The sequence below is a fragment of the Chanodichthys erythropterus genome, chromosome 12 (assembly GCF_024489055.1).
Source record: "Chanodichthys erythropterus isolate Z2021 chromosome 12, ASM2448905v1, whole genome shotgun sequence".
Lineage (NCBI taxonomy): Eukaryota > Metazoa > Chordata > Actinopteri > Cypriniformes > Xenocyprididae > Chanodichthys > Chanodichthys erythropterus.
The window spans coordinates 44867301-45011479 of NC_090232.1; the positions used below are offsets into that span (position 1 = coordinate 44867301).

General features: G+C 37.9%; 7 protein-coding genes across 15 annotated transcripts in view; 6 read left to right on the forward strand and 1 right to left on the reverse strand.

Moving 5' to 3' along the window:
* The first annotated feature begins 15302 nt into the window (after positions 1–15302).
* Positions 15303–35188, forward strand: LOC137032381 (zinc finger protein 721-like). The gene is made up of 4 exons (XM_067404138.1): positions 15303–15425; positions 22718–24078; positions 27260–27992; positions 32277–35188. Exons 1-4 carry the CDS (start codon positions 15332–15334, stop codon positions 33722–33724), a joined length of 3636 nt encoding a protein of 1211 aa, XP_067260239.1. The 5' UTR covers positions 15303–15331; the 3' UTR covers positions 33725–35188.
* A 1208-nt stretch (positions 35189–36396) lies between these two features.
* LOC137033079 (zinc finger protein 721-like) lies at positions 36397–72102 on the forward strand. 9 transcript variants are annotated; one of them, XR_010896805.1, is made up of 5 exons: positions 36397–36705; positions 43960–45554; positions 46616–46748; positions 50862–55413; positions 55513–55987. XR_010896805.1 is itself a non-coding variant. In XM_067405167.1 (5 exons), exons 1-5 carry the CDS (start codon positions 36609–36611, stop codon positions 70039–70041), a joined length of 4620 nt encoding a protein of 1539 aa, XP_067261268.1. In that variant the 5' UTR covers positions 36397–36608; the 3' UTR covers positions 70042–72102. The 9 variants fall into 9 exon arrangements, 4 of the variants coding, with proteins under 4 accessions (XP_067261268.1, XP_067261270.1, XP_067261271.1 ...); XR_010896807.1 differs by having other exon boundaries at positions 50862–53721; XR_010896806.1 differs by having other exon boundaries at positions 50862–51102; positions 55313–55987.
* Positions 72103–74404: 2302 nt separating this feature from the next.
* LOC137033081 (oocyte zinc finger protein XlCOF6-like) lies at positions 74405–78626 on the forward strand. Its single transcript, XM_067405171.1, has 2 exons — positions 74405–74648; positions 76566–78626. Exons 1-2 carry the CDS (start codon positions 74501–74503, stop codon positions 77756–77758), a joined length of 1341 nt encoding a protein of 446 aa, XP_067261272.1. The 5' UTR covers positions 74405–74500; the 3' UTR covers positions 77759–78626.
* Positions 78627–79732: 1106 nt separating this feature from the next.
* tekt4 (tektin 4) lies at positions 79733–84196 on the reverse strand. Its single transcript, XM_067404505.1, has 6 exons — positions 83624–84196; positions 83198–83268; positions 82954–83097; positions 82419–82641; positions 80292–80446; positions 79733–80217 (listed from the first exon to the last, which is right to left on the reverse strand). The coding sequence occupies exons 1-6, from the start codon at positions 84170–84172 to the stop codon at positions 80004–80006; spliced, it is 1356 nt and encodes a 451-aa protein (XP_067260606.1). The 5' UTR covers positions 84173–84196; the 3' UTR covers positions 79733–80003.
* Positions 84197–86452: 2256 nt separating this feature from the next.
* si:ch211-202h22.9 (uncharacterized protein LOC559480 homolog) lies at positions 86453–91781 on the forward strand. Its single transcript, XM_067404785.1, has 5 exons — positions 86453–87013; positions 87235–87344; positions 89666–89749; positions 91056–91197; positions 91287–91781. Exons 2-5 carry the CDS (start codon positions 87245–87247, stop codon positions 91393–91395), a joined length of 435 nt encoding a protein of 144 aa, XP_067260886.1. The 5' UTR covers positions 86453–87013; positions 87235–87244; the 3' UTR covers positions 91396–91781.
* A 19890-nt stretch (positions 91782–111671) lies between these two features.
* Positions 111672–115891, forward strand: si:ch211-202h22.8 (Lipopolysaccharide-induced tumor necrosis factor-alpha factor homolog-like). The gene is made up of 5 exons (XM_067403923.1): positions 111672–111810; positions 112229–112338; positions 112417–112455; positions 113373–113520; positions 114074–115891. Exons 2-5 carry the CDS (start codon positions 112239–112241, stop codon positions 114177–114179), a joined length of 393 nt encoding a protein of 130 aa, XP_067260024.1. The 5' UTR covers positions 111672–111810; positions 112229–112238; the 3' UTR covers positions 114180–115891.
* A 13936-nt stretch (positions 115892–129827) lies between these two features.
* LOC137032382 (uncharacterized) overlaps positions 129828–144179 on the forward strand; it is a 15318-nt gene continuing 966 nt past the window's right edge. Inside the window, exons 1-9 of the mRNA XM_067404139.1 lie at positions 129828–130242; positions 132045–132207; positions 132954–133146; positions 133246–133314; positions 133510–133608; positions 136297–136425; positions 136576–136792; positions 136919–137050; positions 137236–137373. Of these exons, the coding sequence (XP_067260240.1) occupies positions 130134–130242; positions 132045–132207; positions 132954–133146; positions 133246–133314; positions 133510–133608; positions 136297–136425; positions 136576–136792; positions 136919–137050; positions 137236–137373 (1249 nt within the window). The 5' untranslated portion in view covers positions 129828–130133. The remainder of the gene's footprint in view (positions 130243–132044; positions 132208–132953; positions 133147–133245; positions 133315–133509; positions 133609–136296; positions 136426–136575; positions 136793–136918; positions 137051–137235; positions 137374–144179) is intronic.

Genomic DNA, 144179 nt, shown 5'->3' on the forward strand with positions numbered 1-144179 from the left:
TAGATAAAAACGTGAAAGTATTTAGAGTCTTTGTTAACCACAGACCTTATTTCAGGCGATTTAGCAAAAACCCATTCAAAAAACCCATAGACTTTACGGCGTTGGAACCGGAAGTCCTAAAATGCTAACCTGCTTCCGGGTTTTGCCTACAAAAACGCGTCATCCCTGGGGCACTCTATAGACATAAACATAGGTATACTTGTTTACATAGATAATCTTTTTCTTCTTCTGAATTATTATTAATTGACGCAATAATTGCCAGGTACTTTTTCATTATTTTTCTATGATAGTTTTTCCCATTTAGGATGCTGCTAAGGTAATTTAAAGTTAAATAAAAATTTAAACTGCAACTGCAGAATTTATTGTAAATTAATTATCACCAATGCCATTTCATGTTGTTGTCAAAGCATGGCATTTTATGAAGGTTGTGCCACGTTGTGCGAGTGTGTGTGAATCTGCATTATCCAGCTTTCTGTGGCCTCAGTCAATACCTCTGTCGTCTGGGTGTGTGTTTGTCTGCAGTGTTGTTCTTCTGAGCGAGTGTTTATGCATATGTGTCCTTGTGCGTTTGTGTTTAGTGGTTTTTCTTGAACACCTTTTGATTTTTTGGTTTTACAGCAGGTGATTTCAGCATCCCCTATCCGCACCCTGAGCTGAAATAAAGAGACTAAATAATGTGTTAATGAACATTTTACACGTTTGTCTAGGGTTTCAAATATTATTAGTTTACTATAAAAGCACAATGTTTTACATTGCTAAAATGTCCCAAGAAAAACATACTAAATCTTAATGAACAGCAGGTTTTTGTGAGAGTTAGGTGATATAAAATAACATTAACTTGGTATAAAAACAGTATAAATGCTCATCATGATATAGAAAAACACACGTGTGTGTGTGAGAGGGTTCTGTTGTGTTGAATCTTTTCTGCCTATATCTGTGTGAAATTTGATTTCTTATCTATGGAGATTATGATTAGGCATTATTGTGTGAATGATGCTTATGATAAGGGAAATGACTTGCACACATTCACCAAACTGCAAAACAGGAAGATGAAATAAAGGCAAAGTCAGGAAAAGAAATGTAGAATTCAGCAGAAAGGCCGTGATCAGAATTGAATGTTTTTAGAAAGAATATGTAAAACAATGCATTACACAACGGACCTCATTATGTTGCATGTTGTGTGCTGTCAAGCTCAGAAATGAATAAAGTTATTTACTCTTGGCAGGCCAATCAAATCAAATTAAAATGGCTTGTTTGATATGGTTTATTCTTCAATCTGCACACACAAGAAAGTGGAAGGTCAAGTGTGCATTATTTACCGCACATTATTTCAAAAGCAGCAGACTGAAATGTTGCACACTGTGCACAGCATATACCACAGAGACAGTGACTTCAATTATGTGTTTCCAAACTTTGAATCTCATATGGCAGTAACAGAAATAAATGTAGACAGAATATGAATGATGGCTTTGAAGACAAGAGGAGAAAAAAAAGAGGCTAGAATGAGAAGTTCTGAAGTGAAGTGAGTGGCTTAGAAAACACACACAGTCCTCATGTGTCACTGAGTCCCCTGCAGTCGAACTACTGACTTTGATGAGAAAGTCTGAAGTTTCGGACCAATCTGTCGATCAGAATAAACAGCCACTTGGAAGCTCCAATAAGGGGAAAAGTCAAAATCCTGTGTTTAGAGAAGGCTTCATAATATGCAATTTGCATTTATTGCATATACATTTTTTATATTAGTTAGGGTAAACTGTGATTTATTATATTCATTACAAATACATAAATCTTACATTTAAGCCTAAATATTTTTTTTAAGTGTAGATAGATAGATAAACAGACAGATAACTTTTCTATTGCTCCATCAAACAGTGAACAGAGGGATCTGTGCTAACAGCACAACCTTCAGAGCTCCATTCATCCATCCACCCACACATCATGGCTCTTTTTCTCATCTTTCTCACTGCACAGTCTATTCTGCACTTACAACCAAGTTCGTCAAAAATGAATTATTCATACACGCATGTTGAACTAACCAATCAGGATCATGCAATTTTCCATGATCCTGAACTTAAATCTCAGCATACTCACAGGCAGAATTTGCCATGTGTTAATATACAGTGGCAAGAAAAAGTATGTGAACCACTTGCAGAATCTGTGAAAATGTGAATAATTTTAATAAAATAAGAGGCAGTGTTGGGGGTAACACATTACAAGTAACTTGAGTTACGTAATCAGATTACTTTTTCAAGTAACTAGTAAAGTAACGCATTACTTTTTCAATTTACAACAAAATATTACTTTAAAAGTTACTTTTTCAAATAAGTAACGCAAGTTACTTTTTCACATTTATTGACTGACAGATCTCCTGTCCCCATATTGAGAGAAATAAAGTGCAGAGGGTGTTGTGTGCGCTGTGTAATCATGATGGTTATTGTAGTTTTAGACTAAATGTGAACATGCATTTACTCATCTCACTTGCACAAAAACATTCAGTATTCCTCAAAATGAATAAAAACTCTAAAATATTAAATGACACAAATATACTTTATGTATGTAATCTCAATTATTAGCCAATGTCTTTGCTGCTGATCTTCAATATACCTAATTCAACCATACTAATAAGCAAAAAATACTTTAGATTAGAAAGGTTTGTTTGAGCTGCGCCCTCTACAGGTGTAAATATGCTTTTCCTATAGCCTGAGGTTTATTAATTTCACTTTTGGGGTGAAAGGGCCTTTTTGCCAAAAATAGAACTTTTTTGTTGTTATTAAAAACAAACAAGCCCAGCCCCAGTGAGAAAAAGTAACGCAAAAGTAATGTAACGCATTACTTTTCATAAAAAGTAACGAAGTAACGCAATTAGTTACTTTTTTAGGGAGTAACGCAATATTGTAATGCATTTCATTTAAAAGTAACTTTCCCCAACACTGATAAGAGGGATCATAAAAAATGCATGTTATTTTTTGTTTAGTACTGTCCTGAGTAAGATATTTTACATAAAAGATGTTTGCATATAGTCCACAAGACAAAACAATAGCTGAATTTATTAAAATAACCCCATTCATAAGTATGTGAACCATTGATTCTCAATACTGTGTGTGGTTACCTGATGATCCACGACTGTTTTTATGTTGTGTGATGGTTGTTCATGAGTTTCTTGTTTGTTCTGAGCAGTTAAACTGAGCTCTGTTCTTCAGAAAAATCCTCCAGCTCCTGCAGATTCATCAGTTTTCAAACATTTTTTGCATATTTGTACTCTTTACAACAGTGACTGAATGATTTTGAGATCCGTCTTTTCACTGAGGACAACTGAGGGACTCAAACACAACTATTAAAAAAGGTTCAAACATTCACTGATGCTCCAGATGGAAACACGATGCATTAAGAGTCGGGGGGTGAAAACTTTTGAACAGGATGAAGATGTCACAATTTTTCTTATTTTGTTTAAATATCATTGTTTTTCATTTAGTACTGCCCTTCAGAACCAACAGAAGATACTTGCATGTTTCCCGGCAGAAAAATTAAATACAATTTACCTTGATCTTCAAGTTCAACAGTTTTCGCCCCCGAAAAGACGGATCTCAAAACTGCTAAGGGTTCAAATATGCAAAAAATGTTTGAAAACTGAAGAATCTGCAGGAGCTGGAGGATTTTTCTGAAGAACAGAGCTCAGTTTAACTGCTCAGAACAAACAAGAGACTCATGAACAACCATCACACAACATAAAAACAGTGGTGGATCATCAGGTAACCACACACAGTATTGAGAATCAATGGTTCACATACTTATGAATGGGGTTATTTTAATAAATTCAGCTATTGTTTTGTCTTCTGAACTAAATGCAAACATCTTTTATGTAAAATACCTTACTCAGGACAGTACTAAACAAAAAATAACATGCATTTTGTATAATCTCTCTTATTTTATTAAAATTATTCACATTTTCACAGATTCTGCAAGTGGTTCACATACTTTTTCTTGCCGCTGTATATATCCTGCTGATTTTATGTCAATAAAAAGGGTTTTTAAAGTGTTTAAGCTAATTATATGGTCTGCTGCTGCTTTATAAGCTTGTTAATGAGATAAACATCAACGCTAACTAATGACCAAGGACATCATACTCAGGCCTTTAAGCGTATTAAATCCAATGGAAATATTGCGGGTCTTGATGGAAACAGGATTTTGTCCATTTTATCTCTGCTTTGTTAAATAATTATTATGACATAAAAAGTCATAATTATGAGATAAAAAAGACAAAATTATGACAAATTATAAAAAATCAAAATGATGACATGTCATTTTGTCAGTCATGTTGGGATAGTTAATCCAAAAATGAAAATTATTCCATGATTTACTCACCCTCAAGCCATCCTATAGGAACGCAATCTGAGATATATTTAAAAATATCCTGGCTCTCCAAAGCTTTATAATGGTAGTGAAGCCAGTGGGCATGTCCTTAAAAGATATAAAGGGCCATGAATTCTACAAACTGATGCTGAAATTTATATTTAATAATGCCAAATGTTATATTTTAGTGTTAGGGTCAGTCTTTTATTACCTTATAAATGGACAGAACTTATGTAGCACTTAGATGGATACATAATAGTGTGTGTTTGTTTCTGTAAAACAAAGAAACAGCAAATGTGAGGTTTTCATGTCTTCTCTCATCCCGAAGACCTGTATATAACCTCTGCCCTCCAAAACGATCCAGTCTTTGTGCTTCTGTTCTGCTATATGCTTCACTAAACTAGCCTTCGTCAAGATATGACGTTTTCAGCATCTCCAGATCTCATTTCATCTCAAAAGTAATTAAAAGAGGAAAGCAGGGCAAAGAGGACAAAACATTTTCATCTCCATATGAATACTACTGCTAAAGCAATAATCATACAGACATAATAGGTTTTCATATGTTGTCCACACAGACACTCACCCTTTCACAGAGTAAACTGAGGTGTGGAAAATGCATAGCCTGGAGAAAAAATGAAAAGCTAAAGATACTTTGCTATGCTTTGCTGTATAAATATATAACGACATGGCTGTGCACAGGATCATTTATAAGCCTGATTCATTAGCACTGCAGGGACAGATTTCCTCTGCAACTAGGCCAATACTCTCCACAAACTATAACTTTCAGGGATGTAAGATGTTATAATAAGACTCATTTTACTCATTACAGCAGTGATTGATAGGAGAATGGAGCTTTTACACACTTCGAATAAGGTGAAACAATTGTTTTACAAAATGATTCGCCACTGAAACGCTGGCGACACCTGCTGGTCAAAACATGTAAATGCCACGAGAACAGAAAGACGCAAAAGCAAAACAAATGTAAATTGCATGAAGTCTAATAAATGTAATCTACAAGTCAGATATCGTTCAATGAAGTGTATTTTTGTGTTCTTTTATTAATTTGTAGTGCTTGTTTTGTGCATTTTTTGAAAGGCATTAGACACAATTAAATATCACTCTCCTCTTTTCACAAGCGCGTGTTTGCTTATTAAAACTGAACCTAAATTATAAAACTGAACAGAGATCAGTAAAAACTACATTACACTGGTTCATGTATTCAACAGAGGCTTAACGTCCCTTAGCGTGAACCAATAACAACAACAACAACAAAATACCTGTAGCCTAGTGTAAATTAATTATTTTTTCCCCTTAAATACATTGTAACATCAACTTATTACAAATTTAGCTGCGTGTTTTAGACCATGTCACACATGCAACTTCGCAAGATTAAAATGAGCTTAATTTTTGTTATTTTATTCATTTGTAGTGGTCACAGGGTTGGTTAATCAGGCCATTTATAGCCTATTAATATCAAAATATATATTTTTTCCATTACATTACACCGGGTGTGTCTCATACGTTCTGAAAAGTGAAGCCACGGGCTCTTTGATCGCCCCCTGGAGGCTGGATGCAGTACAGGTCATAAACCCCGCCCTCTCAATGCAGTCGAATGAGACTTCAGTGAAAACTTAAAAATAAATTCTGCTTCAAATAAAACTTTCTGAAAGATGGTTTTGGTCATTTAAGGTAGTTGTTATCACACTGATATATATTCAATTGTTCGTTTTTGTGATGATTTAGATTTTAGCTAGCAATTTGATGCTATAAAAACGGGGCGTGTCGTCGTGATTCACAGTTGATTGACAGGTTGTCTGAGGACTGTCGGAGCTTCGAGGGGAGATTGAAGATGTATTAACTAACTGTTAATTTTCGATTTCTTTGTCATTAACACCAACAAAATGAGTTGTTCAGCAGTAAACTGTACTAACCGACCTACAGGATCTGACGGATCACTGAACTTTTTTACTGTAACATCAAATGTGGGCGTTATAAGCTAATTAATAAATGTTATTAGTTAAGATAACACACCTAATGTTAACCATGTCGGGAAAAAGCAGGTGATCGTTATCTGGCAGTTACTTATTATTTTTATGGGTATAAAATAATAATTAGCAGGACAAAACTAATGATAGCTTACTCTAATTACAGCAATCGATCTCCTGTAACGTTAGTTGAACTTGATTTAAAATGGAAGGACCGTTTCTGACGATTTAGAGTTGTTTCTAGTGGCATATTATATTGATTTTATCTACTGAATTTGCTGTTTCAAATATATTATTGCTCTAGAAACAGAATAGCCTATTATTTTATAGGTAGACTTTTAAATTGTGTATAATTTTTATAGTCTATTTAAAATACATGAATGATGACGCAGTCGTCTGGGCGGAAGTTTGATATCGCGACTCCGCCTCCGGCTCAACTGACGATTCCTTCTGCGCATGCCCAGGCTCCAAACTTTTTTTTTTTGACGTATTGCGTAACGTGTCAGCGCCCATTCATCAGCCCATTTTGGCTTCAGTTCAATACAATGGAAGGAAGCGACGTCGCGTCGTCCATCTTTTTTTACAGTCTATGCATTACACACACGTTCAAAACTGAAGCTGTATAGATTCGAACCAGTATATGACGTAATGAATCATCGTTTCGTGACTTTGATTCGCGCTCCGAACCACTGATTCAAAACAAAATAAAATTGTCAACCTTTCAGAGCATAATTGTTTCGGTGTTTTGAAAGCGCTTATTTCGGTAAATCAGTTTTGGTTGTGTAATTTGTATTAGAGGATAGAGTGAACAAAAAAAATGACTGATGGAGAGATCTGTGAAATAAACAGGATCAAACATTTCCAGGTGATAAAGAAGGGAAAACGATCAGACCTCACAGGTACCAGATGTGAAAACGAAAACCCGCAACTCGACACATAGTGTAACGAAGGCGGGACTCAGAGTAAGATCCACATGCAAAACTTTATTAAATGTTGAGCGTGGTCGTACAGGCATGGTCAAACGTGGCGAACAGGAACATCAGAGACAGGCAGAATCGTAGTCAGGAAACAGGCAGTGGTCAAAAGGCAGGCAGCTAACAATCACAGAACTGTAGAACCAGACAGGGATCAGCAACAGGAACCAGAACAGACAGGGAAACAGAATAATAACGCTTGGAAATGTCACACAGGGAAAACAAGACCTAGCAGTGAGGTGATGTGTGTAAGAGTCTTTTATAGTCCTGGTAATGAGCTGCAGCTGGGTGTGGTGATTAGTGTTAAGTGTGTGCAGGTGAGTGGCAGAGAGGATGATGGGAGATGTAGTCCGGGAACTGACAGGAACAGACGGTGATCATGACACATAGGCAGTGGAGGAATAAAAAGCAGTGTACGTTGGTTATTCACTTAGAAAGAATCAATCTTTTACACATTTTTTTTAAACATTATGCCTAAAATTTAGATGGCCTAAGTTATACTCCAGATGTTGAAATGTCCGCAATAGTTGGGAATTTGTTAGATCGACTTACAGTTAAGCCTATTAAATTTTAAATTAGATGACTAAAATTGAACCAGAGATCCAGTTCCTGCAGCAAAAGTGATTTTTAGATGATTAAAATAATTTCTTAGATATTTGACAATATTGTGATCATTAGTAAAATGTATTGAGAAATAGAGCAAAATCTTGGGCCATGTTTTGACAAATCATAGAACGAATGCAGCATTAAAATAATACTTCTCATAAAAAAGAAAGAAAGAAAGAAAGAAAGAAAGAGAAAGAAAGAAAAAGTTACGAACACAATGTCAGGTGCCTTCCTCCACTTGAATTCAGGTAAAACAGGGTAGAGAAACTAAACATTTTTTTAATTAAAATAACAAAACCTTTTTAAAAATGTATTTTTCTATTATTATTTAAGTATTCCAGAGTGGTGTAAATAAAATTTTAAACATGTTTGTTCAGTTGCATGGCTACTATTTCTAGTCTTATCTGCTGTTTCAAAAGGATATTTCTTCACAAACATTTTGCACAATAGGTGGCGCTGACTGAGAATACATGTTTTGTTGTGTATGTATATTATAGTTTTTTTAACCTTGTATGCTGCACAACATTCAACAGTTAAAGGGTTAGCTCACCCAAAAATTACAAATTCTGTCATTAATTACTCACCCTCAAACCCGCAAGACATTTGTTCATCTTTGGAACACAAATTAAGATATTTTTGATGAAATCTGAGAGCTTTCTGTTCCTCCATTGATAGCCTACACAACTACCATTTTCAAGCCCCAGAAAGATAGTAAAGACATCATTCAAGTAATCCATGTGACTCCAGTGGTTTAACCTCTATTTTATGAAGCGACACAAGTGCAAAAAAACCACAATTTACCACTTTATTAAAAAAAATTAATCTGACGTGTTCACGCAAGCAACATCTGCCTTCGCATCAACACAGCATGTATATGCTGTGGTGCTCTGGTAAATGCGCATTGAAGGTTAATATTTTGTAAATAAAGTGGTAAATAATGTTTTTTTTTGTGCAAACAAAGTACTTGTGTCACTTCATAAAACTGAGGTTAAACTACTGGAGTCACAGATTACTTTTATGATGTCTTTATTACCTTTCTTGATCATGAAAGTGGTAGTTGCGTAAGCTGTAGGGAGGGACAGAAAACTCTTAACCACAATTTGATAAAGCGGTGCGAGTGCTATGTTTGCAAAAACAAAATTGAGCAAAATGCAGCATTAGCATCAGTTCTGGCAGGTCACGTCAGTCAAGCTCGCATCAGGTGACTTACGTTTACCTATAGGAATACGACGCCTATCACAGCATCTATATATAAGCTCCTCAGTATTATCAGCAGCTATCGCATTTCTCAGGAGCTAATTACCCTCCTCCATCCCCAGCTCCACCTCTCTTCAGTCAGGATTGGCCTTATGATTCCCCTGAATCAAATATCAATCAAATGTTAAATTATTGACATTAATTATATCTGCATATGTTGGTTCTGTTCTGTTTACCCTAAGGGACAGAACAGAACCACCACCAAAACAAACTCTATGCAATTATCATTAATATTTGATGATAGTGGTCCTGACAGAAATATTAATCTCTGACATGCATTAGTGGTAGCCTACATAAGTAGCGCACACACGGAGCAGAACACTGAGCAGAGCAAACTGGGTGCTGGTGCAGTTGGTGCATTTATTTTCAGCTCATATTTTTCTCTTTTGGCCGATAATTTTCAGCAGCCGAAATTTCGGTGCATCCCCAGTACATTGGTTTTCAAAACAGCGCCACCAATCTCACTCTTTTGTGCAACAGCAGCGTCATTTAAAGCACAAATCTAACTGGACGGCATGTTTCATCACGGGGTGAAAAATTGACACACTGGTGCCGCAATTGATCATGCCCGGTGTGAATAGCTCCATAGGGATCTACATTCGTGTCGCTTGATTGCGGCCTTAAAGGATTAGTTCACTTTCAAATAAGAATTTCTTGATAATTTACTCACCCCCATGTCATCCAAGATGTTCATGTCTTTCTTTCTTCAATCGAAAAGAAATGAAGGTTTTTGATGAAAACAATCCAGGATTTTTCTCCATAAAGTGGACTTCAATAGCCTCCAAATGGTTGAAAATCAAAATTACAGTTTCATTGCAGCTTCAAAGCGTTCTACACGATCCCAGGTGAGGAATAAGGGTCTTATCCAGAGAAACCATCACTCATTTTCTAAAAAAATTAAAAATTATATACGTTTTAACCACAAATGCTCATCTTGCGCTAGTTCTCTTCATGTCTATTAGAATTCTGGCAGTGTAGACACTAGTGATGTGTCGTTCTTGAACGATTCGTTCATTTTGAATGAATCTTTAATGTGACTCGGGAAGAACGAGTCGTCTCGGGGGGTGATTCGTTCAGTCGCGCATGTGCAATATTCTACAGGTTCTGTACTGCTAGTAGTAGTTCACCTGATGATTCAATTGATTAGTTCATTTCATGAGTCTTTCGGGTTTTGAGTCGTTCCTTAATAACGTGACAAACCCATACGCTACCAATGCATTCTGAGCCGGAAAGAGAATTGATTAGTTCTTTTTATGAGTCTTTCGGGTTTTTGAGTCGTTCCTTAATCACGTGACAGACCCATACGCTATGCTGCAAGCACATTATATTTATTAGTAAATAACGTTAACTCTCCAGTTTTGTTTGAGTTTGTGTTACAACTGTTAAAGCTGAAGTTATCATAACCTTGATGTCTTAAATAATAATTCAAAATGTTATTTTTTAATTTATGTCATTATGTCCTTTTTGAGCAATCTTCTTATACATATTAGACTAGTATGTCAAGTCTGACTAGGAAAAGCAATTATTATAACAGCAAAATCAAAATTGGAGTAAAAATGAACTATAAATACTTTGTATCGTAGGCTTGTATTATGTGACCAGGCGATATCCAAAGATCGCACTCGATTCCGACTACGCCACCGGGTTTTTTTTTTTTTTTTTAATATATATACCCACGGAAATAATTTAATATGGCTACACAAATTCGTTACCGATAGGTGGGTGGGTGAGTAGAGACACAGGCAAAGGATTACACAGAAGAGGCAGCTTTATTAAAGTGTACAAAAGTTAAAAACTGTCACATCATCTCACAAGGGCTCCATAATAACAGGTCACTAAAGAAACAAAACAACGACTTTACAAAAACTACAATATACATAAAATAGAGAAGCGTAAGGGAAGGAGATGGTCTGCCGCAACCCTTTAATTGTCACACCACACTTAATAAACCATAAACCACATCACTCCAACCTATGAAGCACGGCACTCAATGTGGACACCATTAAACGAGCAGCCAAACTCCTCCCCTTCTTCTGCAAAATAAAAAAAAAAAAAACGAAAAAACACCACACTTAACACAGAACAACTGAAAAAAACGTTACATTCAATGAGTTTACAATTCAAAACCAATACAAGAAAAACAAAAAGGGAAACAAACCAAAACACAATCACCCGCACACTCGAGGCACAAACTGGCCAAAGAATGGCCTCGCTTAACGCATGTGCACTCAATCCACGGTGAGCGATAATCCGGCCTGCAGTTACACGCAGTTACACACACACACACAGGATTGAAACCCAGGCAAGGCAGCAGTGCGTTATATCACTAGACGCGTATTCCGTCGCATTCAGCGATGAAACCCTTGGGCATTTAAATTAACCTGCCGAACAGAAAAAAAACAAAGTTACTAATAAAATCATAAAAACAACAAGCAGCCTTCTGTCGTACATACCAGGAGATGTTCACCGCGCAGTACTATGCGTGTTGCTGATCATAGCGTGCAGCTGTTCATCTACAAAACTACACAGAGACACGGTAAATAAATATTCCCTGAAGAATCCTCCATAAAACTAAAACGTACGAACCTGAAACTGGGGGCAGCTTATGCGCGCAGCAGCATGGAGCAGGGACGGCACACCAAACATCCTTCCATTCATAAATGGCGGACACCCGTAAAGGGGCGGTACGGATGACAACGCATCCCAGGTAACCAATGTCCTCCCATTTTATACCATAACACTCCGGTCCTGATAGGTTAACCATTTACCTGACATCAACTAATAAGCAACCGAGGGTATACTTCACACTGCTACATTCAGCCTAGTGTTTATTTACAGATAGACAGTCAAAAAGATAAATTAATCAATATTTTATTTATAACAGGACTTTATTTATTTATAATAATACACCACAGATCCCCAAGAAACAGTAACAAAAACAGTGACAGAAATATCAGAAATAGCGTGGGTCTGTCACGTGATTAAGGAACGACTCAAAACCCGAAAGACTCATGAAGAGAACTAATCAATAGACCTTTTTCACAAGAATCGGAAATCACGTGACGCAGGGTAAAGTTAGTTCCGCTATGCGTCTACGGCTATTACGTTGATATGCTCTTTTCTCAAATATCGCTTCTTACCTTTTCTGGTTTGTCTGTTTTCCAAATAGCTTTTGTATAATCTACAAATAAATTATTTTCTACTTGTTTGTAGCTTATACAGCCACTCAGACCGTTGACCGAATTTACCGGAAGATGGATTTATATCACCAGTTGTCATACAGCAAAGGCTACGCAGCTACGCATTCAGCAATTTCCCAGATCGTATTACTTACTACGAACATTTATATAATTTATTAATTAAAAAAATTTACTCCCAATATATACTTTAATGTGGGATATAAAGTCGTGAGATACATAATGTCGTGAGTTTAATAGCTACGTTTTAAAAAATATTGCATGTCTCATATGGCATCACATCCCACATTCAAGCATATGTTATCATTAATCCTGATCGATTAAAATGATTAAGACATAATTTCCAAAACCACACTGTACACAACTATCAGTCTTTGCATGTTGCAATAGCACAACAATGCTGCGCATAATACACACTTTAAGATGATGATAACAGGAAAATGAGTGAGAGATGACTGAAGTGTTTATATCCAGAAATATCATGGTGCGAGCAGTCCTGCTTCACGAATCAGAGGATCAGGCTTGTGTGATAAGGGATCTACCAGTCGATCATTTCCCCAGCACGTCGCTAAAAACACTCTATACATCTCATTATGTGCATACTATCCACCCTAAATAGTACTGAATATTAATAATGTCACATAGTATGCACGTTTAGACACAGACACTGTCTTTACAGCACATGGAGCGCGATAATGCACAGCCGCGCCAAACAGACAGGAAGAATATAAGTTTAACCGCCATCACTTCAAATTATTTATTAAATTTAGCTCTTAATGCGAGCTCTGTAGTCTCACCAATAATTCACCAAGGCCGTTCAAACATTTTCAAGACATTTAATTCGTAAAACGACTTTGATTCCCGAACTGGTTCTGATCGAGGCTATCTATCACTGTAACCGGAAAATCTTTTACACTGCGTGGCTCATTCCGGAAGCCAAAAACCCGGAAGTGTGAAAAAGGTCTATTCTCTTTCCGGCTCAGAATGCATTGGCTTGTGCTGCGTTCCAATTCGCCTACTTATACTACGCCCTAAAAGTATGTACTCTTTCTGTGAACAAAAAGTACTTACTTTTGAGTGTGTAGCAAAAGAGTAGACAAGCTTTGGGACATACTAACACGTCAGACAATCGCGTCTTTTCTCTCTGTCGCATCCTGTCACCGTAAACTGGCCTGTCAATCATCTTACATCCTCCACATTTCATTTAGTTAATTTCCTACCGTGTCGGAGAGAAATGCAGCACGTTGATCTGCAGTCGCGGGTCTTTCATGTGGAGAACTCTCCTCATATTAATGCATAATGATGCATTTAAAAGTTAATGGCCAATCAGATCTTTATAAAAGTCCACATTGGTATTTGCAGATGAAAAATAACACGGGTAACATTAAATATATATTTTCTATCAGGTTAAACTGATTATTAGTCACTCAAATCTCTCAGCGTCGATTGCATATATCCGCCATGTTTTGTAGTTTTTTAACACTTTTTACTCGTGTTTGTAGTTCTGAACTGAATCCTCGTCCAATGCGCAATAGGTTGTGGGCAAGCCTCTATAGTGTGCACGGATCCACACTTCGAAAATCTACCGGAAATATTAGACCATCCGGGGACTTTTGGCATACTCTTTTCAACATACTATGCTGGATGGATAGTATGGACATTGGAACGCAGGGCTGGTGTATGGGTCTGTCACGTGATTAAGGAACGACTCAAAAACCCGAAAGACTCATGAGATGAACTAATCAATTCTCTTTCCGGCTCAGAATGCATTGGTTTAGCATGGGACTGCCTGTCACGTCATTAAGGAATGACTTAAACCCGAAGACTTGTCAGACAAGAGGTGAGGTGAGCTTAATCAGCTTGTCATAAACTGAAGACCCAGGTAAAGAATGAATTAATCATTTCTGAATCTTATAGCATTGTAGTGGGATCAACGTTTGCATAAGTAGTAGATGTGTTGGGGAAGTAACACGTAACATTTTAATTACATTTTGCTAAAATGAACGAAATGAACGAAATGACTCGAAAAAAGATTCGTTCATTTTGTTGAACGAGACTCAAAAGTCCGAGTCAGTAAAATGATCCGAACTTCCCATCACTAGTAGACACTGCTAAGTGTATTACTGCCCTCCTCAGGTCAAAGTTTGAACTAATTTTTATATACTTGCACAAGCATATTTTAGATGACAATTTAGTTCAAAAAGCAGCCTTTCACCTGCTCCCAGTGTGGAAACAGTTTTAGAGTGAAACGAAACCTTAATATTCACATGAGAATTCACAGTGAGTCAGTTGATTAGACACTAAAACAGAACATTCCCTTTACCGTTTTATTTATTTATTTATTTATTTATTTTATAATATATGCAGCTTTACTCACCACCTGCAATCTGCAAATCCAGCGCCGATCTGGGACTTGTTTACAAAGCATTCATCACCGAATTCCCGGGAAGAAACAAACAATTTTCATCCACAAACACATTGGGACGCAGGGATACTGTTAAAAGGAATGAGCTGAAGGATGAACTGGTGAAAAAGGGGTGAGCAGATTACAATAAGTTTTTATTTATTTATTTTTTTTTTTTAAATCTAAATTTAGGACCAGGTAGAAACATAACACCATTAATGTTACAATATTTGGAAAGTATAGGTTTGAATAAAGTTATAATATGTAGGGTATTTTTTTCTTTATTTAATTTTCACTTTAGAGTGTGGAAACGGTAGGAAAGGGAAAGCCTCAGCCTCTATGCGGGTATAAGAATTAAGAGTGATTGTATGCTGGTTGGTGTAATAAGACTTGTGTGTCTGCAATCCGACGTAAAACAAGAAGGAGAAGAAGAAACCCAGAAGATGGCAGTAGTGCAACGTCTCTGGATGCAAGCTGCCGTTAAGCCCCAAAGAAGAAGAAGAAGAACTGACAGTGACAGATGGAGCGATCTGCTCAATAAATAAACTGGAGATAAAGATGGAGCAGCATGAAGAGAACCAGACAACACCGGATGTGATGATTAAAACATGCCAGTCTTCACCGAGGCAAGAATGGACGAATGAAAGACCGTGTGAGTTTGTTATTTCTGACTGATTCAGTTCTGATGATTCTGTAAATTGTTTACCGTGATTAAAAGTCACGTAGTACAAAAGACACGTAAGTCAGATGATTTATTCAAAAAGCCTAAACGTATCGTTACTCGGTCTGGATTTTCAAATGCAGTAGCGGCCTTTGTTCAGATGCCCGCAATAGTTAGGTTTTTTTTTTTTTTTTTACATTAGTTGATTAAAATTTAAACCAAAGAATCCAAAAGCCGTAGAAATAATATACAAAATGTTTATATGATTTGATAATTGAGATGATTCATTCATTCAATGTGCTGTAGTAAAGTCACTGTAGAATGAAAATAGGGGAAATCAATCAGGTAATGGTCTATATTTCAAAGCAGAATTAATTCATGCACATTGCACATAATGTTGTGTTCCCAGGTCCTAAAAGGAACACTCACCAAAAAATGAAAGGGAACTCAATTCATTCATTGCGCACTGTGTGGGAAGGCCAAAGTATACTTGGGGACTGAGCGGAAAGTGGAAAATGTTCCCCCGGTTTCACAGACAAGGCTTAAGATAGTCGCAGACTAAAATGCATGTTTGAGCTTTTTTAACTTGCACTGACATATCTTAAAATATGTGTTTTTTCTAGTGTACATTTATAAAAGCTACTTAAATATCCTAATTGAACTAAGGCCTAATCCTGGCTTAGGCTAAGTCAAGTGTGCGCAAACATCCGAAGCACTAAAGCCTGGTTTATATTCGCCACGTCTGCACAAGCACAAAGGTGCGCACGGCAAAAATGACCTTGCCGTGATGAGTGCGTGAGACTCCATTTTTTTGTAACTTTCTGCATGGCTCCGCTTCTGAAAATGCATGACTTTGATGCGATTCTGACCAAACTGGTACCGCTATCTTACCAGGACATATAATTGATTACATTTACAAAATGAGCCTACAATAGCAAATATGCCATTTTAATGAAAATAAAGTTTCATGAATAATAAAAAATGTTTAATGAAATTATAAAATAATTAAGAGATTGTTGTTTAATTTAGCCTTTGAAATGAGATGCAGCTACTGTCACGTGTACTTCTCACCACTGCTTCCTTTAAGAGGACAATTACTCAGAGTTGTCATTTCAAAGAATAGTACAATGGCAAACCCGTCAAGTATAAACTGTATGAATTGTTGGCAGATACACCGGTGCATCTCTAGAGATAATTGATCTTTGGCTAATATGGTTCTTCAAATGTGGACTTGATTAAAATATTTGGATTAAGTTGTCTAATATTACTGTGTGTTCTTGTGCTCAAGGGTAGTTCACCCAATAATGAAAATTCTGTCATCATTTAATGATGTTTTATTAACCAAGTTCAGGAGTAACGCATTCAAATGATCTATCCAATCAGCATGAGAGGAGGCCCGACTCATATATGTTCCTTTCTGAGTCCCTTCTCCACCCACAACGCCTTTGGTTCTTATCCCAACCAGTGATACGGGGGGAGTACTAAGGGTTTGGGCCAAAATTCGAGCTTAGAGCCCTCCCCTCAGACAGCACACCAAACGTATACCATTTTACTCTATCTGATTATTTGTAAGTGTGAACTTAACCTCATGTCACCCTCACTTTTGTTCATCTTCAGAACACAAATGAAGATGTTTTTGCTGAAATCTGATCACTTTGATGCTTCAAAAAGTTCATAAAGAGATTGTAAAACTAATCCATATGAATTGAGCAGTTTAGTCCAAATTTTCTGAAGAGATACAATTGCTTTATATGATAAGACTTTTATTCACATATAAACATTGATCAGTGAACATAAACAGCTCAACCGTACTTCCAAACCGAACCTCGTTGGTTCTTGCAGAAGCTCAAACATGCTGCGTAACACACGAGAATGAACCTCACTGGTTGAACCTCACTTGGAGCTAAACTCTGCATGACTGTGACCCTCCAGGACTGAGTTTGGACACCCCTGGACTAAATCAGTGAACTAATGAGTAACCACAGAAACCGATGAACACAAAGTAAACTGATCTAGAAACAGTGAAAACCAACTCAAAAGTTCAAGGATTCACCCAAAAATTAAAATTGTCATTTATTACTCTTTTTTATTTATTTATTTATTTTTTTTTTTTTTACTCACCCTCATATCATTCCAAACCAGTAAGACCTTTGTTCATCTTCGGAACACAAATTAAGATGTTTTTGATAATAATCCGATGGTTTAGTGAGGCCTGCATTACCAGCAAGATAATTTCCTTTTTCAATGCCCAGAAACTTAAGACATATGTCATACTACTTAAGACATATTTATAAAATATGTCTTCATGAACTGTCTTCATGAAAGACAGTTCATGTGACTACAGTGGTTCGGGGCATGTATCAAACTGCCAAAGTCAAGTGAACTTTTGAAATTTTGAAACACTTATGACATAACAAAGCCTCGGTTACTGAAATCAAATGATTTTGGCGCTCCAAACCACTGATTCAATACAAAAGATTCATAAAGCTTCAAAGCTTCATGAAGCGGTGTTTTGAAATCACTAGATATTGTTGAATAAAGTCGTTATTTTGTTTTTTTTTTGGTGCACAAAAAGTATGCACTTCATTTTATAATATTAATGTGACTACAGTGGTTCAACCTTAACTGTTTTAAATATGTTTTTAGTACCTTTCTAGGCATTGAAAAAGGAAATGATCTTGCTGCCAATGCAGGCCTCACTGAGCTATCGGATTTGATCAAAATATCTTAATTTGTGTTCAGAAGATGAATGAAGGTCTTACGGGTATGGAACGACATGAGGGTAAGTAATGACTGTATTATTCAGTCAAGAGCAGTGAGTGATTTCTCTTTTTCTTTTTTATTAATATTAATGACAGACAGCAAGCAGGTTTATTAGGCTACCATCCCTTTAAGAGCTAATGCGCAGATCCAATATACTGTACACATGTTTTCTTTCCCAACTGTTTGCACTCACTTTAGACCTAACAGACTGTGTTTACGTGAATACCTGCTAAGATGGGCATTTTGTAAGAATTTTGTGTATTTGACTGATAAGTGCAATAAGCTAGTTGTTGTGTGTATAGCAACCACATACACTTTCGAAGTGGAGGCAGACAAGTGCCTCTCAAGGCTTGCTGTAGGAAGGAAAGCACTGACCCGAGGCCACATCTCTGTGGGTCCTTATCTCAGGAGGAACACCACGCAGTGAAAATGCGCCACTTCAGGGCATAGAGCTGCCTCATAGATGGGCTTTAGCCTGAGAGATGGTATCTATAATCATTGGTGATAGCCCCCTGAATTCTTCCTCATCCTGTCCAGGGACCAGACACAGAGGTTTCAGAGGTCCAGGGCCCTCTTTTATCAATGGTGCACACGGACAGATTTGTGCGTAGTGAGTGCGTAAGAACAGTTTCACGCAAAGTGTGGGATTCATCAACTTGTACTTAAACGTAGAAATGTGTGTAAATATAAGCACACCTCTGAGCATGCTTACGCAGATAATCTAGTGGTAGAATAGTGACACTACACACAAAAATCATTTTCACAGTAAAATCAGTCACAGTAAAATCAGTCACAGTATGCATTAAGCAATCCACATGTCCTGTGTTTCCATTATTTATAAAACACTCAATTTATCAATTGTCTAGTTTTACACACAGTGTGTAATTGGTGTAACTGTAAAATAAAAAATCAAACAAACAAAAAAAAAATGGTTAAGTAAATAATACAGAAAAACAAAAACAAAACAAATGCAAGTTATTTAGTAGTACTCAATTTAAGCTTGTAGAAATTACAGTGTAAACATCAGCATTATAAAATTAAGTTAAACTACTCAACTTTTCTGATACTAGTGTTCCCATCATGCCCTTGGCCTTGAATAATTAATGAGGTCAATTTTTTTTGCTGTTTTCTAGCTGTTTTTACACTGTTTTATCATTGCTTTTGTGGTTAGGTTTAGTAGCTTAACATTTTGTGACATTTGGAGCTCATTTTCTACTCAAAATGCTACAATCACGCTCAAAAATGTTCCATCGAATGTTACCGTCATTGTGTGTTGTGTACCAAGTATTGAGGTCTCTGTGTTCAACTATAGCATTACTTTTAATGTGTAGATATGATGTCTACACAATATCTTTCATATTATCTGCTTAGATGTTTCTAAAAAGTAAAAGCATACACATCAACAGCATGGTTTCATTTAGTGTTATGTTGTTTTGTGTAAAATGTATTGCAAGAGTTTTAAATTAAATAGAAATTACTCAACTTTTTACTGATAAAGTTAAAGTTACTTATAATTTTACTTATCTTAGCTAAGTAGAGTAACTTAAACCCATATTTGAAATTTACTTAAATAGTTTGTGTGCAAAAACTTAAGTAAAAATTAAGTAAACTTTATCTTTATTTTATCTTGTATTATTGGAAGACTTTGCAAACAATGCGCTCCAGAGAGCACATTTTCCAAGATCATGCTGATCTGCTTGGCAAGAGCTCTCTTTGCTATTATTGTGGTGAGGAAAAAACACAATCACGTGACTTTTAAAGGGAAGTTTTGTCACCATACATGGTTTATTGGAGGCGTTTCCGAATGCTAATGACCTTGAACGTGAACGAGCATGGCACTTACGCACATGTGGGATTTATCAACAATGATTGCTTACTCATGTGCGTAAGGACTGCGTGCGCACGTTTGATAAATGCGGATTTTCTTGTACTTAGGCACATTCTTAATTTCATTCATTGGACAAAATATAGAACTTTTTCTACGCACTGTTGATAAATGAGGGCCCTGGTGCGGGTGCAAGATTGTGCCTTGCCCCTGAGAAAGAAGGTCCTTTCTCAGGGAGATTTGCCAGGGAGGGGCTGACGCCATGAGCATGAACTCTGTGAACCAAGTCTGGTTGGGCCAGCAAGGGGCAACCATTAGAAATTGTTCCTCGTCCTCCCTGACCTTGCACAATGTCTGTGTGATGAGGCTTACTGGGGGAAACGCATACTTGCGTAAGCCCTAGGGCCAGCTATGCACTAGTACATCCGTGCCGAGGGAAGCCTCAGTCAGGGAGTAACACAGAGCACAATGGGAGGACTTTTGGGAGGCAAACAGGTCCACCTGTGCTTCACTGAATCGATTCTGTATCAGCTGGACCGTCTGGGGATGGAGACTCCATTCTCCATGACTGTCAATCGGCTGTGCGATTGAGGGTACCCGGGACATGAACAGCGCACCGACTTTAGTCGTTGCTGACTCCAGAGGAGGAGATGGTGGACAAGTTGTGACATGAGACGAGAGCAGATCCCGCCCTGGCAATTTAAATACACCATCGTTGCTGTGTTGTCCATCCAGACCAACATGTGCTTGCCCTGAATCAACAGCCGAAGCCTCCTCTGGGCCAATAGCACAGCATTGACTGAGCACAGTCTAGAGAGAGCTGCACAGTCATGGTGACCGAGTCCAACTCCACAACAAGAAACGAGATGTTCTGCGAGGGAGATAGCTTGCTGTTCTCCCAGTTGACCCAAATTCCCAGTCGGGCTAGGTGCTGAAGGACCTGGTCCCTGTTCGCAGACCAACTTCTGCGACTAAGCTAAAATAAGCCAGTCGTCGAGGTAGTTGAGAAAGCCCTGCTCTTTCAAAGTAGCAAGGGCAGTTTCCGAAATCTTTGTGAAAATGCGGAGAGACTGGTTCAGCCCGAAAGGGAGGACATTGTGCAGTGGCAGAGGTGTGGTGCAGAGCACGAGTGCAGCAGGCCTGGCACAGCAGAATGTGGGAAGGCGACAAACTCACCCAGGAACTTGACCGGAGGAACTAAGCATGCTGGGGGAATGGGAAGTTTGTGGGGATTTACCCTTCAAAAACACTGCCATTTCACTTCCCAGTTTGGCCTCAGTGCTTGCCGCCGAGGCCTTGTACCCAGAGTTAGAAGGACTAGGACGGGAAGTGGCTGAGGAGGCTCTCTGTCTTTAAAGACATAAGAAAACCGTGACCGCAATGTTCAGATTGTCATGCTCTCGCAGTGAGAGCACCAGCCTCCCACGAACACTGCTTCAGCATAGGCACGGCCATGGATAGATGGATGCTTGATGAACAGTCAGTCAGTGACCAGTTCATAGTGTTCAGTTTGGCTGGTTATTACCTGCTTGATGATTAGCCTGCTAGTTATGTAATCAGTTAGCTTGCCAACTGTATACACAATGAATTTGTTATTGTGAATTTGACCTCAGTATGATGTCAAATATGAGGGGGTGCTGTGTTCATTTGCAAGCATGCAGCTATTATTCGTGGCTTCTGATGCCTGTGTGAAGAATTACTCTTAAATTCTTGGGGTTTTGATGCCAGAATATGCACTTTATTATCAGAGATATAAAGCCAAGTTGATCTGCAGAGCAACTGTAGTGTCTATATTCACATATTACATTTGATCTACTCCAGTACATTCCATACATAAATGGCTATATTCATATCGATTAGACTTGATGCTTTTATATTCTGATTAATAGAAATATTCCATACTCACAATACTGTGTTTCAGTGTCTCAAAACAGCTTGGTTCATTTACTGTGAATCACTGCTCTGAGATGCTGAAAACACAGGATCATGAGGTGTTCCCCATGTAAAAGAACATGGGATATGCTCTGAAATTGGCACAGCATATAACCAGCAATCAGTCAAAATAAAAGCTTGATGGTTTAACCTTTGAAAATGAATATGTAATTATTAGTATTGTAATTTTGCAGCTGGACAATAGAATAATTTGCATTAAAATGCTCAATTTTTATTTTACAGTAAAATACTATTATTAAAATATATTTCTCATGTTTATTGTATTTAGTATATGTTTAATAATAAATTACTTTAAAATTATAATTTTTTTTATAGTCATACTGAGTTGGTCAAAAACAGTGGAAATGTTTAAAGTCTGTTCACCATAAGCTTATTAGAGTTTCACCCAAATCATTCAAATCCCAATTTTTTTCATATCGCAATGTATTACAGCAAAAACAAAAGTTTTTCTTTTCCAATATCTTGGAGCCCTAGGCAGATGAGATGAATGTTAGTGCCAGGTGTAAATTGAGCCTAACAGTGTCTAATAGAGGAAAAGGCTATAGCAAAGTGCATCTAAAAGTCTTACCAGATTTAATTTCAATAACTTGAGAATGAAAGATCTAACCTTTAGTATGTCAAAGATAAAGCAATGACGTCTTTTGCAAATGAATTTGCTGCAGATCTAAAACTTTGGATATCTAACCTTTTATTGTCCTTGAATTGATTTTTGACTTTTGATTTTTTTTAATGCTTATTTTAGGTCTGAAAGAAGATTATATCGCTTGCCATCAGTGTGGGATATGTTTCACCAAGCAAGCGTGCCTTGAAAAGCACATGAGAATTCACATGGGAGAAAAGCCGTTCACCTGCCCTCAATGTGGAAAGAGATTCACATTTAAACAAAGCATTCAGAGACACATGAGAATTCACACTGGAGAGAAGCCTTTCACCTGCTCTCAGTGTGGAAAGAGTTTCACAGAGAAACAAAACCTTAAATATCATATGAGAATTCATACTGGAGAGAAGCCTTTCACCTGCTTTCAGTGTGGAAAGAGTTACACAATGAAGCAAAGCCTTGAGATTCACATGAGAATTCACACTGGAGAGAAACCTTTCCCCTGCTTTCAGTGTGGAAGGAGTTTTAACATGAAACAAAACCTTGATATTCACATGAGAAATCACACTGGCGAGAAGCCTTTCATCTGTTCTGATTGTGGAAAGAGTTTCACAGTGAAACACAACCTTGAGAGTCACATTAAAATTCACACTGGCGAGAAGCCTTTCACCTGCTCTCAGTGTGGAAAGAGTTTCACAGAGAAACACAACCTTAAATATCACATGAGAATTCACACTGGAGAGAAACCTTTCACCTGCCCTCAGTGTGGAAAGAGTTACACATTGAAGCAAAGCCTTGAGATTCACATGAGAATTCACACTGGAGTGAAGCCTTTCTCTTGCTCTCAGTGTGGAAAGAGTTTCACAGTGAAAAGAATCCTCGAGAGTCACATGAGAATTCACACTGGAGAGAAGTTGTTCATCTGCCCTCAATGTGGAAAGAGTTTTGCAGTGAAACAAAGCCTTGAGAGACACATGATAATTCACACTGGAGAAAAGGCTTTCACCTGCTCTCTGTGTGGAAAGAGTTTCACAGAACAAAGAATCCTTAAAGTTCACATGAGAATTCACACTGGAGAAAAGCCTTTCAACTGCCATCAGTGTGAAAAGAATTTCACAGTGAAACAACATTTTGAAAATCACATGAGGATTCACACTGGAGAGAAGCCTTTTATTTGTCCTCAGTGTGGAAAGAGTTTCACAGTGAAACAAAACCTTGGGAGTCATATGAGGATTCACACTGGAGAAAAGCCTTTTATTTGTCCTCAATGTGGAAAGAGTTTCACAGTGAAACGAAACCTTGAGAGACACATGAGAATTCACACGGGAGAGAAGCCTTTCACCTGCTTTCAATGTGGAAAGAGTTTCACAGTGAATCAAAGCCTTGAGAGACACATGAGAATTCACACGGGAGAGAAGCCTTTCACCTGCTCTCAATGTGGAAAGAGTTTCATGATGAAACAAAGCCTTGAGAGACACCTGAGAATTCACACTGGAAAGAACACTGACTAAGGTCTAATACTGGGGTGCTCAAACATCTTTGGGGCCACACAGCAAAATCCCCAGAGTTAAATCAACTCTGCTCAGAGTACATATGGTCCCTCTCTAGAGTTAAAGGTCCCGCAGAGTTAAAGTTAATGAGATAATTAAGCAATTAATAAGGCTCTGACTTAAGTCACTTGTAGTTCTTGTTTTTTCTTATTTCTTAAGTGATTCTGTTTGTTAACAGCAGGTGTTCATCACTGATGCACACTCATTACTTAATTAATTGCTTAATTATCTCATTAAATTGAACTCTGTTTCAGTGTTATTTTAACACTATTTAGAGACTTACAGACTAGAAAATTATCCAAGGACCCCCTCATAATTATAACAGTGATTAAACTGACATTGGGCTCCTGTCTCATTCACTACTAATCCCAATGTTTCCGTATTCTCATTACTACAACATACAGTGGGTACGGAAAGTATTCAGACCCCCTTAAAATTTTCACTCTTTGTTATATTGCAGCCATTTGCTAAAATCATTCAAGTTCATTTTTTCCCTCATTAATGTACACACAGGACCCCATATTGACTGAAAAACACAGAATTGTTGACATTTTTGCAGATTTATTAAAAAAAGAAAAACTGAAATATCACATGGTCCTAAGTATTCAGACCCTTTGCTCAGTATTTAGTAGAAGCACCCTAATACAGTCATGGAGTCTTTTTGGGAAAGATGTAACAAGTTTTTTACACCTGGATTTGGGGATCCTCTGCCATTCCTCCTTGCAGATCCTCTCCAGTTCTGTCAGGTTGGATGGTAAACGTTGGTGGACAGCCATTTTTAGGTCTCTCCAGAGATGCTCAATTGGGTTTAAGTCAGGGCTCTGGCTGGGCCATTTAAGAACAGTCACGGAGTTGTTGTGAAGCCACTCCTTTATTATTTTAGCTGTGTGCTTAGGGTCATTGTCTTGTTGGAAGTAAACCTCCGGCCCAGTCTGAGGTCCTGAGCACTCTGGAGAAGGTTTTCGTCCAGGATATCCCTGTCCTTGGCCACATTCATCAGGGCTGCAGTGATGGTTGACTTTCTACAACTTTCTCCCATCTCCCAACTGCATCTCTGGAGCTCAGCCACAGTGATCTTTGGGTTCTTCTTTACCTCTCTCCCCAAGGCCCTTCTCCCCCGATAGCTCAGTTTGGCCAGACGGCCAGCTCTAGGAAGGGTTCTGGTCGTCCCAAACGTCTTCCATTTAAGGATTATGGAGGCCACTGTGCTCTTAGGAACCTTAAGTGCAGCAGAAATTTTTTTGTAACCTTGATCAGATCTGTGCCTTGCCACAATTCTGTCTCTGAGCTCTTCAGGCAGTTCCTTTGACCTCATGATTCTCATTTGCTCTGACATGCACTGTGAGCTGTAAGGTCTTATATAGACAGGTGTGTGGCTTTCCTAATCAAGTCCAATCAGTATAATCAAACACAGCTGGACTCAAATGAAGGTTTAGAACCATCTCAAGGATGATCAGAAGAAATGGACAGCACCTGAGTTAAATATATGAGTGTCACAGCAAAGGGTCTGAATACTTAGGACCATGTGATATTTCAGTTTTTCTTTTTTTAATAAATCTGCAAAAATGTCAACAATTCTGTGTTTTTCTGTCAATATGGGGTGCTGTGTGTACATTAATGAGGGAAAAAAATGAACTTAAATGATTTTAGCAAATGGCTGCAATATAACAAAGAGTGAAAAATTTAAGGGGGTCTGAATACTTTCCGTACCCACTGTATGTACACTTGAAACAGAACTGTAAAATAAAATGCTACCACTTTTTCTATGTTTGTTTGTTTTTTTGTTTTATGATAAATAGGCTGTGATGTCCAGTTAGCACTAGAAGTGATATGTTTGTGTGTGTGTGTGTGAGCATTTTGATTTTTACCTTATAGTAGCAAAAGGAACATAAAATACTTTCAGCATAGGCACGGCCATGGATGGATGGATGCTTGATGAAAAGTCAGTCAGTGACCAGTTCATAGTGTTCAGTTTGGCTGGTTATTACCTGCTTGATGATTACTTAACTAGCAGGCTAATCGGTTAGCTTGCCAACTGAGAGCATTTATGGTCATGCAAATAATAGTAAGACATGATTCAATACTATTCAAAGGGTCTATGTTTACATTCAAAATCTCTTCTCTCCTTAAACCTATTTCCGGAGTGTGTCAAAAAATAAACCATATGATTTGAGCGGCTTAGTCCAAATTTTCTGAAGAAACTCAATCGCTTTTTATAATGAACAGATTTAATTTAGGCTTTTACTCACATATAAACATTGATAAGCGAACATAAACAAATGCTTAACCGAACATGAATAACGCACAAGAAAAAACCTCTTCCGGAAGCTCAAACATGCTTTATAACCAATGCGGTTCATTCTCATGTGTTACGCAGCAGGTTTGAGCTTCTGGAAGAGGTTTGTTCGTGTTATTCAAGTTCGGTTGATTGATTGAGTCTCTAAAGTGACAATTCATGTGGATTAGTTAGATCTCTTTATGAACTTTTTCAAGCATCAAAGATCAAGTTGCAAAGGCAGTCTATGGGAGGACAGAGAGCTGTCAGATTTCATCTTCATTTGAACGACATAGGGGTGAGTGATTAATGACAGAATTTTCATTTTGGGGTGAACTAACCCTTAAGTTTCTAGGTTTTGCTTATTTTATGTTAAATGCATTATATAAGTCACTTTAAGTCGCAGCACTATTCAGATGATACAAAAAGGTGACATATACAGGGGTGCACATAAGTGGTACACAGGTACGCATGCGCAGTAAAAAAATAAACAACGCGTACCAGAAAACATGGAGGGAAGTGCTTTTGAGTACCAACATTTTTGAGGACCGGTTCACAGGGAAACGTTTACTTGTTCTCCATCTCTGGTATGGTAAGATAGCAATCATGATGATAAGTGTGTATGTAACGTAGTTCATAGATATGGGAAGAAGGAGGCGGGAACCGACGAACGTTAACGTTAAACTTTAATATATATAAATAACCAAATACAAAATGAAGGTAAATGCCAGCAGACCCTCACGGACGTCTGCTGGCCACACAAACATAATAGAACATAAAGTAAAGTCATGGCTTGGTCCTCTCTCATCCTTCACTGTCGTTGCTCCCCTTGCTTATGCTTCCGGTGCTCCTCCGTGAGAGATTCGAGACCGGTGCAACGCGCAGCTGATGCTCGTTATCACTCACGCCACCAGCCTCGCACTGTTCCCTCACGGCTCTCGCCCGCCCTGCTCGTCACATACCCCCATTGCCCCTCACAGGCCGGGGGGTACCCACGAGATGGCCCTCTACTCCCCCTGGGGGCCAGTCTCAGCGGCCGCAGCACCTGGGGGTAAGGATAGACGAGACGAGAGAAAAAGAGACGGAAGCACAGGGAGCGACAGACGAGAGAGGGAAGAGAGAGAAAAAAATTCTTGGTCCGGTTCCTGGACATACTGCCACTCGGTCCTCAGCCAGCCGAGAGGCTCTTCCTCGTGGTGCCATGCGATGGTACTGGATGCTCGGTGGACGGCTCGATCCTCCTCCGCCCCCTGGGGGCCGGCGATGGCTCCTCCGGCTGAGGGCAGCCGGCAGCGATTTGCACGTTCCCTGCTCCTCCCCTTCATGGCGGACGGCAGCTGGCTCTGGCCCATGGTGAACGCTGGCAAATCCTCCGCTCCCTCTCAGATGGCAGCCATCCCACCTCGACCCAGGAGCACAGCAGCGAGCTCTCCATCCCACCTGTTGATAAATCTCTCCAGCACCACCACCTCAGACAGCCACTCAAGGTCTTCGCACTCCTGTGCTGCCCGACCTCCTCAGCACTGCGATCCTCCTCAGCAGCGAGGGCTCTCCGACAGCAAGTCCCACCTTCCTCCCGGGTTTCGGCACCAATGTAACGTAGTTTGTATGTACGGGAAGAAGGAGGCGGGAACCTGGAATAAAGTCTAGGCTTGGTCCTCTCTCGTCTTTCAATGTCGTTGCTCCCCTTTTATTCCTCTGGAGCTTCTCCGTGAGAGATTTGAGACCAGTGCAATGTGCAGCTGACACTCGTTAATGCTAGCACCACCTGCCTCGTGCCGTTCCCTCATGCAGGGGCGTAGTTTGTGGGGGGGATGGGGGGGAGGTAACCCCCCCAATATTCAAATGCTTCAGTTACAACCCCCCCAATATTTCAACATAAAAATCACCATAGATCAGATGAAAAATATGTAGAATTAATTTATTTTGAAGCAATAATTTCGTTTCTATTGAAATATGAGTTCGTCATAATAAATTAGAGAAAAAAATACCTCCCCCTCCATTGAACCGATTGGTAACGTCCAACCAATGCGTGTCGCACTTTCACCAAAACAACGCGAATGGCGCTCTACTGTTTGAATGAGAGAGTACGGGTAGCTCAAAAAATGAAGAGAACCGCTTCCCAGCCGACTATATTAAACTGCTGGTCAAAGAGAGACGTTAAAAAGAATAAAGCATGTACTGAGAAGGAGGTATGAGAATATTGTAATAGCTAGGTACACTCCACATATATTTTAGCTAGCTAGTCCATTGCAATTCAGCCATAGCTAACAGTGTAACTGCAACCAGTTACCAAAACAGCCGTCTGTTTTGTTAGTTCATGTTTTAATAGTGTCTGTGTTTATCAATGACAAAAGTATTCACATCGGTGTTTGTTTTCTTCCTAAATTAATCTGACTTTTGAACGAATTGGCTGAATGAACGATTTAAGTGACTGACTCAAAAAAAAAAAACGAATCGCTGCCACCTACTGGCTGTGTTAATATTAAACATAATTTCTTTCTTTTTAGAATTACAGTTATGTTAGAATTTGATGAATGATTATACATAAATTTCATAAAGTTATGATAGATAGATAGATAGATAGATGATAGATAGATAGATAGATAGATAGAAAATAAATTATCCAATAAACATTACACACAAAACAGATTATTATAAAAAAAAAAAAAAAAAAAAAAACAGACAGCATACCAACGTTCAACCCCCCCAATGTTGAAACCAAATCTACGCCCTTGCCCTCACGGCTCTCGCCCACCCTGCTAGTCACAGCGTTCTTTAATTATTAGGTATGCAACGGATCGCAGTTAATCCATGATCCGTATGGTTAAGGTCCAACGGTTCGGCACGCATGTGATTCGCGGATTAACTGCTAAATTGAACCATAATAGAGTGAAATTTGGATGTTCTGCCATGCCAGTTAACACATTCAAAGGATTTTAAAAGTGGAAAAAGAGTCGAAAATTGTGACTCGCGTGCTGTTATCTGTGCGCATAGCCTCACACCCCCGAAATGCGCACACTCAGAGAGAGAGGGAGACAGACAGTGCTCGAAGACTGAATTAATTTTTCTCTTTCACGTTTACATGCGCTTTAACAGACACATACACACAGAATAATGTCAAATTTCCTGTCTCGGCAAGTATTCTCTCGGTTATGTCATAAGTGAACGGTTGAGAAAGAAACCGGATGTGTGTGTCATTCATTCAGTCTGTGCTTTCCTTCTTAAAGTGACAGCAGCCTAATATTCTTGCTGTTGTCTGTGTCATTAATGTTAGTAAAAATCATTATCATCATCTACCATGTTCTAGAGAAAAGAAGATAGTGAGAAGAGCAGTGAGGAGGAAAGTGACGAGGACAGCTTTTAACAAGTCAAATTATGTTTGAAATTTTATTTTCTGTCATTATTGCCTATTCCATAGATATCAGTGTGTATTTTTACAGTATTTTTTACTTAAAGAGCAGCCGTCTGGTTTATTTTGAGCGTTATTCAGAGTAGCTGCACAAGCTTTTATGATGACACAGCTGCATCACGATTGGTCGGATTCTCAGATGATAACAATGATGTATTTTGTGTTTATTTGAACACCCTTAGTTTCACTTATGCTTACACAATCTTTTTATAACAGTAAAAACTCATGTAATATTAATGTTCTATGGTGTCATGTTTATCGAAATAAAAATGATTAAAATATGTTAATTAGTATTAGCTTATGTTGAACTATTTTTGTACAAACAGGCAATGTATTAAGCAGTACATAAAGTACTGAATGAAAAGTGTTTCTGTTTTCTACATGACTTTTCTTGTATGGACAAAATCAGTTGAAACATTCATCAAAATATCTTCTTATGTTCCACAATGCAGAAATGAAGTCATCCATTTTGTTAAATGTATAGATCACCTACAATAGGTGCATATGTGATAATAAGAATATTTCAGCCATGAAAATACAGATTTTGTTCTCATGGTAATGATTATTCAGCTGTTTTTCCTAGCATTAGTAACAAACTGTTCTGGTCAGTGTGTCACTCACCACTTTATATTTCTTATGCATTTATCCATTTTTTTTTTTACTTCAAATTTTACATCGGCATTTCCATTGGTTCATCAGATCAACGTCCTCGAATGGTGAGCCAGTACATATGACGTAACGAAGCCTCGTTGCTGAAATCACGTGACTTGGCCAGATTGATTCGCGATCCGAATCACTGATTCGAAACAAAAGAAACGGTTACGTTTCGGATCTTCAAGAGGCAGTGTTTTTAAAGCGCCGATCACTACATTAAAGCTGCAGTAATTTCAAAGCAAACCAGCTTCGGATGTAGAGTCTCGATTAGAGAATATAGTGAAAACAGACTGATAGAGAGCTATCTGCGAAATAAACTTAATCAGCAAAGATGGAGCAGCATGAAAACAACCAGACCACACAGGCACCAGATGTCAAGACGGAAACCTGCCAGTCGACTAGTCTTAAACAGAACGATATAACACCGTGTAAGTTGGTTATTTATCAGTTACAAAGACTCAAATATGATAACAATGAATTTGTTAATTCTGTTAATTGTTGTTCGTGACTAATAAAGCCAAGTGTGTCAAATGATTTATGCCTATAAAGCCTAGAAAGGTGGTTACTTAACATGTTCAGCTGACCACAATAGTTGGGGATTTGTCAGAGTAACTTGGATATTATAATATTTTTCTTTATTGACAGCATTTTTTCACAGGTTGCCAAATTTTCCATCGTAATAGACATAGTGTTGAATTTGATCTCTTTCTTGCTTACTATAAACACAATGAACTTGTGATTGTGAAGTTAAAGTACTTCACTTCACATAATCATTTTTAAAAGTACTGAATTTTCTGAATGCTTAAAATGGATATGATAGTTTTTTTCTCTCTCTGTGCAGTAAATGTGTCCCAATGATGCTTAAACCATCTGATGATATTGTCAGTCAGCTGGTCTTTATCACAAAATATTTGCCTTAAGGGTGATACTACAACCCTCCATTTGTCCACTATAAACCACCTAGCAACAAGTTGAATACTGCAAAAAAATATTACAGTAATTTTGATAGTGAAGTCTTCATTTTCACTGCAATCAAAAACTGAGAACAGTACCGCCACATTATATATGTAGATAATAAAGTTTTTCTTAGGAAATGCTATTGCAATTTTAATCTAAAAGATAATAACTGTGTATAAGTCTTACCAGATTTAATAGCAAGCACATTAGAATAAGAGATATAACCTTTTGAATGTCAAAAAAAACTTTTGTTTAGATTTTTTTTATAGAAATAAAAACCATTTAGTTCAGTTGCACAATGGATTCTTCAATTATAAACTGAAAGTGTTTGCTTTTGTCCATACAGCACACACTGCACAGTGCAGCAGGAATCAGATTTCACTTATCACATGATCAGTAAGGAGAGATGACAGACAGGACAATGGTGGAGGATTTGGTGTGCAACAGATCCTGTGCATCATTGACAAATATCTTATCTTGTAAAATGTGCAGTCAGTACTGCCACCCCCTATACACAGAATACATGTGATTGCGAATGCAAAAGTGAAAAGTCAGCATGCATTCAAAAGTGATTTCAATACCCCGAATATAGATACCCTGATGCCAATGACTTATAGGCCAATACACAGAGCACCCATAATAGCAAATTCAAAAGATAAAGTGAAAAGTGAGCATATATTCAAAATCCGCCCTTCCCCTGAGTGGTACTGGTAATACTGCTGTTGTTTTACTAAGTTTATATACCGGTGAAAACTTATTCAGTGACATCCCTATGTCACGTGTTACTTTGGCTATCTCACATTTATTTTCCTTGAGTTTTGACATTGATTTTTTTTTTTTTATGTTTATTTTTAGATCGGAATGAACTGAACGAAGATTATATCACTTGTCATCAATGTGGGGTGCATTTCACCAATCAAGCAAGCTTTAAGCAGCACATGAGGAGTCACACTGGAGTGAAGCCTTTTATTTGCCCTCAGTGTGGAAAGAGTTTCACAGTGAAACAAAGCCTTGAGGTTCACATCAGAATTCACACTGGAGAAAAGCCTTTCACCTGCTCTCAGTGTGGAAGGAGTTTTGCACAACAAGGACAGCTTAAATATCACATGACAAGCCACACTGGAGAGAAGCCTTTCACATGCCCTCAATGTGAAAAGAGTTTCAAAGCCAAACAAAGCCTTAAAATGCACATGAGAATTCACACTGGAGAGAAGCCTTTCACCTGTCTTCAGTGTGGGATGAGCTTCTCACAACTAAAACACCTTAAGCGTCACATAAGAACACACACCGGAGAGAAGCCTTTCACCTGCTCTCTATGCGGAAAAAGTTACAGAGTGAAACGAAACCTTGAGATTCACTTAAGAATTCACACTGGAGAGATGCCTTTTATCTGCTCTGAGTGCGGAAAGCGTTTCACAATAAAACAAAAGCTTGATAGTCACATGAGAATTCACACCGGAGAGAAGCCTTTCTCCTGCTCTCAGTGTGGAAAGAGATTCACAGTGAAACAAAGCCTTGACAGTCACATGACCATTCACACTGGAGAGAAGCCATTCACCTGCTCTCGATGTGGAAAGAGTTATGCTGTAAAACGAAACCTTGAGTATCACATGAGAATTCACACTGGAGAGAAGCCTTTCATCTGCCCTCAATGTGGGAACAGTTTCGCAATGAAGAAAAACCTTGTGCGACACATGAACATTCACACTGGAGCGAAGCCTTTCACCTGTTCCAAGTGTGGAAAGAGTTTCACCGTGAAACATGGCCTTTATAATCACATGAGGATTCACACTGGAGAGAAGCCTTTCGTCTGCTCTGAGTGTGGAAAGAGTTTCACCGTGAAGCATGGCCTTGATGATCACAAGAGAATTCACACTGGAGAGAAGCCTTTCGTCTGCCCTCAATGTGGGAACAGTTTTACAATTAAAAACAACCTTGTGAGACACATGAAAATTCACACTCGAGTGAAGCCTTTTAGCTGCTCTGAGTGTGGAAAGAGTTTCACTGTGAAACATGGCCTTGATAATCACATGAGAATTCACACTGGAGAGAAGCCTTTCACCTGCTCTGAGTGTGGAAAGAGTTACACATTGAGTCAAAGTCTTGAGAGACACATGAGAATTCACAGTGGAGAGAAGCCTTTCGACAGAGTGTGGGAATCTCTTCCTCCACCTGCTTGCAGCATCCCTCAAAATGAAGAGATTACAGTCATAGTGTACCAGAAATCCAACCAGCTTTTGCAGGAGATTGATGTCGTCAATATTTTATATGAAGTTCCAAACGTAGGTTCGGGAAGAGCCTAAACATTCAGTTCTGTCAATCATCATTATTATGTGCGTCATCCCACTGACAGTTTTTTTCAAGCAACCCTTCTCCTCCTTCCCGTCTCCTCCTCTAATTCTCTCTTTCCTTCTACGCACAGTTACGGGTTTTAACTCGGAGCTCGAGCCGAGCTTCGGGTTTGGGCCTCCTCCGCGGACAACAAGCCAGTTCGTTTTATTATTAAACGTTGAGGCTAAATGGGCAGGCAAACTCATGAAATGATTAGGAGGCCATAAGTGATAAGAGACCAAATGGGACGACATGTTTACACAATAGTGTTTCTATAAGTTACTATTCATTATAATGGGAGATGATGAACCTCAGCAAGAACACATTGTAAATCTCACATTTGATACAATGGGAGTAGACCTAAATAAAATGCATTAACCAACAATTAGTTAACCATAGTGATAATCTCAGTAAATCATTTGAAGCGCCATCCACTGCCAGTCGCTCTGGATTTTTTCCCTCTTATTTGTATAATTATTTATCTACATATTTTATACATTCCTTTTACCTTATATATAGATTTCATTTAAACAATGTTGTTTACCATTATGTTGTACAAAGAATAGCATATACATTTCATTAATGTGTGCAAACTGAAACTGATGGAAAGAAACATATATCATCTATGCTTGAGATAAGTCGTTTCTTCAAGACCACAGACACTGTTAAGCAGAAAAATGTTTTATAAGAACATGTACAGTGTATGTTTCTTTTTAGATACAAACAGCTTTGACTACACAAATATCTAAGGTTATTCAGTAAACTGCTAATTCCTTAACACTTGATTTCATACCTCGTGCTCTTCACCTGCATCTGCCTCGTTTCTACACAAGAGTTAACTTGATGTTTGAATAATTTTGAATTTCAACATTTTGAATTTCTTGCATGATGGAGAGTAACTGGCAAGAGACAATGACAACTTCTAAAATGTCTGGCACCAGACTTGAGGAAGAAGAGAAAATCCTGCAGGTCTTCTCACTGAGCTGCTGCAAAACATAAAGACAGTGTGAGTTGTTCATTCAAAGAATTAAATTATTCAAACTGTACCTTGTTGTTTCATCCTGTTGTGATATATATGTCCAAGTGAAACTTAAACTAAAAATAAAAAGTTGGACAGGACTTGATTTTGTCTATCAGGAACCGATTGGATTGCTGGTGTGGTGCATCATAAGATTGGCAGCAGGGAGGGGAAGTTTCCTTTCTTAGGGAACTCAATGCTGCATCAGTTGCTGCCATTATAGGAATACCTTCAGTGTGTGCCAGTGTCTGAAGCATGTGGCTACAGCAGTCGCATGAAATCACTGGCATGCTGGCATGTCTATGAAAGGCACTTTCACTTTCGCGATCAAAGGGGCAGGGGGCTCAAGCACCCCCCAGTGCACGCCACTGAGTTAATTTATAGCATCAAATGAACACGAGAAGGAAAGTTGTTTCAAATGTGGAAAGACGTAAACACACATAATTTTTCAAGTTCAAGTCCAGCGAGGTTAATCTTCGAACTCCTGACTGCTTTGTCGGACAAAATGGCGGATTCTGCGTTAGGATTGGTTAGATCGCTTGTCAATCAAACTCCCAGCGAAGGGTCATAAAGTACCCTAGAAAAAACATTACTGGTGTGAATCTTGAGATAAAACAATGACACTGACATATTTTAAGATACAGTATGTTTGACATAAAACAAGTCAAATTATGTTTGAAATTTTATTTTCTGTCATTATTGCCTATTATATAGACATCAGAGTGTATTTTTACAGTATTTTTACTTCAAGGGCAGTATTTTGAACAGATTCTCCAGAGTGGCTGCACAAGCTCTGTTGATGAAACAGCTGCATCACGATTGGTCGGATTCTCAGATGATAACAATGTGTTTTGTGTTTATTTGAACACCTTCAGTTTCACTAATGCTTACAAAATCTTTTTATAACTGTAAAAACTCATAGTGTAATAGTAATGTTCTATGGTGTCATGTTTATCAAAATAAAACATTAAAAATATATACAGCCACCATTTTATGGTATTTGATACCATTAGCTTATGTTAAACTGTTTTTGTACAAACAGGCAATGTATTAAGCAGTACTGAATGAAAAGCGTTTCTGACGTGACTTTTTTTGTATGGACAAAATCATTTGAAAGATTCATCAAATTTCTTCCTTTGTGTTCCACAATGCAGAAATAAAGTCATACAGTTACTTATAATAGGTGCATATGTGATAATAAGAAATAATAGCCATGAACAATATAGATTTTGTTCTCATTGTATATATAGCTTGGTATACAGCTCACTTTATAGCTAAAAGGCTCTGTCTCTGAAAATAACTCATCTATGTATAATGTATTTGTCTTTTTTTTTTTTTTTTACTTTAAATTTTACATCGGCATTTCCATGGGTTCATCAGATCAACGCCCTCTAAAGGTGAACCAGTAAGTATATATGACGTAACGAAGCCTCGTTGCTGAAATCACGTGACCTGGCCAGTTTGATTCGCGATCCGAATCAATAAGCTTGTTCAAGGTGCATCGGCGCTGCGCAGACTGATCGGCGTATGACATCAAAGTACCGCGAGAGCATTCGACCCCTTATGCTTTTGAATCGCTCTCGCGCTACTTTGATGTCATACGCTGATCGGTTTGCGCAGCGCCGATGCATCTTGAACAAGCCTACTATTTCCAAACAAAAGAAACTGTTACGTTTCGGATCTTCATGAGGCAGTGTTTTTAAAGCGCCGATCACTACATTAAAGCTGCAGTAATTTCAAAGCAAACCAGCTTCGGATGTAGAGTCTCGATTAGAGAATATAGTGAATCAAAACAGACTGATAGAGAGCTATCTGCGAAATAAACTTGATCAGGAAAGATGGAGCAGCATGAAAACAACCAGACCACACAGGCACCAGATGTCAAGACGGAAACCTGCCAGTCGACTAGTCTTAAACAGAACGATATAACACCGTGTAAGTTGGTTATTTATCAGTTACAAAGACTCAAATATGATAACAATGAATTTGTTAATTCCGTTAATTGTTTGTGACTAATAAAGCCAATAGATGTTCAGCTGACCACAATAGTTTGGGATTTGTCAGAGTAATTATATATTTTTCAAATTAGCTGACTTAAACCAGAGAACCCTAGTGCAGCACAAAAAAACGCTTGGATAATTGATAATTTATCCCTTTTAATAATAATAATAAAAACTAAAACAACGACTTAACTTTGCAAGCAAACACATTCTTCTTGACAGTCTTTTTTTTTTCCAAGCTGCATAATTTTTTATTGTAATAGACATAGTGCTGAATTTTATCTATAGCTTGCTTAATATAAACACAATGAATTTGTAATTATGTTAAGTTAAAGTATTTGACATAATTTTTAAAAGTAGGCTACTGAATTTTGGTTAAAATGGATATGGTAGTATTTTTTCTCTCTGTGTGCAGTGAATGATCCCCAATGGTGCTTAAACCATCTGATGATAATGTTAGCCAGCTGGTCTTTATCACAAAATAAATGCCTTAAAGGGTTTGTTCATCCAAAAAATACAATTTCTGTCATTAATGTTGGCATGGAATTAAAATTGACCTTATTTACTTTGTTAGTGCATATTACTAGTCTTGTGGTAAACAATTAATCCATGCAAGTTAAAACACAGAAAAAAATTGTTTGCCGCAGTAACCTTTAATCAAAATCTGAAAAGTTACTTCCGGTCTGGAATGGCGTTCCTTCTCCGATGATGTCAGTTTGACGGCTTGGGTTGAAAATGCTTAAACCACTCCCCTCGAACCGTTAGCCTGCTATGAGCGAGAGATGGAGAGGAGGAGCGCTAAAGTAAAACTCTGCCCTCTATTCAATATTCTGTTTCACTTGGAAATATGTCACAACACTGGAGGAAAGTCGTTATCAACTTCCGGTTCACGGGGACTTGAATTATTCACCCTTCATCCTAAACCCATAAGACCTTTGTTCATCTTCAGAAAACAAATTAAGATATTTTTGATGAAATCCAAGAGGTTTTTTTAATCATTCATAGAAAGTGAATTACTATTGTTAAAGGTCCAGAAAAGTAGTAAGTACATTGTTAAAATAGTCAACGTGACTACAGTGGTTCGAGAACACATTTGTGCACAAAAACAAAACAAAAATAACTGCTTTATTAAACTCCCCTGTCATTCTCTCATGCAGTTGAGGCACAGTGCAGCGCTTCCGTGGCCGGCTCCTGCGTCAGTGTCACACTGCTCATGTGAACTGCGTTGGCCAATACATAGCCAGCGTTTGGGCGCAAACATGGAATGACGTAATAACGTTGCTTGGGGGATAAAAAAAAACATAAAAAATATCTTAATTTGTGTTCTGAAGATGAAAGAAGGTCTTACAGGTGTGGAACAACATGAGGGTAAGTACTTAATGACATACATTTCATTTTTGGGTGAACTAACCTTTTAAGGGTGATACTACATCCCTCCACACAATTACTGTATATTATCCTGTTTATTACACATCTATAGGTACTCACCAAATAAATAAAAGGACATTTTAGTTTATTTTATAATCTTTCCCCTATATATTGACTTTAACAACAAATTAGTCAACTATCAATCAGCCTAGCAACAAGACGAATACTTTAAAAATATTACAGTAATATTGATACTGAAGTCTTCATTTTCACTGCAATCAGAAACTGAGAACAGTACCGCCACACTATATATGTAGATAATAAAGTTTTTCTTAGTGCACCAACTAAAAGGAAATCATATTTAAATCATACAAATTGTTGAATTTTACCTATTTTCAGTGATTGAAAACCGAATGTGGTTGACTTTGCGCACAGCTGATATTTATTGCATTTAAAGAGGAATGTGTGAAGAGGAAATAATGTTTCAACTAGAAATGCATCTTGTTTCCCTCTATCAAAAGAATTGCATAAAACATAACTATGAGTACCAAAAACAAACATTTTTCCAAAGTTTGGATGTCTTTAACTCAAGAAGTGGTAAAGATATCTTGGTGTCATTTTAGATTCTTGTTCTTATGAAACTTTTCTTTTGGAATCTTCATTTTTAAGGCCCTATATGGTCATATATATATCATAGATACACTGATACAGGGATGTCAATGCGGTAATGTGTAGTTATGATACTGCGTATTTTAACTCTTGGTAGGCTCAGAAGCTGTTAAAATAAACAAAATCCCTTCTTCCAAATATCCCTAACTGATTCAAATATAGATTCTTAAAAATAAACTTTTTGGAGCTTTTCAACTTCAAGGATTAGTTCACTTTCAAATGAAATTTTTCTGATAATTTACTTACCTCCATGTCATCCAAGATGTTCATGTCTTTCTTTCATTGGTCAAAAAGAAATGAAGGTTTTTGATGAAAACATTCCAGGATTATTCTCCTTGTAGTGGCCTTCAATGGCCTCCAGATGGTTGAAGCTTTAAAGGGCTTTAAACGATCCCAGATGAGGCATAAGGGTCTTATCTAGCGAAACGATCTGTCATTTCGAAAAAGGTACACCTGTATATGTTTATTAACACTAATGATCGCCTTGCACATGCTCCCGTATTCTTCTGGTATCATTTAAAGCCCTTTGAAGCTGCACTGAAACTGTAATTTTGAGCTTCAGCCATCTGGAGGCCATTGAAGTCCACTATAAGGAGAATAATCCTGGAATGTTTTCATCAAAAACCTTAATTTCTTTTCGACTGAAGAAAGAAAGATATGAACATCTCGGATGACATGGGGGTGAATAAATTATCAGGAAAATTTTATTTGAAAGTGGACTAATCCTGTTACTCAGAGTAATGTTTTATGCATATACAATGCAATGCTTTTAGAGTTACAGGCATGCAAATTTGGTTAAGGAATATTAATGGCACTCAGGTATGTTCTATGCAGTTGAGTTGATAGAAAATCACAGTACGATCTCCATATCTCTGGGACAGAAACATCGAGGGACTTTAAAATGCAGTTACCAAAAGGAAAGTTTAAGAACCCGAATCTAAAAGGATATTAAGATATCTTTAATAATACTTGAGTTTAGGGATGCTCACATTGACCGTTTAACCGTTAACCGAAAGTAAGAATTTTAACCGATTAATACTAACAGTTAAATGTTTTTTTGTTTGTTTGTTTTTTTTTGTTTTTTTGCTGTTTGCTGCATGGTTAAAGAAAAATATGCTATATATACCTCTATATTTTATATATAGGCCTATATATATATATATATATATATATATATATATATATATATATATATATATATAAAACTCGCGGGGCGTTTCACACGTGCCAGACATATTTCGCTAAGCAACCAGCAAAATGAAGCGAGCGAAAAAGAATACTGACCATTTCGATAGAAAGGGTCAGGCGCGCCGTTTGCGCGGGGGACAGGGTGATCAGGACCCCCGCAGTTTTGAAAAGACAGAATTCGACCCCCGCACTTTTGATAAGGGCTGCTTCAATCAGTCACAATATATCATCTTTTAGCTTAGGATATTTCTTTTTTTCAAATGAAACCATTTTCACGTTTCTGTGAGCTTTCGTTCATAAATAATCAACTGTTTTGTCGCAGATGTGAAGAAGAGGAAACGCGCGCTCTCGAACAGAGAAACACGCAATCTCCAAGCAATCGATGTGTGCTAACGTTTTAGGACAGGTCGATGGTATATAAATCGTGTCCGAACGTTAGCGTTTGTCAATCAAGCAAAACCGTCCATTCACAAACCGAAAAATTTGACACTTTAAGCCGGTAAGAGGCTGATCTCTCAGATTGACGCGCGAGCTGGCTTGACTGAAGGATTTGTAGTTAATGGACTGTTTTGAGTTAAAAGCATTGATGGCATCTATAAAAGAGATATCTAAAAGCGAAACGAAAATTATTGCCTCGACCGGCGACAGTGGGGAGGACGCACGAGAGGAGACCTGCGCGTTTAATTGGTATGTGTATAGCTACTGTAATACTGCATTTACAAAGCTTATCAGCGGCATACACTTTGATCACGAAAGTGAAAGTGCCTTTTGCGGTCGCATCGCGGTGCCCCCGCGTTCCCATTTCTCTCGATGGGAACCGTGAGCTCCAGTCCATTACAATTTAGGGCCATGGTATACTTCATTTCCCGCATTCCGCTCAGTCTCGTGCGCGAGCCTTTCAAAGAAACTCCTTTGCCCATGAGCGCGGAAAGACGCGTTCGGTATGCACACGTGCACCGTCCGTGGTCATAACAATAACAATCCTTGAGGTAGGCCTGCTATTTTTATTTGACGGAAAAAAAATGTCTAAAATACCTGTTGTTCAAAGCTTCAATGGATTCACCGTGTTTTTGTTTTGTATTTTTAATTTGTTAAACAATTAAGTGAAAAATATTTAGTGTAGGCCTATTTATTTTATGCCTTTTATTGAAATTATTTTTTTCTGTTGTCAGAAACGCTGCAGGTGCGTGACAATTTGATAATGTGAATCCAGGTTCTGTTGTTTATCTGTTCTATGCTGCTGTTTGCATGTTAAAATAAACCCGTGGAAGACACAGACACTCGTCAATTGTATTTTTTATTTAATGTCATATATATGTCATATTATCATCATATAGGCTATACAATATTATAATCTTATCAGTTAACGACGGTTAATAATCGGATAACGAGCGTCGGTTGTCGGTCGAGAAATTTAACCGAAATGAGCATCCCTACTTGAGTTAAAGACATGAAAACTTGCAGCATAAACACAAGTGCTTTTAGCCATTTTTGTATTGTCATTGTTGGCATATAATGAAACAAAGATTGCTAAAGTCAACAAATTTACTAATAGACCTACCAATCTCTGTGTAAAAATAAAATAATGATTCTGCCATCTTTCTAAAGTCATTTTACACCCCTATAATTTGGCTCCAAATTTCAGGTGAAAATTTTAATTTTTACCCCCCTCTACAAAAAAATAAATATACATGTGTGAGATTAAATATTGGCTTTCATTACTATTTATGTTTGTCTTTCTACTAGGGCTGCACGATATATCGCATGAGATTGTCACGCGCATTTCGTCAGTAAAGCCGGTTCCCTGATTACCGTTAAATCTCCATCACCTGCTTTCAAATGGAGCGCCATTTAATAGACAGAGCCGTAGATCACTGAAAATCCACGCAATATCGCGTTCATTATCGAAGGCGATTCATCTGCGATATGAACGCGATATTGCGTGGCTTTTCATTGAACTACGGCTCTGTCTATTAAATGCCGCTGCATTTGAAAGCAGGTAATGGAGATTTAACGGTAATCAGGGAACCGGCTTTATTGATGAATTGCGCGTGACAATCTCATGCGATATATCGTGCAGCCCTACTTTCTACAGAAAAAAATATTAACAAAATCAAACATTTGAGCCGGGGACCTCTAGTTGAGTTGAGATGGAATTACCTTATTGCAAAGTTCATCTAAAAGATAATAACCTTGAATAAGTCTTACCAGATTTAATAGCAAGAGCATTAGAATGACAGATTTAACCTTTTGTATGTAATTTTTTTTTTTTTAAATTGACCCTTCACCGGGAGTTTGATCGACAAGCTATCTAACCAATAATAATGCAGAATCTGCTATTTTGTCTGATAAAGCAGTCAGAAGTTAGAAGATTAACCTCGGTGGACTTGAAAAATGGTGTGTATTAACATCTTTCCACATTTGAAACAACATACCTTCTGATGTTCATTGATGTTTATTTGATGATATAAATTAACTAGTAGGAAGAGATGATCGGGTCACAAGCCGCTTGAGCTGAGGCGCTATAGCAATCTGTCATGACACATTAAAGAGGTTTTTATTGTTCCAATTTCTTAAAATATTACATAATTTGAAAGCTGGGACTTTATTTAATATCATAAGTAACCTGCTCTGTCTTGTCTGTTGAAGTGTTGTCAGTGTCCTCTTTGCTCCGCAATGTATTTTTAACTGCGTGTGGCGTGAAAGCGCCATGGCTTGTCAGACAAAGCATCAGTAACTAAGGGGGGGCGGGTCTTTGCGAAGGGTCAGTTAGGCCGATTTCACACCGCACGCACAAACAGAGTGTAAGCAGCGCTTTTTGTTTTCAGTGGCTATGTTAACAGATTAGAGCATTGACGGGGCACACAGAGGCAGCGCGTTGCAGAGCAGAATTAAAGCCACAGTCAATTGTTCTTGATCAAAATTGACTTGATTAACATGAAAAATAGCAAATTTCACCATAAAATCAAGTCAAGTGTTTCGTGTTTTACAATCACCATATGACATTCAGTGCCGTGAAAAAAATAAATAAAATACACAAAAACACATCACTGCCAGGAGATTTTGCCTAAAATTCAAAGGTCTGTTTAAAACTAGAGGCATATCATCATATGTGTGTGTGACAGAGGGGAAGTATGCTGCCCATTATAAAGCAAAGAACATGGCAGACAGTGGAGGAGAACACCAGAAAATGTGACAGAATGGACAATACTCGTCTGCATTTACATTACACAAGCCGCAGTTCAGCTGCTCCCTCTCTGCAAATGCAGAACTTCTGCGCTGTATCCACATTGCTTGACCATCCAGTGTGAAAAAGGTTACACAGTGTTACACAGTGTTTGGCCGTACACAGATTACATTACCTGGCCACCGTGGATCTGCCTCCACTGTTGTTTAGATGTTTTATAGAAATAAAAACCATTTAGTTCAGTTGCACAACGGATGCTACAATTATAAACAGAAAGTGTTTGCTTTTGTCCATACAGCACACACTGCACAGTGCAGCAGGAATCAGATTTCACTTATCACATGATCAGTAAGGAGAGATGACAGACAGGACAATGGTGGAGGATTTAGTGCACAACAGATCCTGAGCGTCATTGACAAATATCTTATCTTGTAAAATGTGCAGTCAGTACTGCCACCCCCTATACACAGAATACATGTGATCGCGAATGCAAAAGTGAAAAGTCAGCATGCATTCAAAAGCGATTTCAATTAGGCCTATATACAGAGCAACTGTGAGCAAATTCAAAAGATAAAGTGAAAAACGAGCACACATTCAGAATCCCCCCTTTTCCCTCACTGGTGTTGTTGAAAGCTTATATACTAGTGTGAAAACTTCCTCACAGTTCCAAACGTCATCACTGTGTTGCAGATCTATTACTTTGGCTATCTTCCATTTATTTTCCTTGAATTGAGTTTTGAAATTGATTTTTTTTTTTTTTTTTTACTTTTATTTTAGATCAAAATGAACTGAAAGAAGATAATATCACTTGCCATGAATGTGGGATGCATTTCACAAAGCAAGCAAGCTTTAAGCAGCACATGAGGAGTCATACTGGAGTGAAGCCTTTTATTTGCCCTCAGTGTGGAAAGGGTTTCACATTAAAACAAGGCCTTGAGGCTCATATCAGAATTCACACTGGAGAAAAGCCTTTCTCCTGCTTTGTGTGTGGAAAGAGTTTCGCACAACAAGGACAGCTTAAATATCATGTGACAAGCCACACTGGAGAGAAGCCTTTCACCTGCCCTCAATGTGAAAAGAGTTTCACAGCCAAGCAAAGCCTTAAAATTCACATGAGAATTCACACTGGAGAGAAGCCTTTCACCTGTCTTCAGTGTGGGATGAGCTTCTCACAAGTAAAACACCTTAAGCGTCACATAAGAACACACACCGGAGAGAAGCCTTTCACCTGCATTCAATGTGGAAAGAGTTACAAAGTGAAGCAAAGCCTTGAAAGTCACATGAGAATTCACACTGGAGAGAAGCCTTTCACCTGCCCCCAATGTGGAAAGAGTTACAGATTGAAACAAAGCCTTGAATGTCACTTGAAAAGTCACACTGGAGAGAAGCCTTTCACCTGCCCCCAATGTGGAAAGAGTTTCACAGTGAAACAAAGCCTTGACAGTCACATGACCATTCACACTGGAGAAAAGCCATTCACCTGCTCTCAGTGTGGAAAGAGTTTCGCTATAAAACGATACCTTGAGTATCACATGAGAATTCACACTGGAGAGAAGCCTTTCAGCTGCCCTCAATGTGGAAACAGATTCGCAATGAAAAGTAACCTTGAGAAACACATGAGAATTCACACTGGAGAGAAACCTTACTCCTGCCCCCAATGTGGAAAGAGATTCACAGTGAAACAAAGCCTTGACAGTCACATGACTTTTCACAATGGAGAAAGGCCATTCATCTGCTCTCAATGTGGAAAGGGTTTTGATGTAAAACTAAAACTTGAGTATCATATGAGAATTCACACTGGAGAGAAGCCTTTCATCTGCCCTCAATGTGGAAAGAGTTTCTCAATGAAAAACAACCTTGAGAGACACATGAAAATTCACATTGGGGCAAAGCCTTTCAGCTGCTTCGAGTGTGGAAAGAGTTTCACCGTGAAACAAGGCCTCGATATTCACATGAGAGTTCACAGTGGAGTGAAGCCTTTCATCTGCTCCGAGTGTGGGAAAAGTTTCACAGTGAAACAAAGCCTCGAGAGTCACATGATGCATCACACTGGAGAGAAGCCTTTCACCTGTTCTGAATGTGGAAAGAGTTTCACAGTGAAACAAAGCTTTGAGATACACATGAGAATTCACACTGGAGAAAAGCCTTTCACCTGTTCTCTGTGTGGAAAAAGTTTCACAGTAAAACAAAGTCTTGAGAGACACATGAGAAACCACACTGGTGAAAGGCCTTTCAACTGCCCTCAGTGTGCAAAGACCTTCACGCAAATGGGACACCTTAACCGTCACATGAAAAATCACACTGAAAAGAAGCCTTTCGACAGAGTCGGGGAATCTCCTCCTCCACCTGTTTGCAGCATCCATCAAAATGAAGTGACTGCAGTCATAGTTTACCAGAAATCCAACCAGTTATCAGAGGAGATTGATGTAGTCAATATTATATATGATTAGGAGGCCATAACTGATAAGAAACCAATGGGACGCCACATTTACATCCTTACTCAAGCAAGTGTTTCAATTGTTCATTATAATGGGGGATGCTTAACATCAGCAAGAACACATTGATAAAACATTTGATACAAGTGGAATAGACCTATATAAAATGCATTGATTAACACTTTACAATTAGTTGACCATAGTCATAATCTCAGTAAATCATTTGAAGATTGAGTCAGTTGAGTAGCAGTACCATCCACTGCCAGTTGCTACTGTAATTAAGGTTAAACGTATTTGGCTTGCTGTCCGCAGTAATGGGGCTCGAGGAAGCAGCTTCAACTCGAGCTTAGATATACCCCTCAGTGGGACTACTAACGCTTGGAAGATGAGTATGGTAGCAAAATGCCTATATTATGTTGGTGAAGCTGAGGAGGTGGAGGGATGCCAAAACAGTTGATGCTGGTGCAAGGTGAACGGCTGCTTATATGCTCCGGCAGTTAATTGAAAGATTAGATTGGTTCACTCCTCTCTCGAAATTATGTTTAGGAACTTCACTTATTATACATATTTTATACATTCCTTTACCTTGTGTATATAGATTTCATTTATGAAATGTGTTTCTAATACTGTATAACCTTATATTGTACAAAGAATAGCATGTACATTTCATTAATCTGTGCAAACTGTAACTGATGGAAAGAAAAACTTTATCATCTCTACATGCTTGAGATAAGTAGTCTCTTCAAGACAACAGACACTGTTAAGCAGAAAATTCCCATTGTTTTTTATAAGAACATGTATATGTTTCTTTTTTATAAGAACATGTATATATTTCTTTTTAGATACAAACAGCTTTGACTACACAAATATCTAAGGTTATTCAGTAAACTGCTAATTCCTTAACACTTGATTTCATACCTCGTGCTCTTCACCTGCATCTGCCTCGTTTCTACACAAGAGTTAACTTGACAATATGTTTGAATAATTTTGAATTTCAGACAAAAATCTTCCTGTTGGAGAGTAACTGGCAAGAGACAATGACAACTTCTAAAATGTCTGGCACCAGACTTGAGGAAGAAGAGAAAATCCTGCAGGTCTTCTCACTGAGCTGCTGCAAAACATAAAGACAGTGTGAGTTGTTTCACTTCCATTCAAAGAATTAAATTATTCAATCTGTACCTTGGTGTTGTTTCACCCTGTTGTGATATATATCCAAGTGAAACAGCTTCATAAACTAAAAAAAAAAATGCAGGGTGGGACTTTTTGTCAATCAGGAATTGATTGGATCACTGCATCTGATGATCCAGAAGACATAAGCTGATGACGTTTTATGCAGGCGCCCTTTCATAGCCATGACAGCATGCCTCAGCAACTGTTGCATGCAAATCGGACACATCGTCATTTATTTGGGAGTAGAGCATGCTCCGTCTGCTCTCGAGGGAGCTGGCTGCATCCACTGCAATCACTTCACAGTGAGGAAGCTCCTCTCCTGCCTAGCTCTCTTTGCGTGGATTTGGAGTTAGACATCTTTGCCTCACGGTTCCAGTCCTGCTGCTGTTGAGGCGACTTCGATTGTTGGGGTTGCAGATAGAGTTAGCAGAGGACTTCGAGGCAGGCATATCCCTTTCTCGCGCCTCACCCATTAGCTCTAGAGCTCTCATACCGGATCCGGAAGCCAACTCTGCAGTTTCTACTGATCTGACTGAGGGCATGTTATGGCATCTGGCTCTGAGGAAGATGCAACAAGAATTGAAGTGGAAATTGTCAGTGAACCAACCCACGGACAGTCAGATAGACAGTTATTGTAAAGTAGGGGTGGGGGGAATCGAATCACATATGATTCACACATGAGGAATCGATTCACACACTGCCTACAACACACTGTATCCTTCACTGTAAACCGAAAGTAACTCACTCCTGCTAAACGTTTAGAAATCTTCCACCCAGGAAAAGTACAAGTCAACACCATTGTGACTAAAAGTTTGCTAAGAAGTATTTCCTACTAAAGCAATGCGGTATTTGACTCCAGTAAGCGACTGGTGGGAGTGGGCTTGGACGGCAACATGACCAGTGCGTTATGGGTGTTAAAGTTTTTTTACGTATTTGAGAAGCGTCACGCTGCAGTCTGCGGTGGACATCCAACCTGGCCTACATCCATGTGTGACATCAGAAGCCAGGCTCATAGCACCCTGCAGCCGATTCATAAGATTTTATTGGTCATGTCAGTCACAGTACTTATTGCATATACCAAACACTGATCCTTAACCCTACCCGTCACTGTAATCTTAACCAACGAAATTAGCTGCAGGGCGGGTGAAGTGGTTTGGGGGGAAAAAACACTTCCTCAATAACTTTAAGCATTGAGAAGACCTAACACTCACACCTAATTCTTTATCATTTATATCTTATATTTGTCTTGACAGACGTCCGCACTGAAATCCACCTAAAACCCTTATGCCTGAAACACACTCCAAACCTACCCTTATGCCCAAAAATCCTTTCAATCAGAAACCTACATACAACAAATCGGGTTTCCGGAGCGATACGGGGATGGGGAAACATGTAACGTCTGGACTAACTTACGATGCTTAAAGATTTTGGAAAAGCTTTTACCCTTTTGAACTGGTCAATTAAATCATGGCCTGGGCTCTGGCCAGTCTGACTTTTACGGGTCCATTGTCACTTAAGTTGCCTCGGCAAATGCTAAGCAGAAACTTCTTCAGGTTCCTAGGTGACTTCAGAGATCTCCTAGATCGACCCCATTCTTGGCACAAAGGTTCATGGCCACAGGCACATTGTGAAAACTCCCATACACACACACACACACACATATACTGACATTATCTGCATTTAACTCATAATTGAACTATCCCAGAATGTTATGATGTATTCCTGTGTGTATGCATGTCCCTGTGTTATAATTAGCCTAGTTATGATTTTCAGTTATTTTAGGATAAGATTAAATGCTTATAACCATATGTGAGAATGTGCCACTCTTTTAATGTCTTCCCACCCTATTGTATTTGGTCTTGAAACGATCCTCTCTTTATGCCTTAATTGATGATGTATATCATGTTACGATAAAATGCATTATATAATTTTTTTACTATACTTTGGGGTAAAAACTGTACTAATCTGACACTTTGATTTAGTTGTATGTATTTGTAGTTTCATTTATTAAAATCGATTATATTCACGCTTGATTGTCTCTGTTGCTGCTCATAAATCAGGTCATTTTAACGTTTTGATTTTCGCTACATGCTTTTGTACTGTTATTACTAGAACAGGAGTATTATTCTTTTTGGCCAGAAGAATAATCTTCCTTATTGATAAGAAGATTGTAAAGTTTAGTGGACAAACCAACCAGTCTCTTTGAAATAAATTCTAAAACTGAAACTTATTCTGCAAGCTGATCTAGACCATATTATAATCTGTTAAGATTAATTATATATCTATATATATATATATCACCTCTGTGCTAAATTAACTGCACTCACCATAGATAAATTATACATATCTTACATATCTATGGGGAGTCACAAAGTGAAGTATTGGGCACGGGCATAGCTTCTGGCATCACACTTGGATGTAGGCAGAGTTGGATATCTACCGCAGGCTGCAGCAAGCCCTACTTGACCTATTTGGCAAAAGGGTTTTGATTGAAAAGTTTTCTCTAGTCAGGTAGCACCGATTTCAAATGTTTTGCCTTTCTACGACATAGACAGCCAAGTTTTGCCAATAATTTACATCAATGACTTACTTACAACTCTTTCTGTCAATTCCTAATGGAAATTACTATTCCTTTGTTTTGGTGCTGAACCCATACATGGAAATGTTGGTCAGAAAATTAGTTTATTCAATCTTATTATGTATGTGCACTCAAAAGAGTGATCAAAGAACATTCAATAGAATATTTGGCCTAGTTGTATTTTGATACCTTCATGATGTTTTTGAATGCTTTATTCAAATGCACAGATTATGTTATTTTAACACTTAAATAGTTTCACAGTTTGGTCTGGTTTTGTTTTCTTAGTAAAAACGTGTTATACATGTTTTATTTCATTTACAATTAAAAAAAAAAAAACATACCAGGTGCATATTTCTATCTTTATAATAACTCAATTTTAATATTTTACATTACATGAACATATAATGGACATGTTAAGTTTGGAGCAAAATTAGGTAAATCATGTGAAGCAGCATTAAAATGTATATGAACAAAATGCTCAGTTTAACAAAGATGTTCCCATTAAAATAAGTCATCCCAATACTAATTTATTCTATATTACGTTGTGCAATAACTGTACTGTCCCTGCAAGGCACAGATGACAAACAGAACATTGTTTTTGCTTGTTATAAGAACTTGTACATTTCTGTGTAGAACACAAATACCTAAGGATGTTCAATAAGCAGTGCTCTTTTCATTTCACTTCATTTCCTGCCTCTTGCTCTTCTCCAGCATGCATCTTGGTTGCAGACGAGTTAGCATGACAAAAGGTTTGAATAACTTTCATAAGAGAGAGAAGACAGCAATAACAACTACTGAAATTATCAGAAATCTGTCACCAAATGTTAAAAAGAAGACAAAATCCTACGGGACTTCTGCTCACTGAACCTCTGGGAAACAGAAAGACAGTGTGAGTTGATTGTTTATTGCTTTCATTTAAAGAAATAAGTCGAAATACAGTGCATTGGCATTGTGTCAGTATTTATAATTGGATAAACACATTTCACAGAATCATTTACTACTGTCACAGATTTACACAAACTGAGAAGGTCATCTCTCCTCACTCTCTCTCTATATAAATATACAGTTATTGTTTACATTTGCAGCATTATATATTTTAGTAGCCTAAGTGGAAACCCAGTGCTTGCATTTAAAAGCGTAATCCTGCAATTTCTCGATCTCTTAGAAAGTAGCAGTATTTTTTTTACTTGGATAAACATATGATGTACTGTGTGATATCCAAATACATAATATTAGAGTTTTAAACTTTCTGTAGAGATAACCAAAGTGATGTTTTTTACAAGGAAGTATTCATCTAAACTAATATTACTGTCATGTTTTAGAAACTGTAGAATATATGTTTTGCAGACAATATAAAGAACAGAGGAAAACATAATTAAAAAGAATTGGGATTGGAAAGAAAAATGGGATTAACAGAGGCAGGAATAAAGAATGGCTATGGAAAGTGTTGTGAATGCACAAAGCAGATGATGTAGTTTTTTTATATGATGTTATAGATGTTACAGGAAAATAAACCCAGAAGATGGCAGTAGTGCAACGCCTCTGGATGCAAGCTGCTGTTGATCCCGAAAGAAGAAGCGGAAGAACTGACTGATGGAGCGATCTGCAGAATAAACTGGATCGAACATTTACTGGAGATAAAGATGGAGCAGCATGAAGACACCCAGACAACACCAGATGTGATGATTAAAACATGCCAGTCATCACCGAGGCAAGAATGGACGAATGAAAGACCGTGTGAGTTTGTTATTTCTGACTGATTCTGATTAAATTCACGTAACCTAATAAAAAGATACGTGCGTCAAATGATTTATGCCTAAAGGCCAGTTCACATCAAAAACGATAACTATAAAGATATCTGTAACGTTATTTGCGTCCACACCACCGATAACGGTCTGTTTATTCTAAGCTATTGGGGGTTCTTGTTGCATTTACACGGATTTAACCAGCAGATGTCCTCAGCATGCTAGTGAATCTAGCTAGTGCAGGCCCGGTTTCACAGACAGGGTTAGCCTAAACCAGAATTAGGCCTTAGTTCAATTAACTTTTATAAACGTGAAAAACATATAACTGATGTGCTTCTTGAGACAAAACAATTGCAGAGATATCTCAGAGCAAGTTTCTTTCAGTTGAAACAGTTCAAACATGCATTTTAGTCTGGGACTAGCTTAAGCCTTGTTTGTGAAACCGGGGGATAATCTAACAGTGAATTAAGCTGATGTATAGTGGAATAAAAACATCACCTAGTGTTTTTAACTGCTACTTCAAAGGAAGCAAGACAATGCCGAAATTATATCTCTGGATAACTTACCCGAGGTAATTTTATGTTACACATTTTGCTAGCCTAGCACAATCTTATCTCCGTTGATAGTACCATTTATTCCTAGGTCTAACGTCCTAACGTCTGCCATTTTAAATTCGCGAGCTTTTAAATTAGAATGGATTCTGATTGGCTGTCAGTGTTTTATCGTTCATCAGCTGGAAATAAATAGTTCTGAAAGTGATCCTAACAATATCTTTCTTCTATAGCGCTATCGTTATAGCTATTTCGTTATATGGACTCGTTCTTTTATATTTAGTACAATATCTTTATCGTTATCATTATAGTATCGTTCCTGGTGTGAACGGGTCCGGAAGTTCAGATGCAGTAGTGGCCTTTGTACAGATGTGTGCAATAGTTAGGGATTTTTTTTTTTTTTTTTTTGTCAACATTAGGCTAGTTGACTAAAATTGAAACCAAAGAAGCCAATAGCCATAAAAAAAGTGATTTTTAGATGGATAAAATGTTTATATGATTTGATAACCGAGACGATTCAGTAATTGTGTAGTAAAATAACTATAGAATGAAAATATGGGAAATCAGGTAATGGTCTACTTTTCAAAGCAGTCTTAAAATATCTAAGCATGCACAAAGCCTGAGTTAAAATCTGGGGTGTGTTCTTTGTAATCTCACCGAATACAATTTGACAGATGCCAGATCTTCAAATAGTGATAATTGATCTCTGGCTAATTTTGTTCTTCAAACGAATTTGTGGATTATATTCAAATATCTGGATAAAGTAGACTGATATTACTGTGTGTTGTTGTGTTCAATGGTTAGTTCACCCAAAAAAGAAAATTCTGTCATTATTTACTCACCCTCACTTGTAAGACTTTCGTTCATTTTTGGAAAAAAAATGTAAATATTTTGAATGAAATCTCCATTGACAGTCTATGCAACTACCGCTTTGACACTTCAAAAGAGATCATAAAACTAATCCATATTAATTTGAAGAGTTTAGTCCAAATTTTCTGAACAGACACATTGATCACATTGCATTTTACTGTGAAATGAGAGTTCTGTGTCTTTATTAAAATCAACACATTGTAATGATTTATCTCATCCACCTGCAGTTAATTGGAATGTTATTTTTTATTACTTTGATATAACGATCCACGCATCACTAGTGCGCATAATAAACAGAATGGTGTCATGCATTGGTGTGACACTAATATAGTTATGGTTGTAGGTGTGAAATGGCCTGAAAGGGTTAGTTCACCCAAAAATGAAATTTCTGTCATTTATTACTCACCCTTATGTTATTCCAAACCTGTAAGACCTCCGTTCATCTTCGGAACACACATTAAGATATTTTTGATGAAATCTGAGAGCTTCTGTCCTCCCTATACACAGTAATGTCATAACAAATGTCAAGGTCCAGAAGGGTAGTAAAGATATTGTTAAAATAGTTAATGTGAACTAAACTAAACTAAAGGGACATGGTGTTGCAGGGCTCCAGACAAAAAATTTAAAAAATAAATAAATTAAGGAGCGATTGGCTCCTATAAGTAAAAAAAAAAATAGGCACAAATAGTGCCACAAAAGAATAAATGTGTTTTAATTTTGTCATGTGTTGTCACGTCTGCCCTCCTTTTACAGCATCAGCATTTTCATCCATCTTGTGGAAGTCCTAGGAAGTAAGGCTGTGTTCGAAACCACATACTTCTCTACTATATAGTAGGCAAAAAGCAGTAGGCGAATGAATATTATGTCCAAAACCATAGTATTCATAAAAGAATAGGTGAGAATTAACAGGGCTTTGGACTAATTCTCGCGAGATTCGGACTTGCGTATACTAATGTTGCGTTCGAATATGCCTACCTACCTACTATATAGTAGGAGAAAACAGTGCGAGAAAAGAGTAGTATGTTTGAAACCTCAGTATTCATAAAAGAGTAGATGAGAAATCTCCGGATGGTCTACTGCTCCCGCCTAGATTCTGAAGCACTCATCATCGGATACTTTTATATCCCTGCCTTCCCAGGAGGCCACGGGAAAGGATACATCATTAGCTAACCTGGCGGAGACCAGCGAATGTGAGTATTACAAACCAAAAACATGGTTCCTTGTGTTAAAATCACATTTATTTATGCATTTGGCAGAAGCTTCTATCCATAGCGACTTACAGTGCACTCATTACAGGGACAATCCCCTTGGATCATCCTGGAGTAAAGTGTCTTGCTTGTAGCAAATTAGCTCAAAATAAATATGAATAATTAATCATAACTAGTTATAATTAATTATTAATATTTTAATCAGTCAATAAAATTAACTTAATGTAATAAAATTAATATTACAATCAATTAACCTGTTGTTCAATGAACACACAGTGTTAATTGTTTATTAACTAAGAAATGTTCATTTCCAGGTTATGGGAAATAACAATCTTATTCTACTAAAAGCCTGTAGTCAGGACCGACATGAATAGGGACTCCAGTACATGAGCGCAAAACACGGACAACCTTACGTGTGACATGAACAAGACTTTATTAACTAGACTAAACACTTAAACTACTCTAACATTCACACACATACATGCATACAGTTTACCAAGAGAGAGAGAGAAAGCAGAGTACAGGAAGCAAGAAGTTACAGCATTGTTGGACATTCAGCAGATCAACAGCCTTGAGCAAACCATCAGTTTAGTTTTAGCAGGCCCTTCTTTAAAAGGGGTAAGGATACTCAATGTATCAAATAATGAGACTAAGTTTGATACTTGCATGTCTCTCCAAGTTGAATTAAAACTGTCCTGATGCAATTTGTGGAGGCTTCCGTTGAATCTTTGCTGATATTGTCTTGACGAAAGAGAACCAGTTGGATTCAGAGGATATTTGGTGAATGGAAGGTCTAGGCCGAGGCCTGGCACAAGCTTGGGGTTCCTTAGAAGCTTCTAGCTTCTTACAGCATCATCTTGACATCAGCATTCATCAGTAAAAGAGAAGAAGAGGATATTTGATCTTGTGGTCAGTGAATATAAGGGGTGAAGATGTCACACCCTCTTGAGGTGTCTGAGCCAATAAGGAGTTCCCCTTTCAGAGGGAAGTTTTACGGGTCTTTGTTCTGTAGCAAGATATTAGCATAAGACACTGGTTTGGATGAATGAGAGAATAACCTTCTAGATTCTTATAATACTAATGTGTCATAGAGTTAGTAACATGTGACATAAATTACCAAATTCGAAATGAAAGTTGGAGTCCGTAGATACCAAGCATGCTGCCAATGTGATCTCAGTTAACTATACATTTGCAACTATGGAACATTAATACCAAAATAGTTCAAAAGAGAGAATTAATACATAGAATAAAGCCTATAAAAGGAAAGTCATGAGATGGGAAACTTGGATACATGTTTATACATTTCCCAAGTGGTTATATAGAGAATACATAGGATTAAGAGAGTTTATTTGTCCTTCTCAGGAAGAATGAGTCACTAGTCTCTCCAGAATTCTTCTGGATCATAAAAGTACCATATAACTGTAACAGGACACCTAGGTTGGCCTGTGTGCTAGCAACATTGGGATGCTGGTTACAGTTTTAGGGGAATGAGTTCAGAGAACTTTGATAGTGAGAGTGAGTTTATGGGTAATTCATTAAATACAATGAATAATTGTGTGGCTGATTGGTCCAGACGTTACATGCTCAAGGACACACTGGTGGTGATGACTGCAGAGATCGAACCAGCAACTTTCTGCTTACCAGTTCAGTGGTTTAGCCCACTACACCACAAAAGTAATAAAGCAAAATTTGATGTAATAAAATGAAATTTGGCAAGAAATAGAATGCTGAAATGAATTGTAAAACATTTTAATCTGTTTAAATGTTTTACAGGTATGCTCATGGAGAGCAGGCACTCAAATGTTTGGAGCAGATACAGCAGCAGCAGCCATCTTCTCCCAATCCTGCTTCAAGGTTGTGGGGTTCAAGTGGCGTCATTATGGTCTTCCTCATCCTCTGGATCAGCGATGTCCCCATTGGGGAGAGCGAGATTGTGAAGCACAGCGCAGCACGCAACAACCTCAGGCAAAAAGGCATGGCTCACCTCTGGCAATGAAGAAAATAGAGCACCAGCATGTTTTCAGCATGCCAAAGGCTCGCTCTGTGATGCTTCGTGCACGGGAGTGCTTGCTGTCCAAACAAGCCTGCATGATTGCACATCCGATTCCAATCGGACTGCAGCAATGAGGGACATGATGGATGGCAAAGGCAGGCGAAGGTGGGCATGGTGGTCAGCTGCTTCGTCAAAATAAAGCTGCAGAACTGGCACAGCTGTGTTGAGATGGCAGTAGGATGTGGGGTTCACCACCTGTAAATACATGATTGTTAGAACAATACGTTTGAATAAAGATTTGATATTTGATTTTGAATAAAGATCTTCAAACAGTGTCCCCACGTCTCCTTTGTGCAGACATTGCAAACGCTGAGGAAAAGCGCACTAGGTAGGGTTGGTGAGTTACTGATGCCATGAGGTGTTGTTGCACCTGTTGCTCATATTTTTTTTTATTATTGCAGGACTTATAATTGCATATAAGATCAGGTACCATGGTTGTATCTTTAACAATGAACAATCATGATGACAAAAATACCATGGGTTTGAGTACATCATAGTATGAGATTATATACACAAAAAAGGACAACGGCAAGGTTAAATATCTTTGAATAATTCATCATAATGCATAAACAAATGTATTTTTTATTCATTAGCCTGAGGGATGAAACGAGAGTTACATTCAACAAGAGGAAAATATAAAGGAGATTTAAGGCACTTTTGCTTGTGGATTAAATTTTTCTTCATTTTGCATTTAAAAATAAAGAAATTAACAACATATTCAAGAGGTAACGATTTGGGGTTTTCGTGATAAAATAACATTCTTAAGGATAAAACTGGGGGTCACATTAGTAGGGTTAAAAATGTTATTTTTTAGTCTTAAGTTATTGCACTAACGTCTTAGGTCACATGATAACGTCAACATGGCAAATGATGTCCGGATCACATTCATACTTAACCCGATCAGGCTATAAAGTATGTACTCTTTTAGCGCTCAATAAGTAAGTACTGACTGAAATTAAGTACCTACTCAGAAAGTATGCAGTTTCGAACACAGCCAATGACTCAACGACTTACTCATTTAGACATTTACTGCTACCTACCTACCTAGTTTTAATTTCTTATTTAGAGTATCGTTTTTTTTTAAATCCAATTTTCATATTAATAAATAAAAACAATTAAAGGTATAGTTCACCCAAAAATAAAAATTCTGTCATCATTTACTCACATTTAATAATAATATACACAAAAAATAGATGATGATCACAAAAAGATGATGATTTTATTATAGTCATACTGAATTTGTCAAAACAGTGGGAAAGTGATCTATGAAAACTAAGGCGGAGAGATGTTTGTTTGAACTATGTTCACCTTAAGCTTACTAGATGTTTGAGTTGGTTCTTGTTAAGAGTAAACCCAAATGTGAACACCCAAATCACTCAAATCTCAATTCATATCGCAATATATCACAGAAAAAACAAAAGTTTTTTTCCCCCCAAAATCTTGCCTACTAGAGGAAAGGGCTATAGCAAAGTGCATCTTAAAGATAATAATCTTGTATAAGTCTTACCAGATTTAAATCCCTCCAGGATTTCACAGGACTTTTTTTCTGATTTTTGCAGCCTAAAATGACTGCATTTGCTGCAGCTCTATTATTTTTATTATTTGTTCGGCAAATTTGTGGCATTTCTTGTTGTTTTTCAGTGAAAATATACCACATACAACAATCTTATAACATTGTTATCACTTTTCTGACCTTGTGAACCATTGCAGGACTCCAGAATAACATTTGAGGGCAGTAGCACCGGTGCCATTAAGTTTAGAATTGCAAAATGATATAATTGCAACAATTCAAGAATGAAAGATTCAACCCTTAGTATGTCAAAGATAAAACAATGACATCTGTTGCAAATGAATTGGGTGCAGATTTATAACTTTGGCTTTATTGTCCTTGAATAGATTTTTGACTTTGATTTTTAATGCTTATTTTAGGTCTGAAAGAAGATTATATCACTTGCTATCAATGTGGGATGTGTTTCACCAAGCAAGCAAGCCTTGAAAAGCACATGAGAATTCACACTGGAGAAAAGCCGTTCACCTGCCCGCAGTGTGGAAAGAGTTTCACATTTAAACAAAGCATTGAGAGACACATGAAAACCCACACTGGAGTGAAGCCTTTCACCTGTTCCCAGTGTGGAAAGAGTTTCACAGTGAAACAAAGCCTTGAGAGTCACATGAGAATTCACACGGGAGAGAAGCCCTTCATCTGCTCTCAGTGTGGAAAGAGTTTCACAGCGAAAACTACCCTGAATTTTCACACGAGAGTTCACACAGGAGAGAAGCCTTTCACCTGCTCTGAGTGTGGAAAGAGTTTCACAGAGGATAAAAAACTTAATATTCACATGAGAATTCACACTGGACAGAAACCTTTCACCTGCTCTCAGTGTGGAAAGAGTTTCAACATGAAACAAAACCTTGATATTCACATGAGAAATCACACTGGAGAGAAGCCTTTCGTCTGCTCTCAATGTGGAAGGAGTTTCACTGTGAAACAAAACCTCGAGTGTCACATTAAAATTCACACTGGAGAGAAGCCTTTTACCTGCTCACAGTGTGGAAAGAGTTTCACAGAAAAACAGAACCTTAAATGTCACATGAGAATTCACACTGGAGAGAAACCGTTCACCTGCTCTCAGTGTGGAAAGAGTTACACAATGAAGCAAAGCCTTGATATTCACGTGAGAATTCACACTGGAGAGAAGCCTTTCTCCTGCTCTCAGTGTGGAAAGAGATTCACAGTGAAACAAAACCTTGACAGTCACATGAGAATTCATACTGGAGAGAAGCCTTTCACCTGCTCTGAGTGTGGAAAGAGTTTCACAGAGAAAAAAAAACTTAATATTCACATGAGAATTCACACTGGAGAGAAGCCTTTCACCTGCCTTCAATGTGGAAAGAGTTTCACACAACAAAACCACCTTAAATGTCACATGATACTTCACACCGAAGAGAAGCCTTTCACCTGCTCTCAGTGTGGAATGAGTTTTAACATGAAACAAAAGCTAGAGCGACATATGAGGATTCACACTGGAGTGAAGCCTTTCTCCTGCTCTCAGTGTGGAAAGAGTTTCACAGTGAAACAAAACCTTGAGAGACACATGAGAATTCACACTAGAGAGAATGGAAATGCTGTGAGTGTGGAAAGAGTTTCAACATGAAAAACAAGTTTGTTCTGTTTATGTGATTAGGAAGCTTGTCTGATAAAACATCAATGGGAAAAATTAGTCTGGTTAACACTCCTAGACTTAACATGCAAGTATTTGTGAGAGACCCTCTGCAACATTATCAACACTCCTATTGTAATAACAAACAGGGATGCACCGATACCACTTTTTCCTAAAGGAGTCCGATACTTGATTTTTGGTACTCGCCGATACGGAGTCAGTCAGTCACCTTTATTTATATAGTGCTTTTTACAATGTAGATTGCGTCAAAGCAGCTTTACATTGATAACTGGCACATTAAAGAATAGTGTCAATGCAGGCAGATCAAAGCACTGTTGAATATCAAATGTCAAGTCAAATGTCAAGTGTCCCCAACTAAGCAAGCCAAAGGCGACAGCGGCAAGGAGCACCGATACGTGCATTTTCATCATTGCATTTGTCATCATTTAAATATAGATTGATTTTTATTAAAGGTAGGGTAGGTCATTTTCGGAGAGGCAAGCAATAGCGAGCTAGCTTTGAAGTGTAAGATCCCACCCTCTCTTCAGAGTGCCTCAAAAGCCACGCCTCATCCAAAACACATGAATGCGTACAGCAGGGAGCAAACAAAAGCGTCACGAGGGACGTCATTAAACTACCTTATGTATCAGAGCACATAATATTACAATAATTATGAACGTAAACAACTTAAATTGCACTGACTTGAATCACCTGACTGCTGCAGATTAATTTGGGCATTGATAGTGTTGCCATTGAAACTCATAAATTTGAGTCACGAACCGCTCCAAGTATAACGTGACGGGTTTCCATCTCTTCCAAATTATGGTAGTTATCGTGTAAACTCAACAAAAGCTTGTTGTTTTGATTCGGTAGGAACTGTAAAACATGGCTGCTGTTTTGGTTGCGGTGTTCGTGACTGGTGTCAGTTTTAACTCTGCATAGCATGAAACACGGCGATGACGTGTGATGTCTGCACGAACAGGGTGCACGAGGGTATATAAAAACAGTTGACAGGCAGGTAGGACATCCGGACCAAGGGATTTAATTGAATGAACATTTAATGGTCATACACCATCCATAGAAAATATAAATACTTTCATTACTTAACTTAGTGATTGCTATCGGGATGTGAAGAGACTTTCAAGCAGCATAAAAAAGGTTTTTGAAGAAAATCACATACCCTGCCTTTAAAGTTAAAAAAGTTATTCAATCAAGAATAGTGAGGGATTTTCTTTTTGTGCTTTGTTGTTAAATTAACATTAAGGACACACAGAGCAGCAGGTAGGCCTATATTAGGCTGCTGTAACTTTAAAAGCTGCATGTATCCAATATACTGTTACACACGTTTTCTTTCTCAACTGTTTTATGTTCACTTAAGACATAACCAACTCAAGAAGGTGTGAAAGAGAATTCAATTCAGTATTCGTGTGCTGTCTGTGTGAGTACTGAATTTAGTTCTCTTTTGTGTCTTATTCCACTTGAATATTTAATATGGCAAGGCTTAAAACACATGCAAATGATAAACATTTGTGACGATGCAGCACTGGCCCGATTAGGACAGTGATATTTCCGTCAAGTGTCTCGTGCATCATTCACGCTTGCCTCGGACCTTCGGCAGTTGAGCCCTGTGTAGTGCAGGGGCACAGTAATCACATAGCTTTTTTCCTTTAAAAGTGCCCTAGAATTGATAATTGAATTTACCTCGGTATAGTTAAATAATTAGAGTTCAGCACATTGAAATGACATACAGTGAGTTTCAAACACCATTGTTTCCTCCTTCTTATGTAAATTTGATTTGTGCAAAAGACCTCTGAAGAACAGGCGAATCTCAACATAACACCGACTGTGACGCAACAGTCGAGATCATTAATATGTACGCACCAAACTTTTGCATATGCCAGCCCATGTTCAAGGCATTAGACAAGCCAGTATTAATATCTGGAGCAGCACAGCTGAATCAACAGACTTTATGCAGGTAAGCAAGCAAGGACAATAGTGAAAAAATGGCAGATGGAGCGATAATTAGTTGAGCGTATAGGACTTGATAGTACAATTTCTTACAATAATTGGCACTTTGTTGATATCTTGAGTGGGGAGTAGGGGTAATCACTTCACTGGGGTCATCAGGTGGGCACCCTTCATCCTTGTGTTTCGTTGATAGGCCCACGACACCTCCAAAGGGCTCAACAGCGACACCTGGCGCCCCAGGTGCGCTCCCCCTCTGCTTTTACCCCTCTATTTTGCAGCCCATTTAGGATCCTTCCTTTTTAACCACAGCCAGTTGCTACTTCACTCAGCAGCTTCTGGCATCAACCTAATGGCTTGTCGTAAGGCCTGTCCTCTGACTCCAAACCCCTTCAATATCCTGGTTGTTGCTGTGGCTTCAAAGCCTCTGCACCCAACCTCTACGGGAAGCAACTGGGTTCGCCAGCCCTGTTGTACTGCTTCAGCTGCTAGGTCTGAGTACTTCAGCCTTTTACGTTCATTTGCTTCACCAATTGTAACCTCCCAAGTCACAGTCAGTTCCACTATGAACAGGGACTTTTGTGAGGTTGACCATAGTATCCGGTCTGGCCTAAGCTTAGTTGTAATTATCTCATATGGAAAATTGAGCTTCTGGTCCAGATCAACCTGCATTTTCCAGTCCCGAGCGGTATCCAGCAGGATTGTTTCCATTTTTGTTGTTGGCTTAACTGAAGGCTGACCTGCTCTTACAAAGGCGGTGGTGTTTGAGAATCCAGGCTTTGGAGGAGGGAGGGCATTGGTGGTGGTTTTCCTCACTTCCAGAACAATTGCCAGTTGTCTCAGAACCTGATTGTGCCTCCAGGTGTAACGTCCTTGGGAAAGACTAGTTTTGCAGCCGACGAGTATATGCCTTAGCGACGCTGGGGTTTGACAGAGAGGACATAATGGATCTTCTCCCATCCACTGGTTTAGATTCTTGGATGTGGGGAGAACATCATAGGTGGATCTGATGATAAAGCTCAGCCTGCTTTCTTCCATTTCCCAAAGATCCTTCTAGTACCCCCTTTCCACCAGCACGAACCAGGTGCTAGTTCAGAGCTAGTGCTAGTGCCAGTTCGGAGTTGGTTCAACTGACGAGCCTTCTAAGAACCGGTTTGCCTTTCCACGGGCTAGAGAGCAGCACAGAGCCTGGTCTTACGTCACTGTATACGTCTCATATAACACACCAGGCTTGTTTGAGATGCATCGGCTTCTCGCAGAGCGATCGGCGCATGACATCAAAGCTCCGCGAGAATGATCCAAAAGCACAAGGAGCCGTATGCTTTACAAACGCTCCCGTGGATCCGCGGCACACTGATGTCACCCGCCGAATTGGTCCGCGCTGCTCCGATGCATCTCGAACAAGCCTTCTATCAACAATCGCGGATGTTTCACTACTGTTGATGCTCATGGCTTTGCGAACCTACATCGGCATCCAAACACGGCTCGCCGTAATTTGTATATAGACGGAGATTTCAGTCGAGTTGCTATTAGCTCGATTAGCTGCTATTTCAAAAATGGCGCAGGTGTCTTGTTGGTCACGGTAACCCCGCCCCCAGCCCCTGACGCAAGTGGTTCTTACTTCTAGCCCAGCAACATTTTGGTGCTACTTACGAACCACTTTTCCTGGTTCAGAGCTGGTGCTTTGTGTCGAAAGACAAAGAATTGATTTGAAACTAGGCTCTGGCTCCGAACCAGCACTCAAACGGCCTTGGTGGAAAAGGGGTATAGGTGAGCTTACGTTGCTCCAGATTTTCCCAGTTAGTCCATTGTCCCTGTTTGGACTGCAAGACTGCCTTCTTGCATCTCTCTGCCTCCTCTTGCTGTTGGACCTCAGCTACTATCAATTTTCTCCTCTGGGTAGGTGTTGCTTTGTACCATTTTGGTCCCAAGTCCAAACCCCAGAATTGAATGTAAACATCCAAATAAACACCACACTTGCATAATCGGATAGGCTGCATGACGAACACTTTGCAAAGATCCATTTTGAGGGTTATATTAGCTGTGTGAACTTTGTTTATGCAATGTATTATAGAGTTGCGAGTTTGGGGGTGGGAGCACGAGCATTTAAAGGGGACACGCGCTGGATCGACGCATTTATAATTATGCCCCAAAATAGGCTGTTAAAAAACTGAATAAAAAAAATCTATGGGGTATTTTGAGCTGAAACTTCACAGACACATTCAGGGGACACCTTAGACTTATATTACATCTTGTGAAAAAGCATTCTAGGACACCTTTAATAATGTAGTGAACCACTCGTTATACACAAATCACATAGCAATTTCATTTTTACTTGCTTATAAGTGACACGTGTGCTGAGTGAGTGATCAGCAATCAAGAGCATGCAACAGAAGTGCGCACTCACTCTCTCTTTACCATCAGTTAACTTTAGTAATATGTTACTAATATGTCCGATACCTCCATTATGCTGTTTGTTCTGTTGTCTGTGTTTCTTTGTCAGCACACATGCTGCATGGTATTGTTTTTTTGGTATTTGAGCATTTTAATGAGTACGAGTACACGAGCGCAGTACTGGTATTGGTGCATCCCTAAAAATATAGCTGCAAGTAGCAATAATCGGAGTCCAAGCACTAATGGCCCCTGTGGATGATTAAATGTATCTTTTGGAGTGGAATTTTATAGCAAAGTCCATCTTGAATTTTCATTGGAAGTTAGGGTTTGTTTGTAATGTGTGTGGTGTATTTGTGGACTCAACATTTAAATGTAAAATATTTGTGGATATTCCACATTTCAATTTAGATGAATCTAATGTCATAGGTTGTCACAGGACAATTTCAAATAAATGTGAAGATATCATTTGTTGTTCAAACCAAATATATATATATATGTATCGGAAGCATTTATCTGAAGGTCCTTTTCATTTTTATAATTTATTTCCATGTGTTGTCTCAAAACCTTATGCTTGCAGTTCCACATAAGTGTTTATATTATTCATACCAGACTAACGACATATTGTATTATAGTAGATGTAAGGATGAAACTATCATATTAAACATGAGGTCTATGTCAATAAATAAATTGTAATAATACAACAATAAACCCTCCCATACACACATTCCTGTCCCACACACTTTTTAAAACAAAGTTATGCCATTGTGAGGAGGAAATATTACGAGAGTGAGTCAGTATCCAGACAGAACTATGATGGTAGGGTAGCCTGTGAGGTATATCAAACAAAAAAGTGTGGATAAATCTAATCAATATTATGCATAATGAGATTATACAGCTCTTTCAATAAAATTATTCTCTCATCCAGAGTGATGAAAACACCTTACAGATGGCGAGTCCTGCTGATCAACACAATGTAAATGCAACAAGAATAGAGCTCAAACATGTATAATGACACTTTTACAAACCAACAGCAATGTAAAACCAAAAACCAATGTTTTGAAAATGTAATCTATTAAATGATCTAAAAATCATTAAATGCCACTAAATATAAAGTAGGCTATATGCAGTTGATCATTTATGTACTTTTATTATTTTTTATTTCTTGTTTTTATGTGTTTTCTGGGAGAGTTTGGTTAATCAGTCCAAAGAAATATCACACTCCATTTTGCATTCTGCATAGCTATATGTTTGCACATTAGAATCTAAATTATAAAACTGAACCGAGATCAGGTAAAACCATTAGACACTGGTTCATGGGTTCAGCCAGAGAGCCGATAATATGGATCTAAAGGGCTCTGGTTCGGCAGATCAACGCCTCCTAGCGGTAAACCTCGAAATGATTCGAACCGGTATATGACGTGACGAGGTCTCGTTGCTGAAATCACGTGACTTGTCCAGTCTGACGAGCTCCGAGCCACGGATTCACATAGGCTACGTCTCCGGTTAATCAAGCAGCGTTTTGAACGCTAATTCGGTGATTTCAAACCAAATACATTTTGGTTGGAGAATATCTATTAGAGAATATGATGAATGAAACGATGATGGAGACTGATGAAATTAGCTGCGTCGAACATTTCCTAGTAATAAAGATGGAGCAGCCCGAAAACAACCAGACCACAATGGGACCAGATGTGAAGCCGAAAACATGCAAGACGACACCTATGCAAGAGTGGAAGAATGAAAGACAGAGTAAGCTGGTTATTTGTCACTTACAGTGTAACAATCAATTAAAATAATTTGTTAATTTTTGATTGTTACTAATTAAAAGCCATATAATGCACACCAGATGTTCAAATGTCCACAATAGTAGTAACATTTTCAGACCAACTATATTTTAGGTACACTGTGTAACTTTTTTTTTTTTTTTTTTTAATAACATTTAAATAATGAGTCAATACATCATCAATCCTTCAAAAAAAACAAGTTTTCACTTAAATTGCATACATTTAATCTAACAGTTGTGGGGACAACAATTTTAAGAGGACACAAATAATACAGCCAAAATTGTACTTGTAAGGATATGTGTTCACAAAGGAAAGTCTACTACTGCTATTACCAGCATCATCTGTATTAAAGAGAAAAAAATGTTTAAAGTGAATAAAACTCCATTAAGTAGGCCTTGACAGAGTTCCACAACTATTGAAGAACTTTATTCTCTCCCACGGGACTTTTTGCATTCTCCGAGGTTGAGGTAGAGGTTGACTGATTGATCTTATATTTTTGGCATTTTTTAATTAATCAGCATCAGCTGATTATGCTGCAAATTAGGCCGATTAATAGGCAGGCGCATCTGCGAGCAGCTAAGTGTTGTTGTGGAACACGTGACACTGCCTCTTGCGGGAAGCAGATTGGAATTCCACCGGCATAAATGCCCGGGTATACTTCATTCTCCACGTTCCGCAGCATCTAGCACACAGTTGAGCGTGTGAGCCTTTCAGAGTATACTCTTTTGGTAGTGAGCATGGAAAGACGCGTTCGTCGCAGTGTTAATTTTGACAGCAAATTTTGATTTGGTTTTAATCATAGTCTTTTGACTAAAATTCCATTTAGTTTTAGTCATATTTTAGTCATCGGAAATTGTTTCACTGATTGTTAAACCAATCAGTGATCTGCAGTGTTTACACGTCACATTTAGTATTGATACGGCTTGTTTGGAACTTCAACCGAGGTAGCCATACCGTTCCATACCAGGCCGTCCCATGCAGTGGAAAAGTGCCATATGTGTGGATCAGATACCTTAGGATTTCATCAAACATATCTTAATTTGTGTTCCGAAGACAAACAAAGGGCTTACAGCTTAGGGACGACATGAGGGCGAGGACTTAATGACAGAAATTTCATTTATATATATATATATATATATATATATATATATATATATATATATATATATATATATATATATATAATACACTGTGTTAGTAATGAGTTTATTAGTACTGTGTGTTTCTTAAAATGTCAGTTTAACTCAGTCATCTTGCAGATAACTGCTAATTAAAAACAGCACACAAAGTATATAATAAGAGATTGTCATTGCTTCAGCAACTATACAGGTACTGTCTTTAAGTAAAGCAACATGCAGCATAACATCTGTGTCTTTCTGCTCATCTTTGACTTTAGCACAGGCTCTACTCTTCAGCCCAGTGGTAACCCACAAAACTCAGACAACAGAAGCCCTTTACATCTCAACAGAACATTAACAGATCTCCTCTATACTTGATGATCTTGTGCAAAAACACTTAAAATATCACATCAGTTCAACATTCACTCTCGTGATCAGTCATTAATTTCACTTTAGATTGTGTTTAATTGAAAGTTTCGGTTGATGTCACCATTATGGTGATCAGTGTTTGATTTAGTAGGGATCTCGACCCTTGACTTTTATTTAATTCTACTTTTCTCTGGCTGCTGTAACTGTGTTTTATGTAAAATATGATCTGTTGATGTTGTCAGTGTATCAATGATATTTTAAATGAGTAGTCACCTGATCTCATCCAGAGTCTAATCTCTGATAATCTGGGTCATTTTATGTTATTGATTATAACAGTTTACAGTCTGCATCATGAGATCCAGCAGTTTTGTGATAATTTGAAGGATTTTAAAAACATTATGCACAGAATGTTTTGAAATACTGTATAATTTCATCACGCACAGACATCAACAGTCGGCATATGAATCTCAATACTGGTGACAATCAAATGAAAGGCTTCATGCTGCAATGCATGCTGGGTGCCACTATCCGCTTGTTAAGTCGTGACGTAAAAAACGAGTTTCCAGGTCCAAGCCTCGACTCGTTTCACTTGAAAATGCCATCGACGGCCGTTTATGAGCGCTATTTAATCATATTAAACATCAATCATTTAAAAAAGTTAAACATTTTAAATACATACAGTCTACACAACAGTCTCCGTGCTCACAGCATCACAGACATTAATATTTTAATGATTTATAAAAGATGAAATATTGTCTGGCCATCTGGAATTTTGATATGGAGATAAAGGTTGTAATTATATATTTTTTGTAGTATTACACCACATCGTGTGTGTATATTAAGCACCATTTGTTGTTTTCTTGTGGTATGAGATAGAGCGTTAGGACCCGGAAGCGCTGCCGCGTGACATCAGACTTAACAACCGGATAGTACAAAACTCATCCATGACTCCCAGCATGCATTGTGGCATGAATCAATTATGCAGTTGAATTGTCTTATTTTCTTTTATTCTTACCTTTTGCTTTTATTTTTGAAGTTTTTATTGTGACATTTTAGTAGCCTGTTTTGTGATGTTCATAGTTTATCTGTTTATCTGAATATTTTGTTTGTTTTTAGACATTAAAATGAATTAAAAACAATTTACTAAACGTTTCTTGACAATAACAGAAAAAAAACACCACAAAAAAAAAAAAAATAGTGTTGAGGTGGTCACATAAATGTTATAATGGGATTGGGTTCAAATTCCATGCTGAACACTTCATTTTTAATGAATCAGGATACATATTAAGAGGTCTACACCTTTGTATAAAAATGTTCAGTTTCATTTGAGCAATGTTCATCTCACTTTATTGTCCTTGAAATTTATTTTAGATCTGAAGGAACTGAAAGAAGATTCTGTCATTTGCCATCAATGTGGGATGTGTTTCATTGACCAAGCAAATTTTAAGAAGCACATGAGAATTCACACTGGAGAGAAGCAGTTCACCTGCCCTCCATGTGGAAAGACTTTCACACAACAAGGACAGCTGACACGTCACATGAAAATTCACACTGGAGAGAAACCTTTCTCCTGCTCTGAATGTGGAATGAACTTCATAGAAAAACACAAGCTTAATATTCACATGAGGATTCACACGGGAGAGAAGCCTTGCACATGCCCTCAGTGCGGAAAGAGTTTCACACAACAAGGACAGCTGACACGTCACATGAAAATTCACACTGGTGAGAAACCTTTCTCCTGCTCTGAATGTGGGAAGAGTTTCATAGATCAACGACAACTTACAGTTCACATCAGAATTCACACTGGGGAGAAGCCTTTCACTTGCCCTCAATGTGAAAAGAGTTTCACACAACACGGACAGTGGAAACGTCACATGAGAGTTCACACTGGAGAGAAGCCTTTCACCTGCTCTGAATGTGGAAAGAGTTTCACAGTGAAACAAAGCCTTGAGAGTCACATGAGAATTCACACTGGAGAAAAGCCTTTCTCCTGCCCCCAATGTGGGAAGAGTTTCACATTGAAACAAAGCCTTGAGCGACACATTAGAATTCACACCGGAGAAAAGCCTTTTACCTGCTTTGAATGTGGGATGGGCTTCATAGAAAAACAACAGCTTAATACTCACATGCGAATACACACTGGAGAGCAACCCTTCATCTGCTCTCAGTGTGGAAAGAGTTTCATTTTTAAACAAAGCCTTGAGAGACACATGAGAATTCACACTGGAGAAAAGCCTTTCACCTGCTCTGAGTGTGGGATGGGCTTCATAGAGATGCAAAAGCTTAAAATTCATATGAGAATTCACACCGGAGAAAAACCTTTTACCTGCCCTCAATGTGGAAAGGGTTTCACAGTAAACCGGAGCCTTAAGAGACACATGAGCATTCACACTGGAGAGAAACCTTTTGCCTGCACCCAATGTGCAAAGAGTTACACAGTGAAACAACACCTTGAGAGTCACATGAGAATTCACTCTGGAGTGAAGCCTTTCATCTGCTCTGAGTGTGGAAAGAGTTTCATGGAACAACGACAACTGCTAATACACATGAGAATTCACACTGGAGAGAAACCTTTCTCCTGCTCTCAATGTGGAAAAAGTTTCAAACAACAAGGACAGCTGAAATGTCACATGAGAATTCACACTGGAGAGAAGCCTTTCTCCTGCTCTCAGTGTGGAAAGAGTTTCACAGTAAAGAGTAACCTTGAGAGTCACATGAGGATTCACACTGGTGTGAAGCCATTTTCCTGCTTTCAGTGTGGAAGGAGTTTCATGCAACAAGGACAACTTCAAGTTCACATGAACATTCACACTGGACAGAAGCCTTTGATTTGCTCTTATTGTATGAAGAGTTTTACATTGAAGCATGTCCTTGAGAGACACATCAGAATTCACACTGGAGAGAAGCCTTTCACCTGCTCTGAGTGTCCGATGAGCTTTATAGAGAAACAAAAGCTCAAAGTTCATATGAGAATTCACACTGGAGAGAAGCCTTTCTCCTGCTCTGAGTGTCCGATGAGCTTCATAGAGAAACAAAAGCTCAAGGTTCATATGAGAATTCACACTGGAGAGAAACCTTTCATCTGTTTTCAGTGTGGAAAGAGTTTCACATTGAATAGGAGCCTTAAGATACACATGAGTACTCATATCGGAGAAAAGCATTTTACCTGTTCTGAGTGTGGAAAGAGTTTCACAATGAACAGCACCCTTGAGAGACACATGAAAATCCACACTGGAGAGAAAACTTTCACCTGCCATTGTTGTATAATGAGGTTCACAGTGAAACAAAGTCTTGAGACACACATGGGAATTCACACTGGAGAGAAACCTTGCGACAGAGTAGTGGAATCTCCTCTACCATCACCTGTATGCAGCCTCAGTCCAAATAATGCAAATTCAGTTATAGCGTACATGGACAGCCCCCATCTATCAGAGGAAAGACGTAGTCAATCAGTTTAAATAATTAGGACGACATGACTCTAAAGAAGCCATTGGGACAATTTGGCAAAACTGCGACGCCACACAGCAAAATCTGAGTTAAATCAACTCTGTTCAGAGTACATATGGTCCCTCTCTAGAGTGTTAAAGTAACACTGAAGCAGAATTAAAGTTAATGAGATAATTAAGCAATTAATTAAGTGATGATTGAGGATTAGTGATGAACACCTGCTGTTAACAAGCAAAATCGCTTAAGAATAAAGAAACACAAGAACTACAGCTGGCTTCAGCCACAGCCTTAAATGAAATCAACTGAAGATAAAAGAAGACATTAAGACAGGGATGGGCAAACTCGGTCCTGGAGGCCTACTGTCCTGCAGAGTTTAGCTCAAACCCTTATAAAACGTGACTGTAGCCTTCTAGTAATCCTAAAGACATTCACAGTAAATTCCCCAGTGTTAAATTAACACCGCTCGGTGTTCATATGGGAGCCATCAGCAGGTGTTAAAAGTAACACTGAAGCAGTGTTAAGGGTTAATTAGATACTTAAGTGATTGAGTAATGTTTGTTTGATTATTGAAGACACCTGATGATGAGGAGTAGAATCACTGAAGGAAAGAGAAACACAAGAACTACAAGACTTTATTTCAATTGTCTACAGTTCGTTTTGAGAATTAACACCTAGGAATTTACTGTGAATTAGGGATGGAGAAATGAAGCCTCTTGCATCTTTGAAGCTTTTCTCTGATTGTTTTCGGGAGAAGATTCGAAGCATCAGGAGTGTCGAAAACAGTGCCATCTTGTGGCAGATAAAATTTACAGAGGCCATAAACCCGAGAGTGCAGCTCCGTTGTTTCATCCATTAAGCACAAATAAAAGCCTGACAACGCTAAAGATTCAGTTTTCTTATTCACATATTAAAGTGTGGCAATATATTAAATTTAACAATTATAATAATATTAATTATAATAATACCAACAGAGCTGACTGATGCAAGTAAATGGTGCTCTAATAATTTTATGGTTTTTATGCTGTTTATATGCTATAGGCTTATATTTAAAAATCTTAGTAAAAGGACGTTATCTTCCATAAAGCCATAGAGAACTCTTCTGGTTTCAAATATTCTGACACGCAAAGTGAAGCATTCATGTGGCTGGAAAGAAAGCGAGGCTTCGTTTTTCGTTGATCGTGTTTCTCTGAAAACAATACGCACTCCGGCATGGAACTTCATGAGAAATTGTGCTGCATACTAACATCACTACTGTGAATGCCTTTAGGATTACTAGAAGGCTACTGTCAGGTGAGTTTTCTAAAGGTTGGAACTAAACTCTGCAGGACATTGGCCCTCCAGGATCGAGTTTGCCCCTCCCTTTTCTAAGCTATAGATGATATAACTCCACAAACAGCATTACGATCATATAAGATCAGATCAGCTTACACATTCTGCTTGTAAAACTTTTGAATGAACATGCTTTCTCTGTTAATTCTCAATAAGTGCTTCTGTAGACATATTATGGAAATAAAGTCAATCTGGTTAATAATAAGTGAAGCTGGTAATGCTGTTTGTGGAGTTTTTAATCCTCCTCTGCTGAGATTTTGAGAGATTTAATGTCTTTTATTTTCAGTTAATTTCATCCAAGGCTGTGGCTGAAGTCTGTTGTAGTTGTTATGTAGGTCTGCAAACTTTTGAAATGCATGTGACTTGAGACTGCGCTCTTATCAGGGCAGACCCTCCTACTTTCGATTTTATCAAATCAGTATTGTTTTTATATTTTTTGGCCTCATTTGACTGGACTGTTCTCGATTTTGAGAAGGTGCAATCTCTCTGAAGGTAAATTATCTTTAAAAATCCTTTCACAAAGCATTCAAATTATGAAAAAAAAAGGATGGTAATGGAGCTTAGATGGATATGGCTAGATTGATGCGATGTAAGTCGTGCCTTTTATTGTTTTCCACACTTGCTATTTCAAAGTCCTGTTACCAAAGCGTTGTGGGCATCGACACAGAAGGGGTCCAAGCAAAATGTCTTGTGTACATGATATAGTTATACAATGGACATGTCTCTTTTCAAATAAAATATAAGTCTTTAAGTGTCTCTTTATGAAAGTATTATTATATGTGCTATATTAAAATAGACAAATAATATAGTGTCTCTTCTTCAACTGGACATACAATCAGTCATGTCTGGCAACTTGACAAACATGTTGTCAATTTCAATAAAAAAAAATATTTTAGAGATCAGTTTTTTTCAAACTTATATATTTGGCTTTATTAGGCTTAATGAAACTATAAAGAATTTATGTCAATTTATTTTCTTTAAACTGAGATCTTAAAGGAACACTTTTTTTGAAAATAGGCTCATTTTCCAACTCCCCTAGAGTTAAACAGTTGAATTTTACCGTTTTCGAATCCATTCAGCCGATCTCCGGTTCTGGCGTTACCACTTTTAGCATAGCTTAGCATAGTTCATTGAATCTGATTAGACCGTTAGCATCGCGCTTAAAAATGACCAAAGAGTTTTGATATTTTTCCTTTTTGAAACTTGACTCTTCTGTAGTTAAATTGTGTACTAAGACCGACAGAAAATGAAAAGTTGTGATTTTCTAGGCTGATATGTCTAGGAACTATACTCTCATTCAGGCGTAATAATCAAGGAACTTTGTTGCCGTTCCATGGCTGCAGCAGTGCAATGATATTACGCAGCGCCCGTGAGCCCCTGCTTTCACAGGGAACGTGCCATGCAACCATGGAGACGTTTGTGAGAGACGCTGCGTAATATCATTGCACTGCTGCACCCATGATACAGCAGCAAAGTTCCTTGATTATTACGCCTGAATGAGAGTATAGTTCCTAGCCATATCAGCCTAGAAAATCACAACTTTTCATTTTCTGTCGGTCTAAGTACATGATTTAACTACAGAAGAGTCAAGTTTTAAATAGCAAAAATATCAAAACTCTGGTTATTTTTAAGCGCGATGCTAACGGTCTAATCAGATTCAATGAACTATGCTAAGCTATGCTAAAAGTGGTAACGCCAGAACCGGAGATCGGCTGAATGGATTCGAAAACGGTAAAACTCAACTGTTTAACTCTAGGGGAGTTGGAAAATGAGCCTATTTTCAAAAAAAGTGGAGTGTTCCTTTAAAGGATTTGCTATCCTGTGGCTCCCTGTAGTGGACAACATTAGTATTATGAATTGCATTGATACAAATGGCTGATAATTTTTCATGATTACTGTATTACTGATAATACACCCACATTAAACTGTAAATTCACTGATTCATGGTACCTAATTTCATGATTTTTTTTAACTAAGTAGTAATGATACATTATTATATCTCTTGTTAAATTGTTATTTAACAATTACATTCAGTCCTGCATTAACAGTGTGATTCAGTTTGTTTGTGCCACCCTCAACGGGTAGGGTATTTTATTGAACAAATAAATTGCCATATGTAGCTCTCTAACAGTGTTCATTGTAAAACATCATCTATTGTAAAGGGTCATTTTATAATGGGTTGTAGCGCTCTGCTATTTATTTTAAAGTAAGTACCGTGTCTATTAATGGGTAAAGCTACAGTAACATCTTCAGCTAATCAGCTTGAGATCCTTTCCATCTAAACTGGTTATATCTCTTAAGCCTGGTAGTGAACGTTTTATGAGCAGTAGAATAATCATACTCTCTTATTTAGATTTTGAGAGTCTGTCAGTATCCAGACAGCACTGTGATGGTAGGGTATCCTGTGAGGTACATCAAACAAAAAAGTGTGGATAAAACAAGTCAAGATTATGCATTAGCTAATGAGATTATTAAGATCTCAATAAAATCATTTTCTCATCCAGATTTTACAGATTAAGTGCTGAAAACACCTTAATATTGTGACTCCTGCTGATCAACTCAATGTAAATCCAACAAAAATAGAGCCCAAACATGTATAATGACACTTTTACAAACCAATAGCAAATGTAACCAATAGCAAAATGTAGTTATTAAATATCATCTAAAAAGCATAAAATGCCACTAAATATAGGCCTAAAGTCTATGTAGGCTATCATTTGTGTTTACTATTTTTTATTTCTTGTTTTTGTGTGTTTTCTGGGAGAGCTTGGCAAATCAGGACAATTAAATATCACCCTCCATTTTGCCCTTCTGCATACATATGTTTGCACTTTAGAATCTAAATTATAAAACTGAACCGAGATCAGGTAAAACCTTGTTAGACACTGGTTCATGGGTTCAGCCAGAGTTTATGGATATTAAAAGGCTCTGGTTCAGCAGATCAACGCCTCCTAGCGGTAAACCCTCGAAATATTAAACATATGACGTAACGAGGTGTCGTTGCTGAAATCACGTGACTTAGCCAGTTTAATGAGCTCTCCGAGATACGTCTTGAGCAGCGTTTTAGTTCGGTAATTTCAAACAAAACCAATTTTGGTTGTAGAATATCTGTTAGTGAATAAAGTGAATGAAACCTGACTGATGGAGACTGATGAAATAAACTGCATCGAACATTTCCTAGTAATAAAGATGGAGCAGCCCGAAAACAACCAGACCACAATGGGACCAGATGTGAAGCTGAAAACATGCCAGACGACACCTATGCAAGAGTGGAAGAATGAAAGACAGAGTAAGCTGGTTATTTGTCACTTACATATAATAAAATCTGATATCTAATGAAAAGCCACATGCATCAAATGATTTATGTTTACATCCAAAATGATTACACAAGATGTTCAAATGTCCACAATAGTGAGGAAAATGTGTTTAAAAAGTACTTTACATAGGGATGTTCAGCAGAGCCAGTTGCAGCACTGGTTCCGGAAACTTATTTTTTCATTCATTTTTCCCATAGGGATTTTAAATAAGTATTTGTTAAAGCATTATAAACCATGAACCAAATCAAGTCAAAATCTGATAAAAAGACAAATGTACAAGACTGTATTTAACGGCTTTAGTGAGGGAAAGAACTACAATCCCATGAGGCATTGCAAACAGCATAATCAAATTATAAACAACGAAGAAATATAAAACTACTTGATTAATAATGTTTATATATATATATATATATATATATATATATATAAAGTTGATTGCAAAAAATGCATGTACAAATTTTAAAAATTTCACCCAAAAATGACATTTCTGTCATTAATTACTCATGTCGTTACTCATGTATTACTTATGATTACTAATTAATTGTGCTGAACATAAAAGTCCAATCCATGGAGGCCCCACCTCGCAACTGACAGGACTTAGGGTGCGTTCACACTTATCATGTTTGGTTCGATTAAAACAAACCCTGGTGCGGTTGCTCGGTTAGTGCGGTTCATTTGAACATGTGAATGCTGCCATCCGAACCCTTGTGCGCACCAAACAAGTGGATCGAGACCGCTGAAAAGATGGGTCTCGGTCCGCTTCCAAACGAATTCTGGTGCGGTTCGAATGATATATGAACGCAACACGGACCAAAGACATGTAAACGAACCAAAAACAGGACGAGACCCTAAAAAGTACAGAATCCTCAAGTATGTCGGTTTTTCTCATCATAGTCGCGAGTTTGCCCATCACAGGCATCAGACGCATATCTCCACACAGCAGATCGTTTGTGTGTGACGGATGGATTCCCGCCGCTGTTTTGACTACTTTACACATTTTATAAGCTCTTCACGAATTCCCAGCTGTCCAAAATACCATCACATGCAGACTACACACACAACAAGCGCATTTATCTTAGCATACAGCATTGTTTTGGATGTTTGGTAAGTTCCGTCTCAAAATAGGCAATACGTTATAAAATTCGACCAATCACGTTGTGAATGTATCCCTATGCCTTAAGGTTCGGTATCTTTTGGTTCGGTGATAAAATTGCCAATCTGAACGCTAATCAGACCAGGACTAAATGTTTTTTTTTTCTTTGGTCCGGACCAAATGAACCAAACGAACCGAACTACAAGTGTGAACACACCCTTAAAGGGTCTGCTGCTAACATCTTGGTGTCAGATACCACAGCACACCTTCAGCGGTCTAGAGGAGTCCATGCCTTGAAGGGTCAGGGCTGTTTTGGCAGCAAAAGGGGGACCAACACAATATTAGGAAGGTGGTCATAACGTTATGCCTGATGGATGTATGTGCACGTTCAAGAGTTCAATGGAACTGTTTCTTCACAGACTGAAGGATTTTTATTTATTATTCATAAAATGTAAAAAATTTACCAAAATATAAACAATTAACCAAACATTCCTTGATGATAGCAGTGGTCTAATAGCATGTAGGATTGATAAAAGAAATAGAAAGAAATCACAACAAAAAAGTGATGAGGTGGTCAAATAAAAGTTATACCAGGGGATTGGATTCAAATTCCATGCTGAACAGTTCCTTTTCAATTAATTAGGATACATAGTAACAGGTCTACACCTTTTGTATAAATATGTTGTTTCATTTGGAGTTGAGCAATGTTCATCTTATTTTGTTGTTTGCACTGGCTATCTCACCTTTATTGTCCTTGAATTGAGTTTTGACATTGATCTTTTAATGTTTGTTTTAGACTTGAAACAACTGAAAGAAGTTTCTGTCATTTGCCATCAATGTGGGATGTGTTTCATTGACCAATCAAGTTTTAAGAAGCACATGAGAATTCACACTGGAGAGAAGCAATTCACCTGCCCCCAATGTGGAAGGAGTTTCACACAACAAGGACAGCTGACACGTCACATGAAAATTCACACTGGAGAGAAACCTTTCTCCTGCTCTGAATGTGGAATGAACTTCAGAGAAAAAAACAAGCTTAATATTCACATGAGGATTCACACTGGAGAGAAGCCTTTCATTTGCTCACAATGTGGAAAGAATTTCACAGTGAATCAAAGCCTTGAGAGACACATGAGAATTCACAATGGGGAGAAGCCTTTCACCTGCTCTCAGTGTGGAAGGAGTTTCACACAACACGGACAGTGGAAACGTCACATGAGTGTTCACACTGGAGAGAAACCTTTCTCCTGCTCTCATTGTGGAAAGACTTTAACTGTGAAACAAAGCCTTGAGAGTCACATGAGAATTCACACTGGAGAAAAACCTTTCTCCTGCCCCCAATGTGGAAAGAGTTTCACAGTGAAACAAAGCCTTGAGCGACACATTAGAATTCACACCGGAGAAAAGCCTTTCACCTGCTTTGAATGTGGGATGAACTTCATAGAAAAACAACAGCTTAATACTCACATGCGAATACACACTGGAGAGCAACCCTTCATCTGCTCTCAGTGTGGAAAGAGTTTCATTTTTAAACAAAGCCTTGAGAGACACATGAGAATTCACACTGGAGAAAAGCCTTTCACCTGCTCTGAGTGTGGGATGGGCTTCATAGAGATGCAAAAGCTTAAAATTCATATGAGAATTCACACCGGAGAGAAACCTTTCACTTGCCCTCAATGTGGAAAGAGTTTCAGAGAAAACCGGAGCCTTAAGAGACACATGAGCATTCACACTGGAGAGAAACCTTTTGCCTGCACCCAATGTGCAAAGAGTTACACAGTGAAACAACACCTTGAGAGTCACATGAGAATTCACTCTGGAGTGAAGCCTTTCATCTGCTCTGAGTGTGGAAAGAGTTTCGTGGAACAACGACAACTGCTAATACACATGAGAATTCACACTGGAGAGAAACCTTTCTCCTGCTCTCAATGTGGAAAGAGTTTCACAGTAAAGAGTAACCTTGAGAGTCACATGAGAATTCATACTTGAGAAAAAACATTTTCCTGCTTTCAGTTTGGAAGGAGTTTCAAGGACAACTTCAAAATTCACACAAACATTCACACTGGACAGAAGCCTTTAATAATAATCAATAATAATAATTCCTTACATTTATATAGCGCTTTTCTGGACACTCAAAGTGCTTTACATATCGAAGGGGGAATCTCCTCAACCACCACCAATGTGCAGCATCCACCTGGATGATGCGACGGCAGCCACATTGCGCCAGAATGCCCACCACACACCAGCTTATTGGTGGAGAGGAGACAAAGTGATGAAGCCAATCAGTGTATGGGGATGATTAAGAGGCCATGACGGTCAGAGGCCAATGGGCAAATTTGGCCAGGATGTCAGGGTTACACCTTTACTCTTTTCTAAGGATATCCTGGGATTTTTAACAACCACAGAGAGTCAGGACCTCGTTTTAACATCTCATCCAAAGGACAGTGCTTTTTGACAGTATAGTGTCCCCATTACTATACTGGGGCGTTAGGACCCACACAGACCACAGGGGGAGCGCCCCCTGCTGTCCTTACTAACACCTCTTCCAGCAGCAACCTAGTTTTCCCAGGAGGTCTCCCATCCAGGTACTAACCAGGCTCAGCCCTGCTTAGCTTCAATGGGCAACCAGTCTTGGGCTACAGAGTGATATGGCTGCTGGCTTTCATCAGCTCTTATTGTATGAAGAGTTTTACATTGAAGCATGTCCTTGAGAGACACTTGAGAATTCACACTGGAGGGAAGCCTTTTTTCACCTGCTCTGAGTGAGGAAAGAGTTTCATGCAGCAAGGACACCTTGCCATGTTTTTCTGATGCTGTAACCATGCTGTGCAAAAAATAACATTCATGATTTCATAATCTGCAAGGCAAATTAAATAAGTAAAACTATACTTTGGCATTGTGGTGCAGTATTTTCACTTCCATTAATATATTTTATAGATTCATTTATCAATGTCCCTATATAGAGACTATAAAGACAAAGCCCATAATCATTGTTTAAACTGTAAGTAAACACTCACTATAGTGAGTATAATTACTCAAGACAGCCATCAAAACCAAACTATCCAGTTATAATGTAATATATAATTAGTAATTAGTAATCTTGTTATGCTTTAATGAACAATAAATGTATATTTTCAGGATGAACACTTTATATTTATAGAAAATGTAAATGTACTATGTTTTCTGTGACTAGGTTAGTGGGTGATTCAGTCTCACACACTAGAAAAGATGTAGGCTACATCACCTTAACTACCAACTAAACTGCTGATTAAATTTGTGCCAAACTGTATTAAACTCAGTTTATGACTCTAACCATGGTTCCTTAAGAAGAGGAATGAGACACTGCATCTTGGATTGACATTCTGGGGAACGCCATCAGCGTGACTGGTGTGAAAACGTCAAATTGTATTGGTAGACGACAGTCGATGGTGTCATTAGTGGAGAGCTGTGAGTATAAGAGTGTGCCTGTAATGCACATCATCAACTCTTGTCTAAAGGAGACACGCAAGCAGGCCTAAGGCATGTCAATGAGGTGCTGTTTAATTCCCCTTCTCAGGGAACCATGGTTACAGTTGTAACCTGAGATGTTCCCTTTCCTTTCAAAGAGGAACTTCAACACTTTGCCTTGTATTGATGTTATGGGGAACAAATACCTACTATGCCTTGCTAAGGTAATGCAAACCGCATTAAGCTGTGAATGTGCAAAAACAGAACAGGCATAACATAAGTTGACCTTATGGATTATTTAGCTGGAATCAGAGCAACAATCAAGGGCTCATTCAAAAAGACTCATATAGACTGTCTGGTGATACTACTTGCAGGCCAGACGTCAAGCCCAAGAGCAGAGCTCTAAGGAATAGTTGGCTCAGTTATAATAAATCGCTAAAACTTAAAGAAATAGTGTGCCCAAAAATAAACACTCTGTCAATGGTTTAATGAGAGTCAGTGGTGTCCAATGTAATTTTAACTTCGCCGATTTTCATTGTATAGGCAAAAACAGAAATAAAAATAAATGACAAATAAAAGAGACATAATAAAACATTTAATAAATATTATATAATTTAATACTAGAATGATTGCTTTTCTTTAAATCCAGAGGACAAATATAATCACTGCAAAAAAAACAAACAACAATAACAAAAAAACAGAATATAGACGCACACTGCAGGCCACTGGAAGTGACTGTCTAACAGACCCAGACGTCCTGTTGAGGAGGGAATATCATGAGAGTGTGTCAGTATCCAGACAGCGCTGTGACGGTAGGGTAGCGTGTGCGGTGTGTCATACACTTCTCTCGGTCGATGAGGAGAGAGTTTGTTTTGCAAGCGATGTCTTTCTCCAGGGTCAGTCGACTCTCCTCCAGGTCAGACAAAGATTTGCGCGCTTCATAGAGCTGCTGCTGCAGGGCTGATACTGTACTGCTGAGATTTGATGCTTCACCTAACAGACTACAAACACACAAACATCAGATGGGTTCATGTGTGTTGCGAGAGTGAGTGAGTGTGTGCATGCGTACATGTACCTGAGCTGCGGCTGGTCTCGGCACAGCTCCATGTTGGGTCTGAAGGTCCGGTAATGCAACCTGGATTGAGCCACTCTGAGTGGAGCTTCTTTATCATAGACAGCTTGCTGCAAGTATGAGATATTCCTCTCCTGAGCCCCAATCTGATCCAGAATCTATTACACACACATTAAACATACATAGAGATTAAAGTTTTATCCTGTCACTTCATGTTTATTTGTATGAAGTATGAAACATGAAGATTATGTAAGCTCTTTCATACACTAAATAAAGATTGTAATTTGTCAGTAGCATGAGTCTGAAACAATGAAATGTCATTTTCAAACTCATGCTGATGTAAACAAAACGATCTTACTCACGTTGACTGACAGATCCGAAGCGTGCGCACAAAGATGCCTTAGCTTGCGATCCCAATGTACACATAAACAGAATTACAGTATTTAAAAAAACTGTGTTGGCGAGTATTCACGCAAACGCTATCTGTTATGTCTAAAGTGAACGTTTGGTTAACTGTTGGGGAAAAACATCTAATGTGTAACATTATATTACATCCATGTGATACAGTAGGTCTTAATACATAGGCTGTCTGTTTCATTAATGTTAATCAAACAATTGTGGAATTATGGAAAAAAGAATTGAATATAAATTTTTCCTATTTTGACTTGGTTTGTGCCAAATTTGGTGTAATTCGGTGTGTGCCTGACGAAGGTCTATTACCGAAACGTTGACACTTTTAACTTTTTCTAAATAAAGGGAGAACAACAGTGTGCAGATCTTTTTTGTAAAATTTGTAAATTATTACCAGGGATTTAAGGTATGGTTTCTTGGTTTTGGAACCTTCAGAAAACTTTAACTTTTTCTCAAAATTGACTTTGCTGACACTGTTGACTTCAAACAGGTGTAGCCAGGCCTGGATTTTTTGTATTTTATTTGCCTCAATTTGTAATAATTGTATATAATAAGTATATACATTTATATAAAATAGCAAACATTTATGTTAAATCCACTTTAAAATAGATCTACATTTCTTGTATTCATTCATAGACATGAAAAATGTGCCTGGGTTTTGTGGACAATTGCTGCTATCTACTGGAAATCAAACACTTAAAATAACATGAATTTTTAACTACAGCCACTAGATAGTGTATTTGAAGACATTTTTGAAAAATACAATTAATTACAAGGCTGTAGAGAACTGTGCACTACTGCAGACTTATATACTGAGGTATTAATTTCATTATTTTAATATAGTCAGTCGTGAATTAAAGTGAATTAAAGTCACATATGTTTTTATAAATGTAAAGTTAAGTTAAATCCTAAGGCCCTATTTTAACGATCTAAGCATATGGTCTAAAGCGCACGGCACAAGTGCACTTAGGGCTGTCCGAATCCACTTTTGCTAGTTTAAGGACGGGAAAAATGGTTGGTGCGCCCGGCGCATGGTCTAAAAGGGTTGTCCCTATTCTTTTAATGAGTCATGGGTGTGTTTTGGGCGTAATGCACAATAAACCAACCAGAGTCTCATCTCCCATTCCCTTTAAAAGCCAGATGCGCTCGCGCCACGGCGGATTCGCTATTTACAAGGCTGAATTTGCAAGCAGAATAACTGAACGCCTTATTTTTATGCACACAATAATAATCTTTTACATTGTAATCCTTTTATTTTTAATATTTGGCATGTTTGTGTGCTGCTGCGTGTCCCTGTGTGTGTAATAAGCAGGATGTACGCGCATTGTGCACCCGCATATAGGTGCATATTACTAATGCGCTCTTTAAATAACAAAACAAATACTGCACCATTGACTTTAGACCAGGTTTCAGTTGGTCAATGGCGCAGTTGCGCAGTCTATTACAGTTACCTCAAAATAATAAGGCGCCAACAATGCACCTTAACACACCTCTTTTTCAGACCAGCACGCCCTTGGGCTCACAAATGGGCGCAAATGCATTAGCTATTTAAACAATATGACGCAGAACGTAAAAATTATAACTGCATCATGCTGAAACTAGCAAGAAACACTTTGGCAAGTTCTGGCAACCACAGCTGCCATTCATTTTACCATAAATTCCACCTTTTTATTTACAGTATACATGTATAGGCATTTGCTTTGTATAGGTGTGTATTGCCTGTCCCAGATGCAGCTCCAGCTGTGTTTTGGCCTGGCTCAGTTCCATGCAGCGCTGAATGAATGCCTGATCTACAGTGGCACACTGTGCCCGCAGGTCCTCAGCCGTCTCCTGCAGCACCCGCTCAGACAGCCGCCTCAAGGCCTGGCTCGCCACCTCCTCTCTCTCTGCCAGCCGCAGGTTGTCCCGAGTAAACTTACGCCACACCTCCTCATCACACACCCTATAGAGAGACACATCGGAAAGTGCTGTCACTGCAATAGCTACGCATTATCAAAAACCAAATACAGCCAAGAACTGACAGCAACATAGTGTCAGCCCAGATCTGGCCCACATCTGGTCCGTGTGTATTCCACATGTACCAGATGTGGGCCGGATCTGGGCCATACTATGTTGCTGTCTGAGTGTTCATAATGATCTGATTAGGCAGAAACAGCACATTTGATATGCTGAAATGTTTTGTGAAAGGTGTGCGAAATGAAAATACAGTTTGTATCACTCTGAGCTAAGGTAAGGCACAAGGTTTGACACGCACTGGTCCTGCAGCACTGCTGAGCTGGGATGCCATTGTGTGTCCGTGCTCCTGTTGTTATAGCGTCCACACTGGTCATCCAGACTGTAGGCCTGCTGTTTGTCAGACCAGTCTAACTCAAGAGTCTGCTTCACGTCCCGGTTCAGCCTGGCGGACACAAACAGGTTTATGACTCCCATCCAGTTATGTGCTGTCTCAAAGGAATTAAATGATAATTATCCAAAGATTCATAATTTGGATAACTGGCCTGATCTGGTTGAGGGTTTGATCCAGAGTTTTCTTCAGCAGGGCCTGGACGCTTCTGATCAGCTCCACCTCCTGTTGGAAATCAATCGTGTTCACCTATTAAACTTGTTTGTATTTAATGCCATCTTCATCAGCACTACTACTACTAAAAATAATATAGATAAATTATTATTATTTATTATTATAAATGAAAAGGGTTCTACAACTACTAATAATGTATTTATTGTTATGTGTATTATCATTATTATTATTCTCTTTTTAATGATGAAAGAATAAACAATTTCATATTAACATAATTTCCACCTTGTGGGGAGCCAAGAACACATTTAGACAATAACTTTTCAATATCGATTATTTTTATTTTTGATTTAAATAAGACTTTCTTCACTTTTTCCATATCTTTAGAAGTCAGAAATATTTTTCATACCTTTAGAAGTTCCTCTTCCACCTGGTCCTCCACCAGATCCGGTCCGAAGCGTCTCTCTCGGCAGGTCAGGTTATCGGTGGCGATGGCGAAGGGGATCTCCGTGGCGTCCAGCGCTTTTTCCAGCCGCCTCCTGCAGCCAATCAGCAGGTCTGTTTCTGCGTTCAGCCGCTCGATGAACAGCTCCAACTCGGATCTATAGCGGTGGATGTCCTGCAGCCGCGCGCCCAGCTGTTTGGTGCCCTCGGTCTGCGTGCGTAAAGTCCCGGCGTCGGTCTCCGCTTTCAGCGTTTTGGACTCGTTGCAAATGTTCTCCGCGTGGTTTCGGTCCGCAACTGCCCGGTTTAATATATCAGAGTTATTGTTGATCCACTCTCCGGGGGTGTATTTGCCGCTCCGGTAGCCCGCAGTGGCCAGACCGGCGGATGTCCCCGCGTAAACGTTTTCCTTAACGGTGGTCTCCGGGTTTGTGACCGGTGGCTGTGAGCCGTTCTGTGCCACGATCCGCGTGTCAAAATGGGGTCGCGACACTAAAATTTGGGATGACATCATGATTTGGTTTAAAGAAAAAAAAAAAAAAAGTATTTACCAGCCTGTATTTAAAATCGTTTTGTTAAAGAGATCTATCGGTTCCTGTAGCGAAGTCGCCGAATGTTTGTATTCCGTAGCCTGGATACCGCCGGTTACTATGGACGCGTGCACACACACACACAGACACGGAAATTTCACGTTTCACTTTTTTCAACATTGTTCCTAGATTATTTTAAACTTTGACTCAAAACTAGTTATTATTCATATTGTATTTTGGATTTAACCGAAGTATAATAGGCTATTGAAGCAATAGGCTACTAAATAAAAATTAAAAATAAATATAAAAAGTTATAATTTCCTTGTTCATTGTGTCTTCCCTAATAACAGTATCAGTAATGGATAGAATGCAAAACTCCAAATGTGATTTTGCATGCTGGTTGATGTTTCAATGTATTTATGAATGTATAGGTTGAGGCTTCAGTAGCTACATGGAAAATAAAGGCTCTACACATTTTTGAGACATGGTGAGTTGTTTATAAGCTGTCCTCTCTCTCTCTCTCTCTCTCTCTCTCTCTCTCTCTCTCTCTCTCTCTCTCTCTCTCTCTCTCTCTCTCTCCATTAATGTGCTTTCTGGTTTGCAGCATCTTAATTTCATCCTGCTCCAGGAAATGCTGGATACAAATTGAAGTGATTAAATCAAAAGAGATTCAAACAGCACTCATCTGTTTCACTGAGTTAATGGCAACTTCCTATCACAATGGGCAATCACATTAAAGATTTATGAACAATGAGCACAAACTGACAGCAAACTATTATGATGCATTTACAGTGTGTGCACATCATCACCAATAAGAAGAAAAAAGGCGGGAACTAATGATTAATTAGAATTATGTGATCAAATTACCTTTGATCTAAATAAGTAATATGTTACAGGTAGTATGCATTATATAATCAGATTACTTGTTGATCTAAAGAGTAAAGTAATGCATTAAAAGTAATGTGCATTGAGTAATCAGATTACTTTTTTGATTTACGAGTAAAGTAATGCATTACAAGTAACATGCATTACGTAATCAGATTACTTGTTGATCTAACGAGTAAAGTAGTGCATTAAAAGTAATGTGCATTGAGTAATCAGATTACTTTTTGATCTAACAAGAAAAGTAATGCATTACAAATCACATACATTATGCACTCACATTGCTTTTTTGATGCTAATGCAAATTTATTTACAGTCAAAAAAGTCACTGCAGATGAAGTATTTTCAACAACAGTCACAGTAATAGTGTCACGATCACCGTCTGCCCCTGTCAAGTTTCGGACTACATTCCCCATAATCCTCTCTGCCAATCACCTGCACTCACTCCACCAATCACTACACTAATCACCACATCCAGCTGCCATGCATTACCTGGACCATAAAAGACTCACACACTCATCACCTGATCGCGAAGTCTTGTTTTCACTCGTGTTACATTTCTGAGCGTTTCCTTGTATCCTGTTTGTCTATCTGTGATTGATCTTGCCTGATTCCTGTTTTACGACCCATTGCTGCCTGCCTCGATCCTTGCCTGTACCCTGACTACGACTCTGCCTGTTCCTTATTGCTCCTGTTTGTTCCTGTTTGACCCTGCCTGTACGACCACTCTCACTTTAATAAATGCTGCACATGGATCTTCCCGAGTCTGCCTCGTTACAAATAGTATGAATTGTTGCTGAAATATAATTAGTGATGCATGATTAATCAGAATTTTCTCCCAATCTAAAATCAATACTTGGAAAATTTATGTTATGTTAGATATTGCTTGATGCTACAACATTTTTTTTTTTTTTTTTTTACCTGCAAAAGTCTCCTAGGATAGAAGGAATGAATTGATATTCCGGAGCAACTTGACATTTCTGACTATCTTGGTTTGGAGGGAAAAACATCAACACAACGGCTCTCCACTTGGTGGCAATGTATAGGATAGGCTCAAACTATGGGTCAACTATGCCGTCTTGCATATGCAAGAAAATGCTTTTTTGAATAGCCGTCCACTGTAGTGACCTCTATACATGAATGTGTTCATTTCAATGCTATCTCACGACCAATTTGTATGTATTTTACGAGGTGGCTAATTCGTATAAATTATGAGTGAGGTTGCATGAATTCGTACGAATCAGCCACCTCGTAAAATACGTACGAATTGCCGTAAGATCAGGTTGGTTAATTTACAAGTTTATAAATGGCCAAAAAGCAACAATTTATTCATAACACACCACAACAACAACAATGAAGATCACAGGAGAAACGTGGCAGCATAAACAACACAAGACAAAGAACTGAACAAACGGAGGGCTGTATAGACACAGGATAATGAGCTAGAAACAGGTGTACAACATAATCAGTTACCATAGAAACAAACTAGTGATTAGAACAAAGGATACCGACAGAAAATAACTAAATACAGAGTCCATCAAAACGAAATAAGCCCAAACTAAACGTGACAACTCCATACTAAGAAATAATTCAGATTAGTCCCAGTTTAATAAGTTTGCTGTAACATTAATAGCTTATGCAAACAAGAGGGAAAATAACTAAATGGATGATGTTGCATACTTTTTTAATGGAATATGGGGAGGTCTACTATAATTTAGTCAACCAAAGATAGACACCTGCCTACACAGTTGGTGTCAATGTTATCTTGCCTGTAATTTTATGCCTACAGTTTGCTGACATTTATGACTGGACTTCACTGTTGTCTCTAGCATGAACCACACCCTCTCGCTCTCTCACTCACGGTAATTCATTTTCTACTGTAAGTTCCCTGTCGCTCTCAAAGGAGAAGCAACACAACCGGCACTTTTTCACAGCACATACAGGTATTAGCATTTTTTTTACATGATCTAAGAGCTTTTGTTACATGTACATAAAGAGATGTTGTTCAGCTTTGCATTTATAAGTCAGCTATCATATAGTGTGTGGTTTTTACTATAGATAGGAAAATTAGTAGAACAAGATAAAGAGAGAAAAGGACATAACAAAGATAAAGAAACTTGCTTCTGATTTCCAATTCCTCATCTTCATGTATTCTCATTTACAGGTCTTTGATAATGGAGAAAGAACACAACCCCCCTCCTTATTACGGTGCTCAGACGACCCAGACAGGCATAAATTACCCTGGACCGCAGGCACCCTACCCACCTCAACCAGGTCAGATCATCTTCCGTTCCGACTTCACTAACAAGAACCAACCAGAATGTAATATAATCAATCTAACGCTTTACAATAAGGTTCCAGTAGCTAACATTGGTTAATGCTTTAGAAACGTATTTAATTTTTAGTTCATGTTAAACTTAATGTTAACAAAAGGGACCTTGTTGTGAAATGTTTGCATATAAACAAATAAGGAGAAAGTTTGTGAAACAAATGCAAGCCAATGTTCACCCAAGTATTAATAATATACTGAAAAAAAAAAAATCCAAAAACTTTAAACTGTAAAAAAAAAATATATATTTTTTCAAAGATGTTAGTAAAACAAATGTTTTACAAGAGTATGTTTTACAAGAAAAAAAATTATAATTATATATATATATATATATATATATATATATATATTTCAGTGTTTTTGGTTTAATGCAATGTGTTCCTGAACGTGTATTTGTATATATACTTAGCTGTTTCTGAGTGAAAATGGTTTCAAAGTAAATCTCACGCTAAATTCTTTTCAGTGTCTTTGTTTGAGAAGCTTCCCCATTAAGGTGTTTTATGGACAGGTTATCAAGTCACGTGTCCAGTGGCTCAATCCATGATGTCAGATGTGTGTTAAAGGATGTTCCCTGTAAAACATACAGACTTTGGCTAGTGATTTTAGATTGTGCGTCACGATTACTCATGAAACATGTATGAAACATTTACGAGCTGTTGACCTCTAATAAGTAACGGCCTGGCAGATTAGATTGCTAATGGATGGATACTGTTGCAGAAGGTGGAAACCTCTCTGTCTGTGAAAGTTATCAGAAGAAAGACAATTGTAATGTTCTCCAAAAACAGAAACACTAAGGTCTAAGATGCTTTGGGTTTCAGGACCTGGCCATCTCATATTTTGGATTATATCAGCAATGGATTTCCATCCATCAACCAAAGCTCCAAGACTGGCTAAAATAACGTGATATATTTAAACACTATATTTAAAGTAAACACTGTTACAAAAACCACAAACTCACATGAAAAGCCAAGATTCAAACTGGCCAACTAAAGGAAACACTGACCACCACATTTTCCATAGATTTAAATTTCGATTTAATGTCTTCTTTTATCTTCAGTTGATTTCAGGCTCTGTGGCTTTAAGTCAGTTGTAGTCGTGTTTCATTTTCTGACAGTGCATTTCCATTGATTTTTTTGGTTGAAATTTCATTTTTCATTTTTTCAACATTAATTGCGGGTGCAAAAGTGATATTGATTCATTGTGGTTGAGGTTGATACATTTACATTGATTTAACATTGTTTCAATCATTGCTTGAGTTTGGTTGTTCACTGATGCTAGAGGAAGAAAAAGCCTTGACTCTTAATGATAAATACATTATATGCACTAATTTTTATCAATCTGAATGAATCCAATCCGATTTCAAATTCTGAAATTTCTATTTACATGAACCCTGATTTTTGTTATAGGGCTCCAGTACACACACTCTAAAAAATGCTGGGTTAAAAACAACCCAAGTTGGGTTAAAAATGGACAAACTCAGCGATTGGGTTGTTTTGACCCAGCTGTTGGGTTGAATCTTTAACCCAACCTGCTGGGTAGTTTTATTTAACTCAACTGATGTTTAAAAATTACTTTATTGATCACTTAAAATGAACCCAAAATAGGTTGGAAAATAACATTTATTAATATGTTTAATTAATAATAATTAAATAATAAACATGTATTAAATTGCTTTTTAATGAATGTTCATCTTTTGATTATTATTGTTGCCTCTAGTAATTATGTGTCTGATTTTTAATTTCCAACCTATTTTGGGTTCATTTTAAGCCAGCCATATAGTCATTTTTAAACAATAGTTGAGTTAAATAAAACTACCCAGCACATTGGGCAAACATTTAACCCAACCGCTGAGTTAAAACAACCCAATCACTGGGTTTGTCCATAATTATTGGGTTGTTCTTAACCCAGAATTTTTTAGAGTACATATATGAGTATATATGAGAATCTGATTGAGAAGTCATATTCTTCTTAAGTGTTTAAATACTTTTATTATTTATTTCAGGTCTACACCGCCCTTTTCAATCAAAATTTCACTCAGATTGAGTTCTGATTGAGCCATCAGTCCAATTACTAAAGATTATTTGGGTGCATATAAACTTGGCTTGTGTTTTCTTTGATTTGGTCATTTGTTTAATTGGATCAAGTCTACCTTTTTCATTGATTGGAGAATAACTGGCTTTTAGATAAAGTGTATGATCTCACATCCTACAAATTCCCCCTGCAGTGGGTTTCAGTGTTTTTAACTTGTGTTTTGACACTTTCACAGGTCCACAAACTGCACCTTACCAAACTCCACAATATGGGTATGGGGCTCCACCCACCACTGCCCAGCCCACCATGATCCCTGTCGGTGAGTGTTCAGCACCTTAGACCAATCATTTCTCATTTTCATTCATTTCATGAGAGTTGAACACTAGCAGATTTTTGTTATAAGAAATATTCAGTGTTGGTTCTGGGAAAGTAAAAAAATGTCCAGTTTTCTTGACATTAGAGAAACATGTTTTAAAAGGTATAATGTTCCTCAAATGTTCTTTCAACTTAACATTCCAAGAACATGAAAATGTTCAGTTTTCTTAATGTTAGTAGAACGTTATTTAAAGGTTAATATGATGTTCCTGAAACATTCTTTCAATCATTCAAACACCTGCTGTGAACAAACACTGAAAGAAAGAGAAATAAGAACACAAACTACAACTTTCTTCAGCCACAGCCTTAGATGAACTGAAGATAAAAGACATTAAATCTCTGAAGATCTGATTAAACAACTCCACAAACAGCATTACCAGCTTCACTTATTACTAAGCAGACTGACTTTATTTCTGTCACACGTCTACAGAAGCTCTTATTGAGAATTAACAGAGGTCTAGATGTTGATGTCTCATTGAAAATGTTTAGTTTGAGGTCACCGCCATGGAGATCAGTGTCTGTTTTAGTTGAGCTCTTGACCCTTGACTTTTGTATGATCTGTGTACTATCTTTAACTGGTAATCATTAATTCCACTAATCAGGCATCACAGCAGAAAAGACACATGTGATTGTGATTGTGATATTTTCTAAAACTATGCCTTGAAATCTAGAGAGTTTCCTAAATTTCGGAGGACACTACCATTATTTTTTTTTTTTTAATTTCTTCCAAGTTCATATAAAAGTATATTTTGCATGTCACCTGAACTATGTATTCATCTTGTAGATTTTTATACAGGTATAAACCCGTATTATGCTATTTTAAAAGCTCTTATAAGTTTGCATGCATCCAATGTCAAAAAAACACAGAAAACAGTGTCTTTGCAACATGTGGATAACATGAACCAAACTCTTCCAATTTCAACAACAACTACGATGTTTGAGGGTCAAAGCAGACATTGTTTGCCAGCAGCCAATGAAGACCGTATACAGCATTATGCAAATGTGACACAAACCTACATTTGTGCAGGAAGTAAAACTGGAATTACTCATTTTGGCAGTTCAGAATTGCTTCTGTCTTTTACAATGACTTCATTTATCAAGTACTTTGATCTTTTTGCAGAACTTTTACATTCACAAATAGATATATTACACAGTACATTAAAGGGAATATCCAAAAAAAACATAATTGGGGCACTTCAAACCTCTTATGTGCAGTATTTTATATTTGTTCCACATTTGTACATGTGCAGTTACACAGATGACGACTATGAATCTCACTGATGTACCGGGCCGCATTATCTGTCCTCACTGCATGACGGAGGTCCTCACAGAAATCGAATATATAAACGGTTTGCTCACCTGGTTAATCTGTGGAGGCCTTGCGCTCTTTATGTGAGTATAACTGTACAAGCATTAGAGCATTTACCCTGCTTGAATTCACAGACTGCTGATATTTAGAGTTTGTCTGTTGTGCTTTTCAGTTGCTGGTTCTGTTGTTGCATTCCTTTCTGTGTGGACGCGTGCAAGGATGTGAAACACACCTGTCCAAACTGCAAAAATGTCATTCGCCTTTACAAACGAATTCAGTGATGAGTGATCGAAGATATGTCATTTGTACACTTCATATGGAAGTTAAACATTGTGAAATACTATAGAACTGATGCATAATTAATCACAATCTCACAGATGTGTAGAACAAAAGTTATGACAGAAATGTCTAATAATAGAATTACACTTTCTCTGGAAAATTGTTGCATACTTTCCTTCTGTGTTTGCAAATTGTTTTTTTAATGTGTGTGTATATGTATAAATAAAATAAGTTGCATTTTAGCTTAATTTGCAGTGGACAATCACTTGTTATATACTCGCACCTGAAGCTCCATGTACTTGCCCACAACAACTGAAACATAGTCTGTAAAATCCTCAGAGTTAAATCAACACTGCTCAGTACATATAATAAATACATTTGCTGTCCTCTGCACCTTTCAAATTTCATTACGGTATACAGTACTACAGTAATATATACTATATTGTCTTCTGACAAAAGACTATCTTTGACAATCATTAATTTGAGGGTGTATATGTGCTACAGTTTACTTTACTGTACTGTAATTATACTGTATAGTATAAAACCCTGTCAATGATTCTAGGATGCAATCTCTAAAGCACAATCACCTGTGCTCCTGATTATATTATCCCAAGATTCTGAAAGGTGTGTCTTCATTTTATGGATAAATGTGTGCTATTTGAGTTTACAAAAAAAAAATATAATCTAATAAACTGCAATTAAGGAATAATGAATGTTAAAATGCATTTGAAATATAATGTTAAGTGGGTATCATAACCCATTTTAATCTTAGTAATTCAATAATTCAATAAGTGTTAAAATCTTTACGTTCATATTAGAGGTATCATATCGGTATCAATATCGGCGATATTGGCCTTGAAAGTATCGGTATCGTATCGATAACAAAATAAGTGGTATCGCCCATCCCTAGTCATAACATCATTTTCAACACACTCAAATGTATCTAATATGATAAACAGAGCTGCGTTGCCTCATACTCATGACCGGAAAAGCGGAAGCGGCGCCGGCGACTGTGTCATAATAAAAGTCCCGCTGCTCGTGAGGTGTGTGTTGTGTATCGCTCCAGCGGACTCGTTCAGCTCCACAACACCCGCTCCTGCTCTGCTTCATACTACAGTAACGTTAATAATCGCATCCATGAACATGATTTCTTCCCGAGTCCTATCCCAATTATTTCCACTGGCTGTGAGGTGAAGACCACATGTCCCAAGATTTTGCACTCAAACTTGGTGTCATCAAGCTATGCCTTTGTTTTGAATAGGCCTCTAGCGACCTCTAGCGAACAGAAAATTTTACATATTGCATTTTTAAATAAATGGTTTGGGAAATTGTGATTAATAAATCAGTTATATTGTGTTAGCAATCGAGACTGTAAATCAGTTCATTTCATCTATAGCAGTTCTGCAGAAAACAGTGATGTGATTGTCCAGCTCAGTTCAGATCTTATCCAATAGTGTCAGTGCAGCCAGACCAATAATATTTTTGAATATTATTGAATATTGTTTAAGACTTTGTCCACATCACAAGCAATGAAAAATCCTCTGGTGTGCCAGATCCAGCCTTGACAACTGTCTCCACACCTTGCTCTTCCTCGTCCTCATCCTCTTTCTCCTCGTCCACCACATCTTACTCATACTCTTCTTCCTCTACTTTTCAGATTGTTTCCATCTATTGTTGGTATCATCATTCAAGGCAAGGCAATTTTATTTGTATAGAACATTGGTAATTCAAAGTGCTTTACATAAAAAAGAATAATAAAAATAGAACATAAGGAATAGAAATGTAGGGAAAACACCCTAGGAAGTAAAATTAGCTCAAATGAAATATTTAGGGAATTATAAAGAGTTGTTTAGATTACGACCGAGCAACTGATTCGTCCAGCGTTCATTTGCTCGAGCCGTAATAAGCTCTTGTAACGGATATAAATATCCAACAATCGTGAAAACACTGATTAGAGCACGGTAACTTGATCACAGTTTAAGACATTAAATCATAAAGCACATAATACAAGACACTTTCCTTTTAAAATCTACAAGAGATTTTATTTATTCTAACACAAACTAATCTAACACAAAGGCACGCACATACACACACACACATTCATACGCGTTGCAGTAAGAAGGAAATGAGAGAGAAAGAGTTTTGAAAGAGAGAGAGAGAGAGAGAGAGAGAGTGATCTGATTAACCGAATTCCTATCAATGCATTTCAAGGACCAGAACGAACCATGAATCATTCATTTATGCACTAGTTCAGTTTTGGTCTGGAGGTACTTGCTTGCGTTGACTTAAAGGTGAATTTCCCTCGTCGTGCAGAGAGGGGTTTCCCAAGTCGATGATTGGTCCAGATCAGGTCCGTGTGGAACAATGAAGGAAGTCTCTTTGTCGCTGGAGTTGAAGCAGCAAAAGTCGTTGGTTGAACTTTGCGGCGAAACGTAGGACACGAGACTTTCAGCGGTAAAGGAAAATTAAGTAAAGAAAAGAAAAGTGAGTGAAGGTTGGATGGCTTGAATGAGCGGCTGGTCTGTTCTTCTTGTTACTCCATTGTTCTTGGTACTCTGGTCATGGTTTCTCTTACCAGAACTAACCAACTCCAGTTCGTTTACTAACCAACTTCTCTCCATTCACTATCTTGCAATATGATCATTTAAACTTAGTTGTTTGTCACACCTCTGAGGAGTCTTGGCCAATCAGACATTGTCCTGTTTCAAGAGGGCCTTCCTCTGCCCCCAATAAAACATAAGTGTCACATCCCGGTCTGTCTCTGCTTTAGCAGAGTGCCATTTTAACATAATTGCTATTAAATGGAATACAATACATTTTAAACAGATTTCATTCAAGTCAGAATAGAGGAAAGGGAGAAAGAATCAAATTAAGTCCAAATAAGGCATACTTCCAGTCATTCAGTCAAGAGTTAACGCATTTACACGAATTGTGAGTGTTCTAAAGCCTAACTGTTTACAGGTAGTACTTGTGGACACATAATGCAAAATGTATGTAGTTAAAAGATGTTTGATAAGTCCGTTAAAACTGTTGGAACAATTTTGAAGCAGATTTATTTGTTCAACAGTCTCTTTGGCTCTCCTGTGAAGTAAGGAAACAAAAGGGTCTGGATTGTCTCTCTGTCTTCTTGGGTGACCCTTTGGTATGTCGCTTCTGCTATCAGGAAGCATGTGTCGTAAAAGTAATCAGCCTGGCTTTATCCACAGACGGTCCGGAGCCGGAACCTCAATTCTGAATTAGAATTATGTTTTGAAAGAATCATCTAAATCATTCATTTGTCTGGTTCGTCCACAGTTGCTACAGAAATAACAGTAAAAACAAAGAATTTTGCTATCTGGATGGAAGAGCTAGGAAGTCTCAGGGAGTTTGTTGTTGTTGTTGTCCATCAGAGTGGATCAAAACGGATCTATCCATCAGAGCGGATCAGAATGGATCTTCCTCACACGACAGGACTGCTACCTGTTAAGGCACTTCAAACTGATAAACAAAGTTTCAATCTCCCCTTTTGCCAAGACACCTCAAAATGCGCCACACAGCCCTAATCCCCCTTCCGGAGATATCTATGCAACGCAGTTCAAGTTTCCCCTTTGGAAAGTGTCCTGACTGTAATCCAGAGATATCTTAACCATGCACTACAGCTTAAATTTCCCCATGGTTTGTCCCCTTATCCAAATTTACCAAATTTTACCTAATCACTTTCTTCCTAATTCTCCCAGCTCTTTCAACCAGACAGCAATATTTAAAATGCATTAAAAGTCAGAATAACAAGATGATACATAAAAGATATAAAATACATTAAAAATGAAATAAAAACAGGAAAAGGAATTAAAAGAATAAAAAGATAATACGTATAAAATAAAGTTTAACGAGTTCGTTTGCCCATATAATCTTTAGGATATTAGGTTAGCTAATTTGGCTTGCTGTCCACTGAGGAGGGGCTCGATGAAGCATCTTCAACTCGAGCTCTGATACACCCCCCAGTGAATAAATATAGGATGTGATTACATAGGGCAAGGTACCTGAAATGAAGGTGGAGTTTGGGGAGTTGGAGGGATGCTGAAACAGCTGAGACTGAAGAGAGGTAAGCAGCTGCTTATATACTCTGGCTGTTGATTGGAAGATTAGATGGGCTCGCTCCTCCCTAAATTACGTTTAGGAACTTCACTTAACGAGTTCGTTTGCCCATATAATCTTCAGGATATTAGGTTAGCTAATTTGGCTTGCTGTCCACTGAGGAGGGGCTCGATGAAGCATCTTCAACTCGAGCTCTGATACACCCCCCAAAAAGTGCAGAATAAATTTGGGACAGCAAGTTGGATGGTTGAAAATGCTTAAGGATTTAATGTATATGGGATACCCAGATGCTTAATGCTTGTTAACCCCCCAAAATGAGCGAAAGATTAAAGCGACATGAAAAATAGAGTTGAGGTGAGGAGTGGCACTAGTGTTTCCTATGCCGGAACACAAGGTGGTTGTGATTAATTGGCCTGGAGTCATGAATGAATACTGCTGCGGCAGTGATATTTAATGAGGCTCCTGTGGGAGCTGGGCTGGAACGCATCGTCCTACTATGTCCACCATGTGGAGCTATGAGCAGGCTTCTGCTGCGGCAATGTTATTTAAGGAACTCTGTCGGGAGCTTGCGTTTATTGCTGCTGTGTGAGTTTGACTAGGATGCATCTCGCCGCTGCACTGCAGCGGCAGTGACTTCTAAAATTACTCCTGCGGGAGTGTTTTTTGGGACTGGAGGTTTGAGTACGTGGTTGGAGAACGTCCCGCCGCAACGTCTGCAACATGGGGGCCCATGAATTCAGAAGTACATGGGGCCCCCAGCTGCCAACAGGGGGGGAAGGAGGTCCTCGTCCCAAAAGGGAAAACGGGCCACTGATATCCAGAGCGAACCTGCCTGCCGTAGAAAAAGGGAGCCTACGGTATATAGATAAAACGCAGAGCTACCGTCCTTCCAAGGTGGTTTGGATCACATAAGGACATGAGGGCCCACTGCAATCCTTATGGGACATACGATCCTTGGTACCTCCAGTCCGCTTGTTCAGATAGGAGGGCCCACACTGCGATCCGAACGGGAGAGCCTCCATGGTTAAGAACATGAAGAATCACACTGCGATTCAGAAAGGGAGAGCCCCCACGGCGCCTGAACGGAAGCTCACACTGCGATTCGACCGGGAGAGCTCCCGCTGCGTTTCGAAGGAGAGAGCCCCCGATAAAATAAACGGGAAGCTCACTCTGCAAGTCGAACGGGAGAGCCCACACTGCAAGTCGAACGGGAGAGCCTGCACAGTATCTGGACGGGGAGCCCACACAGCAATTCGAATGGGAAAGCCCACTCCAGGAGTGGTAGCTAACACACATCCGAAAAGGGAGAGCTCTCACTGCATCCAGATGAATATGAGCCCTGCGGGGCTTGGTAAGCGGGGAGATGCAAAAATAGTAGGGAGAAGCGGTCCAGACTCAGAAAGATGCTAGTGTTTGTGATGTAGAACTGATCGAACATATGTTGTTTTAAAGGCGGGGCATCGACCGATCATTTTAATTTGGTGTTCGGATAGGCCCCTCTGGGCTGCTGTGTTGGCTGCACCTTTGCAGAAAGATAAGAAAAAAGGATGGTTACAAGGTTGTCTGGTGTTTGGCTGAGGGGGATTGGTTTTGTAAACCTTTGATGAGGAGGGATATCTGGGGACTTGAAGAGTCGGGGCACTGTTGGCCATGGATGAACTTGGAGAGCAATGTATGCCACTGAGGTAGATTTTGATTGTTCCTGAATTTAATTGGTATGATGGAGGTAAGAGATGAAGGATACTGAAAGGAGGGAAAACTCCTGGAAAGCTCTGTGGAAGTTTTTTTTTGAAGGAACTCCAAGCTGTCCAGTAGGTTTGGAGTGTTCTGAGAGAAACGGCTTGCAGTATGGTATTTGTGGATGCGTTATGAAGAGGTCTTGAGGGAATGGACCAGACGAATGAGAGTTCTGAATCAGGAGGAATTGAAGTTGATTGGAGTCTGCTTCCAGAGCCAATGTTCTAAATTTGAAAAAGAATATAAAACATCTGTGATTTTATTTTGGTGACCTGGGATATGTTCATCTATGATGATGAACTGGTAACAGGCGGAAATTCTAAGGGGCAATTAACATTTCGGAACCCCATAGATTGGCTGTTACTACTATGGGATACAGGTTTATGAGAATGATTGCTTGGTCTATGTTGTGGTGGTGGAGAATTCATCTAATTTGGTTACTCCAATTAGGCTTATGCGGAATAAGGTGGAGAATCAAAATGGGCCGATCATGAATCTGGAATCTAGTTCTTTTTGATGAGGCCTTCCACTATATCAGGTCCAGCTGTTGCAGATTATAAGTTATTGCAGATCAAGCTGGAGTCAGGTATACTTTCCAGACTGCGGCTGAAATGTTCTGTCAGGCCTGAAAAAAGAACTGGTTGGAAATTGTCTGGATGGTGTCCATTTCACTAACTAACTGGGAAATAATGATTGAAGAAGAGAGAGGCTGCTCACTTAGCTGCAAAGCTTGAGGTAGATATAAAAATGACTGCTCCAAAGGAAGTAGATCAAATGTCTGCACCTGATGGAATTAGGGAACAGTTATGGGTTGAGAATGTTGGTTGTTCCATGTTAACTGCGTTGGGAGGAGCTGGAAGAGGGACTGCTGTTGCGAGAGAATGGGCTGGCAAGCGGCTCAGACCTGAAGAAGTGTTTGGTGTTGGAAAAAGATGGATGCTGGGAGGAGGGCTCCATTACTGACTAGTGTCCAAGATGGCTGAAGTGAGAGAAAGGGGTTGGTGGGCAAAAAGAGTGTTGAGATCATTTGCGGAGACAACCTCATGCTAGGATCTGTGCCAAGAAGAATGTTAGAAGAAATTGGGGAACAGAAGGGAGGGGAGGAATGAGGTAAGTTGTAAACGAATAGAGAGTGAGGGATGACTAGCGGAGGCAGCCTCACGCTAGGATCCGCTTCCTGGGTGAGCAAGAAGTAACCATCTGCGAGGGCATCCTGGCGCATGGGTTTATCATGATGAAGATTGAAAAAGAACTGAAAAAGCAGAAGTAATTAGTGATGTTACATATGAAACAGAAGCTTCAAATCTCATATCGAATACACAGCTCAATTATAATGAATGCATATGTTTTCAGAGGAGTGGTGATAAATGAAAGACGTCTCAACTATCTTTCCAGTCACATGAATGCCGTGCGTTTCAGAATGTTGAACCCAGACCACTACTATACAGGTTTACGGAATTTAAAGTCCATTTACTAATATATATATATATTACATTACAGTACATTACATGATCGTACATTCTGCCATAAAGACAGTATAAAACCCTATCATAATTAGAGCATGATTTACTTGCATCAAACTCTGTTAGTATTTTTATTGTTATATTTAAGTTTATTGCAACACATTAGTATGGAAAATATATTATCAGAAATCTACACGTTTAACATTGCCAGGCTTTAATTTGCTTAATGGAATGACTGAGCTGTACATCTATATTCTTTGGCTGCACTGGCTGGTTTATGGCTGCTGTAAATGTATTTATTTTTTAAAGCTTCAAGATTCAAGAGGCTTCATTTCATAATCCATAGAAGGAAGTAAAGTGCGGGAGACAGGAGTAAGTTTGGATAGTTCTTGCCTGAGGAGTGGAGCTGCATATGGGAAGAGCTGGAAAAGCGGGACTGTTTTTGCGGCAGCTGTTGTTGATCGGGCGGAAAAATGGCGGACGAGGAAGTGCGTGCGGCGGCAACGGACTGTGGATTAGCGTGCTGTAAATGTTTATGTTCAGGACATCAGGTCAGAAGAGAAACTTCTGAGTCTTGCTTTTATGATGCTGAAGTGTTTGTTGGCATGCTGGAACTGTTGTTAGAACTAAAGAAGATCGTAGAGTTTAGCTTTTGATGATCTGCGGGAGAAATTAATTCCAGAGCTGGAGAGGACTTGACGTAGGCTGTTGGCGGACCATTTGAAATGGGTAGAATCAGTGTATTAGCGGCGGTAGAATGAAGAGATGAAGTCTGTGAAGAAGACAGATGAGGCGCAGTTAAACGGGCGATCCTGAGCGTGGAGGAGAGAGTGGCTATCCGCAGCGTGGTCTGTATGAGCACTCAGAAAGAGCATCCGTGTTTGGATCTGTGAGATCCGATCTTACGCGAGATGTGACTGTTGGTGTCTCGGGGAAAGTTCGTCGTCTGAAGGGGGATGGTGGAATTTCCGTGGTGTTGGACATTGTTCAGTACGGCACTACCGGATGCTGAAACAGCTGAGACTGAAGAGAGGTAAGCAGCTGCTTATATACTCTGGCTGTTGATTGGAAGATTAGATGGGCTCGCTCCTCCCTAAATTACGTTTAGGAACTTCACATAAACAGTTCGGACATAGCACAGTGCTCAATCAGCAAATGCGTAGATAAAAAGATGTGTTTTGAGTCTGGATTTGAATGTGGCTACTGTTGGAGCATATCTGATCTCTTCTGGAAGCTGGTTCAGCCCCAGTATCACCTGTGCAATCTGAACTGGACTATATTTCATACAGCTGGTTTGATCACCTTATTAGAAACAAGTGTGAACAATTTTGAGTCGTCGTGTGTAAACAATGACAACTTACCGTTTTGCAGCACAAGAGCACCACAGTGCGAAATGTGTTTTAGTGAGTGAGAATGTGTAGAGTTTTGCATAAAAGAGTGCATGAGATTTGCAAACAGTGTCTGACCGCCTGAACTTGTTTAAGGTTTTGCAGAAAGAGATATTTATTTGACAAATTGGTTCAGGCTATTGAGAATTTGGTGTCTTAGCAATTGTGAAAAACTAATATCCCTGTGAAATCAACAAAAAGCTTCATGCCGCAATGCATGCTGTGTGCCGGCATAGTACAAAACTCATCCATGACATTTGCTTTTATTTTTGCTGTTGTTTTTGTTCTGACTTTAGTAGCTTGATTATGATGTTCAGAGCTGATCTGCTTATCTGAATATTTTGCTAATTGTCACCATTACTGAGGATTGTTGATGTCTAAGTGTGTCTCAGCAATGATGTTTATTTTCAACATTAATGTATTGCAGTGGTCAAGTACAACACCGGCTTCTGTTTAATACAACAATTTTACAGTTCAGTGATACCTCAGCCTCAATAATATTTGCTTGGTGTCAGTCAGCAAAAAAACAGTGCCATTTTATGACATTTATTCAAATGTCATACAAGCAGAAAATTTCAGCTGATGTGCTTTTTCACCTGTATTTTTCTTTATCAATGCTCAAGGCTTTAGTAAAACACTCTTGAAATTGTTAAAAGAGAATTTAAAAAGGTCAAAGAGTCCAACAAAACACACACTAATCACCATAATGGTGACACCAAGCATCTACAGCTAAACCTCTGTTAATTCTCAATGAGAGCTTTTGTAGATATATGACAGATGTCAAAATATATAGTCTAACTATATATTCATACTATATATTCAAAATAATAAAGAAAAATCTGAACTCCACTGGCCTGCTGTACCTATAATCAGTACCTTAAATGCACACCTCCCTTGGAAATGACCCAAACAAGTCACTGAGGATTGACAGAGCTTAAATGTTTTATTTGATGCTTCATGCTCAAAATCAACACTTAGAAAAGGGCATAATATGTCCTCTTTCAATGGTAAGTAACCACTCACAGGGCAGACCATATCAAATGGATACTCATCTTTTCCATATATTTTCACTGAAGATATATGTACTGTGGATTTAGTTAATTGGATATTTGTACTAACACTAGAGGGCACACTAGCTTAGACCAACCATTTTATTCATGGCTATCTAACATGATCCAGTGTGTCCTCTTTTCAGAGTGTGTTGAATTTTGCCAGCAGGGATGGCCTCACCTTTGTCCTCAAAGTTGATGTGTTAGAAGTAGGAAAAATGGGCAAGCGTGAGGATTTGAGCGAGTTTGACAAGGGAAAAATTGTGATGGCTAGACGACTGGGTCAGAGCATCTCCAAAACTGCAGCTCTTGTGGGGTGTTCCCGGTCTGCAGTGGTCAGTATCTATCAAAAGTGGTCCAAGGAAGGAACAGTGGTGAACCGGCGACAGGGTCATGGGCGGCCGAGGCTCATTGATGTATGTGGGGAGCGAAGGCTGGCCCATGTGATCCGATCCAACAGACGAGCTACTGTAGCTCAAACTGCTCAAGAAGTTAATGCTGGTTCTGATAGAAAGATGTCAGAATACACAGTGTGTCGCAGTTTGTTGTGTATGGGACTGCATAGCTGCAGACCAGTCAGGGTGCCCATGCTGACCCCTGTCCACCGCCGAAAGAGCCAACAGTGAGCATCAGAACTGGACCACGGAGCAATGGAAGAAGGTGGCCTGGTCTGATGAATCACATTTTCATTTAAATCACGTGGATTGCTGGCAGTGGCGGAGCCAGTAAATTTTCATAGGGGTGGCCAGGCAGGGGCCAGCAGTATCTCTGGGGTGGCACAGAAAACCTCATTATGCAAACAGACAAGATACACGTCCAACCTTAAAACACTTTTTTAAAAGTATTGTAGGTGCCCAAATCACAATAATGTACAATGTATAATAATTAATCTACAATGATATCTTAATTAAAGTTCACCAAATAAGTGTCAGGTTGTTAAAAACTATAACATTTTGTTTTACAAATAAAAGAAGACATTCTATAGTTTCAATTGATATATTACTTATGTCTCTATGACAAAAAATTACGGAGTATTTTAAGCCTGTTTTGCTGCAATGTGAAAAAAAATCCTGCAAAATGCGCCGGCATGTTACCCGACTCCAGAGAGGTAATGTCTTATTATGCCGCTTTCATCGTCGCTCAGATCGTCTTCAGAATCAGTGAGCGCTTGTTCATAAGCATCCGGCTTGTCGAAGAAGTACTTCAAAACATTTTCGGTGTAACGGCCACGGTTCTTCATTGAATTTTGATATCAGCTAGAGCCGGCCAGAGGGCTGCATAATAAGTAGCCACGCTTCCCAGTATGGAAATACACACAGACAATGACACGCCCCTACTGCGTGCTAGAATCTCTGAAAAACAAGCCGATTTCAACCTCAAAATGCTATCTCAAACATGGAAAGGCTTCTTCATGATCTCAACTAACAGATTCTGCAAAAAAACGAAAATCACCAATTTTGAAAAAAAAAATGCTCGAGAGTTGTGCTGCCGACTTGTGTCCCTGGTTTCCGTGACGGGTCACATATATGAATACAGTCTCTGCAAAACTGTAAAGAAACATTTAGCTTGGGGGACTGCTTTCACAGTGTCAACTAACACTAAATTAAGGCAATGGGCATTGCAATGTACATAAAATGCCTGCTTGGCCACCTCCTTAATACGAGACTGAACGCCAGAGTGCTTGCCACTCATTACAGAGGCACCATCATAGGCTTGCCCAACCAGGTTACTCCAATAGTTTAGGCCATATCTTTCAAGAATATGGATTATTTTTTCTGTCAGTCCTGCAGCATCGAGGCGCTCTGCAGCTTCAAAATGCGAGAAGCTTTCCTTAACTGGTCCTTGGTAATAGTATCTAAGCACCAAAGATATCTGTTCTTTTTTTTTTTTGGTATCTTTAGTTTCATCAGCCATAATGGCAAACACCTCACTTTCCTTGACCTCATTTATGATGGAGACACGCACCATTTCTGCCAGTGTGTCCAAAATTTCATTTTGAATATGATGACTTCGCATTTTGATTCCCAGACAATTTCTTTTTAACGGTTGGGTCGTGTTTGGCAATGACATTTAATATTTCTAAAAAGTTTCCCTTGTTGTCTGCATCAGCTGTCTCCCTGTGACCCCTCTGGGATATATTCTGGGTTGCAGTTAAAAGCAAGACTTCTGCTACAGTTTTTATGTATGTGCGATTTTCCTGTATTTGCTTTTTGTGATCCTTATTCAAAAGAGTCATTAAAGATGAATCAGTCTTTTTTCTTCTTTCAAATTCTTTCCAAGCCATCATTGCATTTATGTGTATGAGCTGTATGTCTTTGAAAGTGGCCTTTTTCCAATTCTTATATCCCACATCAGACGTAAACACCGAATCTGTGTTTACAAGGCCAAAATTTCTACAAGCGAAACAGTACACTGAGTCCTGGCACTGGGAGTATTCTATCCATGGGTGTAAACTGTACCATGAGGCTTGAAAGTTTCTTCATCTGTCACCCTGGAGAGTCTTGGGAAAGACTTTAAGGTGTGGCTGGACAGGAACATCAGCTCTTGATGTGGAAATGTCTAGAACAAAAGGAAATGGTGACAGAACGAAAATTAGCTTTTTAAATTCTATTACACATCGGGGGGGAGGGAGGGGGGGGAATAAAGATGAAGAAAAGTGATTTAAAGTTTTTTTTTTTTTCCCATCATCATTCTTCAACATTTGGCTTAGGTTCTTTAATCAAACTGAGAAGACATTCACATATACAAGGTAAGTGTGAAGGTAGTTTACCTGGAGGTCCAATTGAGTCAGTATGGTTAGTTTGCTCCTCTTCATTCTCAGAGTCTGTCTCCTGAACTGTGTGGGAAAGGGCTAGAAAACAGAAAAGTCTCAGATTTCAAACTCTTTAAACAGTCTCAGATTATGATTTCTACATCACTTCTTGTATTTAAACATTTTGGGCCCTATAATACACCCGGCGCAATGCGACACAAAGCGCAGTGCAAGTGTGTTTGCTAGTTTGCGTCCGGTGCCGTTCGCGGTTTTCTGTTCAGCGCCACGTCCTTAAATTAGTAAAAGCATTTGTGCCAGTTAGTGCGCCCAGGGGCATGCTGGCCTAAAATAGAGGTGAGTTCAGGCACATTGCTATTTTAAGGAGCTGAAAATAGACTGCGCCATAGACCAACTCAAACCTGGTCTAAAGTCTAAAGTCAATGGCGCAATATTTTTTGTTAGAGCGCGTTGGCAGAAACTGCGCCTCTGGGCGCGTCCACAGTGCGCGTTGACTTTGCTTATTACACACAGGGATACGCATCACACAAACATGCTAAATATTAAAATAAAGGATTACAGTGTTAAAGAATATTATTGTGTAGGCTACATAAATATAAAAATGTAATGATGAATAGTCATTGCGTGTATTAGAATTAGGCTACCTATTTTCAATTCAGCCTATTACTACTTAATGATGAACGAAATTGTGCCAATACACACACATATATATATTAACTGACTCATCGCGCGGAGCTATTTGAAAGCCTGCATTTGCAAGCCCGCTTTAACTTTGCACACGAGCAGATTGGTTTCTTCGCTTTCCTGTAGCTCAGTGGTTAGAGCATGGCACTAGCAATGCCAAGGTCATGGGTTCGATCCCAGGGATTGCACACATACTCAGATACAAAAAAAATGTAAAGTATAATGCAATGTAAGTCGCTTTGGATAAAAGCGTCTGCCAAATGCATAAATGTAAAATGTAAATGTAAAAAGCGTACAGCTTTTCCGCCAACAAATTCCGCCATGTAAATAGCAATCCGCCATGGCGCGAGTGCATCTCGCTCTTAAAGGGAATGGGAGATGACACTCTGATTGGTTTATTGAACGTTACGCCCATTACTCATTAAGAGAATAGGGACAACCCATTTCAAAAATGCGCCCCAGCGCACAGACTGTTTTTCCGTCGTTAAAATAGCAAAAGGGGATTTGGACACGCCCTGAGTGCACCTGCGCCGTGCGCTTTACACTTTGCGTTTAGATCATTAAAATAGGGCCCATAATGTTAGTCAAATAGTCAAGCGTGTGAGTGGAGGTATACCTAACATTTCTCTTGGTCTTTTGCTCTCTGGAGATTCTTCTCCCTCACTCTCTGTTCTTTCTCTCTTTCATCCTGCCTATTATTCTCCTGTGTCTTAGAGTCATTTGGCTGCTGCTTGCTACTCTTCCTGAAGAAAGATGCTATATCTGCTGCCTTTCTCTTCATTTTTCCTTACATTTTTACTGACTGTCTAACATAAATACACCTAAGCAAAACATTTCAACAGAACATGTTGAAAAATGCAAAAAACTGCAAAAAATGTAGGCCTATTATTGAGCAAATGTTAGAATGTTTTTGTTATACTGTATAAAAAAATCGACATGTTTGCATCAAATTTAATATTTAATAATACAAAAGTAAGTTAATGAATTTCCCTATACTTAGAGATAATAACAACATTAGTTAACGTAGCTAAGCTAAGCTAAGCATCCAAGTCAGCTAACATAAAGCTAACTGCTTCCTAACTGTTTACACAGAACATTGATAAAACTTCGCTGACACTTGTTAACTCTAAAAGAACTGAAAGGAACTAAAAGAATATTTGTATGATTTTAATAACTCACCTGAAAAGATGTGTTTGTGTACTCAAACTCTTGAGTTGATCCAGGCACCGAAGCTAAATTGCACTCATCATCTCCACATTTTTTTTGTTTTTACGAATGCTGAAAACGTGCGCAATAGAAACTCTTGCGACAGCGTGTTTGTCTGTACGGTGAGTGAGTGTCGCGAGAGTTACACAGTCCGAACTTTGTCATACAGACATGATCGAGGTCCTCTGCTCCTAGATCAATAGAAATAATTTTTGTCTTTTAAAAAGGCACTTACAATCGGGGTGGCCAGTGTTGTGGCCGTGATTATTTCCAGGGTGGCCGCGGCCACCCCTGGCCACCCCCTGGCTCTGCCCCTGATTGCTGGGTGCGTGTGCATCGCTTACCTGGGGAACACATGGCACCAGGATGTACTATGGGAAGAAGGCAAGCCGGCAGAGGAAGTGTGATGTTTTGGGCAATTTTCTGCTGGGAAACCTTGGGTCCTGCCATCGATGTGGATGTTACTTTGACACGTACCACCTACCTTTGCTAAGCATTGCTGAAAACCATGTACACCCTTTCATGGAAACGGCATTTACCAGTGGCTGTGGCCTCTTTCAGCAGGATAATGCGCTCTGCCACAAAGCAAAAAAATCTGTGGGTTGTGCTGAACAAACAAGTCTGATCCATGGAGGCTCCACCTCGCAACTTACAGGACTTAAAGGATCTGCTGCTAACATCTTAGTGTCAGATACCACAGCACACCTTCAGGGGTCTAGAGGAGTCCATGCCTTGACGGGTCAGGACTGTTTTGGCAGCAAAATGGGGACCATCTCAATATTATATGCCTGATCAGAATATATATATATTTGTATATATAGTATATAGTGGGGTATTTGTTTGCTTTTGAGTTGTGCTGGGTGTAAGTCCCTTTCAGTCCTTTTAAACATTATTTGTCAGGATGATTAACTGTGTGAAAAGCAAACAGTATGCCTCCAGTGAGAAGAGTTTACACAAGACCTTCACTCTCAAAACCTTGTACCTGCTAAGCAGGATCCTGATGTTTAAAATGTTGTTGGAGATACACCAAGAGTCCTGTGGGTTGACTGCCTCTGTCAAAAATTATTGTTGGTTTAACTTAAAAAAAGTTAGTAAATTGGGTTTCTTAAAATGCTGAGCTCATAGAAATCACAAATGTAAGTTAATGCAATGAAAGAGATTGGTTTAATCAACAGAAACTATATATGTTATCTGAACAACATTACTTAATCCAAATTGATTTGACAAAAGACAAAAGTTGTGATAACAAATCATGAAAATATCTTTTTACAGTGAGAATATGTATATACCACCTACTGCAACACAACGTTTTGGAACATATACAAGCAGAAATCCTTATTAAAAGTCAATTATGTAACCTACATATCTTCAGTGTACAGTAGATGTTAAACATTAGCCAGAGAAAAAATAGCATTAAGCATAAAGCAACACTGATCACCATAACGATGACCCCAAATGAAATTGTCTATTGTTGTTCCAAATCCTTTTTGTATGTTTTTGAATTAACAATTTACAACTTTTAGTAAAACATGCTTGAGTACTCTAACCCTAAGCCAACACACTGTAAAAAAAATTGAAGCAGCTAAAATTTGAGGCATGACAGGAATGGTGCCATTGTTGAAGCATGAGTGGAAAAACTAATATTAAAATGTGAAGGCTCAACTAAAGCAAACAATCATCACCATGGTGGTGACGTCAAATTATATTGTTGTCCCAACACCTTTGTGTATGTTTTTGTATTAACAACTCAGCTGGTCGTCAAACACAACCTCAGGTTCTTTGCTGTCTTCGTTGGCATTAGTTACGTTGTGGCTGTGCCTCAGATGCAATCAACTGAAACTGTAAAACAATGGAATCGTGTTCCTCGAGGATATCTTGTTTGTCCATTTAGATCTCCAGTGGGCAGTCCTAACAGTATCTATTATTTGAAGCCCATTCTTCTGTAGGTATAAAGTTCAGTCCCACAGACAGAACTTTGGGTTAAGATTCTTTGAAGGCCAATATGTTAACATCACTGCTGAAGCGTTGAACTTGCTGTAATGCATTCTGGGAGTCCTCATGTAAACATGTAAATCAGTTTGTATATGATGACATCAGTTGATTACCAACAGATCTTCCCAAAAATATTCCTTGCCATAACAAATGTGCTTTACACACGTAGTTACATCAGCCAGAAAAAAATAGTTGAGGCAACTATTGCATCAGAATTTTAAGTATTTTGAACACAACTCATTTGTGTTTGATGCCATAAATGGTTTGTATCCCGTTGTGACGTGGGTTCAGGTACGCGCGCAGTTGGACCATGTTAATAAAGACGCACATTGATTCAGCTCCTGCTTGTTTACTGCATAGTACACACACAGAATTCCTGCCCCTGAGAACATGTGGATGTTGGGGGACATATCAAATAGTGGTGGGAAGTTTGGTTCTTTTCCGCGAACTGGTTCTTTCGGACAGTTCGTTTCAATAAACTGGTTGAAATAAATGGTTCACCAGTTCTTTTACGCTCCGACGTAATGATGTAATTTTATGCTCGATTCTACTCGAGAACGAGATTGAGATTCGAGAACCGCGAGAGCGTTTCAAAAGGAGTCGCTTGTTTGCTCTCGCTGTAGTTTGAGTACGTCATTGTTTATCTTTATAGAAATTAAATAAGCTGTCCATGGATTATTTATGACACAAATAAAATCGTTAGCCTCATAGCACAACTGCCCAAAATAATTTGGCCAAAAAAGGACTTAGGCAATTATGCTATGAGGCTAACGAGATAGTTTCACAAACAATGAATTGTTTGCAAACTTAAAAAAAAAAAATTTACATGAAAGCACAACTGCACAACTTTTACTGTAATGCTTTTTAAATAACATTAATATAGAAAAAGAAATTTGTAGAACTATACGGTTCTCAAATCGGACATGTCCGAAAGAAGCGGTTCTCGGTTGTGTAGGTACTGATGATACGAAAACTGTTGCAACCGATTCTTGACTCTATGTTCGTTCGTGTACACCGCTCAGGCGCACTCATATCAGCTGCTCGTACCCATCATCATCAGTTCTCTCTTCACAGCAGGTTAAGTCAGTGTACTGTTGGAGTAACTGAATAACTCCAGGATATTGGTTTATTCCGAGTCAGAGGGAGTGTAAGTGTAAGGCATCAATCAAATCAATCAAACTTTTATTTATATAGCACAATAAATACAACAGCAGTTGGCCATTGTGCTGTACAAGAAAATAATGAATAAATATAATAATGCAATAATAAAGGGAGTTTTCATCAAAAACACTCATTTGAAATCTTTAAAAATCAATGTTAAAAATCAAATACAGTCATGAGCCTGTGAGAAAAGGTAGGTTTTCAGCTTAGATTTAAATTCAGACTCTGTGGATACTAGTCTTAGGCATGTCAAAAAGTGAGTAACTTTAGTAATTTGTAGATTAGTGATGGAGAACTGTGTCGAAGGATTCAGTCCGATTTGGTGAACCGGTTTGACCGTGTCTTAAAAAAAAGTTGCAAATTAAGTCTCAAAAGTTATCAAAGATGTAACGGCGTGTTCATGGATTTGATGCGGAGAACAAAATGCGAATTGGTGGCTGTTTATTTGTGCATTAAATTATAGCAAAAACCATGTGTAAATGGACTATATGCACGGTTACTTCATGCCTACTTCTTGGTTGTCGTTAAGCCAGCTGTGAATGAGCTGTGAACTGTTAGCTGTTCATTCTGTAGTTGCTGTACATCGACACAAAACCATCAATGGTTGACTTTTTAATGTTGTATTCATATATTAATGCAGTTATCACATTTACCTCATTTGCCAATAAACCAGTTTTATTGATCGGAATAAAGACAAAGCTATTGGGACCGTTTAAAAACACTGTGTCTGTAATTAGAGACGCAAACACACAAATTTTTTCCCCGGCACTTCAAATGTTATTTTTAATGTGATTACCACAAACATTATTTGTTCTTCCTTCTGAGATTGTCCCCATTGTAAAACCGAATGTTTAAAAATGTAGGAAATTCAACATTTGATAGAAAAAAGTCAATAATTACCACTTTAACCAGCAGGTTGCGGCAAAGTAGCATTTATGTGCACATATATCAGCCATTTCCTACACGACTAAATATTAAACATTATAAAATAACTAGGTTTAAAAATACATTTTGTCAATGTGAAGTATGAAATACTCAAAAAATCTCATGAAAAACAATAACTTTTCTTGTGAATGAATGACACAGAAAGCTCTCACCGCGCTCTCACTTGATAATCACAGCAGCTGTCAGTCAGTGCAAGATCAATGATTTCAGCACACTTGTAAAAACACTCATTTTATTAAAGGTGCCCTAGAATTGAAAATTGTATTTACCTTGGCATAGTCGAATAACAAGAGTTCAGTACATGGAAATGACATGCAGTGAGTCTCAAACTCCATTGTTTCCTCCTTCTTGTGTAAATCTCATTTGTTTAAAAGACCTCCGAAGAACAGGCGAATCTCAACATAACACCAACTGTGACGTAACAGTCGGGATCATTAATATGTATGACCCCAATATTTGCATATGCCAGCTCATGTTCAAGGCATTAGACAAGGGCAACCAGTATTAACATCTGGATCTGTGCACAGCTGAATCATCAGACTAGGTAAGCAAGCAAGAACAACAGCGAAAAATGGCAGATGGAGCAATAATAACTGACATGATCCATGATATCATGATATTTTTAGTGATATTTGTAAATTGTCTTTCTAAATGTTTCGTTAGCATGTTGCTAATGTACTGTTAAATGTGGTTAAAGTTACCATCGTTTATTACTATATTCACGGATCCGTCGCTATTTTCATTTTTAAACACTTGCAGTCTGTATAATGCACAAACACATCTTAATTTTTTATAAATCTCTCTAACAGTGTGTAATGTTAGCTTTAGCCACAGAGCACAGCCTCAAACTCATTCACAATCAAATGTAAACATCCAAATAAATACTATACGCACATGATCCGACGCATGCATGCAGCATGCATGCTGAACATTGTGTCAAGATCCATTTGAGGATTATATTAGCTGTGTGAACCTTTTTTATGCACTGTTTTATAGTCGCGAGCTTGGGGGCGGGGAGTGTGAGGATTTAAAGGGGCCGCAGCCTGAATCGCGGCATATTTAATGATGCCCCAAAATATGCAGTTAAAAAAATTAATTTAAAAAAAATCTATGTGATATTTTGAGCTGAAACTTCACAGACACATTCAGGGGACACCTTAGACTTATATTACATCTTGTGAAAAAAACATTCTAGGGCACCTTTAAATTAATCTAACTAAAGTGCACAATAAACATTTAATTTTTGAAGCTTTTTTTCACATAAAAATGTGAAAACTGATGGTTGAATTGAATTTATTTATTTATTTTTTATGCTGTCTTACATTTAAATAACAAAATTAATGCTATGCCTGACCATTTAAGTGTCTATTCTGATTATAAACTAAGTATTACACTAAACTAAGTATTACACTACTGATGCTCAACACACCAGCAAATGACACCGGAAGTTTTTGAGCTGGCTTATATTAATGCAGAAGTAATTTGCAGTGTTCGCTTGTGGGAAGCTTTGATGCTTTTAATGAGAGCTAAATGAAACTTGAATCAAAAGCCGTTGCTGTGTTGTCAGTCTCACCTCATCCCCCTCCACTCCGCAGCTTAACCACACCCACTTCTGTAGCATTTTTCAAAACTGGTGAGAACTGACTGCTGCTGAAACAGGGGGTTTCATGACCCTTTCATAAAGACGCACATTGATTCAGCTCCTGCTTGTTTATTGCATAGTACACAAACAATATTATTCCACAATATATTTAAACCATTTAAAATATTGATCATAAATACTGTATATGTAGATATATTTTCTTTCCTTCTGGATATCACTCCTCCCTCTCTCTCTCTCTCTCTCTCTCTCTTGCTTTGGCAGTCATAACAGTGAGTTTATTGTTTACTCTCTTATAGTCGACCAGTGACTTCTAGGGAAGACTTTTCACAGAACTCCAGTGACCAGGTGTGTGTTCTAATGTATTTCAAACTGATAAAAATGTTAATAAGATGCCTTAGTTTGGTTGCCAGTATAAAAGTTTAAGGATTATTATACTCTGTTTTGGTTTATGTTCAATTGTTGAATCGTCATAAAGAGATACAAAGAAGTCTTTCCGTGTTTATGTGTTTCTGACATGAATATGGGCTGGAAAGTTAAATAATAATTTCTTGATAGGTTGACTTTAGCACTTTTTTATTATTATACTTCTCATCTGTTTAAAATATGGTTTAAAATAAATACTTGGAAGGGTGGGGCAGACCTGCTGGACAAGCTGTGAGTACATGGAAATCATATGTCAATATAACATTATGGAGCTCTGAAGGAAAGAGCTTAAAGGAGAAAAGAGATGACAGTTTAATCTCTGTTCTTTCTTATCTCACAGATCTTTAAATATGGAGAAAGGATCCAATCTCCCACCATATCCTGGTCCTCAGATGAACCAAACCAACATGCCTTACCAAATACAACCTGTTGCATACCAGCCTCAACCAGGTAAGTTGACCCTTAGCCATGCTCCTGAGAGAGATTAGTTGAACCGGTTCTGTGAAATTTCATCATGATATTTTACAGGGCCAGTGGCATTCCAGTCTGCATCACCACCTGTCACAGGTCAGCCTACATTTCACTGCCTAGTACCTACTCATTGGAAACCACTGTACTTATTTCAACACACGCTGATGACCAACTATCCCAGCTAACAGAGTTTTGTTATAAGAACGTTCTCTAAATATTCAGTGTTGGTTCTGGGAAAATTAAAAACGTCCAGTTTTCTTGACGTTACAGGAACGTTTTTATAAGGTATAATGTTCCTCAAACGTTCTTTCAACTTAATGTTGATCTAAAATTCAACATTCTAAGAATGTAGATTTGGAACATTCCAAGAACATAAACTGTAACAAACACTGAAAGAAAGAGAAATAAGAACACAAACTACAACTTTCTTCAATCTTAGATGAACTGAAGACAAAAGACATTAAATCTCTGAAGATCTGATTAAACAACTCCACAAACAGCATTACCAGCTTCACTTATTACTAACCAGACTGACTTTATTTCTGTCACACGTCTACAGAAGCTCTTACTGAGAATTAACAGAAGACACCATCATGGAGGTTGGTGGTTGCTTTAGTTGAGCTCTTGACCCCTGACTATTACAGAGTTGTGTCTTTATCAGCAATTGCATGTTTTCAGAAAACATTTCTGCATGAATAATTTACAGAATGTTTCAGGAACATCATAATAACCTTTAAATAACATTCTATTAACATTAAGGAAACTGGGTATTTTTATGTTTTTGGAATATTCCAAATCAACGTTTCTACAATGTTGAATTTTAGATCAAAATTAAGTTCAAAGAACGTTTGAGGAACATTATACCTTATTAAAACGTTCCTGTAACGTCAAGAAAACTGGACGTTTTTAATGTTCCTAGAACCAACACTGAATATTTAGAGAACGTTCTTATAACAAAATTCTGTTAGCTGGGATGCTGGGTGTACAAAACCAAACAATCAAATGTTTTGCAGTGACGCAGTTGGTGGTGGTGCCACCGAGTTTATCCGATATCCCGGGACAGATGAAATGCCCTCACTGCCAGCAGCAGATTGTCACAGAGACCAGATACATCAACGGCCTGCTTACCTGGGCCATCTGTGGAGGTCTTGGCATCCTATTGTAAGAAACAAAAGGACTTGCGTGCCATTTGGAAGCTGTCATTTTTTAATTTAAGAGCCATTTGCTACAGCTGAAATCAAAATACATCAAGAAAACAGTCAAGATGTTTACATGCACTCATTTTCGTCAATCCCAATTAATCCAATCCCATTTCAGATTCTGAAAGTTTCGTTTATTTGAACCCTAAATGTTGTCATCCTATTTATATATTCACTCTGATTTATATATTCATTGTGCATTACATGTATTCCAAATGAGATCAGCTCGTGTGCAGTGCATCCGTCACCACATTCAGAACCAGAGGAAGCCTCTGTGATAATGTCACTGCAAAATTGTCGTATTTCAAGCATTTACATGTTTATTTTTCTCATTGATCAGACTACATTCAGGTCTGTTGAAGCGTTTATTTCAGTCTGATTGAACCATCAATCTGATTTTAAATGGATTATTTGGGTGCATGTAAACATCACTAATAGTGAAAAAACATACTGCTTATACCTGAATACACATACAAACTGTCAAAATCACCTGTTTTTTTTTTTTTTCTACCCAGGATCTGGCCATGTTGTCTGATTCCATTCTGTGTGGATTCCTGCAAAGATGTTGAACATCGCTGTCCAAACTGCAAGAGTGTCGTCTATCTGTACAAACGCATGTAGCTCGCTTTATAACAGAGAAAATCCAGACTGATCTTCAGAACACAGCAATATCCCCAGTGTTAAATTTACACAGCTCTGTGTTCATATGGAACCACCAGCAGGGTGTTAAAGTAACAATAAAGCAATGGCCCTGGACAAACCCAGCCCATGCGGCCCATGAGTTCCCCAGTGAATGTTTCTGCTGGGGTTAGGGCCTTAAATTGGAGTAAATTAATTAATAAATAAAACAAGGACAGTGAAAAATAATGATGGATGTTATTGAATTTACAACAAATGCAGTTAAAAAATTTAATATTGCACTTTTGTCACATAGAAATGCACTATGGGAATAAAGCACTGATTTTCATGCCGTTAAGTAAATTTAAAGGTGCAATATGTAATATTTTTGCAGTAAAATTTCAAAAAACCACTAGGTCAGTGTTATATATTTTGTTCACTTGAGTACTTACAATATCCCAAATGTTTGCAACTATTTGTAAATCGTGAGAAAATTGCAATTTTAACCAAGGCTCCGGGACGTGTGAGGAGTCGCCTGTCAATGGCGTCATACCCGCGTTACCCTCGGTTTCCGGTTTATTTTGTAGAAACCATGGAAACACCAAAGACACTTTAATAATTACATGTTTTAATAGACAACGGCACAACTGTTTTGATACATTTATAGAGAAAACTAATTATTGTTATGTAGCTCAACACGTTTAGTCTTATTGTTTAAATCAATTTTCTTGATTTTTTGCGAGTACCCTGCTTTACCGTGCCTCAGAGAAAAACACTGTTTTGTGAAGTAGCTAACATAGCATAATCAGATGCAGCTTTATTTTTAGTAACAGTAATACAGCATTTTCTCCATCATACAGTATGTTTCAAAATTAATTGCATGCCATTTATCAACACAAGCCATGCAGCATTTATTCTTACTGCAGTGTGTAACAGTGTCTCACAGCAGCCGCCGAGCAAATGCACAGAGTAACGTTATAACATCATTTTCAACACTCTCAAATGTATCTAATATGATAAACAGAGCTGTGTTTCCTCATACTCATGACCAGAAAAGCAGACTATCTTTGGTTTTGACTGTTGCAACGACCACAAACTGACCTAAAAAGGCAAGAGTCAAACTACCCAACTAAAGGAAACATTAATCACAATAATGGTGACCAGACATTAAAACATCAACATCTAAGCCTGTTAATTCTCAAAAATAATTGTAGATAATTGACAGAAATAAAGTCTGGTTTGTAATAAGAGAGATTTAATGTCTTTTCAGTTGATTTCATCTAAGGCTGTGGCTGAAGTCAGCTGTAGTTCTTGTGTTTCTCTTTCCTTCTTTAATTCTGCTCATTATCATCAGGTGTCTTCAATAATTGAACAAGCATCACTCAATTAATCACTTAAGTATCTAATTTACTCTAACACTGCTTCAGTCTTACTTTAACACCTGCTGGTGGTTCCCATATGAACACAGAGAGGTGTTAATTTAACACCGGGAATGGGAGAATTTGACAGAATTGTGTTTGTCTTTCCTGGATATCTATACATATATTTTAATGTAAAATATTAAAGTATGTTTTAAATTTAAACAAATATCTTTTATGCACTTTTCATTGCCATTTTGCACAACACATGTTTATTAATGTTAATTTTATTCAATAATTAAATAAAAATAAAATAAAAATTTGCATAGCCTACTTTTTTTCTTTCTTTCTTTTTTTTACAACAAAACAATTACTGATATATAAACCAGTGAATTTTTGATTATTTCAAAATATGCCTTTCCATTGATATGAACTCAAATGAATGCAGTGACACAGATAAAAGGTAAGAAAAATGGACCAGCCCATCCACGATGGGTTTCTTGTGCTTTGACTCTTTTACGGATCTGTCCGCGTCACTTGCCCGCATTAACTTTTCCATATGGGTCTCCATGCACCACAGTCCAGCTCATGGTGGTCCTGGGGGGAGGCCTAGCTACCTCAGGCTTTGATCCGAAAAGTTGAGGTTATCCACTTACTCTGACTTAACTGCTTAACCTGCTTTCTGGAATACCCCTCTGGTCTCTGCAGGTGAGTGTTTAGCACCAAAGACCATCATTTCTCTTTTTATTTCTTATGAGACTCGTAGACCTACTTCATGATAAAAAAGAGGGAACAACCTTTTTGTCACAAAGTGCCATTTTTTAAAGTTTCCCAGGCTGTGTTCAAAATCGAGCCCGATCACACGAAAATGCGTATCAATAGTACGAGTGTGTAATCTCTTAGAATATATATGCCAAAATGAGTTTTGGCATGCTTATGGTATGCAGCTTTTCACGTGCATATGATACGCACTTTATGGCGTATTATACGTACGAAACCCCCACTCCCCCACCCCCATCCTAACCAAGAGCATGTCATATACATGCCATAAACTGCGTACCATAAGCACGCCAAAACTTGCCGTATATATTCTACGAGATTACACACTCATACTATTGATATGCATTCTCATGTGATCACTCCCTAGACCCTCATTCACTATTCCCTTCATTAGTCCACTAATATAGTGAATTCGGACAGTGAGTGTGCCAGAAGGGCTGCCGCTTTTGCATAGTTTGTGTTGCTGTTTAATAATCATTTGACACATAGCTAACTGGCAGCTCCAGTAGTAATAAAAAAATAAATAAAAAAATCTTGAAACCTGTCATGGAAGCTAGCATGTATAACGCAAAAAAAAAAAAACAAAAAAAAAAAACATTTTATTTATATATATATATATATATATATATATATATATATATATATATATATATATATATATATATATATATATATATACAGCCCACAATACTCTTTTTGTTGTCTTTACGTCATGCATGTAAGAGAATATAAGGTCAACTGAGCAAGACTGGATATGTTGAATGAATGTAAGCATGGTTGGGATGGAGATGGGACACTGGAGGAGGTGCTGGTACTGGATATGCAGGTTTCTGTCAACATGTTCCCTCTGATCATTCAATCAGGAAATAAAAATGCAGTTTATTTGGCATGATATCTTGAGGAACTTCTGATTGTGTTATAGCATCAGTGTTCAACTCCACCCCTTATTTCTGCCATATCAGTGTCTATTCTGATAATCTCTCTATCTGTCCAAGTGTCTTTATAGAGAAGAGCATCAGAATTTCCACAGCTCTCCATCGACTGCACAAACACACAGGTATGTGTCATATAAGTTTGGGTGTTTTAATTTGAAATAGATCATATTCTTTACTTTGGATTATGTTCTTCCACAGCCACTTTGTGATGTTTGGATAAAGATAAAGGTTGTTATATGAAATTCTAAGATATATATAATAGCCATATTAAAACCTGATTTTGAAATTCGCACCCGTATTTTAAGTTCAATATTAAGACGGTTGAACTTGTTAACAGATCAGGGAAATGTCAATGTCAAACACATGTAACTCACTCACTTTTATAACAGAGAAAATCCAGACTGATCTTCGGAACACAGCAATATTCTGTGTTAAATTAACACCTCTATGGGAACCACCTGCAGGTGTTAAAGTAACACTGAAGCAATGTTAGAGTAAATTAGATACTTAAGTGATTAATTCAATGATGTTTGTTTGATTATTGAAGACACCTGATGATAACAAGCAGAATCACCGAAGGAAAGAGAAACACAAGAACTACAGCTGACTTCAGTCACAGCCTTAGATGAAATCAACTCAAAAACATTAAATTTCTATTATTACAAACCAGACTGTCTTTATTTGTCGTTTGTCTACCGTTATTTTTGAGAATTAACAGAGGTTTTTATGTTTTTAGGTCAGTTTGTGGTTTTTGTAGCATTGTTTGCCACCATACATCAGCTTTTACAAAGGAAGCTAAGAGCAAAGCTGGTTAGTGGTTATTTGCTATTAATAGATTTTTTCACCAACAATGCTTTATTGTTTGTTGGTGAAAAATCAAAAGTAAATCAAAATTCAGAATGTCTGATCTGTGGAAAGAAAGTATTGCTGGTGAAATTAGTCTGTTAATAACAAACAATCACTCATGGTCAGTGATGAGATTAGTTTATCATTTCTGTTTATGATGATGAGAACTATATCACATGACCATATTTGGTTTTGACTGTTACAAAGACCACAAACTGACCTAAAAAGTCAAACTGCCCAAACTAAAGGAAACGTTGATCATGGTAATGGTGACCAAACATTTTCAATAAAACATTAACATCTAAACCTGCTAGTTCTCAAAAATAACTGCATATGAATGACAGAAATAAAGTCAGTCTGGTTTGTAATAAGAGAGATTGAATGTCTTTTCAGTTGATTTCATCTAAGGCTGTGACTGAAGTCAGTTGTAGTTGTTCTCTTTCTCTTTCCTTCAATGATCCTGCTCGTTATCTTTGTCCAAAATCGCTCCCTATACCCTCATTCACTATTCCCTGGATGGATGGATGAGCTGTGGGCGCCATCTTTTGGTCAGATGTGGGAATTCAAATTCATGGATGGATGGATGGATGATTCAGCTGTGGGCGCCATCTTTTGGTCAGATGTGGGAATTAATTCGACACAACCCTCACAGTGCATTCCCATAATGGTATATTGATATATGAGGGTTGTGTCGAATGAATTCCCACATCTGACCAAAAGATGGCGCCCACAGCTGAATCATCCATCCATCCATCCATGAATTTGAATTCCCACATCTGACCAAAAGATGGCGCCCACAGCTGAATCATCCATCCATCCATCCATCCATCCATGAATGTGTGATGTGGGAATTTATTTACAACCCTCACAGTGCATTCCCATAATGGTATATTGATATATGAGGGGTGCTTCTTATTACTTATTTTTGTATCCTCGTTTCCTTTCCTCATGTCTTAGCTCCACCCCTTTGCATCCAATTTAGTTTCAGACACCACTACAATTGGCTGTCCACTCAAAAAGTGCCCTGTTTAACGGTGGGGTGATTTCGGATGCAGACCTATAATCCCTGTGCCATACCCCCACCCAAACTATACATACACAACCATATTTTAAAAGTTCATATAGGTTTAATTGAAAGAATAACACATTTTACGTTTGAAACAGATGATCAAACTTTATTTGCAAACTTTATATACTTTATAGAAATGTCATTAAAGAGTGCTTTACAGAATGGAAGGCTTTTATTAGATTGCCCTTCTAACTCACAAAGACAACAAATAGATTGTTGTCTTCGCATCCATTAGTGGTATATCCAGTTTCATTTTCCAGCCTTACTGTCCAAATTCAAGAGTGTTTATTTGGGATACTGGGATACATGCAAAACAAACATCATGCACATTACAGGTTGAAACTGAACCTCTTTCAACAAAAATATGGGTTTATCTGTATTACGTACAGCCCGCTATCCTCTTTTTAGTGTGTTTATGTCATGCATGTAAGAGAATATAAAGGTCAACAGTCCGAGACTGAGCAAGACAGGATAAGTAAGACTGATGTAAGCATGGTTGGGATGGAGATGGGACACTGGAGAAGGTGCTGGTACTGGATATGCAGGTTTCTGTCAACATGTTCCCTCTGATCATTCAGTCAAGAAATAAAAATGCAGTTTATTTGGCATGATATCTTGAGGAACTTCTGATTGTGTTATAGCATCAGTGTTCAACTCCACCCCTTATTTCTGCCATATCAGTGCCTATTCTGATAATCTCTCTATCTGTCCAAGTGTCTTTATAGAGAAGAGCATCAGAATTTCCACAGCTCTCCATCGACTGCACAAACACACAGGTATGTGTCATATAAGTTTGGGTGTTTTAATTTGAAATATATCATATTCTTTACTTTGGATTATGTTCAGCCACTTTGTGATGTTTGGATAAAGATAAAGGTTGTTATATGAAATTCTAGGATAAATATAATAGTAAAATTTACTATTATAACTTGTTAACAGATCAGGTCAATGTCAAAAGTGGCCTAAAATGGTCACCATACTTTCTATTCATTAGCGTCTGTCTACTAGTTTGTTGCAGTAATTAATGCATGTCAGTAACTGTTTGAAAACAAATTCTGATGTTGGCTTGAGAAAGCTTACCCTGAAAGTTTGAAGTAACTGTAAAAAGCTTGAAGTGTGAAATAGTTGAGAGATAGAGTTTAAAGAGTTTTAAGTTTGAAAACCTCAAACAAGTGTAAAGGTTTTAAGTCACTTATGATTGACAGGGCAACCTGTCACTCCCCATTTTGAGTATAGACATGAAAAAGCACTATTGAAACTGAGATGGTTGTAATTTATTAATGCTTTGAAGTACAGAGCAAATAGAGTTTTAAAGAAGACACTCAGCAGATTATTGTTGAAGTGAAAAAAATGAAACGTTTGTTTACTGTAAAACAAATATACTGTACTGAACATTTATATTTTATATGGTGATTCTGCTTCATCAGGTGTCTTCAATAATGGTCAATCATCACTCAGTTAATTACTTAATTATCTCATTAACTTTAACATTGCTTCAGTGTACATTTAAAGCTCATATTTTAACACTTTCACACTCTTGAGTCTAATCTCTCATATAGAGAGTTCATTTAACACTGTAGTTTTGCTGTGTTCCTCCTGGTTGAAAAGCTGTGCTAATTAGCAAATCCAGGTGACTAGAACAAAATACTGAGGAGGACTTTTCTGAAGCTGGACTTTACACCTCTGTCCGTTAAAGACACAATTCTTCTTCTACACACTCAGAAGTATGCACTTTTTCTTCACAAAAGGCATAGTATATGTGAATTTAATGCAGTGTTAGGCATGGAATTATGCATTTCTATGACAACACTATCAATGCCAAAATGAATCTGTAGCAGTCGGGTGAAACTGAGGTTATGTGGTACGAATGAAAGCTTAAGTTCTGGGGCGTTTTTACAAGTCTGACATGGAATGAAAAAAAATTAGATTCTATCGCTTTTTCCAAACACATATACCGCTCTCCTCGTCTGTCACCCAGAACATGAACTCATGACAGATAAAATATCAAACTGGCTGGTCGAGCCTCTTCTTTCAGGAAATCAGATCTCATGATAATACGGTTAGACAGAGATGAACAATGGACAATTAGGCACACTTAAAAGAGAAAATGTCAAAACAAGTTGTATGTGAAAAGGCTCACACACTTCTGCAGTAAAATATTCTGTAAAACAGTTTTTCAGGATTTAAATGAATGTTATATTTTTAACATTAAAAACAACATTTTCTTGACGTTACAGGAACTTTTTTATAAGGTATAATGTTCCTCAAATGTTCTTTCAACTTAATGTTGTTCTAAAATTCAACATTCTAGGAACGTTGATTTGTAACATTTCAAGAACATGAAAATGTTCAGTTTCCTTAATGTTAGTTGAATGTTATTTAAAGGTTAATATAATGTTCCTGAAACATTCTTTCAATCATTCAAACACCTGCTGTGAACAAACACTGAAAGAAACAGAAATAAGAACACAAACTACAACTTTCTTCAGCCACAACCTTAGATGAACTGAAGATAAAGACATTAAATCTCTGAAGATCTGATTAAACATCTCCACAAACAGCATTACCAGCTTCACTTATTACTAACCAGACTGACTTTATTTCTGATATACATCTACAGAAGCTCTTATTGAGAATTAAAAGAGGTTTAGATGCTGATGTCTTATTGAAAATGTTGAGTTTGAAATCACCATCATGAAGATCAGTGTTTGCTTTAGTTGAGCTGTGACAGAAATAAAGTCAGTCTGGTTAGTAATAAGTGAAGCTGGTAATGCTGTTTGTGGAGTTGTTTGACCAGATCGTCAGAGATTTAATGTCTTTTATCTTCAGTTCATCTAAAGCATTCCTCTAACGTTAACATTTTTTTATGTTCCCAGAACCAAAACTGAATATTTGGAGAATGTTCTTTTAACAAAATTATGTTAGCTGGGTAATGTCCACCAAAAAACTAAAATTATCTGGAAAGAAAACAAATGTATGTGCTGCTGTTGGAAGGTGCAGAATACATATCTGAATGTCCAACCAATCACTTTGCTTTGATTATCACATTTATCAAAGAGGTATGTGGCAAAACCTATCCGTTGGCATTCCTGTTCATCTCAGTAGCACGACTGACGTGAACCCCAGAAGTACACCAACCTGTATGATTTCAAAAGTATTTTTGATCCTGTCACCTATAAATGCCATGTTATTTATCACAACTGATTGATGCCACCACAAGAATCTGTCTAACCTATTCATTATTTCCTGATTTGTGATGTCAAAGGCAGCAGTCTATCTATTTGTTATTTTATTGTTGCTTTGCCAGTGTTGTATGTAGAACTCTAAAACACGAGCTTGAAGCACTTTTCTCATTCACAGATTGTTGATAATGGATAAAGAACAGTTCCCCCCTCCATATCCTGGACCACCAATGGTCCAGAGCAACGTTCCCTACCAGATGCCGCAGGTTTCCTATCAAAGCCAACAAAGTCAGCAGACCCTCACTCTGATCTTCAGCATATTTCTGTTTGTCATTGGTAACTACAGTGCTTTAATAATTATCTTTTTTGCAGTTCCAGCGGCCACATACAATCCACCACCCCAACAGATGACTGTCATGGCATCTAACATCCAAACGACCCAGCCATCTGGCATGGGTAAGAGTTGATGTTTACTGTGTAGTTTAGAGGGAAACTGGAATGTTTCTGCATGCCACAATGAGTATCAAAAACAGAAATTCCAAAACACTGCGTCCATTTTCTAAATATAGAGAAAGGGGGAAAAAAACTCTTGTTAAGTCATAATAACATGACTAACATGATATTATTCTGTCCAACTGTGTTTTTTGCCGTAAGATATAAATATGCATGCATAATTGGGGGCTGAGCACCTATTATATCCATTAATGTTCTTCTTCTTCTGCTCATGAAGTCTATGGCAGCCCATAGAACCGTATATTTTAAAGTTGTGAAATTTCCCAGCAGGCACCGGACGTCAATATAACGTCAGATTGACGTTGGACCACTTGTATTTTGGTTAAAAAAGAAAATCTGGTTGACGTCAGAACCCAACGTCAGACTAACATCAATCTCTTACATCGGAGACATAGCGCTTTGATGGAAAATAAAATAAAAATCGGTATCTGTCAAAAACCAACAACAAATTGTCAAGCTGTCAAATTCCAACTTTAAAGAAAGATATGGTTAGTATGGATTTTGTTGGCATGACATTAAACCTTCAATTTTGTTGTAAAATTCAGAGAGAAAAAACAACAACAAAAACATACCAAGAAACTCTAACAATAAGATCAGAGAGAGATCAAGATCCAATGTGAGACTACACCAAATTATAAAATTTTAAGACATTAGCAAAAAGAATAGTTTAACTTAATTTGAAAATGGAATTTACAAATGTTTGGTGGTTTTATCAGAAAAATGACAAAGAGATAAACTGGATTATAACAAATATGATTTATTTATTTGTTTTATTATTAACATTATTGGAACAGAAGATTTTCAAAATAATTTAATTTTAACACCAACCTTATTGGAACTGAATATTTTTCAAAACATTAACATCAGTTTTATTCACAGCTTTTTTTCCTGCCACCTCCACCCACCTTGTCTGGGGCATATTTTAAACAAAAGGCGATGGCCGCTGCAATATTTGCCTCCGTCTCTTTTGATGTTTTCTGGACACCAGAGGTGGACATTCCAGGGGTCAGAAAGTAAAAGTCCTGCCATACAAGGAGAAAATCACAGTTTTTAAGTCACCATCATCGAGGTCAGGGTTTGTTTTAGTTGAGCTCTTGACCCTTGACTTTTTAGTATTAGATTTTGTTTGGGCACTTTTAACTGCATTAAAACCAAACAGACAAGCAAAGTTAAAAGACAATCAGGTGTTGGTTATGTTTTTTACATAATCATTATTTGATCTGAATCACTGAACTCATTTAGAGCCCAATCTCTGAGTTAGATTTACATTATTGATTACAGCAGAACTGTGATTCTGCAGCACAAGATCAGCTTTACCAATACATTTTTATTTTTATTTTTTTAAGAGTTCTGATTTTTGTTTTTAGAAAGAGCTCATTTAAACACACAAACATCAATAATCATCCTGTGAATCTCAACAGTGGTGGCCATCATAAAGCATGTTGCAATGCATTCTGGGAGCCACCAATCAAAATTCATCCATGGCTCCCATCATGCATTGCTGTATTAATAAATTATGAGCTAAATTGTCTTAGTAATTTCATTTATTCTCACTATTACAATTTTGCTGTTTTTCTGTGACTTTTTAGTAGCTTGTTTTCTAATGTTCAGAGTTGATCTGTTGATCAGAATATGTTGCTTGTCACCGTTGTTGAGATTCACAAGCTGATACTTGATGTCTGTGTGTGCCTAAAATAATTTTTTATTTTTTTTTCTGATAAGGGAAACTTAAAAAAAAAAAAAAATCTGTAATGTAAAAGCTGATCTTGTGCTGCAGAATCACAGTTCTGCTGTAATCAATAATGTAAATCTAACTCAGAGATTGGGCTTTAAATGAGTTCAGTGATTCAGATCAAATAATGATTTTGAGAAAACATAACCAACACAAGTGATGGGATTTATGGCTCTTTGAGGGGATCCGGATCTTCGCGATCCGTTCCTTTCAAAGAGCCGTTCAAAAGAACGGCTCTTTTGGCTCTTTTTAAATATTTAGTCAAGAAGCCAGCTTGGGGGCATCTCAGTTTATCCTGGAAATAATCACTGGGAGGAATGATGAGGTGAGATTTGTAGTCAAATAATTAAAACTCGGATATCACACACCAATATCTGAGTTTGAATTATTCTGAAATATTGATTATTACCTCATTTGTCATGTGTGGACTATATTCCATAGGGTTGCACAAATCCCTCTGCTTAGACAGTGACATCACTATTTTAGATTTACCTTTAGTACAAAGTGTGTGTGTGTGTGTGTGTGTGTGTGTGTGTGTGTGTGTGTGTGTGTGTGTGTGTGTGTGTGTGTGTGTGTGTGTGTGTGTGTGTGTGTGTGTGTGTGTGTGTGTGTGTGTGTACCTACTTATGTCACTTTTGGGTACATTCACCAGGATACACACCAGTAAACTGGGGACCACCAAAAAAACTTGGGACATTTTGTATGTCCTCATTTGTTTGACCATATAGTGGCATTCAGCATGCTCTAAAATGGTTTCCTGGCTTAAAATCTCATTTGTCCCAAAAATTCACTTTTATGTGATTTGTGTACTTAAAGTGTGTATGCCCCCCCACTAAAGTGTGTATAACACAGCGCCCTCTAGGAGAACTGCACTTCCGGAAAGATACACACTTTTGGGATTCTGACCAATCAGAGCGCAGGAAGATACTACGAGCGCGGGACTGGTGATCTGACCAATCAGAGACCAACACGTCACCAATAAAGATGGCGGAGGCAAAAACTATCATGAATATGAATGAATTGACATATAATCCACATTTAATTTGAGAAATATTCACAATAATTTGTGTTTAAATAAAAATAGACTCATTTGCAGGAGCTCTCATGCTTTATATTGGCATGTATTATTAACTTTTAATCCTCGGAGTTTTGCTCTCGCATCAATGTGTGTGTAAAGATCGCGCTGCCCCGCCCCCGCCTAACGGAGACTATATCCGCGTACTGTAACTACAGTTTATTAATGTACGAACGAGTTTGAGGCGGGGATGACAGACATTACGTCATGTGAATATGAAACATACATATTTCCTCCCAAAAGCGGAGGGACAACTGTTTTAATCCGTCAAGTATGATGATTTATACATATGAGTTTATTTAATAAAATACACAAGCAACAAAAAGATTTGAAAACCTTCAAAATCGCTTGCTTTTATGAGTGATTTTATTTGCTTTAAGTGTTTTCTCCTACTTTGCGTTCTGCTGTTCCTCCATTAGTATCAGAGACAAGAGACAAGTACAGTACACAAATAGTAACATAAAAAATAAATAATAAAGATATGTGAAAAAAATATATTATAATATTATATAGATAGGAGCAGTTACAGCAAACATTCTCTTTATATTTTATATATAATATAATAATTTATATTTATATATGATATTTATAATAATTAATATTATATATAATATAATAATTTTATATTTTATATTATATTATATATAACAGTTTCTCTCACTTTGGTGCATTTCTCCAATCACAACTAAAATTCTTACTTGTTCAACATCCACATTATAGTCTCTTGTTCACATCATAAATGAAGATATGTGAAAAAAATATATTATAATATTATATAGATAGGAGCAGTTAACAGTTAACTAAAATTCTTACTTGTTCAACATCCACATTATAGTCTCTTGTTCACATAATAAATAAAGATATGTGAAAAAAATATAATATTATATAGATAGGAGCAGTTACAGCAAACATTCTCTTTATATTTTATATATAATATAATAATTTATATTTATATTTGATATTTATAATAATTAATATTATATATAATATCATAATTTTATATTTTATATTATATTATATATAACAGTTTCTCTCACTTTGGTGCATTTCTCCAATCACAACTAAAATTCTTACTTGTTCAACATCCACATTATAGTCTCTTGTTCACATCATAAATGCAGTTTCTCATTCTCCTGAACAAATTGCAAATGCTTTGGTACATTCATGCATTTGATGTACAAGTGTCAGATGTTTCCTACATTATCACTTGCTTATGTCATGTTCATCAAAATATACTAGGTGTCGAATAGTTTTTATTTTCATAAGCCATTAAATGCAAAATGGTTGAACTAGTCATAAACTGTCAAGCATATTTTCTATACATTTCTTTTAGACTTTTTTTGTCCTGAATTATTAAATTTCAGGGATGAATTTTGAATTTCAATAATGAAGGGGAATGTAATTCAAGCAATGTTCAACAGTTCTCTAAAATATCTCAGATGCCATCTCATTTGGGAGGCACAGACAGAGCACAACACAATGTTACACACTCTGAACATGAATGAACAACAAGGACACAAACAGAGTCAACAGACAGAAGAAGGAGTAAGGATGTGTGGTGGAAGGGTACGGAGGAGAACAGAGGAAGAGGAAGAAGAGGCCAAGACTGAGATGTTTCTGATGGAAATAAGAGCCACTGTTGTAGATCATGCTCTCAGTCATGACCTTAAGGCCGAGACGGGTCAAAAGAGCCGAATGATGGGAGATGTGTTTGTAGACAGAACAGGTGTGAAATCAGATAATGTTCACTATGTACTGTTCACTACATAAACTGTAGACTGATGTAATGCTATGTTACTGCAGTCTACTTGCATTTTACATTATACAGTAAATATTACGGTGGCTGAGAGAGATCACCGCGCACAACTGAAGAAAACACATGCAAACAGAAAAAATGAACAAAACATCTTGATCAGTTTGACAACACACTTGCTGCAAATATTCACCCAAATACAGAAACTTGCTGCAGACAACACACATACAATGATGATGAAAACTTTCAGGTAATCGACAACACCACTGACAAGTGTTCATTGAACAAGCATGTTCCAGCCAGGTTCGTCACTTGTTTGGGGTACCCTTGAAACATTTCTTTGTTATCAGTTCTCCTCTGTCCAACAGTGAACAGAGCATAATTCAGGCAGCTATCATAAGTCCGATTGGGATGATCGCAACAGTCAAAGTATTTATTCCAGTTCCATCCAGTTGAGGATCATATTCATCACGCTGGAATGGATGGTTTGGTGAGGATCTGTGCCACTGGCTGTCATTATATCACATGACATTGTAGCTACTGTAATTTTTTGACAGACCACCAGAAAGTATATCTGAATCCTGTCTCATCCAGTCTAGAGAGACGTGTTCATACTGTTGAAATGTACGCCATACAGATAAAGTGCAGTCTTGTGTATTTTCAATCACTGACATCAAAATCGTATCCATATTACTTCTGAAAATACTGTCAGAGTGTCTTTGTGAACAATGATACAAGGACTTGTCATTTTGATGACACTGATATAAGGATTATGAGCTGGTTACAAGCTATTGCATGTAATCCATTGTGTGCTGTTATTTGTATGAACTGTTTTAAGAAATGCACATACTGGTTTACATCTTAAGGATGCATATGAATGAGAATATATAATAGGAGAGCAGTTACAGCAAACATTGTTTTATATTTAGAGAGAGAGCAGTTACAGTGTTTAGTATAAAAAGTGTTTAAAAGAATCATGACTCAAGCTGGGACGTTTACATGTTTGTTTACAGATTTATTTTGTTCATACTTTGATTTTAAAAGGCACTGGATGTGAAACCCCTGCTCCCCTAACACTAACCCTAACCCTAACCCTAGCCCTAGCTGAGAGCTGCAGACAGTCTGACACTGAGTGACTCGCCGCCCTTCCCCCACCGGCTTCTGATCGCGCGCGCGCCTCCCGCCCATCCCCCACAGCAGCAGCGCAGCAGCTTGAGTGCAGAGTGAGATGAGCTCTGAGGAGAGATCACGAGTGCTGCTCAAATGATGGAATAATCTGTCGTGGATATGCGTTTTTAAAGCACTTTTACAAGATCTAGCAGCTTTTCCTTCCTTTATATTTAATATAAAATACCATAAATTAAAAAAAAAAATTGAAAGAAAATGCTGTTAATAAAGTGCACGTTAAAGTTTATTTTAGAGCCTCGAAATAATCCACACATCTCCCTGATTTTAACTCAAACATTTGATTAAACAGAATTAGTAAAAATTAAGATATGTGTTCCAAAGAGATCGTTTAAAAGTGATCATGTGCTCTGTCCATTAGAAAGACGTACGCCTCCGTTTTTATTTTATTTTTTATTTTTTTATTTAAGTTTGAAGAACCAGTACTGTGAATAAATCAAACAAAGATCTAGGTGTTTGCCAAAATATTTATTAGGTCAAATAAATGTAGTCACAATTTCAACGTGAAATCCAAATACGTAACTACGTCATGCACGCACGTCAGCTGTGGATGTGTTTTCCCGGGAAATGCAATCACATGGCATTGCTTGACGCGAAAAAGACGACAACCCCCATCAATGGACGCTGGAGAGGTGAGATCAAGTGTTGTCCCGAAAATGCATGATAACTAAAATACACTGTGAAATATGAAAGTTAGTAAGATGTATGTTTACTTTAGTGGTTAAATTATTTTCTGTTAATGTTTTATTTCTCGATTGTATTTGAGTTTGATTCTCATTTGATTTTTTTTGCAATAAGGAAAAAAACAGTTTATTGCTTATTTGTAGGCATTGATCAGCAAATATAATTTTGTTATATTTCATATAATATCTCTTTAGATTCTACAATTTAATCAGTGGTAGCCTGTTTTCTCATTTTTTGTAAAATGTCAACAGTATGTATTGTAATTTGAAATAATTAATTTTCATTTTTTATTATTTGATGTCATTTTTAATTTTATGTAATACATTATTTACACTTTTTTTTTTTTTAGTGGAACACAAAAGTATCCATGTTTTTTTATTTATCTTCACAGAGCTTTTTTGCACAATGACAGTACATAGACACTTTATTGTATTTTTTATTCTGGGTGTCAAGCTCCAAAGCAGACAAAATAGTCCATATGAATCTATCAGGTTACTGACTGAAAATCTGTAGCTTTTAAATTAATATGAATATGGATTGACATCAATCATCTGGTCACAATGGTTTTTGGCATCAATGATATTGCTGTTTTTTTTAATCTAAATGCCTGTTTCAGACTGGTCACATGTGCTGTCATTGCATAGGGCTCTGTATTACATTTAAAAATAAACTTTAGTGTTCCACAGAAAAACACAACACAGGTTTGTACAATTTTAGTACAGGATTAGTACAATAATTATGTACATTTTTGGGTGAACAATTCCAGTAAGATCAAAAAGATTTTTAAAATGCTTATTTAATCCATTCACCTTATATTTCTTTTTATTTCTTTTTTTCCAGAAATAATGCTGAAAAGCAAAAGGCGTAAAACACCTCTGCAGGATGCAGAGGATCACATGACCCGTAGAGCTGATAAGCCTGGGCTTCAAGAGCAGTTCATCAGCAAATATAAAGGCAAGTATTTATGACTAACCAGATACACGAATGGTTTGGTCTTGATGTCATTAATGCAGAATAACCTGCTTTACAAATAAAGTCTTGTAGTTTAAAGGGTTAGTTCACTCAAAATTGAAGTTTCTGTCATTAATTACTCACCCTCATGTTGTTCCACACCTGTAAGACCTTCATTCATCTTCAGAACACAAATTAAGATATTTTTGATAAAATCTGATGGCTCGGTTAGACCTCTAAAGCTACTAAAGACATATTTAAAACAGTCATGTGACTACAGTGGTTCAACCTTAATGTTATGAAGTGATGAGAATATTTTTTTGTGCACAGAAAAACAAAATAACCACTTTATTCAATAATATCTAGTGATGGGTGATTTTGGGCACACAAAAAGTATTGAACTGCTGTAGTCACATGATCTGTTTTAAATATGTCTTTAGTAGCTTTCTGAACACTGAAAAAGGAAATGATTTTGCTCTCAATGCAGGCCTCACTGAGCCATTGAATTTGATCAAAAATATCTTAATTTGTGTTCTGAAGATGAATGAAGGTCTTACGGGTGTGAAACGACATGAGGGAGAGTAATTAATGACAGAATTTCATTTTTGGGTGAACTGAACTTTTAGGTGGTTATTGGTTTGTATGTAAACCAGGACAATGGATCATTTTTATAATAGGGTTAGTTCAAATAATGTCATTTATTACTCACCCTCATGCCGTTCCATACCCGTTAGACCTTCAATAAGGTGATTATTTTTTTTGCAGCTATCAGTATATCGTTGTGCATGATCATGTACATGATCAATGTTTTTTTTAATTTTTTTTTTTATTATTGGGTTTTGGTTAAATTCCTGAAGTAAGGGCTGCTTTTTCACTTTTTTTTTTCTAAGACACAATATACATCAGTAATACCCTCTTGTGATTTAAAAAAAAAAAAAAAAAAAGCTTTTACTTTAAAGGCAGTTGCTAACAAGTGTCTAAATGGGAGACAGAGGTTTGTCTGGGACATTAAAAATCGTCACCTGAACAGATAAAGTCATCTACTCACTAGTCACTTTCACAGCCTCGTTGTGTTTAGAGGTAGATTTAGGGATGTACACTGTACACAACCATTCAAACATACATTATAAGAATGCAAAACATTATACTTATTACACAGGGAGATGGATTTTTAAAGTTTTATAGTTCCTGGAGGCACATTTATCAACAACAACAAAAAAACTCTTTATCTAAAGCCAAAAACCATCCATAAACATCCATACACCACAAAGACAAACTATCCAGAAGCGATGCATGTTAAACACAGAATTTTCTTTTAAAAATAATATAACAAAAACATGTTCTAGATGATTTCTTGAAGCTTAATCATGAGGACGATGAAGTTTTGCAACTGTGGTGTATTAATAGGCAAACTTAAGCTTAGTTTCTGCAGCAATACAAAAGCCAGTTAAAACAACATATAGGGTTTTAGTTGAGGGAACCAGGGGTGTGTGAACTACCGGATCACCTGCAAAAATACGTCATCGCTGCAGCACTCTATTCTAAACTATATAAAGCCAAGATAATATTGCTTATGTATGAAAGAGTATAAAAATTTTAACTATATAATTTTAAGACTTTAAAGTATAATGTAATGTATAAAAAGCACAGCATACTTAGAAATTTGCCTGGCTATTGACTATTTTCATTCAGTAATTTCCCTTTTACATATAATGTACATCATATGGCAGAGAACTTTAAGTAATGATCAAAATGATAGTTGACTTTTAATAAACTGCTGAATCTAATGCATTTCTCCTCTTCAGGGCGTGGAGTTTTCACCACTAGAGCTTTTTTCAGAGGTGATTTTGCTCTTGAATACAGAGGTGAACTTCTGAGTTCAGAAGAGAGTCTTGACCGAGCTGAACACTACACTGAGGCCGAGAACGCGTTCCTGTTTGAGTTTCAGTGGTGTGGCAGAAATTGGTGGTGAGTACAGACCTGTTGGATTGATGTAGTAGAGGCACTATATTGTATCGCAAACCTGCAAGATTTAATTCTAGCGGGTTTGCTGTCTCGTGTTTTTTAATTGACTTGTTTTAAATGACCATCACATGCAACTTGAAAAAAGAAATGCCTCTATCGTGGTCAGTAGACGAGGTGGCAGCACAACTGTAATGATCAGACTATAATCCCAATCACTTTGAAGCGGTACTAACTGCAGTGGAAGAACAAACCGAGCCGAGTTGAGTCGTACCGCACAGTGAGAAAGTGCCATAAAAGAGCAATGGCACCAGGGTTCGTTTTAATCTAAACAAACATACCAAGTGTGAACACACCCTTAATACTTAAAATCAACCATGAACTGACTTGAAGGGTGCTGAGTGCAGTTTCTTTGAGTCATCAATATTCGTTTTTAACCGTATTCCCAAAAGAGAACAAAATGGTGAATGTTAGATGCATTTGTCTGCTGAGAGGATGTTGCCATACACTGTCCGATAGATCCGTGGTTCTCAGACCCTCCTCTCTGCAGATTCTGTTTGTCTCCTTAACCTGACACACTCGGTTGAGTTCATAGAGCTGTGTCCTGATGATCAGCTGATGGTCTGAATCGGGTAGATTAAAAACGAGACATACAACTTATGCAGAGCGGTGGGTTTCCACTTAAAAATAACTCTACATGTCTAGCATATATAAGATTACAAGTATTGAGTAATAATTTTATGTCTTTATAGCATAGATGCATCTAAAGAAGACGGTTCCTTGGGAAGACTTGTAAATGACGAACACAGAAATCCTACTTGCAAAATGAGAACCCTTGAAGTGAGCAGGAAACCTCACCTGTGTCTCTTTGCTGTGCGAGACATTCTACCAGGGGAAGAAATCACTTTCAATCACGGAGACTCAGACTGGCCATGGCGAGTCAAGGTACTATCAAGAAAATGATAGAAAGATTGATCAGTAATTCAGGATAATCTTTTACTATCTGATTAGTTACCATGTGATTGTGGTCTCATATTTCTCAAGCCTTTGAATCAAGCATCAACTGAATCCTCTGATAAAAAGCCATCCATCAGTTTGGGTCCGCAGAGATCGGTAAGTCCACTTTAAAACATCTGTATCGTTATTCTATATTATTGACTCTTTTGTGAGTAGTGTGTCTGGGTGTTAACAGAAGGAAAGGAGTGATAGATAAAGTTACTGTAGGACAGCTAGAGTAATTACTAGTTTTTCTGTTCTATACAAACATTTCTGATTTTTATATTCACTGGTTCCTTTTCTGGCATCCAGCCTCATTGTGCTGCTCCTGTTTCTTCACCTGGATTGGACGAGGTGAACAGCAGTGGTCCACATAAGCAGTCAGGCAAAGCAAGAACATCAAGAAAAACGGTAACTATCTCATAATGCAGCAACTATTAGATGATTTCTGGGAAAAACTGTTGATATTTGAAATCGACACCCAAACAACCACACCCCTCCCTTCATTGCTCCGCCCCCAAAATACTGAACACCCTATTCAACACAGGCAACTACTAACAGCTGGTGCACAGGTGTTCAACTAGAAAAGATCTTTATCGCTGGCAGACCGTAGGATGCATTAGAAGGTTTGTTTTTAGTTGATTGTAGGTGCGTGTCCACTTCATCCAGCACACTTTGTGTAAACGCTCCAAATGGTACAAAATAATATTCTGTCAGAATTGTAAAAAGTTAAATTGGTTCCTTCCCGGTCTGGAAGGAACCACTGCGGAGAAGCACAGTATCTGTGTGACTCGTCATAGACATAAACAGAGAGAAGTAGCTCCAGCTACAGTGTTCTTTAGACACATGCAGTTCTGTTTATTAACCGCTCAAGCACCAAAAGTTATGGAATGTAAATGTAGCGCCTTACTACCCACCTCTGCTAGTTACCTAGTTATTGTCACAATTTTATTTTCAATATTGTTAATGTACATTTTATGTTTGTTTAAAAGGTTAGTTCAAATAATGTCATTAATTACTCACCCTCATGCCGTTCCACACCTGTAAGACCTTCATTCATCTTCAGAACACAAATTAAGATCTTTTTAATTAAATCTGATGGCTCAGTGAGGCCTCTATTCAAAGCAATGACATTTCCTCTCTCAAGAACCATAAAGGTACTAAAAACAAATTTAAATCAGTTCATGTGAGTACAGTGATTCAACCCTAATATTATAAAGTGACGAGAATATTTTTGTGCACCAAAAAACAAAATAACGACTTTTCAACAATATAGTGATGGGCCGATTTCAAAACACTGCTTTGGAGCTTTATGAATGGGTTGTTTGCACATGACGTCACAGCAGCAGCGCGAATGAGTCTGGAGGGCAGGGAGTGATGTTTCTATATAGGAATCCTATCAAAAACTCAAAAGGTTTTGCATTGTTTATAGTTGCTCAAATCGTTAAAATCGAGAACCCAGAAGGTGTTTATATCGTTTACATAACTTATACCGTTTTTTATAACTTTTCATTTTTTAACGTTAAAAGTTGTCGCCTTTTTATAGCGTTTTGCATCTGCTGATACTGAAATTAATATGGATACTTACCTTTTGTTTTTGACTCGGTTAAATATTAACATTCTACATGGTATCGTTTGCAGGGAGGAGAAGATATTTTATCCTATTTAATTATAATTGGGTGTTTTCCCTTCAGTTTTGTAGAATTGTTTACAATGTTGATCTGGTTACCACGAGAATAGTGTCACGCGCTGCTGCTTTCAGCCGTCGTATGGTAGAAAATGTCCAAATAAAATAAATATTTAACAAGCTGACAGAAGATGATGCATTTCTTTGTTGGAAGCGTGTAAATGTAACTAGTTTTAATGTTATTTTTGTAAATATTCACTTTCCCCATAAGGAGAATCGGAGGGTCACGATCAGGGATGGACACCGACACGCTGTATTTTTGTATTTATTTCAACAAATGACCAAAATCAAACCCATAGAAGCTTGTGAACAGTTTTGAAGTGGCTGTGTGCAAGTTACAATCATTCACAAGCGAGTGATCATACTCGCAAACATAATGTTAATTAATTATTGCACAAAAACCAAATACAAAACTCAAAAGTATGTTTGTTTTTTTTGTTTTTTTTTAAGTGAAAGGCAGTGGGTTTATTTAGTGACATTATTACATTTGCTAAAAGTCGTCTTTCCTCACCTTCTCAACCAAGGTGAAAATTGTATTACCGTCCATTTTTTTTTTCCCCGAACGATACTGTGAGTTCCTATTACAATTCTCGATTCAGCATAAATGACCAACAATGGCGACATTTTTCACAATCAAAAATTAAAATACTGCACTTGACTTCACTAGCAGAAAGGCAGCGCGATATAAACAAACCAGACTAGAACTGAACGCGGCGTGACGGCAGCTTCACATTCTCTATATCTGCCTCCTCGATGGCAATCAAGTCTTTCAATTCAGTGGAAAAGTCTCTCCTCTTCATAACACAAGGATCGCCAACATATGTTGTGATTTTCTGTTTAAACCTTTCTAAACCAGCACAGAAAGGACTTTTCTCCATCTTTTCCATTCTAATTTTCACTGCTTGCCCTCCACCGGAATTTTGCGCTTCACCAGAACCACGTGATTGCAAACAACCTATTGAATCAGTGACTCGGAGCGCCAAAGTCATATGATTTCAACAGTTTAGCCGTTTGATAGGAGAGCCGAGTCACTGATTTGATTTGTGAAGCTCCGAAGCAGTGTTTTGAAATCGGCCCATCACTATATTGTCGAAGTCGTTATTTTGTTTGTTTGGCGCACAAAAAGTATTCTCGTTGCTTTATAATATTAAAGTAGAACTACTGAACTCACATGAACTGATATAAATATGTTTTTTAGTACATTAATGGATCTTGAAAGAGGAAATGTTATTGCTTTGAATAGAGGCCTCACTGAGCCATCGGATTTAATCTAAAATATCTTAATTTGTGTTCTGAAGATGAACAAAGGTCTTACAGGTGTGGAACGACATGAGGGTGAGTAATTATTGACAATATTTTCATTTTTGGGTGAACTAACCCTTTATGCTAAATACTTCTTTATATATCCACAGAAGCGGTTTCAATCAAGACTGGCAAAATTAAGAAAACATCATGAAGATTGCTATGAATGTTTTAACAGGGCAGAAATTGAAAATGAATGCAATACGATTGCTAAACAGCTATCACAAAAAGATTGTTTGGTGAGTAATATGTCAACATCATCACAATACTCTGTGATCAACACCTCAGTCCATTAACAGCTAATTATTTTAATATTAATTAATAGTTTCCTTAGTTCTTTTGCTTGTAGACCTTGTTTTTATTCAAATTATATTTTCAAACTGTTACAGTCATCCTTAGTCACGTCCACAACTGATGCATCCTCTTCATCACCACCCTGTGCTGTGTCCACCTCTGTGATGACCTCATCACCGTCACCGTATTACCGGTTACCAGAGGGGACACTGCAGTTGGCAAAAATGAGTAAAGTCCTAATGGCCATGGAGAAAGGAACACTGTCTGACTTCAAAGGAAAGAAACTTGACAACATTGAAATTGACCCAAATGGTATGAGTATACTTGAATGGTCTGTGTGTGTCTGTGCTGTATATATTTGCAAAAACTGTACATTATCATATGTTACAGATGCTAAGTATAATCAATAAACTGTTGATTTTTTTATCAATTGTTTAGAGCAACTTGAGGCTCAAGGTGATTCCATGTCAAGTGATGAGGAGGATTACAGTGACGTATCTCAGACAACAGCACCAGCAGAGACTGATCCACCTGTTCAATCTGATCAATCTGTTTCACAAGAGGATCAAGGTAAGAAAAATCTCTAAACTACACACACAATAATCATCAAATAACCATAAATTAGCTCCAAGCAGCAATAGCCATCCAAAGGCTTTTCAAAATTCAGAAAAATCTACACATTAGGACATATGTATGATTTGGTCATACTCACTGATTTAGTTGTTATGAGAATTACATTTTTAATTATTCCATAGGTTCTTCAAATGCTCCAAAAAAGAAATGGGAGGACAATGAGGTAAAAGCAGTAGAGAGACACATGATGGAGTTCATCAAGACATGCAAATTTCCTGGTAAGCAAGACTGTGAAAGATGCATTCACGCAGAGCCAGAAGGTTTGAAGCAGCGAACATGGACTGGTGTGAAAAATTATGTGCGGAACAGGATCACGACTCTTAAAAGAAAGGGTGGTTTGTGAGGAGGCACAAACACAAAAACACTTCAGTGCCTTTTATAACTTCTTTACTGTAAAAAAAAAAAAAAAAAAAAAAAAAAAAAATTTTATATATTATATATATATATATATATATATATATATATATATATATATATATATATATATATATATATAAAAATATAATAATACTGTAAAAATATAATATGATGTGGAAAGTGTTAAAAGTATTATTTGTGTGAAGAGAGTGGCTCAACTAGTGACCAGCTCATTGAAAATGCTGTACATTAAAGTTGTTAGCAGAAGACTGTACTGCGATGTTGCATAAACTAATCAAAAATACTTTTCTTTAATCTGTACCATTTATCCCAAGTAAAATAATCCCATATTAGCTCTTATAAATATATTTTACATCAAGAAAGACAGAGTATAAGAACGCTAATGAAGAAAGAATAGTTCATTTTCAATTAGGGCTGGGCGATATATCGTATGCGATTGTCACGCGCATTTCGTCAGTAAAGCCGGTTCCCTGATTACCACTAAATCGCCATCACCTGCTTTCAAATGGAGCGGCATTTAATAGGCAGAGCCGTAGATCACTGACAAGCTACGCAATATCGCGTTCATTATTGCAGATGAATCGCCTTCGATAATGAAGGCGATATTGCGTAGCTTGTCAGTGATCTACGGCTCTGTCTATTAAATGGCGCTCCATTTGAAAGCAGGTGATGGCGATTTAGTGGTAATCAGGGAACCGGCTTTACTGACGAAATGCACGTGACAATCGCATACGATATATCGCCCAGCCCTATTTTCAATGTTCCGTTTTCATTGTTGAGGTAAAGGGGATAAGGGGGAGGAGCGAATGTAAAGGTGAAAAGAGGGAGGAGCGAATGAAAAGGTGAAAAGAGGGAGGAGCGAATGTAAAGGGGATGAAAAGAGGGAGGAGTGAATGTAAAGGTTGTGAAAAGAGGGAGGAGCGAATGTAAAGGTTGTGAAAAGAGGGAGGAGCGAATGTAAAGGGGATGAAAAGAGGGAGGAGTGAATGTAAAGGTTGTGAAAAGAAGGAGGAGCGAATGTAAAGGTTGTGGAAAAGAGGGAGGAGCGAATGTAAAGGGGATGAAAAGAGGGAGGAGCGAATGTAAAGGGGATGAAAAGAGGGAGGAGCGAATGTAAAGGTTGTGGAAAAGAGGGAGGAGTGAATGTAAAGGTTGTGAAAAGAGGGAGGAGCGAATGTAAAGGGGATGAAAAGAGGGAGTGAATGTAAAGGTTGTGGAAAAGAGGGAGGAGCGAATGTAAAGGGGATGAAAAGAGGGAGGAGCGAATGTAAAGGGGATGAAAAGAGGGAGTGAATGTAAAGGTTGTGGAAAAGAGGGAGGAGCGAATGTAAAGGGGATGAAAAGAGGGAGGAGCGAATGTAAAGGGGATGAAAAGAGCGAGTGAATGTAAAGGGAAGGAGGAGGGTGAAGGTAAAGGAGGAAGTTAGAGAGAATTTAAAGACTGATGAATGGAGGAAGTACGGAAGCCTCCAAGTTAGTGCCAGTTTTGCATTTGCATCGTTGTCCTTTGTAAATTGTTTTTTTTTCTAATCTTTTTGAATTTCTGTTATTCTCCACAATGTGTTGATATTGTTAATATTAAAGACTCATTTAATCAGTTTGTCTCACTAGAGTCCCCAAAGAGTCATTTTATCGGAGTGTGTGTATCACTAGAGTCCCCAAAGAGTCATTTTATCGGAGTGTGTGTATGACTAGAGTCCCCAAAGAGTCATTTTATCGGAGTGTGTGTATCACTAGAGTCCCCAAAGAGTCATTTTATCGGAGTGTGTGTATCACTAGAGTCCCCAAAGAGTCATTTTATGGGATTGTGTGTATCACTAGAGTCCCCAAAGAGTCATTTTATCGGATTGTGTGTATCACTAGAGTCCCCAAAGAGTCATTTTATCGGATTGTGTGTATCACTAGAGTCCCCAAAGAGTCATTTTATGGGATTGTGTGTATCACTAGAGTCCCCAAAGAGTCATTTTATGGGATTGTGTGTATCACTAGAGTCCCCAAAGAGTCATTTTATCGGATTGTGTGTATCACTAGAGTCCCCAAAGAGTCATTTTATCGGAGTGTGTGTATCACTAGAGTCCCCAAAGAGTCATTTTATCGGATTGTGTGTATCACTAGAGTCCCCAAAGAGTCATTTTATCGGAGTGTGTGTATCACTAGAGTCCCCAAAGAGTCATTTTATCATAGTGTGTGTATGACTAGAGTCCCCAAAGAGTCATTTTATCGGAGTGTGTGTATCACTAGAGTCCCCAAAGAGTCATTTTATCGGAGTGTGTGTATGACTAGAGTCCTCAAAGAGTCATTTTATCGGAGTGTGTGTATGACTAGAGTCCTCAAAGAGTCATTTTATCGGAGTGTGTGTATGACTAGAGTCCTCAAAGAGTCATTTTATCGGAGTGTGTGTATGACTAGAGTCCCCAAAGAGTCATTTTATCGGAGTGTGTGTATGACTAGAGTCCTCAAAGAGTCATTTTATCGGAGTGTGTGTATGACTAGAGTCCCCAAAGAGTCATTTTATCGGAGTGTGTGTATCACTATTTTTATTCATATAGTTTTTTGACTATTATTACATTTTGCAGAAAACATGCCTAATGTCTTAAGGCCCCAGTGAGTAGCCAGAGATGACTCTGGTGAGGAAAACATCTTAAGATGTTTTTGGGGTAATGATTATTTGCAGTCAATACTAAATAAACTAGAGGGATGCAGGCAGTGGTCAGGGAAGTGTTCTCTGCCTTGAAGTCAAGACAACTTTATTTCTAAAGTGTGTTATACTATACAGTTAACTTCAAAACACCTTAAAATAACTGTTGCAAATTGTAACAATTGACATGACTTATATTTGAGTTGTAAAACAGTTCTGCAGAAGACAATAATGTCATTATTCAGCTTAATTCAGTTCATCTTTTGTTCTCTGATAGTCAATACAGTCGAATCAATAATATTTCTGAATGTTAATTGTCATTTCCCAACTGAGCAATCCAAAGGCACTCGATCTCAAGCTGCAAATCAAATGAAAATGTATGCTACCCATTTTCAGTGCTCTTGAAGAAGTTAAAAAGCCCAGTTTAGTCTCTCACACTAGTTTCTCTGCTCTAGCTTGATTCCAGTACCCAGTATTGAAACTTTGAATTGTAATATTACACTTCTGTGTCTTCTTAGGATAAATAACTTACAAAATTACAAGTTACAACAAAGTCCTGAAAGTGTACCTTAACCAGAGTCTGTGTATCTCCACAGTCCTCAAAGGATGACTAGATCAGAGTTTGTGTATGTCCCCAAATTGGACATATAAAATACTGTCCCCAATGTGAAGGTAAAGTGTCAGGTCTTTAAGGAAGTGTTTTATTGATAAAATCAAGTGATATCTGTAATAAGGGCTTCTCCAGAAGCGCAGTGATGTCTTTCTTTAGTCTCTAGACCCTTCAGAAAGGGTAGTCCCTAAAGGTAGGGTATCCAGTCATACGTCCTCACATTGTAGTTAAGTAGGTATGTGTGTGTGTGTGTGTGTGTGTGTGTAAAGCTATGTTGACTTATGTTATTCATACAATACCTACTCACAAATAAACATCAAAAACAAAGCCGGCTGCAATGAATTTCTGTGCAAAACAGCTTTTACTACAAACACTTCCACACAATAACATTGTTATCACACAAGAACATTTTGATAGAAAACAAAAAATATTTAAAGTAGATAAAATTAGAATAAATAAAATGGAAATGTCTACATACTACATACTATTACTACTGTAAACTTTGCAAATAGGACATCAGCCCCTTCAAGTCAATGAACAATAACAAAGTGGGCTGCAATGAATGTCTGTGCAAAACAGCTTTTAGTGAAAAATTTCAATTCAAGAACAGTATCACAAAAGAACATTTTTAATGTTTTTAAAAGAACAAGTTTTAAATGAACACAAAATGCAATGTAAATAAATACAAAGCATGTGACGGCAGCGTGCACACGTCATGGCTCCGCTCCTACCCAATGACAGAGGAACGCAGGGTTTTTTTCCACTGGAGTAGCTACTCACGTGAAGGATGCGTGCACAACTAATAACTAATATCATCACGCTATAAAGGGTTGGCCTGCGCTGGGTGCGGCCCTCCCCCTATAACTGTTCTGTCTCGCGGAGGAGCTCATTTGTGTGCATCTGTGTGAAACACGCATATGAAAAAAGAACGACAGAAAGAACGGCTCCCCTCCAGCTGCGACTCGGCTCCCATCATTCATGTTTATGAGCCGTTCAAAAGAATCGGTTCGTTCGCGAACGTCACAACTCTAACCAACACCTGATCATCTTTTCTCTTTGCTTGTCTGGTTGGTTTTAATGCAGTTAAAACTGCTCGAACATATTCTAATACTAAAAAGTCAAGGATCAAGAGCTCAACTAAAACAAACCCTGACCTCGATGATGGTAACTTTAAAATAGTGATTTTCTCCTTTGGTGATTCTGCTTGTTATCATCAGGTGTCTTCAATAATGCTCAATCATCACTCAATTAATCACTTAATTATCTCATTAATGCTTCAGTGGATGAGATAAAAATATGGCAGGACTTTTACTTTCTGACCCCTGGAATGTCCACCTCTGCTAAATGTCAGTGTTTGACATTAATTTGATGTTGGCTTCAGATGTTGGCTTAAGTTTGAATTTCAGTTAGTTAATACTACAACCTAAAACCAACACGATGTCTAATGTCAAATGATTTTGGAATTTGAAATTGTTCGGGAATTACCATTATGATGGTAAGGAGACATTGGGTTTTTGTTGCCATACTTGATGACTAAATGTCAGTATTTGACGTCATTTTGACGTTGGTTTAAGACGTTGATTTGATGTTGGATTTTGGTTGGTTAAAACCACAACCTAAAATAACAAAAGATCAATGTCTAATGATGTTAGAGTTTGACGTTGAATAGACATTACCACTTTGACGTATAGAAGACGTTGGGTTTTGGTTGCCATACTGGCCGACTAAATGTCAGTATTTGACGTCATTTTGACGTTGGTTTAAGACGTTGATTCGATGTTGGATTTTGGTTAGTTAAAACCACAACCTAAAACCAACAAAATATCAATGTCAAATGACGTCGGTATTGGACGTCAAATTAATGTTGTTATTAGACGTTGGTTTGACATTAAATTTAGGTCATGACAATCAAATACTAACGTCTTATGACGTTCTGTGCCTGCTGGGTTGGCACACAGATAGAGGACAGTTTGAGCATTAAACACAGCAAATTTGGATTCTCTACCTCAATCCCTCTAGTGCCACCAACTGTCCAGATTTGCACCCTATGATGTAATTTTCCACTATTTTGAATTTAAAAAAAAAAAAAAAAATTCCAAACTCATCCAAGACAGTTGGTCCAATTTTCACCAAAATTGTCTCACATCATCTTCAGACCATGCTAGTTTCAGTTTGACGCAGTTATCATTTTCACTTACTGCATCATGTTGTTTAAATAGAAAATGAACTTCTGTCCATTTGTGTGCAAAATGAAAATGAGGTGTGTTGAAAATGAGGTGTGTTCAGGCACATTGTTGGCGTGTTGCTATTTTGAGGTAACTGAAATAGATTATGTCACTGAACTACTGAAACCTGGTCTAAAGTCAATGGCACAATATTTTTTTTGTTATTTAAAGGGCGCGTTAGTAATATGCGCCTATATGCGGGTGCACAACGCATGTATACTCTGCTTGTTACACACACAGGGACACGCAGCAGCACACAAACATGCCAAAAATTAAAAATAAAAGGATTACAATGTAAAAGAGTATTGCTTGTCCTGTAGATGGTCTGCTGACGCACGAGCAGGACCGCTTCCTCGCTAGAGAAGCGTTATTTTTTTCCTATTGCAAATTCCACCATGTAAATAGCGAATCCGCCATGGCGCTAGCACAACTGCCTTTTAAAGGGAATGGGAAATGAGACTCTGACTGGTTTATTGCAGGTTATGCCCAAAACACACCCATGATTCATTGAGAGAATAGAGACAACCATTTTAGACCATGCACCGGGCGCACTGACCATTTTTCTCACAACTATTAAAACTAGCAAAAGTAGATTCTACCACAAACTAAGTGCAATTGCGATGTGCGCTTTATATCATGCACTTAGGTTGTTCAAATAGGGCCCTAAGTGTCATTGTCATGTCATATTTACCACACCATATTAATTTATTAATATAATTAACTAGTGATAAGCTATTAAATCATATTAATAGTTATTGTATTTGTATATTGTTTTTCAGCCATTTTGCATGAAATCGTCTAAAAATACATTTAACTGCTCCCAGCCATGCTTGCATAACTCATCATGCCTTTTTTGTGTTTGGCTCCTTAATTGCTGCTTGAATGTATTCATGTAATTTAACAGATTCTACAACTTAAGCAATTCATCCTAAAGAGACAGTATATGAGAAGTGTCACGATACATAGTGCAGACTTCTGGAGGGGTTTAAAGGTATTTATTTGGGAATAGTGTAGAAATTAACATTAACAGCAAAATCCCCAGAGTTAAATCAACTCTGCTCAGAGTACATTTGGTTCCGCTCTATATAGTGCTTAATTAACACTGAAGCAGAGTAAAGTTAATGAGATAATTAAGTGATTAATTTATGATTGACCATTAGTGATGAACACCTGCTGTTAACAAGCAGAATCACTGAAGAGAAACTATAAAGGACT

Coding starts and splice junctions, on each gene's coding strand:
- tekt4 (XM_067404505.1), bottom strand. CDS start 84,172: ATGATGTCATCCCAAATTTTAGTGTCGCGACCCCATTTTGACACGCGG. Junction 82,642..82,953: donor TCAGCAGTGCTGCAGGACCA/GTGCGTGTCAAA, acceptor GTCTCTCTATAG/GGTGTGTGATGAGGAGGTGT. Junction 80,218..80,291: donor CGAGACCAGCCGCAGCTCAG/GTACATGTACGC, acceptor GTGTGTTTGTAG/TCTGTTAGGTGAAGCATCAA.
- si:ch211-202h22.8 (XM_067403923.1), top strand. CDS start 112,239: ATGGAGAAAGGATCCAATCTCCCACCATATCCTGGTCCTCAGATGAAC. Junction 112,339..112,416: donor TGCATACCAGCCTCAACCAG/GTAAGTTGACCC, acceptor GATATTTTACAG/GGCCAGTGGCATTCCAGTCT. Junction 112,456..113,372: donor TGCATCACCACCTGTCACAG/GTCAGCCTACAT, acceptor AATGTTTTGCAG/TGACGCAGTTGGTGGTGGTG.
- LOC137033081 (XM_067405171.1), top strand. CDS start 74,501: ATGGAGACTGATGAAATAAACTGCATCGAACATTTCCTAGTAATAAAG. Junction 74,649..76,565: donor GTGGAAGAATGAAAGACAGA/GTAAGCTGGTTA, acceptor TGTTTGTTTTAG/ACTTGAAACAACTGAAAGAA.
- si:ch211-202h22.9 (XM_067404785.1), top strand. CDS start 87,245: ATGGAGAAAGAACACAACCCCCCTCCTTATTACGGTGCTCAGACGACC. Junction 87,345..89,665: donor ACCCTACCCACCTCAACCAG/GTCAGATCATCT, acceptor ACACTTTCACAG/GTCCACAAACTGCACCTTAC. Junction 89,750..91,055: donor GCCCACCATGATCCCTGTCG/GTGAGTGTTCAG, acceptor GTACATGTGCAG/TTACACAGATGACGACTATG.
- LOC137032381 (XM_067404138.1), top strand. CDS start 15,332: ATGGAGCAGCATGAAGAGAACCAGACAACACCGGATGTGATGATTAAA. Junction 24,079..27,259: donor TTCACACTGGAAAGAACACT/GACTAAGGTCTA, acceptor CCTCCGTGAGAG/ATTCGAGACCGGTGCAACGC. Junction 27,993..32,276: donor TCCCGGGTTTCGGCACCAAT/GTAACGTAGTTT, acceptor GTTTATTTTTAG/ATCGGAATGAACTGAACGAA.
- LOC137033079 (XM_067405167.1), top strand. CDS start 36,609: ATGGAGCAGCATGAAAACAACCAGACCACACAGGCACCAGATGTCAAG. Junction 36,706..43,959: donor ACAGAACGATATAACACCGT/GTAAGTTGGTTA, acceptor CTTTTATTTTAG/ATCAAAATGAACTGAAAGAA. Junction 45,439..57,763: donor CTGCCCTCAGTGTGCAAAGA/CCTTCACGCAAA, acceptor AATGTGGGATGT/GTTTCACCAAGCAAGCAAGC.